Genomic DNA, 116,608 nt, shown 5'->3' on the forward strand with positions numbered 1-116,608 from the left:
TGCTTCCCTCTGCCCCCCTTGCCATGGCTAATGGCAAAATTCAGGAGTGTGGCTGCTCTATCAGCTTGGGTTCTAGAATGAATAGACATGAAGTTGAACTCTCAGCTAACTGCAATGTACATGTAGCATGAGGAAGAAATAAACTTTGTATAAGCCACAGAGATTTGGGAGTTGTTTCCTACTGCAGTATAACCTATCCTATCCTCATAAGACAGAAATTTTTACCTACGAGTGGGGCATTGCTATGACAAACATACGTGGCACTAACTTTGGGGAAGAGGTTGTAAAACAGTATGTTAACAGTGTGTTGGCTTTTTGACTGCATACAATAAGGTATCATACAGAAATTTTGAACTCAGAATAGAACTTTCCAGTTTCCAAAGAAAAATGAAAAAGAATAAAGAGAGAACAGAAATTTGAAGACATAAATTGGAAGAGGTAGCTACTTTTCATCTACAAGCAGTAGAAGATAAAGCTGAGCAGACTTTTGAGCAAGAAAGACATTGCAACAAGAATGAAACCAATGGAATGGCTGTCGTCTCCCTTATTGAAACCTCCAAATGGATTAAGCTGTCTTGTAAGGAAGAACCATTTCGAGTTTTGACACAGTAATGCTTTTTATTTGTTTTTTATTAAGATTATGATAGTTTACAACCTTGTGAAATTTCAGTTGTACATTACTGTTAGTCATGTTGTGGGTACACACAGTAATGCTTTTAAGTTGAACAAAATAGTCTAGGGAAAAGAGACTATGATACAGTACAAGATACCTACAATTAAGTCAAAGGAAGATTATGGGGGCAAGAAAAAAAAGAAGTATAGTCAAAATGACAACTATGTCTGAAAAGAAACTGTATTTAGCTATTGCACTCAGAACTAAATGCAATCAGCAAAGATGGCAACTACAATATTTTAGAGATTTGTACTCTCATAAGAACCAACAGCCTAAATTAAAAGATACTACTACTGTATGAATTTTAAAATGATCCTTAGTGTGCACTCGGTCAAAGAAAATAATGGGTTTTACTGTGGTTATTTTGTTCCTCTATTACATGGCGGGTTTGTGGGTGCAAATAACCTGTATTTTTAGTTCATGGAAGGAATAAGAAGATCCATAACCAGACTTCAAGAAGAGACTTTCAGGGATCCTAGATTTAAGTAGGAGGCAGTTTCTCAGTCAAGGTTCTCCAGAAAAACAGAACCAATAGAACATATATATATATATGTAATCTATATCATGTATACATATATATTTATAACATTTATATAATATATAAATTATATTATGTATTTATATATACATATTTATTTTGTGTATATAAATAAATATATATATTTTATTTTAAGGAATTGGCACATGTGATTGAGGGGCTAGCAAGTCTGACATATTAGGCAAAGCTGGAAACAGACAGAAGTTAATGTTGCAGTTTTGAGGCCAAATTTCTTCTTCTCTAGGAAACCTCAGTATTTTTCTCTTAAGGCCTTCAACTGATAGGATGAGGCTCACCCACATTATCAAGGGTAATCTCCTTTGCTTAAAGTCAACTGATTATAGATGCTCACCACATCTACAAAAGACCTTCACAGTAACACCTAGATTAGAGTCTGATTAAATAACTGGACACTATACCCTAGCCAAGTTGACACATAAAACTACCCATCACAGATGGCGACTGGGTGAGACTTTTAGATTGTTGCCTCTTGGGAGAGGGTTAGTGTGTTCTGCATGTAGGCAAGAGAATGAACCAATATTTTGGTGACTAGAAGAGCAGACTGTGGTAGGCACCCATTACTTCCAACAAAGAGTTCCAGTTTTCCTCCCACACATATGATAGGATTATACTTTCCTGCCCCTTTGAAGTTAGGTGTGGCTCTGTGACTTTCTTTGGCCTACAAAATGTATGCAGAAGTAGTGTGTGTCATTCCTGGGAGGAAGCCTTAAGAATCAGTGCACAATTCACCACATTTTTGGTTTTTCCCTTTGCCATAGTGGGCAGCTACATTTGAAATGGTCCAAGAATGGGGTTAAACAAGGATTGGTTCTGTCTCTTCTCAGAGACTACCGTGATGGGGAACTCATCACTTGCTCAGGTAGTCTTTGTACTATGCCAACTTTAGAAAAGGCTTCCTCATACAGATTTGACACCTGTCTCCCTAAAGTATTCATCCCTTGGTCCTAGTTTTACTTAAGGAGTCACACAGACAAATCCACTCACTGTTTAATATGATAGATAATTAATTATTTAAAGTTTGTGTTAATATGGTAGAGTAGAGATGGATGGAGAGGAGGACAAAATGCAAGATGGAAAAAAGACAAATGGGGAGGCAAGAGAAGAAAGATGAAGAGAAAAAAGAAAAGGGCACCAGCAGTAACAGCAACAGCTATCATGATTGGGAGCTTAATATGAGCTCTCCTAAGCACTTGGCATGTATCAACTCACTGAACTCTCACAACAACTCTGTGAAGTAGGTATAACTCTAATTTTCCAGAGAAGGAAATCGAAGCTTCATTTCACAGCCTCACAGTTTCATGGAAAGTCACAAATCCAGTAAAAAAAAGAGCTGGCTCTAGAATTCAAGTCCTTATGTTTTGAAAACCCATGCCTTTCACCATTCTGAGAGATAAGACAGGTGATCATGAGAGCTAGAGTGAGTGAGTGAGTGCATGCACAAATGCATGAAGGAGAGAGAGAGATTGCTCTAAGGGGATTTATTTGAGGTTGTTTAATATGGTACTAGGTCCAAGTTCTGGTGTGTCAATTTTTTAAATGCCAATCGTTTCTTGGTGGCCTGTCTTGTGGAGACAGCCCTGAGGGGACTGATAATACTTTGTACTTGTGTAGCACTTTTGCTTTAATAATTGGCATCAAAACATTTTGACTCTCTTTGCCCTTGGGATCACATTCAAAGAAGCAAAGAAAAAAGAAAACCAAATAAAAAAATCATTTTAAATGTTACTTAAGTCTCTCATTAAGATGCCAAAGAAGAGCACATTCTCGGTCCAGGGCAAAATTACTTTAAAATCGTCTTTTCTCATCTCTGCCCCTTTGAGGATCTTTTTGCCCATCGCACACATACAGCAACTCTTCATGTAGAAGTCTTCTCTTTCTGAACTTCCCCCCCAAAATCCCAAACCTAATCATTTGGTTTATATTGAAAACCAAGAACCACAATCAGATGAAAACCAGCTGCCTGGAAGCCACGTAGAAGGGGTAAAATAGGGTTGGAACACTTTCCAAGCCTCATTCTGAAAATCGTCATTATTTGACGTGACTGGTGATTTCCTGGAAAAACTTACAAAGCCTGTCTCTATTTTATCTGAGTGAGGAGCTTGCCCAGTGCAAAAGCCTTTTATCCTGGGGCGTTTATCAAAAACATTTAAAAGCAATTATCTACATCATGGCTACCTGAGGCTGTGGATAAGAGTTGGGGCAAACAATAGAGTAACCAAAAAGATTAAAAGGAAAAGCTAAGGAGTGAGATATCTGTCAGGGATGTGAAAAATTCCAATTAAATATTCCTGGGAATCTAAAAGGTCATGTTTATGAGTAGGGTTGTGCACATGCCCAGGAAAAACCAGAGATGACCCTAAATTCTCACCTCTGGGTGACCATGAGGCTCTGTGTAAGTAGGAAGTGTAGGTGAAGGAAGAGCTGTCACTTGACTGGTTGAATGTTGAAGGTGATCCTCAACACATGCACAGAGGCTCACAGCAAATGCTGGGATATTTATTGGTTCCAGGTATGTAGGTTATATCTCTGTGCAATCATTAGCTGAGTTAAGTTAACTGAGCAGAGACTTCAGTGGCAACACATGACAAAGGATAAAAACTTTCAAAATCAGTTCAGAAAAGTTACTAAACAAATAAAAAACCAAAAATAATAAACAGCAAGAATAACAAACCGTGGGGGGAGATCTTAATTCCAGAGTTAGCACATTTTATTATTCAAAACGTCCAGTTTCCAACAACAAAAGAATTACCTAACATGTAGGGAAACAAGATATGTCCCACACACAGGAAAAAAGCTTTTTGTAAAGCAATCAATAGAAATTATCACTGACGAAGATCAGACATTGGGTTTATTAGTTCAAGACTTTAAATTATCTGTTTAAAATACATTCAGAGAACTAAAAGAAACTATGTTAAAATAGCTAAAGTACGAGAATGGTGTCTCACCAAACAGAGAATATTAATAAAGAGATATAAATTATTTAAAAAATGGAAGTTCTACAGTTCAAAAGTATAATAACTGAAATAAAAAATTGACTGGATGAGTTAAATAGCTAACTTGACCATGTGGAAGAATAAGTAAACCTGAAGATAGGTCAAATGAGATTATTCAGTCTGAGGAATAGACAGGAAAAAAAAGTTAAGATGAACAGATCCTAAGAGATCTGTGGCATACCATCAAACGTATAAACATACACATAATGGGAGTTCCAGAAATAGAGGAGGGAGGAAGGGACAGAAAAACTGAAGAAATAATGGCTGAAAACCTCCTAAATTTGATGAAAACCATAAATCCACACATCTCAGCAGCTTTACAAATCCAAATAGGATGAATACAAAGAGATCCACACTGAGAATCATCAAAATCAAACTGTCAAAGACAAAGATAAAGAGAAAATCTTGAAAGCAGCAAGAGAGAATTTATCACATACAAGGAATTCTCAATAAGATTAACAGCTAATGTCTCATCAGAAACCATGGAGGCAAGAAGGCAATAAGATGCCATACTTAAAATGCTAAAAAGGACTGTCAACTGAGAAATCTACATCCAGCAAAGCTATAATTCAAAAATGAAGGAGAGGGGCCAGCCCAGCGGTAAAGTGGTGAAGTTCACATGTTCTGCTTTGGCGGCCTCGGGTTTGTCAGTTTGGATCCTGGCTGCAGAGTTACACTTTGCTTGTCAAAAGTCATGCTGTGCCAGGCATCCCACATCTAAAGTAGAGGAAGACGGGCACAGAAGTTAGTTCAGGGCCAGTCTTCCTCAGCAAAAAGAGGAGTATTGGCAGAGGATGTGAGCTCAGGGCTAACCTTCCTCAAAAACAAAAAAAAATGAAGGAGAAATCCAGACATTCCCTGATAAACAAACTGAGATAATTCATCATTAACACTCTTGCCTTCCAATAAATACTGAATGGAGTCCTTCAACCTGAAATGAAACAACAGTGGAAAATAACTCAAATCTACAAGAAGAGTTAAAGAGCACCATAAAAGATAACTAAATAGGTAAATATAAAAGATAATATAAATATATTTTTTGCTTATTGCTCCTTTTCCCCCATCTGATTTAAAAGACCACTGCATAAAGCAATAAATTACAAATCTGTTGATGGACATAAAATTTATAAGGATATAGTTTGTGTGACAATAAGAGAACAAAGGAAGAGTAAGATAATGGAATTTTATATAGGCAAAGCCTTTGTATACTACTCAAATTAAGTTGATATTAATCCAAACTAGATTGTTATAAATTAAGATCTTAATTATAATCTCCATGGCAACCACTAAGAAAATAACTCAAAAATATATTAAAAGTAATGACAAGGGAATTAAAACAGTACACTAGGAAATATGTATTTAACTCAAAAAGACATGTTATATAGAAAACAAATAGCAAAAAGCCAGGTATAAATTTTACCTTATTAATAACTACATTAAATGTAAATACATTGAACACTCCAACTAAAAGGCAATCCTTACTCCTCTCCTAGGTATCAGCTTAAAATAACTTTGCCAGAAAGGATGTGCTAATCTCCAGCTCCTGGAGGATATAAGGAGCCACTTGTACATTCTCCTAGCCCTGTTTACTTATACTTTCTTGCTCTTGTTAAATTCTATAGCTAATTGTGTAGTCATTTCTTTAACGTCCATGTCCACTTCTGACTAGGAGCCTGTCTGTGTCTTATCTCCATCTACCTCCTTAGAGCTCAGCACAGAGCCTGGCCTCTGGTATGCATTGAATGAGGAGTGAATGAGCACCAATGACTTTGAAGTCTTTACCAGTGACCCACTTAGTTCAAAGAATATTGACTGTAGCTGATGACCATATAGATATGTTATTTGGAAAATTCTGGGATACAATTTGTCACACTATTCAAATAAATACCATGTCAGCATATCCTCCATATTGTCTGAGAGCATAATCAAAGCTAACTTTAAACATAATTTTGCACATTTGTTTGATCTGAGGAGATAATCAGTGGAAATTGCCTCTGACATGAAATCTTATCTAAGAAAGAGCAGACTGTTTCAGAGTCAGATAAATGTGAGTCAGTCAAAACCCAGCTCTGCTTTTTGTTAGTCATTGCTCATCCTTTCCAGGCCTTAGCTCCTCTATCTATAACTTTTGGATATTGATATCTCCTTGAAGAGATATTATGAGGATAAAGGGAATGCAAACTGTGAAAAGGCATGACTTATTCACACCAGGGTGAATGATGGCACCTTTATTGCAATAAAGGTCAAGTTTCACACTCTTCCATGGAAGCTCCCATCTTCACCTTGATGGACTCAAGGATTTTTTCCCTCAGGGATTTCTGCAGTGTACTCAGCATCTGGATACTCTGTAAGGCAAGCATCTTGGCTGGGACATTCATCTAGAGAAAGAACCAAGAAACATTAAGGAAATAAGATTTGAGCAAAGGGAAACTCAAAATTATCCTGTGTCCAGGCCTCCAGCAATACCACTGAGTTCTCTGGGACCGTTAAGCATGTCTCCAATTCTATAAGGGGGATTCCATTGGTGAGTGACAGTGTTTTCTTCCTGAAGTTTTCCATCTCTTTAGTTGAATTCACTGACCTTATTTCCACTAAGTTGACATGAATTTGGAAAGATCAAAGATAATCTCTATCATGCTTCCCACAATAATCCATGGATAAGCTAATCGGAGGGAATATGAATGCTCTGGGGAGGAATTTGTAACTTTGCACATAGCAGATTGAGCAGGAGTGGGAAGCATAAAGACTCATAGCTTTGAGAGAGAAATATAAAGAGAGGAGGGGGAGAGAGATGGAATGTAAGAAAGGGGTGACTAAGTCTAAATTTTGCACATTTATAAAATATGATTGCAACACCATGAGCCTGCCCTATGTAAGGATTTAAAGCATCAAAGTCTCTGTAGAGATTCTGTCCCCACCTCCCTCACTCCACTTCTCTTTAAAATCTCAGGTTACTACACATGAAGACTCCCTTTCCTTTTGGTTGTGTGATTTTGGTAAACTGTATGAGGCATATGTGTCCAGCTTTTCAGTCTTTTAAGGTTATTTTCCCAAGTAAAGGTCATTTAATTGGTGCACATTTAGTCTGCAAAATCTAGTGAGCTGGACCTTGTTTGACACCAATTCAGAATAAATTAAAAATACTTTACTGCAAGACCTGATTTTGCAACCTGCTTTCTTGGAAAATATGCATTGAACATTGAACTGCAAACATAATCAGCCTGTCAGAACTTAACACATCTAGGGTGGGCTGTTCACTTCAGATAGGAAATGTAGACACTATGCTGTCAGTGTAGCTGACCTGGCACATCATTAGGAAAAGAAGAGCAACTGAAAAAGGTGAATTGATCTTATCTAGTGACCAACAGCAAAAAAGTAATGCACAATGTATTGCAAAAGTGTCATGATCAACAGCATGACATCAGCATCATGGCAAAGTGAACTTGCCTGAGATTCTCTCCCTTCCAACATACAGCAAAAGCGGACATTGATACTCCAACAAAGGGCGTCCTAACACAACACAAAAATGTCAGAGAAACACATCCAGCCATATGACAGAGGGTGGAGAAGCTGGAACCCCCCCTCAGAGGAACTGGAATGGGGTGAGAGAAAACTTCACTCCCTCCCCTAAAGACTGCAATTGGGACTGTGGGAAGCCTCCAAGAGGGAAGGAACAGGGGAGGGGATGTTCATTTGCAGGAACATCAAGGACTCCCCAAAGGCCCATGCAGCCTGCAGGGAAGACCTCTACTGGAGTGAGAGCTTTTGCAGGAGGTGACCTCATCAAGCCAACACCCCAGGAGAGTAGATAGTGAGAGCAGAGTGAGAAAGCCCCAAAAGCAGGCAGGAGAAAGTGCCCCTCCCCCTACCTGTGCTACGCCCATTCCACTGCCTGGTATCTCAGCTGAAGGCAGAGGGCTCAGATTACATGGCTCTCGACCCTGACCCAGTGGCAATAGGCTGTAACTGCAACTAAATTATATCAGGATGCGTAAGATGAGCGCCACCCCCTCTAGAAATATCAAACATTATATCAAATCTCCAGACCAGAGAGAAAATGACAAGTACCCAGAATTCAGTCCTGAGGACACATAAATACGTAATCTAAATGACAATGAATTCAAAACAGCTATCATCAAAAAACTCAAGGAGGTAAAAGAGAATGTAGAGAAACAATTCAAGGAGTTCAGGAGCTACTTCACAAAAGAGATTGAAACTATAAAGAAGAATCAATCAGAAATATTAGAGATGAAAGACACAATGGAAGAGATAAAACAAAATATGGATTCTCTGAGCACTCGAGTGGACATCATAGAGGAGCGTATCAGCATAATCAAATATAGACACGTTGAAATGCTCCAGACAGAGGAGAAGAGAGAACGAAGACTAAAAAGAAATTAAGAAAGTCTCCAAGAAATATCTGACTCAATTAGGAAATGAAATATAAGAATTATAGGTATTCCAGAAGGAGACAAGAAGGAGAATGGAGCAGAAAGCATGTTCAAAGAAATAATAGCAGAGAACTTCCCAAACCTAGGGAAAGAGATGGAAATCCATGTGGAAGAGGCTCCCAGATCTCCTATATATGTCAATGTAAAAAGACCTACTGCAAGGCATATAGTTGTCAAACTGGCAAAAATGAATGACAGAGAAAGAATACTAAGGGCAGCAAGGCAGAAGAAAGTAACCTCCAAAATAACACCTATCAGGCTTTCAGAGGATTTCTCTGCAGAAACTTTACAAGCTAGGAGAGGATGGAACGACATATTCAAATCTTTGAAACATAAAAACTTTCAGCCAAGAATACTCTATCCAGCAAAAATATCCTTCAGATATGATGGAGAAATAAAAACTTCCCCAGACAAACAAAAGCTAAGGGAGTTTGTAGCCAAGAGACCCCTCCTACAAGAAATCCTCAAGAAGGCCCTCATACCCGAAAAAAAGGGAGAAAGGGGTTACAAAGCATTGAGTAAGGCGAGAAATAGGTAGGCAGAATCAGAATAGGATAGCAAATACTCAAGTATAGCATTAAAGACAAAGGGAAGGAAAACACCAAAAACAAAGATAATCTTGTCATTTTAATCACAAGCTCACAACACAAGATGGAATAAGATGTGAGAAAAACAACTTAGGAGGGGAGGAGGAAAGGGACTGAATCAATTTAGACTAAGGAAATAAGAGGCCATCAGAAAATAGACTGTTTTACACATGAGATTCTGAATACAAACCTCATGGTAACCACCAAACAAAAAAGCAGAACAGATACAAAAATAATAAATAAGGAGAAAACAAAGAAACACATCATAAAAAACTACATAATTCAATGTGTAGACCAAAACACACAGGACGAGAAACAAAGGAAATGCAGGAGAAACCAGAAAACTAGGGACAGCATTAAGCTCTCCTACGTCGATAATCGCCCTAAATGTAAATGGATTGAATTCTCCAATCAAAAGACACAGAGTGGCAAGATGGATTAAAGAACAAGACCCAGCAATATGCTGCCTCCAGGAAACATGTCTCACCTCCAATGACAAACACAGGCTCAGAGTGAGGGGTTGGAAGAGGCTATTCCAAGCTAATGGCAAACAAAAGCAAGCAGGTTTCAGTACTTATATCAGACAAGTAGAGACAAAAAGGGACAGTATGTAATGATCAAAGGAACACTCCACCAAGAAGAAATAACACTTATAAATATCTATGCACCTAACACAGGAGCACCAAAGTTCATAAAGCAACTATTAACAAACCTAAAAGAAGATATTAGTAAGAACACAATGATAATATGGGACCTCAACACTCCACTCACACCAATGGATAGGTCATCCAGAAGAAAATCAACAAGGAAACAGTGGAATTAAATGAAAAGCTAAACCAGTTGGACTTAATAGACATATATAGAACACTCCATCCAAAAACAACAGAATACACATTCTTCTCAAGTGCGCATGGCACATTCTCAAGGATAGAATATATGTTGGGAAACAAGGTAAACCTCTATAAATTTAAGAAAATTGAAATAATAACAAGCATCTTTTCCAATCACAATGCTATAAAGCTAGAAATTAATTACAAGAAAAAGCTGAGAAAGGGACAAAGACGTGGAGACTAAACAACATGCTATTGAACAAGCAATGGATCATTGAAGAAATTAAAGGAGACATCGAAAAATATCTATAGACAAATGAAAATGATAACATACCATACCAACTCATATGGCATGCAGCAAAACCCATATTAAGAGGGAATTTCATCGCAACAGAGGCACCCCTTAACAAACAAGAAAAAATCTCAGATAAGCAATCTCAAATTACACCTAAGTGAATTAGAAAAATAAGAACAAAGCACAAAGTCCACAGAAAGAGAGAAAAGGTAAAAATAAGAGCAGAATTAAATGCTAATGAAACAAAAAAAGGCAGCATAAAGGGTCAATGAATCAAAGTGCTGGTACTTTGAGAAGACAAATAAAATTGACAAACCCCTAACAATACTTACAGAGTAAGTATTTGGATCAACAAAAGTATATTCAGATCAACAAAATTAGAAATGAAAGAAGAGAAATAACAATGGACACCACAGAAATACAATGGATTAGAAGAGAATATTACGAAAAACTACATGCCAACAAAATGGATAATCTAGAGGAAATGGATAAATTCTTAGACTCTTAGAACCTCCTGAAGCTGAATCAAGAAGAAACAGATAATCTGAGCAGACCAATCACAAGGAAAGAGATCGAAACAGTAATCAAAAGCATCCCAAAGAATAAAAGCCAAGGATAGACAGCTTCCCTGGGGAATTCTAAGAAACTTTCAGAGAACATTTAATACCTATCCTTCTCAAGCTATTCCAAAAAATTAGGGAGGATGGAACACTTCCTAACACATTCTATGAGGCCAACATCACTCTGATACCAAAGCCTGACAAGGACAACACAGAAAAGGAAAGAAGGAAAACTACAGGCCAATATCGCTGATGAATATAGCTGCAAAAATCCTTAACAAAATTTTGGCAACCCGAATTCAGCAATACATCAAAAGGATCATACATTATGATCAGGTGGGATTTATACCAGGCACACAGGGATGGCTCAACATCTGCAAATCAATCAATGTGATACACCACATCAACAAATTGAGGAATAAAAACCACATGATCATCTCAATAGATGCAGAGAAAGCATTTGACAAGATCCAACAGCCATTTATGATAAAAAAAACTCTTAATAAAATGGGTATAGAAGGAAATTACCTCAACATAATAAAGGCCATATATGACAAACTCACAGCCAACGTCATACTCAATGGAGAAAAACTGAATTCCATTCCTCTGAGAACAAGAACAAGACAATGATGACCACTATCAGCACTCTTATTCAACATAGTACTTGAGGTTTTGGCCAGAGCAATTAGGCAAGATAAAGGAATAAAAGTAATCCAAATACAGAGTGAAGAAGCAAAATTCCCACTGTTTGCAGACGACATGATCTTATATATAGAAAACCCTAAAGAATCCATCAGAAAACTATTAGAAATAATTAACAACTACAATAAAGTTGCAGGGTAAAAAATCAACTTACAAAAATTAGTTACCCTTCTATACTCCAGTAATGAACTTAAAGAAAGAGAACTCAAGAATACAATTCCATTTACAATTGCAACTAAAAGAATAAAGTATCTAGGAGTAAATTTAACAAGGGAGGTGAAGGACTTATACAATGAAAACTATAAGATATTACTGAAAGAAATAAGTAATGACATAAGAGATGGAAAGAGATTCCATTCACGTGGATTGGAAGAATAAACGTAGTTAAAATGTCCATACTACCCAAAGCAGTCTACAGATTCAACATAATCCCAATTAGAATCCCAATGACATTCTTCATGGAAATAGAACAAAGAATCCTAAAATTCATATGAGGCAACCAAAGACCCAGAATTGCTAAAGCAATCCTGAGAAAAAAGAACAAAGCTGGAGGCATCACGATCCCTGACTTCAAAACATATTACAAAGCCATAGTGATCAAAAAAGCATGGTACTAGTACAAAAACAGGCACACAGATAATGGAAAAGAAGTGAAAGCCCGGAAATAAAACTGCACATCTACGGACAGCTAATCTTTGACAAAAGTACCAAGAACATACAATGGAGAAAAGATAGTCTCTTAAATAAATGGTGTTGGGAAAACTGGACAGCCACATGCAAAAGAATGAATGTATATCATTATCTTACGCTGTACACAAAAATAAACTAAAAATGAATCAAAGACTTGAAGATAAGTCTTGAAACCATAAAACTCCTGGAAGATAATATAGGTAATACACTCTTTTTTTTTTTTTAAGGAAGATTAGCCCTGAGCTAACTACTGCCAATCCTCCTCATTTTTCTGAGGAAGACTGGCCCTGAACTAACATCCATGCCCATCTTCCTCTACTTTATAAGTGGAACGCCTACCACAGTATGGCGTTTGCCAAATGGTGCCATGTCCACACCCAGGATCCGAACCAGTGAAACCCGGGCCATCAAGAAGCAGAATGTGCGAACTTAACCACTGCACCACTGGGCTGGCCCTGTAATACATTCTTTGACATTGAACTTAAAAGGATGTTTTCAAATACCATGTCTTCTCAGACAAGGGAAACAAAAGAAAAAATAAACAAGTGGGAGTTCACCAGACTAAAGAGCTTCTTCAAGGCAAAAGAAACTAGGATCAAAGCAAAGAGACAACCCACCAACTGGGAGAAAATACTGGCAAATCATATATGTGACAAGGAGTTAATCTCCATAATATATAAGGAACTCACACAACTGAGCAATAAAAAAACAAACAGCCCAATCAAAAAGTGGGCAGATGGTATTAACAGACATTTTTCCAAAGAAGATATACAGATGGCCAATAAACACATGAAAAGATGTTCAACATCGCTAATAATCCAGTAAATGCAAATCAAAACTACACTAAGATACCACCTTATGCTTGTTAAAATGGTTATAATCACTAAGACTGAAAATAAGAAATGTTGGTGGGAATGCAAACTGGTGGAACCACTATGGAAGAAAGTATGGAGATTCCCCAAAAAACTAAAAATAGAACTACCATATGACCCAGCTCTTCTACTACTGGGTATCTACCCAAACAACTTGAAATTGACAATCCGAGGTAACATCTGCTCCCCTACATTCATTGCAGCACTATTCACAATAGACAAGACTTGGAAACAATCCAAGTGCCCATTGGCTAATGATTGGTTAAAGATGTGGAATACTACTCAGCCATAAAAAAGGCAAAATCATCCCATTTGCAACAACATAGAAGGACCTAGGGGGAATTATGCTAAGTGAAATAAGCCAGACTAAGAAAGACAAACAATAGATGATTTCACTCATACATGGAATATGAACAAACACATGGACAAAGAAAACAGTTCAGTGGTTACCAGGGGAAAGGTGTTGGGGGATGGCCATAGGGGGTGGGAGCAGTTATGTGGTGACAGTCAAGAAATAGTGTACAATTAAAATCTCACATTTGTGTAAACTATTATGAACTCAATAAAAAAATTTTTAATAAAAGTCATGACCGGGACTGGGCCCCGTGGCCAAGAGGTTATGTTCACACGCTCCGCTGCAGGTGGCCCAGTGTTTCGTCAGTTCAGATCCTGGGCGCGGACATGGCACTGCTCATCAAACCATGCTGAGGTGGTGTCCCACATGCCACAACTAAAAGGACCCACAATGAAGAATATACAACTATGTACTGGTGGGCTTTGGGGAGAAAAAAGGAAAAAAAAGTCTTGACCAAGAGAAAACCTGACAGGGACAGAAAATTACAAAAAAAAAAGGCACGTAAATTTAGAAGACAGCAACTGGACTCTTGTAAGATTTTCCTCCAGGGCAGGAATGGAGACTCACATTCCTAATGGTGGCAAACAGCTGATGTGAATAGGTTAAGTGAGTACAGTGGGCTTTACTTCCACCCAAAGGGGCAGAAACCACTCAGCTCTTGCTGATTGTTGCCTTGTGGGCACAAAGGTCTTATTTGACCATATCTGTGTTTTCAAGAGAACTTTAAATGCAATTGTCTTTTTCTCATACTCAGTCCCTCAGCTCCTAGGATCCTTCAGCTCTGAGACCCACTGTGAGGTGAGGTATTGACTCATCTCAGTTTTATGCCTGTCAAGATGTCCTCTCTAAAGGGAAATTCTTTGATTCTCTCCTTCCTCATTGGCTCAGGACATTTCTTCAACATCATCAGCTATTCAGGTGTTGGTTTTATATTGCTGAATAACAACCACCTCAAAACTTAGTGCCTGAAAGTGATAATTTGTTATTTTCTCTCACTATTTTGTGCTTTAATTAGGCCCAGTTAGATATTTCTTTGGTTGATCTTCCTTGGGGTCTTTCATGTGAATGCAGTCATATGGTAGGTAGGCTGGTGTGAGCTGAAGACTCCACTGGGCTAGCACATCTGAGTGGGCTTCTTTACTTCCTCTTGGGTCTCCCCACGTGGCCTCTCCACAGAATAATTGGATTGCACATCATACCTGGCTTCCAAAGACACAGAAATAGAAGCTTGCAGGATTTCTTAAGGCATAGGTCTGGAAGTGGCACAGTCACCTCCACTACATTCAATTGGTTAAGGAAAGTCACAGACCCAGCCTATATTTAATGTGAGAGAGGGAAAAACAATTGTGGGAATGCTGTGATGGGTAGTGGATTAGGAACCATCTTTGGAAACTAGCTACCATGTCTTCATTTGCTTTTCAGGTTCTGTTGTTCCTATAGATGGAGAAGAAGGTTTAGAGATGGGACATGTAACTATCGGTGACTTTGTTTCTACAGGAAAATAATGATCATGATGATGAAAATAATAATAGTTAACATTTATTAAGTAATAATTATATTCAAGGCCTGTTCTAGATTCTTTACATAGATTATTTAATTTAATCTGAAAAATAACCACATGAGGTTGGGACTATTATGATCCCCATTTTACATAGTTGGAGAGAGGTGAAGTAACATGTCCAAAATCTGGAAAGAATTTACAGGCAGAGACAGGTAATAAATTCTAAGTTCTCATAATCTGACCTAATTTTCAATATCTGACTTTCTCAGATGTTTGGAGCTTAGTCTTTCCCTTCTGAGTCTCTGCACCCTCTCAATGTTGCCATTGGGGCTTTCTAGTTATTGTAACACATATCTCTTATCCCATTTCTTTACTTCTTCCTTCCTTCCTTTCTTTAATTAATTATTTTTATTGAGGCATAATTGACATATAACATTATGTTAGTTTCAGGTGGTCAACATAATGATTTGATATTTGCAAATATTGCAAAATGATTACACAAGTCTAGTTAACATCTGTCACCACAGGTAGTTACAAAATTATTTTATCTTGTGATGATAACTTTTAAGATCTACTCTTTTAGCAACTTTTTCTTTTATTCCTTTCTTTTTTTAAAATCCCTGGTACATCATGTTTATAATTGCTTCTCTCTTTTAAAAACAAATTTATTTTTATGTTCTACATATTCCCTTACCCACAACTTTAAGACAATTGCCAAATTATGCCAAATTTTAACTCCATGACACAGCTTGAATTCATTCCATTCTTTCCAGTTCCCTACTAATGGTCTCACTTTCTAAGGTCATTATCTCTTCCAGTATATATTCGCAAATTTGGACTATATCTGAGTCAGCTGGGAAGCTTATGAAAAGTTCAGACTCTGGGGGCCACCCCCTTCCTGAAATTCTCATCAAGTAGAACTAGGATCCAGTGATTCCCAATGTTTTTCAAATTGTGGACACAGAGAAAATTATACTTGTTCTGCGCAGTGGGGTGAACAGTATACTTATAGTCCATTGGAGGCATCAGCTGGGAAAATCTGGCTTTAGTTACTATAATAAATACCTAATTGTCGTTCTCCTCTTCAGACTTTCTTCCTCTACATTGCTTCCTTCTCTTTGCCATGGAAATAAATTGCCTTGAATCAAATTTGGTTAATTATATCCTCTGCTTAACATTCTATCAATCTTTCTCTGAATACTAAATTTCAAACATCTGACAATATAATTTAAAGAGCCTAGCCTACCTATACAATATTATCTATAACTTCTTTTACTACTTCAACCCCATTCTTTGGCTGAAACTCAGTTACTCACTGTCTCTTGTCTATGCCCCACACTTACTTTCCTGTTTCTGTGCTCATCCTATTCTGTCTGGGCAGAACTTTCTCACACATTTCAACATATTTGCAAATCCTACTTACATTTGAGGCCTACTTCCACCATGAACTCCTCTTGAAATATCCTCCTATCCCTTATGGAAGTAGATATATGCTATTATTATTAAAGACAAGATGAAGTAGCTTCAGACATTGAGCTCTATTTTGGACAATGTTCTGTGGAATTGCAAGAGGAAAATCTTCGTAATTGGGACTGCCTTGGGGGTCACAGTAAAAAAATACCTAAGGGGCTGGTCCCATGGCCGAGTGGTTAAGTTTGCGCGCTCCGCTGCAGGCGGCCCAGTGTTTCGTTGGTCCGAATCCTGGGCACGGACATGGCGCTGCTCATCAAACCACTCTGAGGCAGCATGCCACATGCCACAACTAGAAGGACCCACAACGAAGAATATATAACTATGTATTGGGGGGCTTTGGGGAGAAAAAGGGAAAAATAAAATCTTTTAAAAAATACCTAATAATTGGCCAATTTGGTATTGACAAAGAACTTACTGTTTTCAAGACTGTTACTTGTAAGTCTCTTATGAGGATTAATAATCATAAACAAATTATGTTTTTCAGAAGCTAATTATTTTGAGGTAATAGTTTAGATTTTTAATTGGCAAAAAATTAATATTCAGGTGTAATTGATCATAAGGGAGTTTTTCCTTTGATATCCTAACTGCTGGTCTTGTGTTTATGCTTAAAGTGCCCATTGGTGAAGAAAAATCAGATCATTAAAGCACTTGATATAGTTGCTAGAGAGGTTATTTAAGCTATGTAACTATAGTTGATTCTTATAGACTCAATTCAATATTTATTGTTGGCCTGCTGTGTGGCTGATTAATTTGTGGGAGTTATGAGACATTTCTAGTAGCTTTTGTGGTCTAAGACATAATTTCATTTTGACGTAGCTCTGAGTATTGTTTTCTCACAACACTAGATGCTGTGGATAAAGAGAGACAAAGTCTCTGCTTTGATGGACCTCACACTTTAGGGTTGGGAGGCTGAAACTAAAGGAATAAACGAGGTGAGGGGCATGTAATGGGAAGTAAGTGGTCAACAAGATGCACATTATTTCCTTAAAGCCCTAAAGTCTCTACTCCACCCTTATCAGAAAGGAGTATATATCTATTTAGTTTCTCTGGTCTAGTCTTTCATTTAAGGCCACTATTTCCTTGTTGAGAGTCTGGATGATCTATCTACTCATGTAAGTGGGGTGTTGAGGTCCCCTTCTATTATTGTGTTGCTGTCAATTTTTCCCTTTAGATCTGTTAATAGTTGCTTTATATACTTTGGTGCTCCTGTGTTAGATGCATACATATTCATAAGTGTTGTATCCTCTTGGTGGAAAGTCCCTTTTATCATTATGTACTGCCCCTCTTTGTCTCTCATTGTCTTTTTTATCTTGAAGTTTTTCTGTTTATGATATAAGCATCGTGACACCTGCTTTCTTTTGTTTGCCACTTGCTTGGAGTATTGTCTTCCATCCCTTCACTCTGAGCCTGTGTTTGTCTTTAGAGCTGAGGTGTGTTTCCTGGAGGCAGGATATTGTTGGGTCTTTTTTTTTAATCCACTCAGCCACTCTGTGTCTTTTGATTGGTGAATTCAATCTATTTACATTTAGAGTGATTATTGATATATGAGGGCTTAATATTGCTATTTTATCTCTTGTTTTCTGGTTGTTTTATATTTACATTGTTTATTTTCCCTTGTATTTCTGACTACCCTTTCAGTTTGGTGGTTTCCTGTAATGATTTTCTCAATATTTAAGATTTGTTTCTCTGCTCTGATTTTTTGACTAGTGGTTACCATGTGGTTTGTGTAAAAGATCTTATAGATGAGATAGTCCACTTTTTAATAGCCTTTTATCTGCATTAGCCTAAGCAGGTTCCATCCCTTTCCTCTGCTCCTTTTGTTATTGTTGCCACAAATTGTTCTTTCCTTCTCTTTGTCTTTTCTATTATAATTAAGTGTTTACTAACCTATTCTGATATAGAGCTGCAACTTCCTGATTCCACCTGTCTATTTACCTCCTTGCTCAAGGTTTTTTCAACCTTTACTTTTTAGTTTCAGATGGGAGGGCTCCTTTCAACATTTCTTGTACAGCAAGTCTAGTGACAATGAACTCCCTCATTTTTGTTTTTCTGGGAAAGCTTTTATTTCTCTGTCATGTCCGAAGGATAGTTTCACTGGATAGAGTATTCTTGGCTGAAAGCTTTTGTCTTTCAGTATTTTGAATATATTATTCCATTCTCTCCTATCCTGTAAGGTTTCTGCTGAGAAATCCATTGAAAGCCTGATAGGAGTTTCTTTGTAGATTATTTTCTTCTGCCTTGCTGCCCTTAGTATTTTTTCTTTGTCTTGGCTTTGGCAGTTTTAATAGTATATGCCTTAGAGAAGGTCTTTTTGCATTGATGTAATTAGGCATTCTATTGGCTTCATGTCACTATAAGTCCAGTTCCTTCCCAAGGTTTGGGGAATTCTCAGCTATTATTTCTTTGAACATGCTCTCTGCTCCTTTCTCCTTCTTGACTACCTATAATCCTTCTGTTGCTTTACCTACTTGAGTTGGATATTTCTTCAAGAATTTCTGGGGTTTTTTTTTCAGTATTTCAACCTCTTTCGTAAAGTATTTTTATGCTTTTTAATTTTATTCTTGAGCTCATTGAACTGTCTTTCTTAGTTTTCTTGTAACTTGCTGAGTTTCTTTATGACCACAATTTTGAATTCTCTGTCATTTAGGTTGTAAATTTCTGTGACTGTAGGATTGGTTTCTGGAGACTTGTCATTTTCCTTCTACTCTGAAGTGTTAATATAATTCTTCATGGTGTTGAATGGAGTGATCTTTTGCCAGCACGTTTGTGGGAGCACCAGGTCACAGATTCCACCTACAACTGCTGGGGGTGGTGGTGCAGGTGGGTTTCTGATCCTGCCCCAACTGCTAGAAGTTGTGTTAGTAGGGCTCTTCTGCATTTACATGCTGGTCACAGCCACTTGGCAGGTTGTGCACACATGCACAGGTGGGGTCTCTATGCTCTGCCAGTGGGTCACTCTGGTGCAGGACCACTGCACTCTGCAGGTGACCAGCTGAGCTGGTGTGCTAGGCAAGAGAGGAAGGGCACTTTCTTGTGCATGTGGGCTATCTCTGCATTTGTGGGTGGTTTGGAGGAGCTGTTGTGCTTGGTGGGTGCTCCTTCATGGTGGCTGAGTTGTGATGCCTGGTGGGGAGTGTTCACACAGGCAGGGTTGTTGTGGCATGGTGGGTGCTCCTGTGGGCTGGGCTACTACTCTGAAAGCATTCATGCACAGACTGGGCTGCCCTCACCCCCTCCTTCAGTCACACCAGCTGCTGTGTGAGGACAGGTGACCTAGATCACTGCCACTGGGGGGGATCTGCTCATCTAGTTCCACTGTTTTCTGGGGATCCAGTCACCCCATCTTCAGATGTATGGCTATGTGGGTCTCTCAGACATCTTATTGTGCTGTGTAAGGAATCCTCTGTTGGTTAGTGAATGTCCATTTTGTTGTAACTTAGAGGGGAGAGACAAAAGGAACAACTCACTCCACCATGATGCTGATGTCATTCCCAGAATGAGGTAGAATCTCATGCTTCTGTCATATTTGTCTGTTCTCTGAGCAACCATAGCTGGTAAGTTGGTTCCTAAGTCAGGAGCCAACACTCAGTGTTTTCTGAGACTTGGTGTGGTGGATGTTGGCCATAAAAGGTAACATGTCCCAAGATTTAACACAAATGAGAGTTGTGCCTGTATCTTTCACTTTGGAATTGTTGTTGGTGGAATCATGTTCCCTGAAAAGATATGCTAAAGTCCTAACCCTTAGTACCTCAGAATGTGACCTTATTTGAAAATAGAGTTGTTGAAAATATTAGTTAAGTTAAGAGATGATATTGAAGTAGGTGAGCTCTTAATGCAATATGACTGGTATCTACATATGAAGGGGAGAGAGACACAGAGGGGAGACAGCCATGTGAGGACACAGACACACAGGGAGAATGCAGAGAACACCATGTGATGACAGAGGCAAAGATTGGAGTGAGGCATCTATAAGTCAAGGAATGACAAGGACTGCTGGCTACCACCAGATGCTGGGAAGAGGCAAGGAATAATTCTTCTCTACAGGTTTCAGAGGGAGCGTGGCTCTGCCCACACCTTGACTTTAGACTTTTACACTCCAGAACTGTGAGGTAATAAATTTCTGTTGTTCTAAGCCACCTAACTTGTGATACTTTGTTACTGTAGCCCGAATAGGAGAATGAACCAAATAAAGGGAGCCCCACACCTGGAAAACATCCAGGTCTAGAAAGATTCAACTATCATTATTTTCCAGTTTCAGTTCAAATATGAATGCTTATGGGTCCTAGCTTTGTGACCTAGAGGCAGTTAAGTGTAGTGATTAAATGCACAGGCTCTGTAGCCAGACTGCCTTCTTGCCTGAATATCATGCTTCACCTGTTACAAGCTATGGGCCTTGGACAGTTTACTCACCCCCTCTATCTCCATTTCCTAATCTATGATATGGGGATAGTACAAGACTGTGGAGCCTTGTGAGGATTAAAACAGAAAGTCCAGGCGGTATTTGCAACATGCACAGAGTGATTAAATAGGTAACTGTAATTATTAGTTCTTTTTATCTGGTCTATTTCATCTAAGCCAAAATATGACATATTGAGGCAATTCCTGAGGGCGACATGTCTCTAAGTTTCTCATCCAAGTCACCAGCAGTGACATGGCACTCACTGGAATGTCAGACAGTTGCAATGGATTGCTGCAAATGATTCTGAGAGAAAGCAGAGGGTTCCTTCAAATTGAAACTCTCACACTGTACAGATTGGGTGGGAAGGACTACAATTCAATTTAAAACACAGTCTACTTAGAGTGAAGGCAATTTGGAAGGACATCTCATTTGGGCAATCTTGTCATCATAACCTCAGGTTTGTTATTTAAGTAAACTTTCCCTTTGGAACCAAGACTGTTTAAAGGGAACCCTATTGTCTCGTGGGGATTTGTCTGCCTTTCTGTTCTAAGGGCTGTTTTTAGAGAGAGAGCGGTGGTGGAATTTCCCCCAATTTTCATTAGAAATGCCCATGGCACCTTTTTTCTTTGCTTGTTTGCTTTAGTGGAAACACTTCAGCAATGCTGAAGGAGAATCATAGTTCAATCCTAGCTAGCTTTCTGACTCTTATAACCTGGTAAAGTTGTTGGGTAGAACCTCACATCAAGAACAGTCTTCTGTATCCTGCCTGGGTAGAAGATAAGTATAAGTAACAACAAGAATTTTAGGGATATGTTGGCCTAGAAAAGTTATGAGTTCTTCCTTAAAATTTAATGAGAAAGTTCCACACGTTTGTTGCTGTTTAAAATAAAGCAGAATTTCTCCATCCTGTTTAGTAGCTCTCATCTACATGCTCAAGGCCCAATGGTTAGATATGGCAGAGCCCAGAGATTTTAGGGTTAAAAACTCCTCAGAAAGAGATTTTATAGTATTTAATGTAAGAAAACAATACACAGAGCAAGTCAACATAAAATTAGGTACTATGACCAAGAGGGTTACTGAGAAACTTCTGAACTCCTAGCATTTCTCAGAAATATTGATTTATCATCAAAATATGTACCATATTTTGACTTATATTGTCATTTCATAGAATAACATGTAATGGTGAAGAGAATATGGGCTTTGGGATTAAGCACATAGGAATTTGAGTATATATAATACAACTTGCTTGTGTATGAACTTAGCCATTCTGAACCTCAGTGTCCTCCTCTGTAAGGTTTCAGTAATAATATTCACATATAGTGCCCAGCACTGTTCTTGCCTTCATATAGGAACTCAATTTCCATCAGTTCTCTCCTATGTCCTCTCCTCATCTCCCTAATATTTGGGGTCTTGTGGAGGGAGCATGGGAGTCAGGAGACTGTGGCATTGGTTCTGACTTGGACACCATCCAGCTGTGCTCATTAGTAAAAGCCACCTGCCTCAGTGTGCCTCTGGTTAGTTTGAACTGATGATCTCTATGATCTTTCAGTTCTCAAGTCTTATACGTGGTAGCTATGACTCACTCCACAAATTCAGAGGAGGGCAATTCATATCATTCCTATCAGCTCCCCAGCTGTCAACACCCACATCCCTGCAAAAAAACCAAAACCAAAAAAAACCCCTCCATCTTCCTGGTGGACCTTTCTATTACAGCTCCATTTACCTGCTTCCTCTTCTAGTAAAAATGCTGGAAATAGTTTTCTATAGTTGTGCTCTCCATTTTCTCACCTTCGGTTCCCTACACAGCACTGCAATTTCATTGTCATTTTTTCAAGGTCATCTACAATGCCTATCTTGAAAAATACGGTGGTCAAAACTCAGTCCTTATTTCTTTCACCTCTCAAGAGCTTTTGAGATAGTTGATGACTCCCTTCCTCTATTTTTTATTTCTTTTTTTCTCTTACTGAGGGAATATTGGCTTATAACATTATGTAAATTTCAAGTGTACATCGTTATATTTTGCTTTTGTATAGCCTGCATTGTGTTCACTACTGAGAGTTTAGTTTCGATCTGTCACCGTAAAAATGTCCTCCTTTACCCCTTTATCCCTCCCTCTCACCTTCCCCTCTGGTAACCAACATGCTTTCTTAGCTTTGCTTCTTGTCCCACTACAATCTCCTGAATTTCCCCTACTTTACTGATCATTCTCTCTTTTACTGGTTTGTCTCTTCTTCTCAACCTTGAATATTGAAAGTCATATGCTTAATCTGCAGTCCTTTTCTCTATCTACTCATTTCAGGTTATCTCATTCAAGCTCACGGCTTTAAATAGCATCTCTAGGCAGATGACACTTAATTTACATCTCAGTCTGACTTCTTTCTTGATCTCTAGACTTGTGTGTTGGAAGCTCTCTTTACTTCTCCTGGGATGTCAAATAAGCAGCTACAAGGTAATATGACCAAAAATAGATTTCTCCTTTCTTTCTCCAATACTTTACATCTCAGTAAATGCAACTCCATTTCCAAATAATCCAGGACCAAAGTTGGTCGAGTGGGCTGCACCTCACATATAAGCCATTAGTAAGTCTTCAGATTTTAGCCCAAATCAAATTAGTTTTTATTATACAAGTCAAATCATGGTTCTCTGTTTTCTGTTTTATTTCATTAACCACCAAACTGGTTCCTGTTTTCACTCTTGCAACCATTATAGTTAATTCTCCAAACAGCAGTCAAAGACATTTAAAAAAAGTTTACCTTACACCATGCACAAAAATCAACTCAATATGGATTAAAGACTTGAATGCAAGATCCAAAATCATGAAACTTCTAGAAGAAAACATAGGCAGTACGCTCTTTGACATCGGTCTTAGCAGCACATTTTCAAGTACCATGTCTGACTGTGTTACTGAACCTGAAGTAAGTTTGCTCACCCATTGCACAGCAAGCCAATCTCTGACACCGGGTGTGGTGGAAGAAAGTAAGAATTTATTTTTGCACAGTGCTGAGCAAGGAGAGAGGGCAGCTAACGCTGAAATCCCAAACTCCCCGAAAAGCTAAAAGGAAGGGTTTTTATTTGGGGTTTCAGGTAGGGGAGGGGGAGCATATGGCCTTGCTGGTCGGAGCTTTCCCACCAGCCTGTCTTCGACCTTGAGACACTTGCCGAGAGGAGGGAGCTCATGACCTTGCTGGTCATCAGCTTTCTCACCAGCCCATATCTCTTTGCGGGAGGAGATAGTCTAGGTGCTTGTCCTTGATGGTATCTGTCTCCATGGAGGATAGTGGATTCTGGAGCCAGGAAGCCAGAGAGTAAGCAGGGAATGAGTATTTTGGTTTTAAACCCATATATGCTGGGTTTAATGTGGGGAAACTGATATCAGGGTCGGTATCAACTGGGCAGGGGAAACAAAAGAAAAAAATGAACAAATGTGAGTACACCAAACTAAAAAGCTTCTGCACAGCAAAGGAAACCATCAAAAAAATGAAATGAAAACCTAACAATTGTGAGAAGATATTTGCAAACCATATATCAGATAAGGGGCTAATATCCAGAATATACAAAGAACTCATACAGCTCAACAACAAAAAAACCAACAACCCAATTAAAAATGGGAAAAAGATCTTAACAGAGATTTCTCCAAAGAAGATATATGGATGGCCAACAGGCATATGAAAAGATGCTTAACATCAGTAGCTATCAGGGAAATGCAAATCAAAACTACAATGAGGTATCACCTCACTCCTGTCATAATGGCTATAATTAACAAGATAGGAAACAACAAGTGTTGGAGAGGGTGTAGGGAGAAGGGAACCCTCATACGTTGCTGGTGGGAGTGCAAACTGGTACAGCCACTATGGAAAGCCGTATGGAGTATCCTCAGAAAATTAAGAATAGATCTACCATATGATCCAGCTATCCCACTGCTGGGTATTTATCCAAAGAACTTGAAAACACAAAGGCATAAAGATATATGCACCCTTATGTTCATTGCAGAATTATACACAATAGCCAAGACTTGGAAGCAACCTAGATGCCCATCAATGAATGAACAGATAAAGAAGATGTGCTATTTATACACAATGGAATACTACTCAGACATAAGAAATGATGAAATCTGGCCATTTGTGACAACATGGATGGTCCTTGAGGGTATTCTGAGTGAAATAAGTCAGAGGGAGAAAATCAAATACCACATGACCTCACTCATAAAGAGAAGAAAAAAACAATGACAAACAAACACATAGCATTGAAGAATGGATTGGTGGTTACCATAGGGGATGAGGGGGGAGGGAAAAAGCGGTGATTAGGCTCACATGTGAGGGGATGGACTATAATTAGTTTTTGGGTGGTGAACATGATGTAATCTACACAGAATTCAAAATATATTACGATGTACATCTGAAAGCTATATATGGTTATAATCCAATGTTACTGCAATTAAAAAAAATTAAAAAGAAAAAAGAAAAGAAACAAAAAATGTAAATAAAAATCACATCGAACCTCTCTAGTGGTTTCTCTTCACATGCAGACTAAAATCTAACCTCCTTACCATACACTGGCAGGTTCACTGACTTCCCTGGCTTCATCCTCTAACCTCTAAACCCTCCACTCCTTCACTTTGCTCAAACTTCAGTGTCCTTCTATTAGTTGTTAATTCTATTAATTAATTCTATTGTTAATTCTATTTTGTGTACTTTTTTCCTTACTCTTCCTCTTGTCCTCAACTCACCTCCACCCAAAGTTCTTCACATGTGTTTTCCCCGTCTTCATTCTGAGCTGTTTAATTAACTGAAATCAGGAGGTGACTAACATCCTTCCCTATATGAAAAGCGAGGACCTCATGCTGCTAACATATTTTTAAATTTCTCATGTTGGATGACAGTCGAGGGAGGAATTATGACTCGGATAGGGCAAAGCTTCTGTTGAAGAGCAGTTCTTTTTAAAAACTTTTGTACTTACATGGAAAAGTGGCTCTTCATGTAATGCATATATGTCTTTTGGGTGCTCCTGTTTTTACATTTAAAGACAATACTATTTCTGGAATCACATAATGCAAAATGCTTGAGCTTTGAAATCAGATTGATCTGGATTAAAATCTAAATTCCAGCACTTGCTGAATGACCTTGAGCAACTTTCTTAACTTCTCTAAGTTGCAGCGTCCTCATGTGTAAAATGGAATAAGATAACAAGAAAAAGTAGCTGGTCACAGCTGAGAACTGACCTAGCACAAACAGCTAGTCCTTGGTGTTGCTAGGAGCTGACCTGGCACTCATAGTTAGGCTGTGGTGTTCTCCTGCTATACATAAGTAATTTCACAGAATACCAGCATCAGATAAGGCCACTCTGCGACCCTGATGAAGGGAGGTAAAAACAGGATCCCTCCATAATCATGTCTGGACACAGACAAAAACAAGAATGTTGCTCAAAACATAAAAATGACCAAGTATCCTCCTTTCCTGGTTAATAAGAATGATAAATGCTTCGTTTTCAATTACAGCTTTAGCCTTATTTTTTTCCTCTCACCTCCTGGGTAAATGTTATTGATACTCATTCCTAGAATTACCCCTGTTTCCTGACTGTATCTAGTTTGGAGTAAAGCCCTATTTATTTGAGCCTCCCCTAAAACCACCTAGCACAAACTCCAAACCCATAAATAATTTCTGACATCTTCTTACTAACCCCTCACTGTTCCCATGGTGTGTGGTCTCACTTGTTGCAACAAGCCAGTAAACCCAAGTTTGTGTGGGTATGGGTATGTCCTGGTGGTCTTTGACTGGAGGGCATCCATAATACCTTCCACAGAGATTTATTGTGAGACTTAAGCAAAATAACAAATTTAAGGTACCTGATCTGATGTGGATAAATGGAGTTCTCTTTTTCTTCTCAGAAACTGCTCACCTTCGTTTGGTTAAGTGATTTAGAAAGATATAGACTTCAACAAATCCAAGTATTTCTTGCAAAGCACTTTATTAATATGGAACTTACAATGTACAAGTATTTTGAGAGTAAATTTTTGCATATCTATCTCTATCTATTTTGTTTTAAAGATGGAAAGACACTTAGTAACCTTACTTTTCTCCCATCCACAGATTATTTTTATTGTAAATCCAGTGTTCTAACAAAATAAACAAAACTTTAAATAACTCCCTTCATGATTGTAACAGTACTTTCTAATTGTATAACATTAAAATACAATAGAATAAATAACAAGAAAGTAATAACTTCCTGTAATATCACTCCCAAAAGATCACTAATAGCAATTTGGGATATATTCCCTTCATAGATTTTTTTGAGTATGTATTAACACAGTGTGTGATTTTCTCATTTTGGGTTCCATAGATAACAGCATGAGGTAAGGCCTAGGTACTAACGCTTTATTGGAGCTGCAATCCTAGGGTAGTGAGAGTGAGAAAAAGGGACATAGACAAGGAAGGGAAACAAATGCAAGGTGATGCATTACTGTGCTTGCCACTCCTTCACAGTGAACCACAAGGCAACATGGCCAAATGCTTGGCAGGGTTGGTCACACTCCAGACAGGTTATATGGAAAAGTCTTGCCTCACGTCAACCATTGGAAGGAGAAAGAGAAAGGAAGTTTTCTTCTGGTTCCCTCTTATCTCTTATTTTCCATTGGTTGAAGTTTGCTTCACAGGGAGTTAACTTCCTTGTATTCCTCAGTTGTGGTTTTAGTTCCTTGCATAGCTGCTAGCAAAGCCAAAGCCCATGCCCTGTAGGTAGGCACTTTACACAAGTCCAGAAATTCAGTGAAGAGCCAGAGACCATGGGTGTGCAATGGGCTGTCCTTGAGTAGGGCCGGCACAGAATCATTGATTGCAATGTTGGCTGAGGGAGAGCAAGTGACCAAAGATCCCAGAAGCAGGTAAGCAGGGGCAGATCTAAAATTTGGGGTTCCTGAAGCTTGATCAATTTGGAGGAATCCACGTTAAGAAAAAGAATACAAAAGTATGAGGACAAAATTAGGTTAGCAATCTGATTTCGTTTGAATAAAGAAAGAAATGACAGTAAATTACAAAGTTATGAGTGGATAATACTACAAACATTACAAAATCCAGAACAATAACATAATATTTCTATTAACTGCCTGACAAACACATATTTCTCCTCTTATATCTTTTAATAAGTGCTTTATAAATTTAGGTGTTCCTATTTTGGGTGCATAGATATTTACAAGTGTTATATCCTCTTGTTGGATTATTCTTTTAATCATTGTGTAGTGCCCTTCTTTGTCTCTGGTTGCTCTTGTTTTAAAATCCATTTTGTCTGATATAAGTATTGCTACCCCAGCTTTCTTTTCATTACCACTTGCATGGATTATCTTTTCCCATCCCTTCACTTTCAGTTTACGAGTGTTTTAGGTCTGAAGTGTGCCCTTTGTATTCAGCCTTTATATGAGTCTTGTTTTTTTTTTTAATCCAATCAACCACCCTATGACTTTTGATTGGAGCATTTAGTCCACTGAGATTTAAAGTAGCTATTGATAAGTAGGTACTTATTGCCATTTTGTTACTTTTTTTCTGGGTGTTTTAGTAGTTCTTCTCTGTTCCTTTCTTCTTCTCTTGTTCTCTTCCCTTGTGGTTTGATCACTTTCTTTAGAATTATGTTTGGGTTGCTTTCTCTTAATGTTTTGTGCATTTATTATAGGTTTTTGGTTTGTCGTTACCATGAGGTTCAAATATAATAATGTACATATATAGCAATCTATATTAAGTTGATGTTCTCTTCAGTTTGAACTCTTGCTAAAAGCTCTACTCTTTTCTCCCCTCCCACAAACTTTCTATTTTTAATATTATATCCAACTTCTTATTTTGTGTGCGTTTATCTGCTACCTTTACTGTATTTTTGCCTTTACCAATGATTTTATTGCCTCTTTTTGTTTTTGATAATTTTCTTATTCCTATTTTTGGTCTTCTTTTTCCCAGCTAAATAAGTCTCTTTAGCATTTCTTGTAAAACTGATTTCTTGGTGATAAACTCCTTTAACTTATGCTTGTCTGGGAAACTTTTTATCTCTCCTTCCATTCTGAATGGTAAGCTTACCAGGTAGAGTATTCTTGGTTGTAGGTTTTTCCTTTCAGCACCTTAAATATATCATGCGACTCCCTTCTAGCCTGTAATTTTTAGGCTGAGAAGTCAGCTGATAGCCTTATGGGGTTTCCCTTTTATGTAATTTGTTGAATTTCTCTTGTGGCTTTTAGGATTCCCTCTTTATCTTTAGTTTTGGGCATTTTAATATAATGTATCTTGGTGTGGGCCTTTTGGGTTTATCTTGTTTGGCACTCTCTATGCTTCCTGCACTTGGATGTCTGTTTCCTTCCTTAGATTAGGAAAGTCTTCAGCCATTATTTCTTCAAATAGATTCTCTGCCTCCGTGTCTCTCTCTTCTCCTTCTAGGACACCTATAATACAAGTGTTAGTGCAGTTGATGTTGTCAGAGTTCCCATAGACAGTTCTCATTTTTTTTTAATTCTTTTTCTTTTATCTGTTCAGGTTGGCTGATTTCTTCTAGCATTTCTTCCAGCTCACTGATCCATTCTTCTGTATCATCTACTCTGCTATTGAATCCCTCTAGTGAATTTTTCACTTCCAGTATTGTATTCTTCATTTCTGATTGCTTTTTATTCATGTTTTCCAGTTCTTTAATGACATTCTCACTGTGTTCATCCATTCTTTTCCCAAGATTAATGAGCATCCTTATGAGTTTTTCTTCAAACTCTTTTTCTGGTAGTTTGTTTATTTCTGTTTCATTTAGTTATTTATCTGTGGTTTTCTCCTCTTCCCTCATTTGGAATGTATTCTATTGACAAGAGATTGTCTCATATTGAGGTATTTGGGGTAAGTATTTGAGTTCAAAACATATTCAGCTTGAACTACAAAGCCTGATCTATGGCCTATCAAACATACACTGTACATATGTTAACCATTAATAAAAAGAATGCACTGTCTTTTTTCTTTTTAAAGATTGGCACCTGAGCTAACAACCGTTGCCAATCTTTTTTTGTCCTGCTTTTTTTCCTCAAATCTCCAAAGTACATAGTTGTATATTTTAGTTGTGGGTTCTTCTAGTTGTGGCATGTGGGATGCCGCCTCAATGTGGCCTCATGAGCAGTGCCATGTCCACGCCCAGGATCTGATCTGATGAAACCCTGTGCTGCCAAAGTGCAGCACGTGAACTTGACCACTCTACCATGGGGCCAGCCCCCGAGAATGCACTCTCTTAAGATAAGAATGCACTCTTCCCCTCCTACATCTTATTGGTAATGTCCTATTGTTAACTCCCTATTGGTAACACCAGGATTAGTCCCTTTCTTGACATCAGGGTTATGTTGACCTGCTAATTTGCAACTGAATACCTCTTTGAAATTTTGATGAAAATGTATTGCGGTTGTATTTAATGTATGTTCTTGTACTAAAAAGATATAAGACTGTACTGAAACCCATGCTTCTCTCAACCACCTTTGAAGGCTTTCCTAGGTTATAATCCTCACTCTGGCTCATAATAAACTCACCAAAATTTTGATTTATAGGTTGGCCATGGATTATTTGCAGCAACATTTCTTGGCATAGTTGCAGCAGGATTTCAGAGAAACCCAGTGGAGACCACCTGGAATCTACACCAAACTGGCATTTGGTATCAATAGGGTCCCATTGAGCCCCCCAGTATCACTGCACTATTCAGGTGACCCTAGTGAGTTCTCCTGAAACCTGGACATCTTTATGTTAAGTTGTCAGCCCAGAGTTTATATGAGCCATTTCAAACCTTAAGATCAGGTGTCTTAAGGGTTTACCGGTATATACCCTAGGTGAGTGGAACCTAGAGGGGGAATTCCTATGAAAGAGAAACGTAGGGGGGAATTTCCTAGGCCAGGGGAGCCTAGAGGGAACTTTGGAGTGAATGAGGCATGCTGACCTTTTTATTTTGGTTTTAAATTGGAAGGAATTGTGTTAATAAAGTCTGGACAAACTGTTTGATAGAGAAATGATAGACTGAATGTTTTCAGCTCCAAAGAAAAGAGACATTGCTCCTCCTAGCTGAGAGGGGTTCTCAGATGACTGAGAACCTTAGTGGGTCAAATCCTCACAACCTGTAGCACTGGTAGGGAACTCCACTATTATTCATGTTAATTAATTAATGGCTCATCTGGGGAAGCTCACAGGAAGGTTGATCACCCAAGCTCTGAGCCCCCATTATGCTTTGAGGCTGCCAGTGGGAGAAACCAAGGCATGTAAAAAAAGTGTTTACAACTTTCTTTAGGGAGTAGCAGTCACAAGCAGCACACTTCTGACCCACTACACTGTCCCTAGGAATTTTTCAGACTTTATAGCAAAAGAAAACTAAAAGAAAAGTGAGAAATCAAGCTTCTAAAATCTGATCAGTTCTCTCATGGGCAGCCTCACCTCCAAATTCTGCCTAACTTCATGCTGTGACTTGAAAGTGATTAATGAAATAAAGATAGTTGTAAATGACTGGCAGGATAACCTGAGATACTTTGAAATTACAGTGGCCACTCTGGGTCTCCTTTTGAAAAGCCAGGTAACACAGTGATTTTCAAAGAACCAAGCTCGCCAACTTCCAGGACAATTGCTCAAACTAAAGGTTCCAGAAGATGTAAATATTTACAAGAACAGCAAAAAAAAAAAAAAAAAAAAAAAATATATATATATATATATATATATCTTACCAAGACTGTTTCATGTCCTGAGGGCTTGGTTTAATAATTCTCAGGTTAGAGGTCCTGAAATATGGTCATAAAAATGCGGTTGTACCCCATTTTGCAGTCAGAGATAGTAAGACAGAAATGTGAGTTGCACTCCTTTCATGGCTAAGGGTCCTACCAAACTACTGCCAGCCTCAGGGGAATTACATTGGCCTTTAGAAGGGACATTCAGGTTAGATAAGATCATTTAAGAAGTGCACTTAAAAGCAAAGACTTTAAACTTCCAAAATAATTGAAAGTTTTGTTGAAATGGAAAATTAAGTTATAAATAGTACCTCAAGAAAAATATTAGGTCACGACTTTACAGACACCCCTGTAATCCACTCTCCAAGTCAATGAAAGTCTGAGAGATTCTCTGGAAGGCTGGTACACTAGAGATTACTATAAGTGTTCAATATGGCCAGATAGTTACTGTTTGTCCTGGCTGAAACCTGACAAACTATTCAAAATGATTTAGCAAATTAGGATCATAAATTTGGCCACATTGGAAGCTGATATTCAGAGTCTGATAGGAATTTTCTTTCCATGTCTTCTTACCTTGTTAAAATAAAACTAAGCACCCAGAAGGAAAAAAGTAAATTAGGGTGATGCAGTTGGACAGGTGTTCTCAACTTGCAAACCCCTGTGAGACTGGGAAAGCAGTTCTAGAGGCAGTTAAGATTCCACAAAGTTCCTTTATCTAAAAAAAAGATTATGACTTTGCCTCTCTGGTAATGGTTATCTAACTCATCACCAATTCCTAAAACTGAAGGGTAAAAAAAGGAAAAACTCCAGAAAAATGACCATAAGAGCACCTTTGTCCAAAACCTAGTATCTTGAGTGTCTTCTCTACAAATATTAGTAAAAAGGCTTAAAACAAAATTTGGATTGATAACTAGTGTGTTATGATTGCACCTGATTCATGGCAATAATTTTAAAACAAGAGGTGTGGAGGCTCTGTGTAAGTGTGTCTATATGTATGTTATATATGTGTCATATTTTATCTTTGGATAGTATGACCAAAATTAAGAGCTCTGTTTAATGGCTTAAAGTAAGCACTTACATAAATTCTAAGTGTAATAGAAATTAACTCAAATGTCTTTCAAGTTAACATGAGTTAAATTAATCTTTGGTAAATGACAGCTTGTTTAAGTTTGTTGGTTTGTTTGAAATAGACATGGCCTCAGATTTGTCAGTATTTGGATATGATGCAGGCATGCAGCCTGGGTTTACTAGTCAAATAAGCTCTTGTTATCTCTGTCACAAATTGGTCAGTGAAATAATATCTTTAAATGATAGCTAATTTTGTTTAATGTTTCATGAAGTTTTCATGGGTAATCTGAACATAATTGTTGGAAACAAATGATTTAGATAAATGAAAATGGGTAAGAGTTTGTGGGTACAATAATTATGTTTTATGGTCTGTATACTTGAAAAACACAGCTTCCAAATTCTTTTTCGTAACTTAAAACTTAAGGGTTTTATTAAATTGTGTTAAATGATAGAAATTGATTGAGCACGTAGGTCATTTTCAAATAAGATAAAATGTCAACGTATTATCACTAAACATGCATAAGTTTATCTACGTTTGGCTTCTTATTACAGAGAAACTAAAAAATGTTTGGGTCTATTAGTAAACATGTCTTGTATTTTGTTGAAAGATTGTGCTACAAAGGTAATATGTTTCTAGAAATTATAAAAGATATTTATCAATGGGGCTGGCCCCGTGGCCGAGTGGTTAAGTGCGCGCGCTCTGCTGCAGGCGGCCCAGTGTTTCGTTGGTTCGAATCCTGGGCGCGAACCTGGCACTGATCATCAAGCCATGCTGAGGCAGCATCCCACATGCCACAACTAGAAGGACCCACAACGAAGAACATGCAACTATGTACCGGGGGGCTTTGGGGAGAAAAAGGAAAAAAAATAAAATCTTTTAAAAAAAAAAAAGATATTTATCAATTTGCCAAGCCCCAAAATGCCAATGTAAAAGAAAGTTTATAATTGCTTACTTAGTTTTTACTTAGAAATTAAGGTCTGTAAGGGTTAAAAATTCTAATTAATATACGTAATTAAAGCTACTAAAATTAATACAGAAAACATCTTTGTATTCAAGGAAAGTAAAATGTATGTTTTGAGTGAAGAAGGAATAAAGAATGGAAGTACTTTCTTTTCTTAAGAAAGATAAATTTGTCCCAAAGTACTAGGAGGAAAGAGAAAGGCATGGGACAAATTCTGAATGTAAAAAGGAAGTGACAGAAGATTGATGGAAGTAAAGCCCTGAAGAGTTTTGTACATTGGTCAAGGTTTTACTTTTGAGTAAGTCTATCTAAAAGACAGAAAATCTATGTCTTATTAAAATAATTTCCTATGTTTTGAAATACTGAAATCTCTCTATTAAGATTTTCTTTACTATTTTAACTCACAGTTTGCCATTGACAGTTTCTATTGTCACTTTGAGTAGATAACTTGGCATTGTTTTGCAGTGAGCATTGTTTCCTATTTGAACAAGTGTTTTAAAACGTTTGGATATTTTTGACAAGCTCCTTCCTCTCCCCAAGTTCAAATCCTGAATAAAGGCTTTCTTTTGACTTGGAAGAGAGAAGAGAATTTCTCTGAGTATTTTCAGAAGGCCCCTGAGACTTCTCAGGGAAATTTTTCTCTCTTCCTATAAAGTGGGGTGGGGGTGGGGGTGATACAAATTAGGCTTGTTTGGTATGCTAAATTGCATGGGAAGTATTCAAGTAAATGCTGATAAATCTTCTTAGGTTATATTGTGTAGGTAAATACTATTCACTATTTTAACCCTGCTACCTTGCTTCCAACATCAAAAAAAGAAAAGACCACAACTGCATTCTATTATTCAATTGTTTTACAAATGGATCTGACTTAGACTATAAGCAAGGATGTTATCAAGCTGCACATACTGTCCATCCTCAAGAATGCCTGCTACTTTCTATTAACTCTGCTAACCCAGTAAAAGATTTCTTTCTATAGGCTCAAGAAACTGTCATGGAAGAAAAAAAATAAAGGTGTAAACAAAAGAGGGAAGACAATACTTTTGGACACTTTTTCCCACCATGGTTCATAAAGCCTACACTCTTTGTGCTACACGCCCAAAATATAATCTAGGGAAACTATTTAATGAATCACAAGGCCACATTCCCCTTTCTAGGGGACCCTTTGAGGTATAGTAACTGAGTTTTGCCCAAATGCCACCATCTCAAGGATATATATATCTTGGTTATGGATTATTTGCATTGACACTATGTATTAGGTGGGTCAGCTATGTCTCCTGATCTTGGACAAGTGGCCTTATGTAAGAGACATCTTTTGAGGCCCCAAAGTGTGCTTCCCTCTCATCACCAGTTCCAAACGTTTCCAAGAGTGATCCCTGTGTCAGCTAAGTGTGTCCTTCTGTTGTGGCAGGGTTGCTCTTGCTGCAGGTGCCCAGGGAGGCTAGGCTGTCCCCCTAGCCAGCTAGTTGTAATACTCAGCTTCTTGTGCCTACCATGGACCCTTCAGTCACTTTATCATGTTTGGGGAGCCCCAGCGCAGTTGGCTGGAAGTTCTCATAGTATATTCCTGTTGAGTTTTTTTGTTAAGTGAGTAGGCCCCCAGCATGGCTGGTTGCTAGGCTCAGGGACTTACAATTGCTGTAGGCATCCAGCTTTCAAGGCTGTTGTCAGCTCCTTCAGGATTGCAGCTGAGTGGGGCTGACCTCAGGCACCTGAGTACCCAACTGTTTCTGGCTTTGGAAGGTGGAGCCAATCCCCTATGTGCCTGTTTGAGAAGAACAGGTCTTCTGCCACCGATAAGCCCCATGGCCCACAGGGCCACACACACCATCAACACAGCCTGGCCCATGCACATGTCCTGACCCCCTGGAGAGTAACTGGGTGCCCCACTGCAGAGGCTCCCACCCACTCCACTGATGCACCATCCACTCCAACCACTCTTCATGCATGTCCTGTGCCACAGAGGCAGACCCACTTGCCTGCCTGGAGTGGATCCAGGCACCTAGTCTATGTAGGCTGAAAAGCTGCCTGAGGACTTGCTGTTGGGTAGGGCCAGTCCCTAGGGTGGGCTGCCTGCCCTGGGTGAGCTGCATTAAATCAGTGCTCTAGTGGGTGGGGCAGACCTTGGGCTATTAGGCCAGGGGAAGAACTCCAATGGTGTCTTTCAGCATCTGAGTCAGCACGCCTATACTAGGTCACAATAACAGCTGCTGCCAATATCTCAGACTCTGGAGAGGTCTCACCCCTCACTGAGATGCACCCATAGCTTATCAAGTGAGTCTGTTTTCACCAAAGGACCATGTACCTTTCTTTCTGGTGATTTTAGGTTGCTTCCTGAAATGGGTGAATTTGTACATGGGTCCTATAAGAGTGGGCTTTTTCTGCTTATGTCTGATAGGTTTTCTAGAGGTATTCCCCATTGTAGTTAATAGCCAGCAAAGCCAGCTATTACGACACTCATTTTAGTTGTGCTGAGTCTGAAGGATGCTTATAGTGGTAATGTTCCCCAGCTCCAGTCCCCTGCTCCTCCAGGGAAGGCTGTGTACCTTAGGATTGCTCCTGGCTGGCTGTGAAGCACCATGTCTTAAGAAGATGGCTTTTTTCTCTCCAGAAAGGAATTTCTGCCTCTTCTGCCTCAGTCAGAACAGTCCCTTGTTGCAGGGGTTCTTTTTATCCAGTTTTCAGTTCCTTCTCAGGAGTAATTGTTCCAAGAATAGTTGTAACTTGGTTGTGTTCATGGGAGAAAGTGAGTTCAGAGTCCATCTACACCACCATCTTGACATCAATCCCAGCACCATGACTTCTAAGTATATGTTTATTTATGTGGGTACACGTGTGATCTCTACCTCTTTACTTATTATTTATTAGATCTGCACAGTTAGGAATTATCTGTTTTGTTCACTATTGTAAACTAAGCAGTACAGTGCATAACCTTATGCTCTGCAAATATTTTTGGAATGTAAGAATTCCACCATAAAACCGCTCCCTGGGTTCTGATATTCTCTTTTGTTCTCCTTTGTAGCTTCTCAGTCTAGGTTAAATGAAATGATTAAGAATGTTGCAGCTTCCACTCTCTCACTGTCTAATGAACAGAATGGCTCATCTATATGTCCCTGGAAACAGTGAAGAAACTGATTTCTTCCCTGCTTGATGAAAAGGAAACAGCACCATATGTTGCCACACCCAAGGACTTGTGAGTGACATAATAGGTAATTCAAATGTGCATGTGCACACACACACCCACCCTGCATTTCACACATCAGGTGTGTCCCAGTGGAGTTGGAAGCACAGAAAGTCACTATAAAGATAATTCAGTTTTCCATTGGTTTGCCTTATCACGTGAGAAGATCCTTTTCCAATGGTCAATCATAGTGAATATAATCATTGACTGAATACATATCAGTTCCCTGTGCTGTGCACAAATAATCTCCTTCTATCCTCACAAACCTTCTGATAATTTCTCAGAGAGCAAACAGAACTTGCATGAGGTCACAAAACTAGCACATGGCAGCACTAGAGTTGAAATCATGATTATCTGCTTCTAGAGCTCAAGATTTTAAGCCTAATTTTATTCTATTTCTATACAAGCAATGGTCATCAGTGACTGACACTCCAGTGACTGAAATTCTTTTATCTTTCTGTATGTCCTGCTTATTATTTCTCCAAAATGTAAAAAAATGTAAAAGCATTTCACACCCATTCGTTTATAGAGTCAGAAACAGAAGCTCGGGTCTAGTAATTAACTTGGCAAAGGTTACTCAGCTGTGAAAGGATAGAGCTTGGATGTGAATTCAAGTCTGTCTTACTCTAAATTCATCCTTCTTAACTAGACATGCTGGCATTTTTCTATATTTTCTCATTATTAAACCACATTTTCATGTATTCAGATTGGTTCCACGCTTTGAAATCAAATACAGCCAGTATTTCATCAATCTCTTTGTGTGCATAGAACTTTTCCTTTTCTTAAAGCTTGAGGTCACATTCTTATTCATTAAAAAATTACCAAGGATGATATGCCCAAAGTAAATAGTGAAATCTCTGCTTTTGAGACTTCATTGACCAAATTTGGTCTAAGTATAAAATCTTGGTATGTTTATGGACAATCTGAATCAGAAGATGATGGACAAAGAGAACCAGCATGGGAGTATGGAGAAGTGTGTCCCATGTTAGCCTGTGCTTCAAGCTACGTTTGTGAAAGCATGTCCAAGTCATCTTATTTTTGTGGACTTCAGCTTCCTCATTTGTAATGTGAGTCCCTTGGCATAGGTGATTTCAAGACCCGTTTTTGAGCTCTAAAAGACTCCAATGTTCTAAATATTAAATCTGCTACTTAATAAATGGAAAGTTTATCCATGTTTTACTCATTTACCAAATAATTACAAAATTTCTGTCCTATATATTTCAGAGGGTTTTTGAAGATTAAATGAAACCATAGAGTAACTGCCATTGAAGCAACAGAATGCCATTTGTTTCACTTTTCCTTTTCCTGGTTTCCTACAGCAACCAAAATACATTTAAAGAATCCTCTTTGTATGTAAACCACGTTAAGTTGGTGAGTCAGATTTGGGAATTTGGTGGGACAGGAAGAGGCTGAAATTCATCCAGCACTGTATCCAGCACTTTCCTAACATTTGTCTTCTGGGTCCAGAGGGGGGCCTGTGTCATGGATCTTGATGGACTAGACAGGAGAGATGAGGATGGCAGGCATGGTACTCAAGTATCAGGAGAAGAGATTAATGACCTATATCATATATACACATATTCATAATATAGACAATTTCAACCTGCCTATGTACCTCCATATGGAAAAACTAATCATACCATGATAAGGGCACTTTTGGACACAAACCACATTCATATACCCTGAATCTGGAACCAATGGAATTGTGAACCAACAAAAACTTCCTCTTAGTTAGGGAGTATGTTGGGTTGTGGCTGGATTGGGAGATAAATAGAAAGATGGGGCAAAATGGGCTCAGTCTAGAAAGTGCTCAGCACATTGATTTTCTTGTATAAAAAATTGAGTGATAATTTTATAGGTTCATTTGTTTGTTCTTTCATTATGAAAACATTTATAAATGATCTATATGTAGGACTGTCTGCAGTAGGTAATAGTAAATTTCAAGACTATGGTGCCCCAGAAGATGAAGTTTCAGGTCTCAAGTTGGTGTGGTAAATTGTGATTTTAATTTCTATTTTCTTATTTCCTCCTTGTAATGGAATCATGCATTCATGACCTCTGACATGTGACTTCTATGCCTTACACTAGAGCAAAGAGACTACATTTCCTAACCTTATTGATGTTGGGTATGGTCATCTGATTTTCTTTTGGCAATAGAAATATGGGCAGAAGTGAGAGCATGCCAGCTTCAGGCAGAAGCTGCTTGCTACTCTTGTGCTTCCAACATCTCTTATGTGAAGAATGTGGATACACGTCTGAATAAGGAGATAGGTTGATTAGATGTAAACGTGACCCATGGACTGGAGCAGAGTCAGCCTACAGAACTGTGAACAAGGGAAATAACAGATTGTTTTTGTAAGCCTTTGAGCTTTTGTATTTATTTGTTACACAGCATTAATGAAGTAAAACCTGACAAACACATGAGGTGCATCTGAGAACCAAAGGGAAGTTCAGGCAATGAATGAAGGGGACCCCTAACAGCTCAATGAGCAAAAGTTGGGCCTTCTGAATCAGGGCAGAATCCATCTACCACTAGATGAGTATGCAGGCAAATCCCAGACCCATCCATTCTGTAAGTACCCCAAATCTCCCTGGCTTATGGTTGGGCAACCACCCAGAAAACTCTTTCTCTTGCTCATTTCATGTTGCTAAAACTATAAGACATACACAGATTCTATGTTCTTCTGCTTTCTCAAACCCGTGCCAATATCACTTAAAAATGTGTCTATAGATATATAAACAGGTGTGCAAGATAAATTTATAAAAGAGATTAGAGTTTTCTTAGCCATTCTCTAATGTCAAATGTTGCTATTGTTCAGAGTTCTTTCCTGTTACAAATTAATGCTACTATAACTTTTTTGTATGTGATTTTTTCTTTACAATAATTTCATATTTTAGATTCCCATACCTGGAAACTCTGGGTTTCAAGAGGAATATGAACATCAATATGGCTCTCAGTATATATGGCCTAAGTGCCCTTCACAGGGACTTTGCAAAAATGTATGAGTGTGTCACTTCCTGCCACTTCTCCAGCATTCAGTTAACTCCATTTTTTGATCAGACAACTATAAGGTAAATACTTATATGTGGCCCTTATAGGCAGGAGTTCAAGGGAGACACAAGCTCCAATTACAGAAAGGTGGACATAACATGTCAGGAGACTGTCTAATCAAAGAAAAGCAAACCTGCACGCTTTCTATGTCACGTAAAAGTCAAACAGCCACTGTAGGAATACCCCTGTATATGTGTCACTCAGACATTTCATAAGAGAGAGCTTTACAGGCAGGTTTCTTTTGCCATCTGGAGGGTGAGGACAACACAGAATGCTCAGCTCTGGGATGAAATGACACTTTCACAACCAGGGGAGACTTTTATTTTATTCTTACTTCTAGAGAACCAGACAGAAAGTATCTTCAAAGGGGTGACAACTTTGTCAAGGTCAGCAACATAAACCAATAATGTCGAACAGCTCTTTTATTCCCACACACTTTCCTCCATGGGCACGCCCCTATATTCTCTTAAGTGATACCAGCCTTTTTCATGTAAACTCCCAGAAAACTTCAACCTGGGTGATTTTAGAGACTAAAAGCTAAATTTCCCTCCAAGAGCACCGGTTTTCATCTCTGCAGGCAGCACATTTGATCTATTGGGGGTAATGTCACACCTCAAATTCTTCTAACCCATTATAAGTAGTTACTTTCCTCATCCAGGTCTCACCTAAAAAAGGCCATGACCATAAAACAAATTGAATCAATGGAACACTCTTCAAGAGGAGACCAGAGAAAGGTGTAAATTTCCATTCAGGAACTAGTGATTTCAACATCCAACTGGGAAGATTTAAATCTTAAAAGCATTTTAAAGGAGCAGCTCTGCATATAAACTTTGACAAATGGGAAAGAATAAGATGCTGAGAAATAGTAAAAACAGATATTTGAGGCAGGGGGACTAGCATGAATGAAGGCACAAAGGGTAGAAAATACAAAGAATAGGTAAATTTAAAGTGTAGGGTGTATGTTGTGGAGGTGGAGACTTTGAAACACTCAAAATGTGCATCAATAACTGACGTTGAATAAATTATGGCAGATTCTTATGATGGAATAGGAAAGGAAAAAGGAATAAGAACTATGTTTACTGTTAAGATATATCTCTGGGCTATGTGTTTCAGGGAAGAAAAGCAAAAGCACTGAACAATGCATATATTTTGCTTCATTTTAGCATAGTATTAAAAAGTGGAAGGATAAGCCAAAAACTAAAAACTAATTAAAATGGTTATGAGGGAAAGAAAGGGTAAAGAACATAGGAATGAAAGTTAGACTTCTTTGTACCTTATCTTGTAGATTTGACCTTGAAATCATGTAAATGTTTTTCTTAAATATTAAATAAAATGAAATTAAAGCCATCCTTTAAAATCAAAATGAAACAAAAACAAATTGTACTTTAAACTGATGGTTGAAACACACAGAAATAAATTTTTGCAACTGACTTTAAAGCACAATAGTTTATTACATGTCCTAAGTGTGATATGTCCTAAGGTTAAAAATAAGTGGAATTAAAACTAAAAATTATAAAATTTTCAGTGATAACATTATTAGTGATAATATTTATATTGTTTTTCTGAAATTATATGTGTATGTATACATGATCAGGCAATTAAATAAACAATTATATTCATAATTTAAATAATTATAATGTCATTAAGAACCAAGATTTTCATTGTAAGAGGGAAGAATTACAAATAAAGAAAAACAAATACATTAAATAAAAAGCAGGTAATCTGAAACTGTGTTCGACATATCAGTATGAAGTCATGATGAATTTTCTCCTGAGGAAAATTAAAGATCAAACACACATTTTTCAGATCACACATATTTTTCATGTCCAAGCTTGAAAAAGCCTGGAAACAGTGACCAACCTAACTTATGATCTTCACTATAATTTCCCAATGAGAGGAACCATTGAGCTTGGAGAAATAGTTGATTCCAGGTCTGAGGAAGGAAATGAGCAAGACAAGCCTAGAAGATCTTTTTGAACATGAAAGAAAGGAAGCTGTCAATGATTAGTGGAATCATGTCTAAAAGACTCAGAAGCCAATTTGAAAGGATTCCCACTAATCAAGAATAATAATTCCAAGGATAGAAACGTTTCAAATATGACAAAACCAAGAATTCATAATGATATCTTTAGAAGTGATGTTAGTATCATTTTCTTGGGGAAGGAGTTACAAAAGAAGATATTAACACCATTCAGTCTTTTTCTTTGAATTTTCCTCAATGTGTCCTATAAATTGCATGTGTTTGTGTGTGTGCATGTGTGTAATATAGTTCTGTGTGATTATACTAATACAAGACTTAAGAAGTGACCTGGGAAAGGATGATCTTGCAAAGACCTACGCAGAAGACAGGCCACTGTCCAGCCAAAAAAAAAAAAAAAGGCCAGAGGGAAAAATCATATAACCCACAAAATATTACCACCTCCTGGTAAATTGGCAAGGGTCAATGAACTAGGAGTTTCAGGAAGAAAAACTTAGGGAAGCATACAACTGAGTATAAAGCATGACAAGGATCCTAGAAATGTAGAAGCTGTACCAGCTGGACAGCAGGAATGCCTAGTCTGTTTCATACTGAGGAAACTAAAGGAAGTCTGTGAGGTATTTGAGAATAGAGACTGAGGCTGTTCTGTTCATCTCCCATCTCTGCTTCCCCAGAACTCAGAGGCCACTCCATTACCACTGATTACAATTTATTCTTTCTCTCCATCCACCCATCTGTTCCCCTAGTCACATGCCCATTCTACTCAACACTGTGTTGTGTTAAGGGCTGCTTCACAGAGGCACGCAGTTCCACTGGTTCCAATCACAGGGCAAGGAGATGCTCTTCAGGTTGAAGTTCACTCTTTGCATAATGTGGTTGGCCCTATCCACATGGGAATACATGGGGAAGCCAAGTTTGTCCATAGCACGGATCTGGGCACAGACGACTTGGGAGACAAGGCCCTGGGCCCGGTACTCAGGCACTGTGCCTCCCATCCGAATCTCTCCTGTCTGGTCCATCAGGCACCAAGACACAGGGTTCCCCTCAGGCCCCAGGAGACAGAAGGTGGGGAAGGTCTGGATACAGTGTTCAATGAATCTCTGGCTCCTCTCATTGCCACCGAAGGACCAAAATTTATTCACCAAGGCAGCGTGGGTAACGTCCAGGGATGAGAGTTTTAATGTCTTTTGGTTGCTGTTGGAAACAAGGGGAAAGAATAGTCCATAATATCACACATACTGTGAAGAATTATATTTTTTTCCCCCAAAATTGTCCTGAGAGGCAAATAGGAGCAAACTTAAGCGTATCTTCCTGGGTTTACAATCTGATTACTTGTATGATTTGGTGCTGATTACTTCATCACTCACTTCCTCTATTTCCTCATCTGATAAATAGGAATGATAATTACACCTCCCGTATAGAATCAGCGTGAGGCTTAAATGAACCAATGGTTGTAGGTTCTTAGAACCAGCACCTGGAAGATAGTAAGCACTCCACAGAAATTAGTGACAATTGTTTCATTTGGCTTTGCCCATAACCCTCCAAGGTAGTTAGGGCAGATGTTCTTATCCTTTTACATAGAAAGAAAAAGTTTCAGAGAAAATAAATGGGTGCCCCACAGGATATGGTAGCAAGCAGTAAAGCCAGAACATAGAATCATGGAATCTTAGAATGTTGGTGTCAGAAGTCTCCTGGCCACCATTTTGAACAAACGGGAAAGCTCAAGAGGTCCAGAGACAGGCAATGATGTGGAGTGCAGGTGGCCCCAAAGTTATATAACACTGAAGTCTGAAGGCTTCTGCAATGGTGCAAAGTGGCTGCAGGAGGTGTCCTGGAAACAGCCCACAATGTGGAACTAGAAGATCTAGACTCAAACCCCAGTTATGCCTTAACTATCCACATGACCTGAGTGAGCTATTTCATCATCTGCGACTGTTTTCTTTCAGGAAAATGAGAATAATGTCTCATACTCTATCTCACAGTGTAGACAAACAGATCCAGTGAGATTCTAGATATGGAAGTGGTTTTCAGGTTGTAGTGTCATAAAACATGAATAAAGTTCTTCCAGGCATGGGATTGAGCATCTCCAGATCAAATCCTCACTCTCAGTTTTGAATTCTATTCAGCGTTAGACTGGACCATCAATGAGTAAAATGTACAGTTTGTTGAAATTGTCTTTATTGGAAATTTTTTGTTCTGTGAAATGAATTCACCAAAGACATTTACTAAGCACCTACTATATACTGGGCACTGTTCTAGCTGTTGAGGGTCTGTCAGTGAACAAGACAGAGAAGATATCTGCGCTTGTGGGGTTTGCAATACTGTTTGGAAGAGTTTAAACATCAAATAAGTAAGTTAACTAAACTAGCTAATTTCAAATAATCCTAAAAGCTATGAAGAAAATAAAACATGTACGGAAGATAGGTATGAAGTGACTTTAGATGGGTGGGTTAGCCAGGACTCTCTGGTGAGGTGACATGTGAACAATTCTGAATAATGAAGTCATGTGTGCAAAGATTGGGTGGGGTGGGGGAGAAGACGTTTTAGGTAGAGGGAAGAGCTGATTCAAAGTGCTTGAACTTATGATGATCAATAGCAGGAGGAAAGCTAGTGTTGTTGGGGGGAATAAGCAAGAGACAGACGAGGTCTAAAAAGTAGATCATGCTGGCTCTTAGAGGGTGATGAAGGAGTTCAGAATTATTTCAAGGTGATATGGTGAGTACTAGAGTCTTTTAAGCAGGGGAGGGACATGGTCTAATTTATATTTTTAAAAAAGATTACCCTGGCTGCTTAGCAGAAAATAGATTGTAGGGAAGCCAGAACAAAAGCTGAAAGAGAAGTTGGGAGGTAGAGTAGGTTGAATGGTGTGTTCACTCAAAAGATATGTTCACCTGTAAACTGAAAATGTGACCTTATTTAGAAAAAAGATCTTTGCAGATGTAAATAAATTAACAATCTCAACATAAAATCATCCTGGATTATCTAGTTGGACTTACATCCAATGACAAGTGTCCTTATAACAGACAGAAGAGGGGAAGACACACACAGAAGAGGTCATGTGAAGGCAAACCAGAGACTAGAGTGATGCAGACACAAGCCAAGGAATGCCTAGAGCCACCAGAAGCTAGAAGAGGCAAGGAAAAATTCTCTCCTAGAGGCTTTGAAGGGGCCATAGGCTTGTCAACAATTTGACTTCAGACTTATGGCCTCCAGAAGTGTGAGAGAATAAATTTCTGTTATTGTAAATGCATTCCAGTTTGTGCTGACTTTTTGCAGCAGTCCTAGAAAACTAATACACAAGCTATTTCAGTAGTGAGAGATATGAGTAGTGCAGAGCAGCTTCCATCAAACTTACATGGACTTGTGGTTGCCACCATTGGGTGATAAGTTCTTTGAATCCTGCATGGAATGAGCCAATTTTTTTGTTGTCTCAGACACCATATAGAGAAGGCATTGTGTTCGCTTGACCTTGCCCAATTTAATAGCTACAAGATTTTCTATCACCTCATCCAGGCTGGACTGTGAACCTAGATGGCAAAAATGAGGAATCATATGAGATATCACTGTTCATTTCAATGCCAGGGAAAAGCTGCCCAGGAGCTGGAAAACTCATGAATTTAGAGTCATCAGAGCTTGTGTCCAATCATGATACAGCTTCTATATGATAACAGCTAAATCACTGCCACATTTTGAAAATTCCTGAACATATCACAGTACAGTTATGACCAGCAAAGGAAATGAGGTATAAACATATTAACCAAAATTTATTGAACAATTCTATGCACTCAATGTGGTAGATTGGTGCTACAATGATCCTGGTTTGTTCCTTCCTCCTTATCCTGATTTTCCCTTCTGAACTGACTCTGAACTTGACCATGAAATTTGTTTGGCCAATGGAACAATAGCAAATGTGATTTAATAAGAAGTGTGAAAAGTGATTGTGCATTGAGGCTTGCCTTCTCTTTCTACTCTTGAGAACCCTGTGACTTCTACATGTCGCCAAATTCACTTCCATCTGCACAGTCAATAGCCAGCACAAACAAAGCTAGTGTCAATAGCCAGACTTGGGATTGTGACTAACCTAGTCTTAATAGCTCATAGATAACCCCCAGCTGACTGTAGCTGCATGGGTGAATCTAGGAGAGACTAGCAGAAGAATCACCCAGCTGAGTCCATTCCAAAGTACTGACACACAAAATTGTAAACTAATAAATGATTGTTGTTTTAAATCACTATTTTGGGATAGTTTGAAAAACTAACTGGTAAAACAAGGCATAGTGCTAAGCACATCTCATTCAAGATCTCATTCAACCTTTAAACAGTCCTACGTTTTGAGTGCTATTACAATTCTCATTTTTATACACAAGGAAACTGATCCACAGACAGGTCATTACTTGCCCTAGATCACACAGCTAGTAAGGCCCAACAAGGTCACAATCTTAGGTAGTCTGACCCCAGAGAAGATATTCTTAACCACTAAATTCCTCCTTTGCAAATTTGACAGAATGATAAAACAGAAATGAGACAGAGAGGAAGCTCTGCTACCATCCTCATACTCTCTAATAGACACTGAAAATAAATCATGAGTCCTTAGCTATTAAGAAATGTTATTACTGGTGATTTCCTATGTAAACCTGATACATTGCAGTCTTAAAGTTCTAATTCACCATGGAGGTGGTGGCAGTTGAGACAAAGAATAGAAACCTGGCTGAGTTTCCAGGGCTTGAAGTAAAGATATGTGAGATATAGGAGTGTTGTTAAAAAGGAAATGTCATCCTACTGGTGTAGACATGGGAGATCTCAGGAGCTGGCACACTTCCCAGTCCTCTTACTTTGAATCTGCAAATGTTGTTTCCAGTTGATGACTTCTGGTAAGCCGAGGAATTCCTGACAGTTCTTGGGGTCCTTGGAGTAGATTTGATAAGAATTGGTGTAGTGATCAAGATCATCTGTCATCTCCTGTAGGGTGGGGAAAAGTAGAATCAACCAGTGTTTGTATTTAGTGATTTTCATACTGATTTTCAGTGTTCCATTATCCTATGATATTTTTAAATACTAAAATATTAGTATTTTCTGTTGGTGTATTGACTTTATTTAGGAATTATTTACATAGGGAGGTCAAGGACTTCCTTGTTCAATTAATAATGAAAAATATCCTGAACAAAACTATTCCTAACTTAGCTATTGCTTTAAAATTTCAAACCAAATAAAAATGAGCCATTTAAAATTATTTTTATATACCTACAAGTATAGGAGTAAAATGACAATTGACAAGCAAAATCTTTGGCTAAAAGAGTAAATCCTGCTCTAGCACAGAGATTTTTAGAAGATCTTGGTGATAAACATGTCTCCTAAAATTGATACAAGTAACAGGATTAGACTATCCATGCTAAATGATGAAACTAAAGAAAATGATGATGCACTAGATTTACTTTCTTTAAAATAAAACTTACCACTGTTAAACAAACTATATTTTCATCAAACAGACAAGCACCCAAACATACTCATTCAAATATATCTAGCAAAATCATCAAAGCTGACATGGGATTATTTGAAGATGAAGGAATAGATAAGAGGAAAAAATTACCTCAACCAATGAAAATCAGAAAGCTTTCTTTCCTAAAATATCTAGAAATTATTAAACAAAATATATTTCCAATTCAGCAATGATACTGCTGATTAAAGTTTACTTTTCAGAATGATGTCACCAAAATGACGGTAGGAGATCCCCACTTCCATCCTCCACAAAGATCAACAATTGACGGGTATCCATGAGCTCTGAGAGTACTCTGGCGTCCACTTAAGAAACTTCAGCAATGCAGTAGAACAAAAAAACCCCTGAGAATAACTGCACAAGAAGAGAAAGAAGACAGCTTATTTTGCCTGAATTATCCCATTCGCCATGCTGACGTTGCTCAGTGCCAAGATGGAACTCAGCTACAAAGAGTTCCTCCCACCAGGAAAGGAAGAGTAGGGTGAGCAAGCAGCTTTCCCACCCTTTTGGGGCACCACACAAAGGTCTCATTTCTGTTTCATCCCACCTAGTCTGGCAAAGATGAGATGTATAGAGACGGCCAGGAACAAGGAAGAACAAGGAAGGGGTTACCAGTATCAGCCACACAGTGAGGGTAACAAGGGTTCCCAGTGACCTGCTCTGCAGACAAACGCAGCAACTTTCTTTTTTTTTTATTGTGGTAACATTGGTTTGCAACATTATATAAATTCTAGGAGTAGATCATTATATTTCGATTTTTGTGCAGGTTACATCATGTTCACCACCCAAAGACTAATTACAATCCATTACCATACACATTGCCTAAGCACCCTTTTTGCTCTCCTCTCTCTCCCCTTCCTCTCTGGTAACCACCAATCGAATCCGTCTCTATGGGTTTATTTGTTGTGGTTTTTGTCTTCTATCTATGACTGAGATCAAACGGTATTTGACGTTCTCCCTCTGACTTATTTGGCTTAGCATAATGCCCTCAAGGTCCATTCATGTTGTCACAAAAGACAAGAGTTCATCCTTTTTATGGCTTAGTAATATTCCATTTTGAAAATATACCACATCTTCTTTATCCATTCGTCCCTTGATGGGCACTTATGTTACTTCCAAGTCTTTGCTATTGTGAAAAATGCTGCAATGAACATAGGGGTACATGTATCTTTCCATGTTCGTGTTTTAATGTTTTTTGGATAAATACTCAGCAGTGGAATAGCTGGATCACATGGTAGTTCTATTCTTAATTTTTTGAGGAATCTCCATACTGTTTTCCATAGTGACTGCACCGGTTTGCACTCCCACCAACAGTGTATGAGAGTTGCCTTTTCTCCACATCCTCTCTAACACTTTTTTCTTGCCTTGTTAATTATAGCCCTTCTGAAAGGAGTGAGGTGATATCTCATTATAGTTTTGATTTGCGTTGCCCTGATAGTTAGTGATGTTGAACATCTTTCATATGCCTGTTGGCCATCTGTATATCTTTTGAAAAATGTCTGTTCAGATCTTTTGCCCATTTTGTAATTGGGTGGTTAGTTTTTTTGTTGAGATGTATGAGTTATCTATATTTTTTGGATATTAACCTCTTATCATACATATAGTTTGCAATTATTTTCTCTCAATTGTTAGGTTGTCTTTTCATTTTGTTGATGGTTTCCTTGCTGTGCAGAAGCTTTTTAGTTCGATGTAGTCCGATTTGTCTATTTTTTCTATTGTTTCCCTTGCCCAGTCAGACATGGTACTTGAAAATATGCTGATAAGACTGATATTGAAGAGCATACTGCTTATGTTTTCTTCTAGCTGTTTCATGGTTTCAGATCTTGCAGTCGTCTTTAATCCATTTTGAATTAGTTTTTGTGTATGGTCTAAGATAATGGTCTACTTTCATTCGTTTGCATATGGCTGTCCAGTTTTCCTAATGTGATTTATTGAAGAGAATTTCCTGTCTCCATTGTATATTCTTGCTCCCTTGTAGAAAATTAGCTGACCATAGATGTGTGTGCTTATTTCTGAGCTTTCAATTCTGTTCCATTGATCTGTGTGTCTGTTTTTGTACCAATGTCATGCTGTTTTTGTTACTATAGCTTTGTAGTATATTTTGAAATCAAGGAGTGTGATACCTCTAGCTTTGTTCTTTTTTCTCAGGATTCCTTTGGCTATTCTGGGTCTTTTGCTGTTCCATATAAATTGTAGGATTCTTTGTTCTATTTTTGTGAAAAACATTGTTAGAACTTTGATAGGAATTGCATTTAATCTGTAGATTGCTTTAGGAAGTATGGAAATTTTAACTATGTTAACTCATCCAATCCAAGAGCAGGGAATATCTTTCCATTTCTTTGTGTTTTCTTCAATTTCTTTCAATAATGTTTGATAGTTTTCAGAGTACAGATCTTTCTTCTCTGGTTAGGTTTATTCCTATGTATTTTATTCTTTTCTTTCAATTGTAAATGGGACTATTGTTAATTTCTCTTTCTGCTACTTTGTCGTTAATGTACAGAAATGCAACTGATTTTTGTATGTTGATTTTGTGTCCTGCAACTTTATCATATTCGTTTACTATCTTAGAAGTTCTTTGGTGCTTTCTTTAGGGTATTCTATATATAAATCATGTCATCTGCAAATAGTGACTGTTTCACTGCTTCCTTTCCAACTTGGATCCCTTTCCCTTTGATTTCTTTTTCTTGCCTGATTGCTCTGGCTAAGACTTCCAATCCTGTGTTAAATAAGAGTGGTAAAGTTGGGCCTCCTTGCCCGGTTCCTGTTGTCAGAGAGATAGCTATCAGTTTTTCTCCATTGAGATTGATACTAGCTGTGGGTTTGTTATAGATGGGCTTTCTTATGATGAAGTACTTTGCTTCTATACCTATTTTATTCAGTTTCTATAGAAAATGTATGCTGTACCATGTCAAATGTTTTCTCTGCATCTATTAAGATGATCATGTGATTTTTATTCTCCATATTGTTAATGTGGTGTATCATGTTGATTGATTTGCAGATGGTGAACCATCCCCGCATTCCTGGAATAAATCCCACTTCATCATGGTGTATGATCTCTTTAATATTGCTCATATTCAATTTCCTCGTACTTTGTTGAGGGTTTTTGCATGGATGTTCATCAGTGATATTGCCTGTAATTTTCCTTTTTTGTGTTGTCCTTGTCTGGTTTTGGTATTAGGGTAATGCTGACTTTGTAGGATGAGTTAAGAAGCTTCCCCTGCTCTTCAATTTTTTGGAAGAGTTTGAGATGGATAGATATTAAGTCTTCTTTGAATGTTTAGTAGAATTCAGTAGGGAAGCCATCCTGGACTTTTAATTGGGGGGAGGTTCTTGATTACTTTTTTGATCCTCTTATTCGTAATTGGCCTATTAAAATTCTCTATTTCTTCTTGATTCAGTTTTGCAAGGTTGCAAGATTCTAAGACTTTACTCATTTCTTCTAGATTATCCAATATTTTGGTATATAGTTTTTAGTAGTATTCTCTTATGATCTTTGTGTTTCTCAGGTGTCTGTTGTAATTCTCCTCTTTCATTCTGATTTTATTTATGTGAGCCTTGTCTCTTTTTTCTTGGTGATTCCAGCAAAAGGTTTGTCAATTATGCTTATCTTTTCAAAGAACCAACTCTTGGTTTCAATGATTCTTTTTCTATTGATTTTTACTCTCTATTTCATTTATTTCTGCTCTGATTTTTATTATTTCCTTGATTCTACTGATTTTGGGCTTTGTTCTTCTTTGTACAGTTCCTTTAGGTGTACTGTTAGGTTGTTTATTTGAGATGTTTGTTGTTTGTTGAGGTAGGCCTGTGTTGCCATAAACTTCTCTCTTAGACCCGCTTTTGCAGTATCCCATAGATTTTGGCATGTCGCATTTTCATTTTAATTTGTCTACAGGTATTTTTTTATTTCTCCTTCGATTTCTTCATGGACCCGATCATTGATCAGTAGAATTTTGTTTGATCTCCACATATTTGTGGCTTTTCTGATTTTCTTCTTGTAGTTGATTTCTAGTTTCATACCTTGATGGTCAGAAAAGATGCTTGGTATTATTTCAATCTTCTTAACTTTACTGAGACTTGTTTTGTGGCCTGATATGTGTTCAATCCTGGAGAATATTCCATGTGCATTTGAACAAAATGTGTATTCGGTGGTTTTTGGATGGAAAGCCACATTTTGGTACATCTGGTCTAAGATGTGATTTAAGGCCAATGTTTCCTTATTGATCTTTTGTTTGATGATCTATCCATTGGTGTAAGTGGAGTGATAAGTCCCCTACTATTATTGTGTTACTGTCTATTTCTGCTTTGATGTCTGTTAACAATTTCTTTATATATTTAGGTGCTCCTATCATGGGTGCATAGATATTACGTGCTATATCTTCTTGTTGGATTGTTCCCTTTATCCTTATGTAGTGCCCTTCTTTGTCTCTTGTTACAGTTTTTGTTTTAAAGTCTGTTTTATCTGATGTAAGTATTTCTAACCCAGCTTTCTTTTTATTGCCATTTGCATGGAGTATCTTTTTCCATTTCTTCACTTTCAGTGTGTGAGTGTCTTTAGGTTTGAAGTGTGTCTCTTGTATGCAGCATACATATGGGTCCTGTTTTTCTATCCAATCAGCCACCCTATGCCTTTAGTCCATTGACATTTAAAGCAGCTATTGAGAAGTATGTACTTATTGCCATTTTGTTCCTTTTTTTCCTGGGCGTTTAGTAGTTCTCCTCTGTCCCTTTTTTCTTGTCTTGTTCTCTTCCCTTGTGGTTTGATGGCTTTTTTAGTATTATATTTGGGTTCTTTTCTATTAATTTTTTGTGTAATTATTATAGACTTCTTGTTTGTGACTACACCAGGTTTATATATGGTAATATACATATATAGCAATCTATATTTAGTTGATGATCTCTTTAGTTTGAGCTCTTGCTAAAATTCTACTTTTTTACTTCCTTCCTCTTACATTTTATATTTTTGATATCATGTCTAACCTCTTTTCTTGTGTGTATGTATCCACTACCCTCTTATCATGGAAATAGATAATTTTAGTACGTTTGCCTGTTGACCTTCATATTATCTTTACAGGTGGTTATCTGCTAGTGTTACTCTTTATTTGCTTTTAACAGTGATTCTTTTTGGTTAATTTTCTTATTCTTTTTTGTCTTCTCTTTTCTACTTAAATAAGTCCCTTTAACATTTATTATAAGTCTAGTTTCTTGGTGATAAACTCCTTTAATTTTTGCTTGTCTGGGAAATATTTTATCTCTCCTTCCATTATGAATGATAGTCTTGCAGCGTAGAGTACTCTTGACTGTAGGTTTTTTCCTTTCAGTAATTTAAGTATATTGTGCTGCCCCCTTCTAACCTCTAAAGTTTCTGCTGAGAAGTCAGCTGATAGCCGCATGGGGTTTTCTTTGAATGTAACTTGTTGCCTTTCACTTTTGGCTTTTAGGATTTTCTCTTTATCTTTCATTCTTGACACTTTAACTATAATGTGCCTTGGTGTGGACCTCTTTGGGTTTATCTTGTCTCTTGCTCTCTGTGCTTCCTGTACCTGGGTGTCTGTTTCCTTCCTTAGGTAAGGAAAGTTTTCAGCTATTGCTTTTTTTGTATAGATTCTTTGCTCCCTTGTCTCTCTATTCTCCTTCTGGGACACCTATAATATGGATATTAGTGCACTTGATGTTATCCCAGATCTCCCTTAGGCTGTCCTCATTCTTTTTAATTCTTTTTTCTTTTATCTGTTCAGCTTTGGTGATTTCTTCTAGTCTTTTATCCAGCTTGCTGACCTGTTCTACTATATCATCTGCTCTGCTACTGAGTCCCTCTAGTTAGTTTTTCATTTCCAGTATTGTAGTCTTCATTTCTGATTGGTTCACTTTTATATTTTCCAAATTTTTTATTGAAGTTCTCACTTTCATTCATTCATTCTTCTCCAAAGATCAGAGACCATCCTTATGACTCTTAATTTGTACTCTTTGTCAGGTAGATTGTTTATTTCTGTTTCATTTTAGTTTTTTTTCTGGGACTTTGTCTTGTTCCCTTACTTGCAATGTATTCCTTTGTCTCCTCATTTTGCCTCTTTGTCTGTGCTTTTATCTGTTTATAGGTAGGTCAGCTATGTCTCCAAGTCTTGGAGAAGTGGCCTTATGTAAGAGATGCCTTACAAGGCCCAACAGTGTGCTTCCCTCTCGTCACCAGTTCCAAATGTTCCAGGAGTGTCCTGTGTGGGCTACACGTGTCCTTCTGTTCTGGCAGGGTTGTTCTTGCAGCAGGTTCCCAGGAAAGATAGGTTTCCCCCTGGCAGCTGGTTGTAATGCTCAGCTGTGTGTGGCTGATATGAACACTTCAGTCACTACTAGGCATGCTGAGCCCCAGCACAGTTGACTGAAAGGTCTAATAGCACATCCCTGTTGCATTTTCCTGTTAATTGAGTAGGGCCCAATGTGGCTGGTTGCTAGGCTCAGGGGCTTACAACTGCTGCAAGGCTCTTGTCAGCTCTCTCAGGGTTACACCAGATTGTTTTAACACTGAAGAAATTAATGGTTAAAAGAGCTGCTGTGAACCCCCTACAGATTTCAACAGCTTTCACTGTATGGGCATTTATATTCTCTGATGCCAAACACGTGAGTCCCTCTTCACTCCGTCTCCCTTTGGGCCCTGTTGGAGACAGGGAATTTCACCAGCAGTCAGCCCAGGCCTCCATGGTTGCATGAGTGCAAATCACCAGCCAAGACACCTGTAGCTGACATCTGTCAACTAGCACATGCTACAGAAAATACACTAGAAGAAAATCATCAATTCACAAAAGAAGGCAGCAAGAGAGGAAGAAAAGAACTACAAAACCACAGAAAATAATAAGATGGCATTAGTAAGTTGTTACCTATCAATAATCAATCTAAATGTAAATGGATTGAATTCACCAATCAAAAGAATAGATGGCTGGAGAGATTAAAAAAAACCCACAAGGTCATCTATATGTTGCCTACAAGAGACTCAGTTCAGCTTTAAGTAAACACATGGGCTCAAGGTGAAGAAATGAGAAAGATATACAATGCAAATAGAAACAAAAAGAGCAGGGTTAGCCATATTTATATCAGACAAAATAGGCTTTAATCAAAAAAATGTTAACAAGACACAAGGAAGGCCATTATATAATGATAAAGTGGTCAATTCATCAAGATTATAGAATAATTGCAAGTGTATGTGCACTGAACATCGGAGCACCTAAATATATTAAGTGAATACCAACAGATCTGAAGGAAGAAATAGAAAACAATATAATGATAGTAGGAGACTTCAACACACTACTTTCAACAATAGATAGATCATCCAGACAGAAAATCTACAAGGAACCATTTGACTTGAATCATACTTTACACCAAATGGACCCAACAGACGTATGCAGAACATTCAATTCAACAGCAGCAGAATATGCATTCTTCTCAAGCACACATGATACATTCTCTTAGATAGATCATATGATAGATCATAAAACAAGTCTTAGAAAATTTAAGAAAATTGAAATCATATCAAGTATCTTTTCTGATCACAGCGGTGTGGCCCTAAAAATCAATAATAGGAAGAAAGCTGGAAAATTCACAAATACGTAGGTATTAAACAACACATTTCTGAATAACCTATGGGTGAAAGAAGAGATCAAAATGGGAAAAAAATTGAAACACAACATACCTAAATCTATGGGATGCTGCAAAAACAGTTCTAAGAGGGAAGTTTATAGTGATAAATGCCTATTTTAAAGAACAAGAAAAAACTCATATAAACAACTTAAATTTACACTTGAAGGAATTAGAAAAAGAAGAACAAATTAAGCCCAAAGTTAGCAGAAGAAAGGGAATATCAAAGATCAAAGCAGACATAAATGAAATAGAGAACAGAAAAACAATAGAAACTAAGCTGACTTTTTAAAACAATAAACCCAACAAACCTCTAGCTACACTAAGAAAAAAGAGAGAATGGTCTACTTTCATTCTTTTTCATGTGGCTGTCCAGTTTCCCCAACACCATTTATTGATGAGACTCTCATTTCTCCATCGTATGCTCTTGGCTCCCTTGTCAAATATTAGCTGTCCATAAATGTGTGGGTTTACGTGTGGGCTTTCAATTCTGTTCCATTGATCTGTGTGTCTGTTTTTCTGCCAGTACCATGCTGTTTTGGTTACTATGGCTTTGTAGAATAATTTGAAATCAGGGAGTGTGATACCTCCAGCTTTGCTCTTTTTTCTCAGGAATCCTTTGGCTATTTGGGTTCTTTTGTTGTTCCATATAAATTTTAGGATTTTTTGTTCTATTTCTGTAAAAAACGTTGTTGGAACTTTTATAGGGATTGCATTGAATCTATAGATTATTTTAGGAAGTATGGACATTTTAACAATGTTAATTCAAAGTAGACCATTCCCTTACACCATGCACAAAAATCAACTCAAAATGGATTAAAGACTTGAATGTAAGACCCAAAACCATGAGACTTCTAGAAGAAAACATAGGCAGTACGCTCTTTGACATCATTCTGAGCAGCATATTTCCAAGTCCCATGTCTGACCTGGCAAGGGAAACAAAAGAAAAAATGAACAAAAGGGATTACATCAAGCTAAAAAGCTTCTTCACAGCAAAGTAAACCATCAACAAAATGAAAAGAAAACCTAACAATTGGGAGAAGATATTTGCAAACCATATATCAGATAAGGGGTTAATATCTAAAATATACAAAGAACTCACACAGCTCAACAACAAAAAACTAACAATCCAATTAGAAAATGGGCAAAAGATCTGAACAGACATTTCTCCAAAGAAGATATACAGATGGCCAACATGTGTATGAAAAGATGCTCAACATCATTAGCTATCAGGAAAATGCAAATCAAAACTACAATGAGGTATCACCTCACTCCACTCAGAATCGCTAAAATTAACAAGACAGGAAACAAAAAATGTTGGAGAGGATGTGGAGAGAAGGGAACACTTGTTCACTGTTGGTAGGAGTGCAAACTTGTGCAACCACTATGAAAAGCAGTATGGAGTATCCTCAGAAAATTAAGGATAGATCTACCATATGATCCAGCTACCCCACTGCTGGGTATTTATCCAAAGAACTTGAAAATACAAAGGTAAAAAGATACTTGCACCCTTATGTTCATTGCAGCACTATACACAATAGCCAAGACATGGTAGCAACCTAGGTGCCCATCAAGGGACGAATGGATAAAGAATATGTGGTATATATACACAATGGAATAATACTCATCCATAAGAAATGATGAAATACGGTCATTTGTGACAACATGGATGGACCTTGAGGATATTATGCTGAGTGAAATAAGTCAGAGGGAGAAAGTCAAGTACCATATGATCTCAATCATAAGTAGAAGATAAAAACAACGACAAAAAAACACATAGCATTGGAGATTGGATTGGTGGCTACCATAGTGGAAGGGAGAAGGGGGGAGGGAGAAAGGGGTGATTAGGCTCACATGTGAGAGCATGGACTATAATTAGTCTTCGGGTGGTGAACATGATGTAATCTACACAAAATTCAAAATATGATGCACATCCAAAAATAAATAAAATAAATAAATAAATTTTTAAAAAAGAAAGAAGCCCCAACAAAATAAAAAGAAAAAAGAGAGAAGAGATATAAATAAATAAAATCTGAAATGAAGAAAATAAATAAATAAATAAATAAATTCATTTCTTCAGAAATGAAGAAAATAAATAAAATCAGAAATGAAGAGGAGGCATTAAAATTGATACCACTGAGGGCCAACCACAGTGGCCTGGTGGTTAAATTTGGTGTGCTCTGCTTTGGTGGCCTGGGTTCAGTCCCTAGTTGCAGACCTACACCATTCGTCTGTCAGTGGCCATGCTGTTGTGGTGGCTCATATGAAAAAAGAGGAAGATTGACAACAGATGTTAGCTCAGGGTGTATCTTCCTCAGCAAAAAGAGGAATATTGGCAATACATGTTAGCTCAGGGTGAATCTTCCTCAGCAAAAATAAATGAATAAATAAAATAACTGATACCACTTAAATACAAAGGATCATAAGCAACTACTATAAACATTTATACACAAAAAATTGGATAATCTAAAAGAAATGGATAAATTCTTAGAAACATACAACCTACCTAGACTGAATCATGGACAAATAGAAAATCTGAACAGACCAATAACAAGTAAGGAGTTGAATCAGTAATCAAAAATTTTCCAACGCAGAGAAGCCCAAGACCAAATGGTTTTGTGGGTGAATTCAAGAAAACATTTAAACAATTAATGTCAATCCTTCTCAAACTCTTCCAAAAATTGAAAAGAAGGAAACTCTCCCAAATACATATCTTGAGGCCAGCAGTACTCTGATAATGAAGCCAGATAAGGACACTAAAAGAAAATAAAACTGCAGACCAGTATCTCTGATTAATATAGATGTAAAAATTCTCAATGAAATATTAGCAAACCAAATTATTACACAATATGTAATTCCAACCAACAATTCCCAACATGTTAGTTTGCTCCTTAATTGTCCTCAATTCATTCTGTTGTTTCAGACTTTATGCCTCACAATTGCTATTTTCTCTGCTTGGAATGCAGTCCTGCCCTGTCTAAGAAAACTTCTTTATCTTCAACATCCAGTTTTTCTAAAATGTCCACTAGGAAGCCTCTCTGATCCTCTACCTGAAATCTCTATCACATTTAGTTTTATTTTGTGTCCCATTTTATTGACTTTATTGATGGCAGGAGGCTACAACTTCATGAAGCATCTCACTGGGAAGACAGTATCACAATAAGAAGTTGAGAGTTAGTGTAAATGAGTTGGTGGGGTTTCAAAGTTGGTGTTTTTAAAGAGCAAAAAATATTTTTCCCTGTTAGGTTAAAAGTTAAAAATGGAAGTAGCATCTGGTTTATTACAATATAGAAGTCTAGCCTGGGAAATGCTCCTTTATATCGTTAACAAAAGATCAGCCTCTTATCTATACTATCAACATAATCTTAAATTAGCACAACCTTCCATCAGTTGCCTCTATCCCCACAAACTGAATGCAAGAAAAAACGAAGTGTATTTGGTCTTCAGAATCAGCAGATTTGTGTTTTGGGGACTGTTTGGAAAAGAAAAGAAAACAATGAATGAGTATGAAAGTGTACCACATATAGTTTTAATCAGCTTTCTACCTGTGTTACGTCTTTATCTTGTTCAATTCTTCTTTTCTTGCACATTTCACACTATGTTGTAATTTATAGGCATACCACGGAGATATTGTGGGTTCAGTTCCAGACCACCACAATAAAGAAAATATTTCAATAAAGAGAGTCACACGAATTTTTGGGTTTCCCAGTACATATAAATTATGTTTACACTATACTGTAGTCTAGTAAGTGGGCAATAGCATCATGTATAAAATCAATGTATATACCTTAATTAAAAAATACCTTATTGTGAGAATATGCTAACCATCATCTGAGCCTTCAGCAAGTGGTAAATTTTTTGCTGGTGGAGAGTCTTGCCTTGATTTTGATGGCTGCTGACTGATCAGAGTGTGAATGCTGAAGGTTAGGGTGGTTGTGGCAATTTCTTAAAATAAGACAATGGTGAAGTTTGCCACATCAATTGACTTTTCCTTTCAAGAAGGATTTCTCTGTAGCATGAGATCTTATTTGATAGCATTTTTCTCACAGTAGAACTTCTTTCAAAATTGGAGTCAATTCTCTCAAGCCCTGCTGCTCCTTTTATCAACTAAGTTTATGTGATCTCAATCCTTTGTTGTCATTTCAACAATCTTCACAGCATCTTCACCAGGAGTAGATTTCATCTCAAGAAACCACTTTCTTTGCTCCTCCATGAGAAGGAATTCCTCATCCATTAAAGTTTCATCATGAAATTGCAGCAATTCAGTGATATCTTCAGGCTCCACTTCTACCTCTAGTTCTTTTGCTATTTCCATCACATCTGCAGTCACTTCCTTCCAAACTCCTGTTAATGTTGATATTTTTACCTCTTCTTAGGAATTGTAAATGTTCTTAATGGCATCTAGAATAATGGACCCTTTCCAGAAGATTTTCAATTTACTTTTTCCAGATCCATCAGAGGAATCAATATCTATGACAGCTATAGTCTTATGAAATGTGTTTCTTAAATAATAAGACTTGAAAACAAAACTACTCCTTGATTCATGGGCTGAAGAATGGATATTGTGTTAGAAGTCATGAAAACAACATTAATCTCATTGAACATCTCCATCAGACTCTTGGGTGACCAGGTGCATTGTCAATAAGCAGTAATATTTTGAAACAAATCTTTTTTTCTGATCAGTAGATCTCAACAGTGAGCTTAAAATACTCAGTAAACCATGTTGTAAACAGATATGATGCCATCTAGGCTTTGTTGTTCCACTAATAGAGCACAGGCAGAGTAGATTTAGCATAATTCTTAAGGGCCCTAGGATTTTGGGAATGGTAACTGAGCACTGGCTTTAACTTAAAGCCACCAGCTGCATTGCCCATAACAAGAAATTCAGCCTATCTTTGAAGCTTTCAAACTGGGCATCGACTTCTCTCTAGCCAAGAAAGTCCTAGATGGCACCTTCTTTCAATATAAGGCTGTTTTGTCTGCATTGAAAATCTGTTGTTTAGTATCCACCTTCATTAATTATTTTAGCTGGATCTTCTGGATAGCTTGCTGCAGATTCTGCATCAGCACTTGTTGCTTCACCTTGCACTTTTATGTTATGGAAATGGCGTCTTTCTTTAAACCTCATGAACCAACCTCTGCTACCTTCAAACTTTTTTTCTGCAGCTTCTTCATCTTTCTCAGCCTTAATAGAATTAAAGAGAGTTAGCATCTTACTCTGGGTTAGGCTTTGGCTTAAGGGAATGATGTGGCTGGTTTGATCTTTTATCCAGATGGCTAAAACTTTCTCCATATCAGCAAAAAGTCCATTTCACTTTTTTATCAATCATGTGTTTACTGGAATAGCACTTTTTTTTTAAAGATTTTATTTTTTTCCTTTTTCTCCCCAAAGCCCCCCAGTACATAGTTGTATATTCTTCGTTGTGGGTCCTTCTAGTTGTGGCATGTGGGACGCTGCCTCAGCGTGGTCTGACGAGCAGTGCCATGTCCACGCCCAGGATTCGAACCAACGAAACACTGGGCCGCTTGCAGCGGAGCGCGCAAACTTAACCACTCGGCCACGGGGCCAGCCCCTGGAATAGCACTTTTAATTTCCTTAAAGAATTTTTCCTTTGCATTTACAACTTGGTTAACTTTTTGGTGCAGAAGGCCAAGCTTTTGGCATATTTCAGCAGTCAACATGACTTCCTCACTAAACTTCATCATTTCTAGATTTTGATTTAAAGTGAGAGATGTGTGACTCTTCCTTTCACTTGAACACTTAAAGCCATTGTAGGGTTATTAATTGGCCTAATTTCAATATTGATGTATCTCAGGAAATAGGCAGGCCCAAGGATAGAGACAGAGACAGAGGAATAGCCAGTCAGTGGAGCAGTCAGAACACACACACAGCTTTTATTGATTAAGTTCACCATCTTATAAGGGTGTGGTTGGTGGTGCGCCCAAACAATTATAATAGTAACATCAAAGATCACTGATCACAGATCACTATAAAAATATAAGAATAGTGAAAAAGTTTAAAACATTGCAAGAATCACCAAAATATGACACAGAGACATTAAGTCAGAAAATGCTGTTGGAAAAATGATGCCAATAGACTTGCTTGACACAGAGTGACAATAAACCTTCAATTTGTAAAAAATGCAATATCTTCGAAGTACAATAAAACAAAGCATAACAAAAAGAGGTATGCCTGTATCTATGGACTTACCTATATTCTCCTCTAGGCTGTGAGCTTCTTGAGGACAGACCTTGTTCACCATCACTGTGATTCATTTATGTATCCCCAGGGTCCATCACGTTGCTAGGAGCATGGCAGGCACATAGCAAATAAGAACAGAGAAACATATTCATTCCTTATCTGGCACCTTACCTGCTCCTGAGGGCGGATAACCACTGTATTAAAATCAGGCCACTTGTCCACCAGGGCCTTTAGCTTGAATGGGTTTCCTTGAGTCATGTGGAAGACGGTCCCATAAACCTACAGCATCCAGAGAAAGTGAGAGAGTTAGCTTATTAGGAAGGGATGGCAAAGTGCCTTGTTTGATCAGGACAAGGATTATTTCTATGAAATAATGTAATTTTATGATTGGAATGTACCTGAGCATTTCTACTGACCAGTTTTTAGTTTCTACTTTTTTTCCCTAATAAATATATCTTTTAAAAATATTCACATAGTAAAATATCTAGACAAATAAAATTTATGAATAAAAATCATGAACTCTCTCATTGTAAAATTTAATAATATCTTTAGAAGTGACATCAGCATCATGGCAGAGTGAGCTCTTCCCTTGGCCTCTCCTCTCTAAGATTTACAACCAAAAGGACATTCATACACCAACAGAGGACATATACACATCACAAAAGACGTCTGAGAGAACCACACAGCCATAAACCTGAAGGTGGTGGTGGGGCTGGATCCTCTGGATGAAGTGGAAGCTGATATGCAGGAGCTCTATGGAGAAAGATGGGTGGGAAGTGCATAGGTGAAAAGGGTGCCCCATCCCCTCCTGGTACTCCAATCCCAGAATCATCTGGATCATGGTGCAGTGAGCATGGTAGTAGTGGTGGGGAAAGTTTGCAGCCAGAGAAGTGTCTGGAGCAAAGCACAGAGAACTTGTCAGTGGCAGCAGGGAAAGTACACAACCCAAGAATCACCCAGAGCATGATGTGGAGAGTGTGGCAGTGGTGGAAGAGAAAGTGCACAGGAAAGGGAGGTGCATCACACCCCGCCTCCCCGGCACTCCAGCCCCAGGATTGCCTGGAGCACAGAGTGGTGAGTGAGGGAGTGATGGTTGGGAAAAGAAAAGGTGCACAATCCTCCAATTTCCCAGAGTTCCATATAGAGAGACAAGCAGACACTGGGGAAAGTGCTGGGGAAGGAGAGTACCCCTCCCCCTGCCTGGCAGCCCAGATCTGCCACCAAGCAGTAGCTCAGAGAGATAAGTAGTCAATGGCCAGATCTGGGGAGCCCCTGTTTGTATGGAGTCCAGAATACACAGTACCTGATCTCCACCCAGTGGTGCTACTTGGCAGCTGCAACCAGATAAGAGCACCATGAGGAAGCAAAAATCCACTCCATCAAGCAGGATGAGTAGGTTTATTAAATCTCCAGAGCAGAAGGAAAGTGACAAGTACCCAGAAATTAACCCTGCAGGCACAGAAATCCATAACCTAAATGACAAAGAATTCAAAAGAGCTATCATAAAAAAATTCAACAGGTTACAAGAAAACACAGAAAGACAAATTAACGAATCCAGGAGCTTCTTCACAAATGAGATTGAAACCATAAAAAATAACCCGTCAGAATTGTTGGAGATGAAAACCACAATGGATGAACTAAAGAAAAATCTGGATTCTCTAAACAACAGAGCTGATAATGTGGAGGAGAGAATCAACCAGGTAGAGGGTAGCACTATAGAAATGCTTCAGAGGGAAGAGAAAAGAGAACTAAGACTAAAAAGAAATGAAGAATTTCTAAGAGAAATATCTGACTAATTCAGGAAATGCAACATAAGGATTATAGGTATTCAAGAGGGGGAAGAGCAGGAGAATGGAGCAGCAAACTTATTCAAAGAAATAATAGCTGAGAACTTCCCAAACCTTGGGAGGGAGCTGGAAATCCATGTAAAGAGGACTCCAGATCTCCTAACTTTGTCAATGTAAAAAAACCCACTTCAAGGCATATAGTAGTGAAACTGGAAAAAGTCAAGGACAAAGAAAATGTACTAAGGGCAGCACGACAGAAGAAAATAACTTACAAAGGAACCCCTATCAGGTTTTCAATGGATTTCTCAGCAGAAACCTTACAGGCTCAGAGAAAGTGGAATGAGATATTCAAAATCCTGAAAGACAAAAACTTCAGTCTATCCAGCCAAACTCTCCTTTAGATATGACAGAGACATAAAAACTTTCCCAGAGAAACAAAAGCTAAGGGAGTTCATTGTCACAAGATCCCCCCCTACAAGAAATCATCACGAAGGCCTATATACCTGAAAAAAAAATAGGCAAGAGGTGACCCTGAGAAAGGAGATGAATAGGCAGGCAATAATCAGAAAATGGCAACTCTCTATCAGATCAGGTTCGTAAACACTTCACTTTAACATCAAGGATAAAGAAAAGGAAAATACCAAAACAAAAGTGATCTCATCATTTTAACCACAAATTCACAACACAAGATTGAAAAAGATATGACAAAAATAATTTAGAGTGGCTGGCCTGGTGGTGCAGTGGTCAAATTTTCACATTCTGGTTTGGAGGCCCGGGGTTCACTGGTTCAGATCCCGGGTGTCACATGGCACCAATTGGCAAGCCATGCTGTGGTCAATGCCCCACAAATAAAGTAGAGGAGGATGGGCACAGATGTTAGCTGAGGGCCAGTCTTCCTCAGCAAAAAGAGGATTGGCAGCAGATGTTGGCTCAGGGCTAATCTTCCTCAAAAAATAAATAAATAAATAAATAAGTAACTTAGAAGGAGATGAGGAAAGGGATGGAATCAGTGTAGTCTAAGGAAATAAGAGTCTATCAGGAAATGGACAATCTCAACTATGAGATTTTTTAATATAAACGTAAGGGTAATCACTAAATAAATAAATAGAATAGAGATATTTACAATAAACAAGGGGAAAAAGAAGAAAACCAACAGAGAAAACTACCTAATCAAATTGGTAGTCTGAAATACATGGGACAAAAAAAAGGAAATGCAGACGAATCAGGAATTGTGTGATAAGATGGCAATATTAAGCCTTTATATATCAATAATCACTCTAAATGTAAGTGGATTGAATTCTCTAATCAAAAGACACAGAGTGGCAGGATGGATTAAATAACAAGACCCAACAATATGCTGCCTCTGGGAAACATCTCAGCTCTAGAGACAAACATAAGCTCAGAGTGAAGGGATGGAAGACAATACTCCAAGCTAATGGTAAACAAAAGAAAGCAGGTGTTTCCATACTTACAAAGTAGACTTCAAGATAAAACTGATAAAGACAGACATAGAGGGGCAGTATAAAATGATAAAAGGGACTCTCCACCAAGAAGACATAAGGCTTATAAAAATGTATGCACCCAACACAGGAGCACCAAAGCACACAAAGTAACTATTAACAAATCTAAAAGGAGATATCAACAACATCACAAAAATGGTGGGAGACCTCAACACCTCACTTACATCAATGGATAGATCATCCAGACAAAAAAGTCAACAAGGAGATAGTGGACTTAAATGAAAAGCAAGACCAGATGAACTTAGTAGATATATAGAGAGCTCTCCATCCAAAAACATCAGAATATATATTCTTCTCAAGCACCCATGGAACATTCTCAAGAATAGACCATATACTGGGAAACAAGGTAAACCTCAATAAATTTAAGAATATTGAAATCATATCTACTATCTTCTCCAACCACATTGCTGTGAAACTAGAAATCAACTACAAGAAAAAAGCTGGAAAAGGAACAAAAAAGTGGAGACTAAACAAGATGCTACTGAACAACCAGTGGGTCGCTGAAGAAATAAAGGGAGAGATGAGAAAATTTTTGAAGACAAATGAGAATGAAACACACCATACCAACTCTTACAGAATGCAGCAAAAGCAGTCCTAAGATGGTAATTTATAGCAATACAGGCCCAAGTCAAAAACAGACAAACCTCAAATAAACAACCTTAAACTACTCTTACAGAATTAGGAAAAAAAGAACAAACAAAGCCCAAACTGAGGAGAAGGAGGGAAATAATAAAAATTAGAGCAGAAATGAATGAAATTGAAACAAAAAATACTGTAAAAAGGATGAACAAAACAAGGAGCTGGTTCTTTGAGAAGATAAACAAAATTGACAAACCATTAGCTAGACTCACTAAAAAAAAAGAGAGAAGCCTCAAATAAATAAAATTAGAAATGAAAGAGGAGAAATTACAAAATATGCCACAGAGATACAAAAGATTATAACAGAATATTATGAAAAACTACATGGACAATCTAGAAGAAATGTATAAATTATTAGACTTTCACAACCTCCCAAAACTGAATCAAGAAGAAATAGAGAATCTGAATAGACCAGTCACAAGTAAGGAGACTGAAATAGTAATAAAAAACCTCCACAAAAATAAAAGTCCAGGACCAAACAGCTTCTCTGGGGAATTCTACCAAACACTTAAAGACAGTTCATTACCTATTCTTAAACCATTCCAAAAAATTGTGGATGATGGAAATATTCCTAACACATTCTGTGAGGCCAGCATCACCCTGATCCCAAAGCCAGACAAGGACAACACAAAGAAGGAAACCTACAGACCAATATCACTGATGAACATAGATGCAAAAATCCTCAACAAAATACTGGCAAACTGAATACAGCAATACATTAAAAAGATCATACACCATGATCAAGTAGGATTCATACCAGGGACACAGGGATGGTTCAACATGCGCAAATCAATCAATGTGATATACCATATTAAAAAAAATGGGGAAAAAGAACCACATGTTCATCTCCATAGGTGCAGAGAAAGCATTTGACAAGATCCAACACTTGTTCGTGATAAAAGCTCTCAATAAAATGGGTATAGAAGGGAAATATCTCAACATAATAAAGGCCATATATAACAAACACACTGCTAACGTCATACTCAATTGGGAAAAACTGAAAACCACCCCACTGAGAGCAGAAAGAAGACAAGGGCGCCCACTCTAACCATTCTTATTCAACATAGTACTAGAGATTTTGGCCAGAGCAATTAGGCAGGAAAAAGAAATAGGAATCCAAATAGGCACTGAAGAAGTGAAACTCTGCCTGTTTGCAGATGACATGATTTTATATATAGAAAACCCTAAAGAATCCATTGGAAAACTATTAGAAATAATCAACAACTAAGCAAAGTTGCAGAAAACAAAATCAACTTACAAAAATCAGTGGCATTTCTATACTCTAATATGAACTAATAGAACAAGAACTCAAGAACAAAACCCCATTTACAATCACAACAAAGATTATAAAACATCTAGGAATAAATTTAACCATGGAGGTGAAAGACCTATACAAGGAAAGCTATAAGTCATTACTGAAAGAAATCGAGAATGACTTAAAGAAATGGAAAGATATTTGATGTACATGTATTGGAAGAATAAACATAGTTAAAATGTCCATTTTACCTAAAGAAATCTATAGATTCAATGCAATCTCAATCAGAATCCCAATGACATTCTTCACAGAAATAGAACAGAGAATCTTAAACTTCTTATGGGGAAACAAAAGTCCCAGAATAGCCAAAGGAATCCTGAGAAACAGGAACAAAGCTGCTGGCATTGCAATCCTTGACTTCAAAACATATTACAAAGCTATAGTAATCAAAACAGCATGGTACTGGTACAAATGGAACAGAATTGAAAGCCCAGAAATAAAACCACTCATCTGTGGACAGCTAATCTTCTACAAAGGAGCCAGAAACATATAATGGAGAAAGGAAAGCCTTTTCAGTAAATGGTGCTGGGAAAACTGGACAGCCATATGCAAAAGAATGAAAGTAGACCATTATCTTTCTCCATACACAAAAATAGACTCAAAATGGATCAAAGACTTGAAGGTAAGACATGAAACCATAAAGCTTCTGGAAGAAAATATAGCCAATACACTGTTTGACATGAGCCTTAAAAGGATCTTTACAAATATGATGTCCACTCAGAGAAGGGATACAAAAGAAAAAATAAATGAGTGGGACTTCATCAGACTAAAGAACTTCTGGAAGGCAAAGGAAACCATGATCAAAATGAAAAAACAACCCACCAACTGGAAGAAAGTCATATATCTGATAAGGGGTTAATCTCCATAATATATAAAGAACACAACTAAACTACCAAAAAAAAAAAAAAAAAATCAAAAAGTGGGCAGAGGATCTGAACAGACATTTTTCCAAAGAAGATATACAGATGGCCAATAGGCACATGAAATGATGTTCAACATCACTAATCATCAGGGAGATGCAAATCAAAACTACACTTAGATATCATCTTATGCCTGTTAGAATGGCTATAATCACCAAGACAAAAAATAATAAATGTTGGAGAGGTTGTGGAGAAAAGGGAACCCTCATCCACTGCTGGTGGGAATGCAAACTGGTGCAGCCACTTTTGAAAACAGTATGGAGATTTCTTTAAAAATTAAAAATAGAATTAGCATATGATCCAGGTATACCATTCCTGGGTATTTACCCAAAGAACTTGCAATCAACAATACAAAGAGACTTATGCATCCCCATGTTCATTGCAGCATTATTCACAATAGCCAAGACGTGGAAGCAAACCAAGTACCCAGTGACTGATGATCAGATAAAAATGTGGTATATATATATATATATATATATATATATATATATATATATATATATACCGTGGAATATGATTCAGCCATAAAAAAGACATAATTGCCCCATTTGCAGTCACATGGATGGAGCTTGAGGGCATCATGTTAAGCTAAATAAGCCAGACAGAGAAAGACAAACACTCTATGATTTCACTCATATGTGGAATATAAACAAACTTATGGACAAAGAGAACAATTTAGTGGTTACCAGGAGGAAGGGGGGGCAGGGTGGGCACAAGGGGTGCCGGGGCACATTTATATGGTGTTTGACAAATATTGATGTATCATTGGATTTTCAAAATGTTATAAACTATTTGGACCACAATAAAAAAATTTAAAAATCTGTCATAAATTTCCTTCTATTCATATACACAGACAACAAATTTTACAAAGTGAAAATTTCAGATACAGGTGATTTTGAAAAGTTTCCCTCCCGCTGAATAAATATATTCTAGCCATATTTCTTTTCTAATAAATAAAAATGATTTTTAATGAGTGGATAGCATTTTACAATATTGATGAACTAAAATTCATTTTTTAAACTTTTTATTTATTTACGTGAGGTAGCAAAGATAGTACAAAGAGGTCTCATCTACACTCACCCAATTTTTCCCAACAATAAATCTTAAGTAACTATTGTACCATGTCAAAACTGGGAAACTGACATTAGTGCAATGTATGCGTATAGTCCTATGACATTTTATCAAGTAGGTTCATGTAACTACCACAATGAGGATACAGAATTACCACAAAGATCTCCCTAGAGCTACTCATTTACAGTCAAACTCACCCTCATCTCTCTCAGCATTGACATCACTTTACCTTCCTTCAATTATAATAAGGTTCTATATATTATATAATTTTAAATATTCCTTCGACCTACATTGATGCCTACATTGGACAGTGTTATAATTTTCGTGGCAACAGTCAAATGTAACATAGAAAACTCAAGAGGAGAAGGAAAGCCTTTTGTATTTACCTGTTTTTACTATCCATTGTTCTTTTTTCCTGATATTCCAAGACGTTTTCTTTTATTATTTCCTTTCTGTGTAAAGAACTTCCTTTAGCCATTCTTTTAGGGTAGGTCTACTGGCAGCAATTCTCTTAGTTTTTCTTCACCAGAGAATGTCTCAATTTCCCCTTAATTCTTGAAGGATATTTTTTCTGGGTTTAGAATTCAGTGTTGACAGTTCTTTTTCGGCACTTGAAGTATGTCTGTTATTTCCTTCTAGCCTCCTATGGCTGATGAGAAATCTGTTGCCACTCAAATTGGTTTTGCCCCATAAGTAAGATTGTTCCTCTCTTGCTGCTTTCAAGATTTTATTCTTTGTCTTTAGTTTTCAGAAGCTTGACTATGATGTGCATTGGCATGAATTTCTTTGGGTTCATCATGTTTGGGTTACACTCAGCTTCTTGAATTTATAGGCTTAAGTTTTTTTTTTTTTTTTTTTTCAAATTTGGGAAATTTTCAGCCATTATTTCTTCAGGTACTTTTTTCAGTCTCGCTACGTCTCCTCTGCTTCTGAGACCACAATTTCATAAATGTTAGACCTTTTGCTATAGGCTGATAGGTCCTTGAGACTCTCTTCTTTTTTTCCTCCAGTGTACTTTCTCTCTATTGTTAAACTTGGGTAATTTCTATAATTCTATCTTCAAGTTCTCTTATTCTTTCTTCTGTCCTCTCCATTCTGCTGTTGAGTCCATCTATTGAGTTTTTTTTTTATTTCTGTTCTTATATATTTGGAAGTACTATCTCTGCTTGCTGCTTCCTTGTATCTTTTCTTTCTTTTCCAAGACTTTCTATTTTTTCACTTGTTGCAAGTGTTTTTGTAATTGCTCATGGAAACATTTTTATGATGGCTTCTTTAAAATCCTTGTCAGTTAATTCTAAGATCTGTGTCATGTCACTGTTGGTATCTGCTAATTGTCTTTTTTCACTTACTTTGAGATTTCCCTGGTTCTTAAATGACAAGTGATTTTTTAAAATTGAATCCTGGACATATTGGAGAGTATGTTATAAGACCCTGGTTCTTATTCAAATGTTCTTTCTATGACACTGCTCTGGCAGGAGATGAAGGGTAGGGGACACTCCTTACAGCAAGCTGAGAGTAGGAATCCAGGTTTCCCATTGAGCCTCCACTGACACTAGAGGGGTATTGAGACTCCATGTTCCTATGTGGGTGGGAGTTCCAGTTTCCACTAGGCCTCTACTGATACCTGGCTTGGAGTGGAGGGACTGGGTACCTTTTTACTGCTCTCCGTGTAGTTTCCACTGATGCCACAGTAAGGTTATTTGGCTTCTTTATTGCTGGATCATGAAAGTCCTGACTCTTCACTAGACCTTCTCTGACACCTCCTCAGTAGACAGGGGAAAGAGTGTCTCCTTACTTCTGGTAGGGATGGAAGTCCAGGCTCCCTACTCAGCCTATGCTGGTGGGAATAGAGCTTCAGTTTTCCTGTGGTGGTTGGCTGGAGTAGACAATTATTGCCTAAAGTTTCCTATCTTTCTAGGCTACCCCTTTCCTGGTCTATTGGCTAAAGAGGTTTTCTTGGGACTTCTTTTGCCTGTGATGGTGGGTACATTTGAGTTTCTGGCTTTTTCCAGCACCTAGTCTGAAATATTTGAAACAAAAAGAAAATCCAAGGAACTCATTGCTATACTGGTCCTTGAGTCCAAAGGTCCCTACTTGGTCTACCTTTTTCTTTCCATATTTCAGAGTCTTCATATGTTTGTTTTATATATAATGTCTAGGGTTTTTTGTGGTTTTTTTTTTGCTGTGTTTAGTAAGAGAAAAGAATAAAAGTGCCCCATAATTTATTTTGTTAGCTTTTCTTGATGGACATTCCAGATGTTTCCAACTTTTCAATGTAACAAATGACTCTTCAAAGAATGTTCTTGCAGAAATCTTTGCATATGTGCCTGATATTTGTTTTGGGAAGGTTTTTGGAAGGGAGATTCTGGATCTAAAGTTATCCTGTGTTTCAGGCTTTTAACATATGTCTTCAAATTATGCTGTAGTAAAGACAAAAGATGTCCCACCAATAAGTGGAGGCTATAGTAATTAAAGGGCAGGGACAGTTGTCTCTTTGGTCCACTTCCAGTAATTGAAAATAAAACCACATGATCTACCTATAGAAGAATCCTTACCTTCCTCTTCCCCAGAGTGGGCAGATGGTTTACAAATAGTTGAGATTACAAATGGAAGTGAATGTATTCAGCTTACCCCAAAATTAGGTCAAGTCTTTCAAAGTATTAGCCTCAAATGAGGGAAATAGATGTATCTATGATTCACCCCATTGTAAATTTATGGTCTTATCTATAACAATATTAGCTATTATTTGCAGAGCTTTTCTGTATGCAAGGCACAGTTCTACCCATTCAAAATAGAGTCTTTTCATCCTGACAATAACCCCAAGAGGTCAGAGCTGTCATTACTCCCATTTTGTGTAAGAAAACTGAAGCATGCAAAGATTTAGTGATGTGGCATGAGCCCACAGCTTGTTGGTGGAAGAGACAGGCACAGACCTATGCAAGCTGTCTCCTGAGTCTGTCCTTTTAGCCACAGAACCAATAAGATGTCACTGCCATCAGCTTAGCTCCTATGGTAGGATTAGGGTGCACATTCTAAAGAAGGATGAACAACAGAAATAGAATATATGATATTTATTGATCAATATCCAGCGCATTGTGCCAAGTGGATGAACATAATGGTTAGCACTTGCCTCCAAGTGTTAACATACCTGGAGTAAAATCTTGGCTCTGCTACTTACTCTCTGAACTTGGCAGAGCTATTGTCTCTGTGCCTGTACAATATTACAACCAGGATATTGACATTGACACAGTCAAGATGCAAAACATTTCCATCATGAGGATCCCTCTTGTTGGTACTTTATAGACACACATATTACCTTCCCACTCTCCACCTCCTCCTTAACCAGTGGCAACCATTAATCTGTCCTCCATTTCTTTAATTTTGTTATTTCAAGAATTTTATATAAATGGGATCATACAGCATGTAACCTTTTTTTTTAAAGGTTGGCACCTGAGCTAACATCTGTTGACAATCTTCTTTTTCTTTTTCTTCTTCTCCCCAAAGCCTGACAGTACATAGCTATAGGTTATAGTTGTAGGTCCTTCTGGTTGTGCTATGTGGGACACTGCCTCAGCATTGTTTGATGAGTGGTGCCATGTCTGCACCCAGGATCCAAAATGGTAAAACGCTGGGCCAAGGAAGTGGAGCATGTGAACTTAACCACTTGGTCACGGGGCCCACCCCAGCAAGTAACCTTTTGAGACTGGCTTTTTCCACTCAACATAATTCTCTCGAGCTTCATCCAGATTGTTTTGAGGTATCAATGGTCCATTCATTATTTTTTATCACTCAGTAGTATTCCATAGTATGAATGTACCATAATTCATTTAACCATTCACCCAGTGAAGGACATCTGGGTTGTTTCCAGTTTAAGGCTATTATGAATAAGGGTGTTACAAACAATAGTATATATATTTGTGTGTGAGTGTAAATTTGTATTTTTCTCAGGAAAATGCTCAGGAGTGTAATTTCTGGTTGTATGATAGTTGCACGTTTAATTTTTAATGAAACTTACAAATTGTTTTTCCAGAGTGGCTGTACCATTTCACATTCCCACCAGCAATGTGTGAGCGACCGTTTCCCCCCATTCTTACTACCATTTGATGTTGAGGGCTTATTTTTCTCAAAACATGCAGGAAGGATCAGGAGTGTTGACATTGAGTAGGTGGATTATATTCCTGACCCAAGCAGTAATTACTTGGGCAAGTTATTCAATTTTTCTTGGTCTCATATTCATTATCTACAACATAGGGAGAAGAGTGCACTCTCCTCATAGGAGAGTTTTGAGGCTTGTGTGATCTCATAGATAAAGCCCAGTGACTGGGATAAGATAAGGGCAACAAGTACTTGCTATTGCTACTAAGGCTTCTGTGCTGCCACTGCTCCTGGCCCTGAGGTCCCTGTTGGTGTTGGTGCTGAACTGTTGTGTGTGACTTGCTCTTTGATCTTTAGGTGGAAAAAGAGCTTTTAAAAAATCGGTTACGAGTTTTGGCAATCCCCTGAATGTCAAAAGTGAAAAATAAATAAAAATACGCATAAATCCAATCCCTTTGAACACATGTTGTTACAATAAAGTAATGAATAGTATATAATTATTTCTAGGTCTCCTCCATGGATAATAGGCAATCTTTTGGGTTTCGATGAAATGAGATTCGACCTATTACATGTTCCAAGAAGATGCATAGTGATTAATCCCTCCTCAGCATGAATGTTTAAAAACTAGAATGTACTTAGGTCAAACTTTTGAAGAGAAATCTAGGCAAATTTTCCAGTGTTATTATGAAACATATTTTAGAAGTAAATAAGGAAAAGTTTTTGAGTCTACAGAGAGTAGGTTTTGCCATTTATCAGCATTGGGCAGGTCACATTACTGAGCCCTGCTTCCTTTTCTGGGACATGAGCATAACATACTTCCCTTGCAAAGAGGTGATGTGAACTAAATGAGATGCAGCATGAGTGAGTTCCTGCCACAGAATTGGTGCTCGGTAAAAGCTCATTCTCTTTCCCGCTTCTGTCACAGGAAGTGAAGCAACCTTTTGTTTCCCTGAGAATGTCCCATTCTCACCTTTAAGGACTCAGGGAGGCTCTTCCACAAGGATTTTTTTAGCATCTGCAGCATCTGTGGACTCTGCAAGTGGAGCATCTTGGCAGGTACTTTCACCTAGAGAGAGGACCAAGAAACAGTCAGGAATGAGAAGATGCTGAATCAATAGGAACTGTATCCTCACACCTTTACCTGAACCTTGGAAGATAACAGGTGAGAAAGATCTGTCCACTTCTAAAATAACTGCCTTGGAGAGGAAGAGAAAGTATGGTCACTCTAGATTTCCAGCCTTACTCTGAAAGACAGGAGTTTGGAGGGGCATCAAGAAAGTTCTGAGGAGACACCAAGGAAAAAAGAGCAGCAGGTTCTATGCTAATGTCTAATCCCAAGGCCTTTTTTTTTTTAAAGATTGGCACCTGGGCTAACAACTGTTGCCAATCTTTTTTTTTTTTTCTGCTTTATCTCCCCAAACCCCCTGCCCCCATACACAGTTGTATATCCTAGTTGCACGTCATTCTAGTTGTGGGATGTAGGACGCCGCCTCAACGTGGCCTGATGAGCAGTGCCATGTCCGCGCCCCGGATCCAAACCCTCGGCCGCGGCAGTGGAGGGCGCGAACTTAACCACTTGGCCACGGAGCCGGCCCCCCAAGACATTTTTAAGTGTCTTTTATTGATGCCACTCTCACTGAAGTCCTCACCAATTCCAAAGAAGGATGAGATGGGCAGAGAGAACATGGCTCTCTTTCTGAAAATTTTCACTTTACTTTTCACACTACCCTGAATTTCAGTCTTTAGAGACACATTTATTTTAACAAACGTATCATTAAAATATGCAAATGCATCTTTTGAGATTGTTACTGCCAGTGTTTATCCCAATGCCACCACTAACAAAATGTGTAACTTCCAAAAAGTTATCTAATCTCTTTGTACCTTGGTTTCCTCATTAGTAAATCTGAATGAAAACAGACCCTACCTAGAAAATTGTGGTGAGGATTAAATGAGTTAATACATAGTAAGTGCATAGAAGAGTTTCTAGTGTATAATAACTCAAAAATGTTATTTTTATTGTTGTTATTAATATTTTTAGCGGTAGTTATTCAAATCAGCCCATTGGGTTTTTCTTCTGTTTTGAGGGAATGGGATGTAACTTTAACCTAGATCACAATGTGAATGACTTCAGTGTGAATGGTACCCTGAGAATAATGCTGTACTAATGTTATAGTTATGTTGTGAGAATTAAATGAGGTCATCCAGGCACTGGCACCAAGTGAATGAAAAAGTGCATGTAAAACTCTTAGCAGAGTGCCTGGCACAAAATAGCACTAATATATCGTTATTATTATCATTCCTTGAAGGAAGCAGGAAAAAGATGATTTTATGTATCAGCCCTTTAGCACTGACGCATTTTGGCTTCCCAGATCTGTTCATTTGAGAAATACATGTCTTTTGGGAAGATCAGTTAAGATAAAGACTTGAGGAGATGGAACCCGTGTTGGATTCTTTCAAAGAGAAAATGTTTCTGGTTCCAAAGATCTCATTTACTTTTTGGAACCTGCTGCTTGAACAGGCTTGAGATTGCTTGAACAAGTGAATATTCTCAACTATTCCATGTGCATGTGTCCTGCCTCACACCCCGAGTTGCTTGTCTGTCCTTTGGGGATAACAACAGACCTTTTATCCCCCTAAAGTCTCTTGTACAGAGGAGTCTTTGCCAGCATTATTATAGATGTGGTTGCATCTTTTTTTAAAAAAATTTATTGCTGAATAATTTAAATAGGCAGAATTAAAAGCATATAAACTGTGTAATTTTATGGATTTGACACATGTGTATGCCCAGGAAACCATCATCATGCTTAAGATATAGAACATTTCCTTCATCCTCAATGTTTCTTGATTTCCCTTTATAGTTATTTGCTTCCCACTGCTATATGTCTATTATGATAATACCACTGTTTTCATTACTGTGGCTTTACAGTAAGTCTTGAAATGTGATAGTGTGAGTCTTATCAATTTTTTTACATGCTTTTTGCTTAGGTTGTTTGCATTTCTATGTAAATTTTGTAATAGCTTGTGAATTTCTTTTAAAAAGCTTCTGAAATTTATATTGAGATTGCAGTGAATCTGTAGTTCAATTGGGTGAGAAGTAATATCTGAATAATATTGAATACTCCAATGCATGAATATGATGTAACTCTCTATGTTTTCTTTAAATTAAAAAAAAATTCTTTAAATGTTTTAGTAAAATGTTTTTAGTTTTTTGGTTGATTGTACTTGAATATCTTTTATTAAATTTATCCTCATTTATTTAATTTTTTGAATGCTATTATAAATAAATAAATGCAAATTATTTTATATTTTGAGCTTTTAAAAAATATTTGTTGCTTGTTAATGGAAATATCCATTTTTCTATATTGTTCTATGTACTGTGAACTACTGAATTAACTTATTTGTTCTAGTAGGTATTGTTTTTTGAATACTACTTAAAATTTTCTATGTATATGATCAAGCATGTTTTTTGCAAATAAAAAGAATTATACTCCTTCCTTCTGTATGACTTTTATTTCCTTTTCTTGCCTTATTGTGCTGCCTAGAAACTGCAGGGAAATGTTGTATATGGGGGGATTAGATGGGCTTCCCTGCTTTGTTCTCGATCTTAGGGAAAAACATCTCTTCTCTCACCTAAGTATAACAGTAGCTGTTGATTTTTCATAGATGGGCTTTGCCAAGGTAAGGAAGTTCCTTTATATTTCTAGCTTGCTAAGAGTTTTTTTTTTTAATCATAAATCAATGTTGAAATTTGTCAAATACTTTTCATACATCTATTAGGATGATTATATGATATTTCTCTTTTCTTGCTGATATGTTGAATTATAATTATTTATTTTTGAATGCTAAATTAACCTTATATCATCAGGATAAATCCCACTTGATCAAGAGGTATTATTCTTGTTACATATTGTTGTATCAACTTCTATTATTTTGTTAAGGATTTTTGTACTTATGTTTATAAGGGATATTAGTCTGTACTTTTCTAGTAAAATCTTTATCTGGTTTTGAAATAATAAAAGTTATAGACACAAAATATGAATTAAGAAAGCATTTCCTCCTCCTCTATTTTCTTAAGAAGTTTGTTGAGAATTAATACTGTTTCTCCCTCAAATATTTGGTTTTTTTTTTTTAAAGATTGGCACCTCAGCTAACAACTGTTGCCAATCTTTTTTTTTTTTTCTGCTTTATCTCCCCAGGTCCCCCCTGGTACATAGTTGTATATCTTAGTTGCAGGTCCTTCTAGTTGTGGTACGTGTGATGCCGCCTCAACGTGGCCTGATGAGTGGTGCCATGTCCGCGCCCAGGATCCGAACCAGCGAAACCCTGGGCGGCCATGTGTGAACTTAACCACTCGGACACGGGGCTGGCCCCCTCAAATATTTGTTGATTTCAACAGTGAAGCCATCTAGGACTGGGAAACATTTTTACTTACAATTACATTTCTCTGTAGAAATGATTCTAACTACAAATTCAATTTCTTTAGTAAATATATATCTTTTTAGAGGTTTTTTGGGACAACTTCTGGCTATTTGGATCTTTGGAGGGATTTATCCATTTCATCTAAGCTGTCAAATTTATGGCACAAACTTGTCCCTGGTATTTCTGGCCCCATTAACGTCTGTGGAATCTATAGTAGTGTCTCCTCTTTAGTGCTATGTATATTTCAGCCCAGACAATTCTTTGTTGTGGGAGGCAATTCTTTGCATTGCAGAAAATATAGTAACATCCCTGACCTCTACCCACTAGCCACCAGTATAACATTTAGCCTCAGTTATGAAAAACAAAAGTATCACCAGACATTTATGACATATACTCGAGAGTCTCAAGATGGTGGAAGTTTAATATTCCTAGAGGCAAATGCAACCTTTTATCCAGAGGTATCCTTTAAGAATGTGACAAGAGAACAGGAAGAAAAAGGAGTTTGATGCCAAATTCCTGGGGTTACAACGTTATTATAATACCTGAAAACCACATGATGTGAGATTTCTCTACATTCAGGCATGCACACATACACACAGTGAAAAATAAATATAACAACAACAACAAAACTTAGTACCCAGGCTAATAAGGTATACTGGAACCTGAGGAGCCTATAGAACACTAAACAAGAATACTAAACCCTCAACAGGAGCTTTCAGCACTGGCAATGGGCAAAATCCACAAAAAAAGGCACTTCATACCCAGCCTTTCCCTTACTTGGAAAGTTTTCAAAGGGGAACAATTTAAACAAAGAAAATGAGTTCTAAAGAATGGTTTTATAAAGCAACATTAACAAATAGAAACAACAAGACACAATTTCTATGTCTTGCACTAAGATAAGGTTACATAAATTATGATCTCTTAGAACGTTGCAACTCTAAGGAACATAACATAATAAATACGATACACACACACACACACACACACACAGATACGTGAGAGAGTATTAAAATGAAAAGAGAAAATGTAGAACATAAAACAATACATAGTTTTTTATTAGAATATGTAAAGCTGTGCTTGTGCATATTCAATATGTAACATATATGAGAATTGTAAGGATATAGAAAGATGAATTTAGAAGGGAAAACGAAATATCAAAAACTATTTTATGGTCATAGCATTATAGGTAAAATCTTTTAAATTAACTTTCTTTTTCATATGATTTAAACTAACAGTAAATCTGGCCTGCATTCTAGTCTGTATTCTTCTGCCTATTTCTTCTCTAAACTTGAACAGAGTACTACTTCACTTTCCTGGTTAGTATTTATACGAGGAACAAGCTGCCTCCTTTGGAATGTTTCTTAAAGGAGTAAAGAGAATAATGTCTGCATATTATCTCTATACAGTAGGTGCTAGATAAATGTTACTTGGATCAGCATTCTTCCTTGAAAATGTTATTACCTCTTCGTTCACCCACCAGCTTCCAAAATCCCTCCATGTCATTTATCTGTTCCAAATGGAAGCCTGAGTTAGTGCAGCCAAGAACTTTTCCCACAGTACATCTGCTGTCTGCATAGCAGGTGCAGATGTGTTATTTCTCAAATGGAATAGACTTCCTTTTCGCCGGTATAAGTATCAATAAATAAGCTCAGTACTTTCTATCTAAAGCCAACAAAAAACATTTGATTTTCCCACTTTGTTGCGGGAGAAAAAGGACGTTACAAAGCAGTGATTCTCTCCAGTGAGATGAGTCCTCACCTTGAAAATTGTCTCCACGCAGAGGGGTCACCCGGAACAAATGAGAAGCAACAGACTTTTCCAGAATATGAAATTCCTTTATCCTGGCATGCAAATGTGTTTTGGTAAATTTTTCACAGAAATTGCTAAACTGAAGCTCTTAATGTGGACCCTGGCCTTTTAAACCTGGGATGTGGAGGTAGAAAGATTCTGTTAGCTGGCACGGGATCCAGAGGCATTCACTCCCTCCCACCACCCGGGTCCAATGTTTAGGGAGCTGGTTATGCAAGTTTGGGCGTGTAATTCTGTCTCAGGGTTGGATCCTTATACTACTGTTTATAAGTTGGTGTCTTTGGCCAGTTATCTATTCTCTCAGTACTTCAGTTTCCTCATCTATAGGTAGGGTGAATAATACTATCTACTATTACTGTTTTTTTATTTTTTAAGTTAAATGGGCTAACATTTATGAAATGCTTAGGCAAGTGCCTGACAAATATAAAATGTACATTAACATTTCTTAAATGAAACAAACAAACAAAACCCAAAACAAAACTACCTTAATATATTGCATGAAATACTTTTCCCCTATGGTTTTAGATCCAGCCCCTTTTGATATGATCATGCTAATCATGAAGAGACACAATGAAGAGAAGAATGTCAAAAACAGACATGTTGCCCTACTACACAGTCCTACACAGTCCAGATAACTGTGTGTGATTTTCCAATGAATATCTTCATCGAATTCCTCATTTATATTGACTTAAGGTGGCCATTCTTAACTAGTTCATTGTATGTAAGTGGATATGCTCAAATTACAATGTTAGATAAGACTTTGCATTAATTTGGGGTTCTTGGTGTTCAAGAAAAACAAATTCATGTTAAAACATTATCAAAATGTAGCCAGACATCTTAGCATGCATAATCTATCTTGAAAATAGAGATAAAAGTATTGAGATGAATTACCTCCATCTTATTACGGCACTAATTTAGGAGAGGTAGACACAGTTTCCTGTTATAAAAGTGTAGGAAGCAAGGTGGAATTTTATTTATTTTAAATACGGATTGTTCTAACTCACCTTTGGTGTTTAACCAACGTGTTTTCAATAATAGCACAGATTCCCACCAGTTGGCCAAAGAAAATCCAAGATTGTTCCATTAACCCTAAGTCTGTGAGTTAACATAACATAAACTAGTTTAATATGGCTACATAGCTTGAAGTGCGTTAGTTAGTATGATAGCAGATATGAAGGACAAGGCTAGATGACCACCTTGAGCTGTACAATTCCAATTCTCAGCAGGTGTCTCATCAGACACCTGATTGCAAGTACACTCCAGGTGTACTTGATACTTTCAGACTCTTTGAAAAGACACACAGTCTACTGAAGGAGTTGGGGAGAGACTCTGGAATGGCCTAACTAAGATTTCCAGTCCTGGTTTGGCAGAAAATAACCTGATTCCCTCATAGGATAAAAAGCCGGGAGTCTCTCATGAGGTGTGGTTAAGTTTACTAATGCTGTAGGTTTTCCATATCTGGGTTTTGACATGAAAAATAGTTCCTTATTCTTGGGAATATTTGTATGTCTATCTTTGCAGCACATGGATGTTTTCTTCTTGTATGTATTGTCCAAAAAGAGTATCACTATTGGTAAGATGAATGTGACACTGTTTGGTACAATACTCACTTTGTTCTATGTCTAAGAATTTTGAAACTTTTACCATTTTCTTAAGAATAACTCAACGTTTCAAATGTCTGAGCCTTTGGGATTTGATTTATAGTATTAACACAAAGGAAATACCTCTGAACATTGATAAAGGGCTTGTATGGCCGAGGGTTGGAGTGATTCATATGATTAGATTGAGTGATAATCTTTGATAAGTTTTATCATATTTGGTCAACTATTATCAGTAGGACTTTACAAAAGTATAGTTCCAGCAAATAATCCATGACTGTTCATCAATAGCATTTTTCTAACCATTCTAAAGATTAATTGCTGACCAGGATATCATTGTTCAAAGTTCAATTTAATAGCATCAATTGAATGTATGTCCACTATTTGTGGGGTTTTTTTCGTCCAGGAGCTGCCTTATGTAGAAATTCTTTAAGTTGACTGAGCTAGCAGTAGCTTGAAAGAAGTAAATTATAAAGTTAGGGTGGGATTGTCCTTAGAACTTAAACAAGTTATTACTAACAGTTAAGGCGAATATTTTATGGAAAATCAGAATTGTATAACCTTAAACTGGAAAACATTAGTACAAACAAAAAAATAAAGGATAAAAACATATGAAAGAGAATGAGACCGTTAGTAGTTTGAGCCATCTAAGAGAATCTTGTTTCTGTGGTCTTCAGTGGAAGCTCATTGGTTTATGTGGCTTTCTGTTTTTTGTCTTTGTTTTGTTTGTTTTGAGGCAGTCAACTTCTCCGGACTGTCTGCTTTCAGAAGTTCCCTGGAAAACTGCCTTAAGACTTTTAATGGGTATAATTTTATAAGTCTCATCATCTGATGAGTGCTTGTAAACTTACAGCTGTGTTGGCCATCAGAAATACCTGATAGAGTCCCTTCCAGCAAGAGCCCAGAACAGTCTTTCTCAGTTTTATTTTCCAGAATCATCTGCTTTTAGATCATACAGGAATTGATCATGTGGTTGATAAGGAAAAGTAACCTGTCTCTATTGAAGATAGCACAGACGGTATAGGACTAGAGTTTTTCAATATTTATCTAGATCAAATTGCAAAATATTGGAATCAAGTATTTATGGAGCTATTCCTTGTGACATAAGCCTATCGGTGAGCAGATTATACTCATAGAAAATGAGATATAATGGGACAGTACTCAGCAATAAAGTTAATCTCTAGGTGATTCTTTTTTATGCATGTAACAGAAAATATCACAATTATAGTTATCTAAAGTCATAATTGCTCTATTTCTCTTTCAGCAGATGCAAATTCATACACAAGTTGAGCTAGATACTTCTCTTTCCGTGTTAACTCTTTAGTCATTCCTGGTTTTCTTTTTATCTTTGAGCTTGAGAGTTCCTATTGACATTTTTTAAAAAAAGCAAAATTACTGTTTCATGCCCCTGATGTTTTGGGGGATGGAATAGGACATGTTACAAGATGTAACAATAGTTTGTCATCTTTCTCTGAGGCCCTCCACTCCTCCAAGGGTCTTACTTCTTGTCCCCAGTACCCCTCCTAACTGCCTTGCACTCTAGAGATCCTCATACTTGCAAAATGCTTAGCAAAAGCAGGATGGAATCAAAGGTCAATGAGCCAAGCTCTGAGTAATCTAGCTCTGATAAATAATAGCCCTGAGTTGGGTTTGCTCCAACTTGTGTATCTGTTTACTCTGGGTTAATCCTGCCTTTTGCACTTTTCTAGCAGACATTTCACACAAGTGTTATAGATTGTGGTTTCTTACAGTTTCATTTCTCCATAGTCCTGATCCTTTCCACTCTCCAGTTTACAGGAATTCCTCAATACATCTGGAGCATTAATAAATTCTTTCTTCTCTTCCTTGGATCTTATTGATGCTAATTCAATCATCCAATAAGGCTTAGGCAAATGATAAGATACCTCCATCTGATGAAATGATAAGGTAGGCTCCATCTGCAATCTTGAGCTAATTCTCTTACTTGCATTGATGCAGTCCTTTTCATATCCATTTCTAGAAGTGCATGTATTTTTATCTGCATTTTTAAAATGGGAAACCAAAATCTACAATGTTGATGTGACTTGCCCAATATTATTCACCCAGTAACTGAGCCATACCTGGAATTCAGACACACTCTTGACCTCTAGTCCCATGTTTTTACGACATCACCCAGGGTACTAGATTTAGGCATGCTAAAACAAAATCCTGTAGTTATATAACATGTAGCTGTTATAAAGCACTTTTACATATGCTGTGTTATCTTTTCCTCATGAAAGCCCTTGATATAGCATTATTATTTACCTTAGACAGGAAATCTTGCAATAAAAACTAACAAGAAAGTTACCAGAGGCAATTGAGCAATGCTAGGTGGACTCACGGTCTAGAGACTTCAAGTCTCTAGATGGGCATAGATGTAAATCCTGACATATTTTGAATATTTCTCTACCACCTACTCCCAACAATAAGGCAATCGGCATGCTGAAATGATACCCAAATAAACTCACCAAGGGCTTGAAAGTCTTGCTTCCCATAAAATATCTTCAACTTTAAGCACACTGGACTGTTCCTTTCAAAGCACTCCCTTGGATCTTCAGCATCCATGAGCCTCATATTATGAGCAACTTGACTGTGAGCCACAGCTCAAGGAAGGCTAAGAAATATTAAAGATGTGAGAGGAACTTGGAGGGAAATAAAAAGTGAATGCCTTGGGTGAATGGCCTGAGCCTTTTCTAAAGCAACTAAATTAACTATAGATCAATGTACTCCTCTCCAATTCTAGAAGAAGAATTGGAATAATCAGAGAATCCATTCCATATTTTTTACATTTTAGTAATGATAACAACTATAGGTAGCATTTGTTGAATATTTATTGTAGACCAGACACTATGCACTGTACTTTCTGTGATTTATCTCATTTAATCATTATAACTGTTCAGTGTAGTAGCTAGTGCTATTCATCTCATTTCGCATATGAAAATCTTAAGCCACAGACGTCCTGATCACTAATATTATTTTCATTTCAGTAAAAGTAACTAAGACCTCTTGAAAAAATTATTGATTCTATGTTTCCTAAAGACAGATATAAAGTAAATTTGAGCTGTTTTATTTGTCAGAAGGAAGAAAGCTTTCAAACATCAATGAGGCCATGTCCAAAGAATTTAAGGGTCAACAGAATGGGGGATTCTAAGGCCAAAGTTGTAATAATGGCGAGCTATAACTGTAGTAGGACTACATTGAATCTATGAAAAGCCGTAAGTCCATAATGACACAGAAAAATACTCAAAGAAAATTAACATAAAGTCTCAAAAAAGACACTGTGATATTATAGACTTATTTAATAGATCATTGAAAAATGTGAAAATTGATTAATCCTATCTACAAAAAAGGTATTTTCTTTCCTCTTTGAACCTTTAGTTTGTAAAAATTACAAACCTACAGAAAAATTGCAACAATAATATGTTAAACACAAACATAATCTTCATCTACAGTTACCATTTATGGTTTTCCACATTTGTTTTATACACACATTTAAATTCTTTTGTAGGTTCCAGACATTTTGAAAATTTGCCTCAAATATTTCAGCATTTACCATGGAAGCACAGGGATGTTCTCGTGCATAACCACAATACAATGATCAAATTCATAAAATTTAACTTTCCTCTAGAACTGGGAACTAACACATAGACCATATACAATGTTTGCCAATTATAGTAATCACATCTTCTTAGAATACTTTTTCTGATTCAGCATCCAATCTAGAACCTCAAATTGCTTTTTTCTTTACTTTTTATTAAGATTATGATAGTTTACAACCTTGTGAAATTTCACTTGTACATTATTGTTTGTCAGTGATGTTGTAGGTTCACCTCTTCACACTTTTGTGCCCACCCCCACACCTCCTTTCCCCTCGTATCCTCTTTGTCTACATGTTTAACTTCCACTTATGAGTGGCGTCATACAGAGATTGGCTTTCTTTGTCTGGCTTATTTCACTTAACACAATACCCTCAAAGTCTGTCCATGTAGTGAATGGGACAATTTTATCCTTTTTATGGCTGAGTAATATTCCATCGTGTATATATACCATATCTTCTTTATCCAATCATCAGTTGATGGCACTTAGGTTGCTTCCACGTCTTGGTTATTGTAAATAATGCTGCAATGAACATAGGGGTGCATGGGACCTTTGGAATTGCTGATTTCAAGTTCTTTGGATAGCTACCCAGTAGTGGGATGGCTGGGTCATAAGGTATTTCTATTTTTAGTTTTTTGAGAAATCTCCTTACTGTTTTCCATAGTGGCTGCATCAGTTTGCATTCCCATCAGCAGTGTATGAGGGCTCCTTTTTCTCCACAACCTCTCCAACATTTGTCACTTTTTGTTTTGGTTAGTTTTTTCCATTCTAACGGGTGTAAGGTGGTACCTTAGTGTAGTTTTGATTTGCATTTCCCTGATGATTAGTGATGATGAGCACCTTTTCATGTGGCTATTGTTCATCTGTATGTCTTCTTTGGAGAAATGTCTGTTCATGTCCCCTGTCCATTTTTTGATCGGGTTGTTTGATTTTTTGTTGTTGAGTTGTGTGAGTTCTTTATATAGTATGGAGATTAACCCTTTGTCAGATATATGACTTGCAAATATTTTTTACCAATTGGTGGGCTGTTTTTTCTTTCAATACTGTTTTCTTTTGCCTTGAAGAAGCTCTTTAGTTTGATGAAGTCCCATTTGTTTGTTCTTTCTATTGTTTCCCTTGTCTGAGAAGACATGGTGTCCAAAATGATCCTTTTGATGCTGATGTCAAAGAGAGTACAGCCTATATTTTCTTCTAGAAGCCTTATGGTTTCATGTCTTACCTTTAGGTCTTTGATCCATTTTGAGTTTATTTTTGTGAATGGTGAAAAAGAATGGTCAATTTTAATTCTTTTACACGTGGCTGTCCAGTTTTCCCAGCACCATTTGTTGAACAGACTTTATTTTCTCCATTGTATGTCCTCAGCTCCTTTGTCGAAGATAAGCTGTCCATAGATGTGTGGTTTTATTTCTGGGCTTTCAATTCTGTTCCATCGATCTGTGCACCTGTTTTTGTACCAGTACCATGCTGTTTTGATTACTGTAGCTTTGTAGTATATTTTGAAGTCAGGGATTGTGATGCCTCCCATTTTGTTCTTTTTTCTCAGGATTACTTTAGCAATTTGGGGTCTTTTGTTGCCCCATATGAATTTTAGGATTCTTTGTTCTATTTCCGTATAGAATGTCATCAGGATTCTGATTGAGATAGCATTGATTCTGTAGATTGCTTTAGGTAGTATGGACATTTTAACTATGTTTATTCTTCCAATCCATGTACATGGAATGTCTTTCCATCTCTTTATGTCGTCATCAATTTCTTTCAGGAAAGTCTTGTAGTTTTCATTGTATAGGTCTTTCACTTCCTTGGTTAAATTTGGCCCAAGGTATTTTATTCTTTTTGTTGCAATTGTGAAAGGGATTGTGTTCTTGAGTTCTTTTTCTGTTAGTCCATTGTTAGAGTATAGAAGTGCTACTGATTTATGTAGGTTAATTTTATACCCTGCAAATTTGCTGTAGCTGTTGATTATTTCTAATAGTTTTCCAATGGATTCTTTGGGGTTTTCTATATATAAGATCATGTCTTCTCAAACAGTGAGAGTTTCACTTCTTCATTGTCTATTTGCATTCCTTTTATTTCTTTTTCCTGCCAAATTGCTCTGGCAAAAACCTCCAGTACTATGTTGAATAAGAGTGGTGAGAGTGGACACACTTGTCTTGTTCCTGTTCTCAGAGGGATGGCTTTCAGTTTTTGCCCATTAAGTACGATGTTGGCTGTGGGTTTGTCATATACGGCCTTTATTATGTTGAGGTACTTTCCTTCTATACCCATTTTATTGAGAGCTTTTATCATAAATGGATGTTGGATCTTGTCGAAGGCTTTCTCTGCAACTATTGAGATGATCATGTGGTTTTTGTGTCTCATTTTGTTAATATAGTGTATCACATTGATTGACGTGTGGAGATTGAACCATCCCTGTGTCCCTGGTATAAATCCCACTTGATCATGGTGTATGATCTTTTTAATGTATTGCTGTATTCGGTTTGCCAGAATTTTGTTGAGAATTTTTGCCTCTATGTTCATCAGTGATATTGGCCTGTAGTTTTCCTTCTTTGTGTTGTCCTTGTCTGGTTTTGGGATCAGAGTGATGTTAGCTTCATAGAATGTGTTAGGAAGTGCTCCATATTCCTCAATTTTCTGGAATAGTTTGAGAAGGATAGGTATTAAATCGTCTTAGAATGTTTGGTAGAATTCTCCAGAGAATCTGTCTGGTTCAGGACTTTTATTTTGGGGGAGGTTTTTGATTACTGTTTCAATTTCTTTACTTGTGATTGGTCTATTCAGATTCTCTATTTCTTCCTGCTTAAGTTTTGGGAGGTTGTAAGAGTCTAAGAATTTATCCATTTCTTCTAGGTTGTCCAATTTGCTGGCATATAGTTTTTCATAGTATTCTCTTATAATCTTTTGTATTTATGTGGTATCCATTGTAATTTCTCCTCTCTCATTTCTAATTTTATTTATTTGAGTCTTCTCTCTTTCTTCTTAGTGAGCCTGGCTAAGGGTTTGTAAATTTTATTTTCTCAAAGAACAAACACTTTGTTTCATTGATCCTTTCTACTGTCTTTTTTGTTTCAATTTCATTTATTTCTGCTCTAATTTTTATTATTTCCCTCCTTCTACTGACTTTGGGTTTTGCTTGTTCTTCTTTTTCTAATTCTGTTAGGTGTTGTTTGAGATTGCTTATAGAGATTTTTCTTGTTTATTGATGTGAGCCTGTATTGCAATGAATTTCCCTCTTAGGACCTCTGTTGCTGCATTCCAGATGAGTTGGTATGGCGTGTTTTCATTTCCATTTGTCTCCAGATAATATTTGATTTCTTCTTTAATTTCTTCAATGATCCATTGGTTGTTCAGTAGCATGTTGTTTAATCTCCACATTTACCCCTTTTTCAGCTGTATTCTTGTAGTTGATTTCTAGTTTCATAGCATTATGGTTGTAAAAGATGCTTGATATTATTTCAACCCTCTTGAATTTCTTGAAGATTGCTTTGTTTCCCAAGATATGGTCTATCCTTGAGACTTCTCCATGTGCACTTGAGAAGAATGTGTAACCTGCTGTTTTTGGGTGGAGTGTTCTATATATATCTATTAAGTCCATCTGGTCTAGTTTTTTGTTTAATTCTGCAATTTCCTTGTTGACTTTCTGTCTGGATGGTCTACCCATTGGTGTTAATGGGGTGTTGAGGTCCCCTACTATTATTGTATTGTTGTTGATATTTCTTTTTAGTCTTGTTAAGAGTTGCCTTACATACTTTGGTGTTCCTGTGTTGGGTGCATATATATTTATAAGTGTTATGTCTTCTTGGTGGAGTGTCCCTTTTATCATTATACACTGCCCCTCTTTGTCTCTCTTTATCTGTTTTGCTTTGAAGTCTACTTTGTCTGATATAAGTATGGTGACACCTGCTTTCTTATGTTCATTATTAGCTTGGAGTATCGTCTTCCATCCCTTCAGTCTGAGTCTGTGTTCGTCTTTGGGGCTGAGGTGTGTTTCCTGGAGGCAACATATTGTTGGATCTTGTTCTTTAATCCATCCTGCCACTCTGTGTCTTTTGATTGGAGAGTTCAATCCATTTACATTTAGAGTGATTATTGAAATGTGGGGGCCTAAGGCTGCCTTTTTATTGCTTATTTTCTGGTTCTCTTGCATTTTTTTTTGTTTCTCGTCACATGATTTTTGGACTACCAATTCAGGTAGGTAGTTTTCTATATTGGCTTTCTTCTTATTTATAATTTGTGTCTCTGTTCTTGTTATTCAGTGGTTACCATGTGGTTTGTATAAAACATCTCATAGATGAGATAGTCCATTTTCTGATAGCCTCTTATTTCCTTAAATTAAAACGTTCTATCCCTTTTCTCTTCCCCTTCTAGGTTGTCATTGTCAGATTTTTTTCTTCCGTCTTGTGTTGTGAGGTTGTGGTTAAAATGACAAGATCATATTTATTCTTGGTGTTTCCATTCCTTTTATCTTTAATATTAAACTTAGCCTTACTAACCTGTTCTGATGGAGAGCTGCAACTTTCTGATTTTGTCTTTCTACTTATCTCCTTTGCTCTGGGTTTTGTAACCCCTTTCCTCTTTTTGATTTTTCAGGTATGAGGGTCTTCTTGAGCATTTCTTGTAGGGGTGTCTTGTGGCAATGAACTCCCTTAACTTTTGTTTCTCTGGGAAAGTTTTCATTTCTCCATCATATTTGAAGGATATTTTCAATGGATAGAGTATTCTTGGCTGCAAGTTTTTGTTCTTCAGAGTTTCAAATATGTCATTCCACTCTCTCCTAGCCTGTAAGGTATCTGCTGAGAAATCTGCTGACAGCCTTATGGGGGTTCCTTTGCAGGTTATTTTCTTCTGCCTGGCTGCCCTTAATATTTTCATTTTGTCATTGACTTTTGCAAGCTTCACTACTATATGCCTTGGGGTTGGTCTTTTTACAATGATAAAGTTTGGAGATCTATTAGCTCCTGTCACATGGAGTTCCATCCCTTTCCCCAGGTTTGGGAATTTCTCAGCCATTATTTCTTTGAACGGGCATTCTGCCCCCTTCTCCTTCTCTTCTCCCTCTTGGATACCTATCCTTATATTGCATTTCCTAATTGAGTCGGATATTTCTCAGATAGTTTCTTCATTTCTTTTCAGTCTTAGTTCTCTCTCCTCCTCTATCTGTGGCATTTCTATATTCCTATCTTCCAAATTGCTAATCCTGTCTTCTATATTATTGACCCTACTGTTCAGAGAGTCAGATTTTTATTAATCTCCTCCATTGTGTTCTTCATCTCCAACATTTCTGATTGGTTCTTCTTTATCGTATCAAGCTCTTTTGTGACATAGCTACTGAACTCATTGAGTTGTCTATCTGTATTCTCTTTTAACTCATTGAGTTTCTTAATTATGGCTATTTTGAATTCATTGTCATTTAGGTTACAGATTTCAGTGTCTTCGAGATTGTTTTCTGGGTACTTGTCATTTTCCTTCTGTTCTGGAGATTTTATATATTTTTTCATACTGCTTTATGGCATGGATTTGTGCCTCCACACAGAGATAGAGTTTGGTTACTGCTTCCCCTTGCTTCTACTGGTGGTGGGGGGGAGCAGCAGCTGTGTAATCTGCCCCAACCAGGATCACTGTCCTCTGTTTCTGATCAAGCCTGGGCCCCTCCTTGTGATCGCAGTGGCCCTGTGGGGTCTCTCATCAGCTGTGGGGACAATCACGAGGGGGCCTCTGTTTGCTGGTGCCTACTCTCACAGACCACCTAGACATGCTCCCTCCTTAGGGTCTGCAGTGGTGTTATGGGCTTTCTCAGTGGTCGGGAGCAGGTTCACCTAGACTCTCAGCTCTGCCACCGTCAGGTCCCACAAGATCTCACTTGTCCACTCTGGGCCACGGCAGAGCTATGGGTATCTGCTACAGTCTGTGGTTAGCTCGCCCAGCTGTGCCACTTCTGCCCCAGGGCCTTTCAGCCTTATGAGTACTGGGTGGGGCCTCTCCACTACCACTGAACAGAGGCTTTCCCTGTGGCTGCTGTGGGCCTATGGATTTTCCCCCTGGACCAGGGAGCAGTCAGACTGGGGCCCCAAACTATCACCACCTACTCATGCAGTCCCCCTGGGTCTCCCTTGCCCTCTCTGGGCTACAGCAGGGTGGTGTGTATTAAATGTAGCCAAGTGTTGCTCAGCTGGCAGTGCCCTTTTTTGCCCCAGGGCCTCCCAGACTTCTGATTGCTAGACAGGGACTCCCCACTAATGCTGGGCAGAGGCTTTCCCTGTGGCTGCTATGGGACCATGGATTTTCCCCTTGAAACAGGGAGCAGTCAGGCTGGGGCTCCAACTTGTCACCACCCACTTGCGCCATCCCACTGGGTCTCCCTTGCCTCCTTGGGGCTGCAGCTGGGCTTTGTTTGTTATCTGTGGCTGGTGAGTTGCTCAGCTGGCCAGGCCCCTTTTGCCCCAGGGCCTCCCAGTGGTCTGATTGCTGGGCAGGGCCTCTCTGCTATGGCCGAGTGGAGGCTTTCCCTGTGGCTGCTGTGGGGCTGTGGATTTTCCCCCTGGACCAAGGAGCAGTATCAATGGGGCTCCAAATTGTCACCACCCACTCACATGGTCCCTCTGGGTCTCCCTTGCCCCCTAGGAGTCTCAGCGGGGCTTTGTTTGTTATCTGTGACTGGTGGGTTGCTTAGCTGGCAGAGCCCCTTTTTGTCTCAGGGCCTCCCAGTGGTCTGATTGCTGGGTGGCCTCTCAGCTAAGGCCAAGTAGAGGCTTTCCCTGCAGCTGCTGTGGGACCACGGATTTTCCCACTGGGCTAAGGAGCAATGGGAGGGGCTTAGGGCTGTAGTCACCTGTTTCCACAGTTGTGCCGCCGATGCACGTGCATGCCCACCCTTGGTGCCATGGTGATGCTATGGGCATGTCAGCTGGTAGAAAGTCTCTTGTAGGTACTAGGCTGTCTGGGAGTCGGAGAGTTTTCACCCATCTCCACTTCCTCCCGGGGGAAGCCTGTCCACCTTCCAATGTATAGCAGCGTGGGTCTCTCAGGCGTCCTGAAGTACTGTGTGGATATCTTTTGTTGACCAATGAATGTCCAATTAGTTGTAGTTCGAAGGGGGAGAGACAAAGAAAACTGCTCACTCCACCATGTTGCTGATGTCACTCCTCAAATCGCTTTTAACTGTCATAATTGTTAGATTCAATTATCTGGAGAAATTCTTCAACTTTTCTTATTCTTTATGATGTTAAGAATTTTTATGTGTACATGTCAGTTGTATCCTAGAATGTCCCTCAATTTCAGTTTGTTTCGTTCTCTTCGGAAATGTTTAATTTTTTCTTAGTGACCAGATTCAGGTTATGCATTTTGGATAGAAATATTATATTATGATGTTGTTTTTTCTTCAGTGAATCACATCCAGAGACACATGACGTGTCCCATTATTTGCAATTTAATTTTGATCACTCAGTTAAAGAGGCCTTTTTTAAAACTCATAGGTTGTATCTGAAAGCTCCAAAGCCACATGAAATCTCCAAATTTCAATTGGATATCATTTAAAATATTCTTAGGACTTGTAATGTCAAGGATACAAAGGCATACAAGTGTCCCTCAGTTACCAAAGTCTTAGAATGCCATCAAGTTCAAATGTCTCCAGATTTATAGTTTTGCGTCTGAAAACTCCAAAACCCAACTAGTTAATTGACCAGGATGGAAGATATAGAATTCTATGAGTAGATAGAAAAATGAACACATGAATACAACTCTAATTCAGGGAAGAGGGTTAAATGGTTCCCCTCCTCTAGAAGTTATGAAATTATTGACATAATATTAAAAATATTGTTCAATCCATTCTATCAGTTTCCTGAAAAATAATCTAGTCAATCTAACTACTTTTCTGGTAGGAAATACTTTCAAATACCTGGGATGGTATGCATCTTCTTCAAGAAGGTAAGTATTGTTAAGCATTTGGAAGAGTGAGAATTGAATATACAAATGTTTAGAGCAGAGTTTCTCAACTTTGGCACCATGAATATTTTGGACAAGATAATTCTTTGTTTTCAGGGGCTGCCCTGTGCATTGTAGGATGTTTAAAAGCATCCTCCTACCCACTAGATGCCGGGAGCACCACCTCCCCAAGTTGTATCTACCAAAATGTCTCCAGACATTTCCAAATGTCCTCTGGAGTATAAAATTCCCCCTGGCTGAAAACTACTGTTTTAGGGGAATAAAAATATTTTTGAGTTAAGGAGGAAGTTGTCACTATTTAGTATTTCACACACTTTTAATGTGTGAAAGAATTTTCCTGTTAGAGTAATAACCTTTAAATCCAACTTAAAAGGTATAATTGGGTAATTGATTTATATTTATGACTTTTTATAGTTGAAGTCTTCTTGAGGTTCTGCTTCAATATTAGAGGAGCCAATAAAGGTTTAGATTTCCTGTATGTGTAATTTTAAATGGTCAGTTTATTGGAATTACAAGAATCACTTAGTATTTAAGAATGGTTCATTTGTTGCCAGAAGCTAAAGTCCTTAAAAGAGAAATTAAATTTACACATATAGCTTAAACTGTTTAGTGAATTTTGTTTATAATATAAATAGTCACAAACATAATATGTCTCCTTAGAGTTAATTGTTAAAAACTGTAGACTTTAAAGGATTTGTAAATAAAATAATAATAGAATTCACTAGCCAAATTTGAGGCACGAATGGAATCCATTGTTTCTCACCATCCTGTCTCAGCTATAGCCTAGAGCAGAAGTCACCCTGCATCATCAACAGAAGAGGAAGTGGAGTCCTCAAAGAGTCCTTGAAGACTACATGGATGTGTGGAATCAATAACCTCATGATTTGTAGTAGGATGCTATCAGAAGCAGAAAAACTCCTCCTCTCTACACCTACTGTGTCCACCTCCCTCAAGGGTCCCCTGCAGCAATGGTAAACAAGGCCATCCCCAGAAGACATTTTTGTAGCCTAGAGGATAATAAATATAAATAAATGTATAGATCATATCTCTACAGAGGAGGAATTTTATGAGGGAATCAGCCACCCAATAATAAAACAGCACTACATATCAGTAGACAAAGAAAGATTCAGTGAATTGAAGTATAACAAACACTTCATTCTCCTTTGAATGCCTATATTGTTGGTATCCCTTTCAAGAAGCCTTTTAGAAGTTGGCTGACTTATGATACAAAGTCCACTCTCTCTTTGCCTGCTCTGTTCCACAGCATACCCTCTTGGTTTCATGAATATCATGAGATCTCGTCTCTTGTGCTGAAGTGTGTTTTCCTTTACCTCAGCCTGAGGTCTCTCTCCTTATTTCAGTGTCACAAAGCCTTTTTCCCCTTGCTGACCACAGAGAATTCTTAGAGGGGAGTCTTAGCTTGTACTCATGTAGAAAGGAAAGCCTGTTGTTTTAATGTTTTAAGGAATTGGGCTATGGACCCCCATTGTCCATTTGGTGACTAACACTCACTTCTTTCCTTCTTGCAATACAATTGCCTGAAATGCCAAAGTCTTAAATGCTGAAACTGCTGTGCTTCCACCCCAGCCCCCCAACCAGCAGTGTTTATGGAGATATTGATTCAGTTGGATACGTAGTAAGGTGTAGCTAAAATATAAGGAATATAATCTTTCCTACTTGTGACAAAGGTGCTAAAAAAGAGACGTGTAAGAGGCAGCTTCCATGTGCTGAGGTCCCTAGCTTAGTTCTCAAAGAATTTTGAAGAATGCCAGATTGTAGATGTAACTGACCTTGGAGTGATATGAAGGAGGCTCAAGACAAGGAACTGGGGAGCTGTGCTGGTGCTGAGCAGTGTAGATGGAGAGTGTGCCCCTGAATGTGGGGCCATGGAGGACAGTCAAGATGTCACTCTGAACATAAAATGTCCTTCAGATCAGATTTCAAATAACCCAGGTGACTATTCATGCTGGGCAATTCTTAGCACTCAAAGGTCTCTGTTTTTCCTCCGTACAACACTCAATAGCTGAAGATACTCTTTTCCTTTATTAAAAGAAAATCTCTAGTGTTGTCTAGTCAGCAGGTTTTATAGGGAAGTAGTGAAAGGATAGTTTAGTGTCTGCCTATTGCCCTGTTTACTGATGTTTATAGAAGCTTCAGAACTTTTTAATGAAATAATATCATGAATCTTTAGAGCACAAATTTACATTATAATACAAAAATAAAACAATATATCCAAGTAACATGGGATAAGAAGTTTCATCTTTAGTTCCTGGGAATAAAATATGTTCTATTACTTCACTAAACCAGTGGTTCTCAAAGCATGGTCCCTGGACCAGCAGTATCAGGATCACCTGGAAACTTGTCAGAAATGTAAATTCTGGGACTCTACCCAAGATCTACTGAATCAGAAAATTTAGGGGTGAGTCCTCACAATCTTTTTTAACAAACCTGCTAAGTGATTCTGATGCATTCTCAAGTTTGAGAACCACTACTCTAAATCTCAAGCAGTGGTGAGTCTCCAGGGGATATTTACCAATATCTGGAGGCATTTTTAGTTGTCATTTCTGGGATAAAGGGTGCTACTGGTGTCTAGTGGGTAGAGGCCAGCGTTCCTGCTAAACATTCTACAAATGCACGGGACAGTCTTACAACAAAGAATTGTCCAGTCTAAAATGTCCATGGTGCCAGGGTTGAGAAACTTGCTCTCAACTGAGCCTCCACACTCTCTACTGGTCAAGAAATTAAACCTTGGTAATTTTTGAGTGTATGTGTGTGGAAGGGTTTCATCTCCAATTTCATAGTCTAATTCTAGGCCTAGATGACTGGAAGGGAATAAGTTCTTAATCCAGGTGACCATCTTCATTTCAGTGCTCACTTTGCTGCCCAGTACTGGTATTTAGGGATGTTTCTCTTGAAGTGATGGGGCAGGAAACTCTCTGAGCTAAGCTAAGCCATCCCAACTGGGGAGAATATCCCTCTGCACCACCAACTAGATTCTCCTATGAGACAAGTATCTGACCTGCGTAGAATTCAAGCATCCTGAAGCAACGTGCTGAAGTCAAGTGGAACAGTAGGTGTCCATGCTGTAATGCCCTCCCTCTCAACTTCTACCTCTTCTCAATAAATATCCACCAGATAAGAGTTCCAGGAGAAGCCATGTGGGGCAATATGTAGCTAATGAAGGAGTGTCACAGAGATCCTGGTAGTGTGGGGAATCAAACCATGTGGGACACTGGAGGGGTACCTGGAGGTGCTTCGTACAGAAATATCTAAGGGAAACCCATCAGGGATTTGAGTGCAGGGACAGTGATGGGCCTGCTGACCATTCACACTGCTTCCCCAGAGCCCAAACAGCATGCACACCTTTACTGATGATTATAATTACAGTTTATTCTTTTTCTCCCTCCACTTATCTGCTCCTCCAGCCACATGCCCAGGCCCATCCCACACTGTCTTGTGTTTAGGGCTGCTTCACAGAGGGATACAGTTCCACTGGTTCCAGTCACAGGGCATAGGGATGTGACACAGACTGAGACTCATTTTCTGCATAATTATGTTACTCTTGTCTGTGTGCGAATAGATGGGGAAGTCGAGTTTGTCGAGAGCCTGCGTATGGTGATAGATGACATACGAGACGAGGCCCTGGGCCCGGTACTCAGGTGTGGTGCCTGCCATCCGTATCTCTGCTGTCTGGTCCATCAGGCACCAGGACACAGGGGTCCCCTCAGGTCCCAGCAGGCATTTGTTAGGGAAGTTCCGGATACAGCGCTCGATGAATCTCTGGCTCCTCTCGTTGCCACCAAAATGCCAGAATTTATTCACCAAGGCAGCGTGGGTAACGTCCAGGGATGAGAGTCTAAACATCTCTTGGTTGCTATGGAGGTTCCAAGAGAAAAGGAAAGTCCATGAGTATGGAGGTTTATATTTGTTCTTACCTCCATTATCTCGAGAGACAGAGTAAGCAGAGGAAAGAGCAGACACAAAGTCCCGGAGTATGGGTGACCTTGTGGTGACAGAAGAACAGAATGAAAGCCAGTGTTGTTGGAGCGAGGGAGTAGGAAGTGGTAGAGTATTTTAAGCAGAGGAGGAACATGGTCTGAATTTCACTTTTAAAAAAGAGTGCTCTGGCTGCTTTGAAGAATATTGATTATAGGGAGCCAGCATGAGAGCAGGGAGAGAAGCTGAGAGGCCACCTCGGCAGTGAGAGGTATGGGTAATGCAGAGTGGCTTTTATCAAACTCACATGTCAGTGGGTTTGCCATCATCAGGTGATAAATTCTTTCCATCTAGCAGGGAAGGAGCCAGTTTCTTCGCCATCTCAGGTGTCATATACAGAATGCATTGTGTTTGCTTGACTTTGAAAGATTTCATGGCTGCAAGATTTTGTATTACCTCATTAAGGCTGGACTGTGAACCTAGACAGGGTTATAAGGAGAGATGCAATGATTTAAGTACATTCTAGAGGAAGCTCTCCAGTGAAGTAGGAAGTTTCTGAGTATGTACGGTCAGAAAACCTTGGTTCTGGGCTTGGTGCTGCCACTGTGTAACTGGGGTTATATAGTCAGGATTTGTGCAATTTTCCCTGTTTTATATAAGTGAAAATGTGCCCAGAAATTCATTCAGCTACAGTCATGCCATTAGTGGCAATACCAGGATTAGAACTAAGTTTTCTGGGCTTTTGATGATCAAAGGAGATGAGTTATAAAAAAAAGTAGTAGCCAACATCTATTGAACACTTACTGTGCTCCAATTATTATAGATTGTTGCAGTAATGGGCCATAATTTGCCCGTAAGTCCTTGTATCCATTCCCTGAAGTGGTCCCCTCCTGCACTGCATCTGCCCTTGACCATATGACTTGCTTTTGTCAATGGGAAAGAGCAAATTTGATGTAGGGAGAGGCTTAAAAGTACTTGCACATTGGATTGTGACCTCTTTTTGTGCTCCTGGTTACTTTCAGACCAACACAATATCAATAGGCCTAGACTAGCCTGGTGAGGACATGTGCTCCTATCATGCTGTCATCACAGCAAATAACTGGCACTGACAGCCAGAACTGTCATTCAGATGTGAGTAAGGCCATGCTGAAGCCAACCAACCCTTAGTCCACCCATCAACTGACTACAGTTGCATGAGTAAACCCAGACGAGACCAGCAGAAGAACTGCCTTGGAAAGCCCAGCCAAAATTGTTGATTCACAGAATTATGAGGTTTGCTATGCAGCAAAAGTTAACTGAAACATCTAGATATTGTACTAAGCAATTCTTATTCAAGATTTCATTGTCTTCTTTTTGGTGTTTTTAGGAAGATTAGCCCTGCGCTAACTGCTGCCAATCCTCCTCTTTTTGCTGAGGAAGACTGGCCCTGAGCTAACATCCATGCCCATCTCCCTCTACTTTATATGTGGGATGCCTACCACATCATGGCTTGCCAAGCGGTGCCATGTCTGCACCCAGGATTGGAACCGGCGAATCCCGGGCCTCTAAAGCAGAATGTGCGAATTTAACCCCTGCGCCACCAGGCTGGCCCCTCATTTAGTCTTTTTACTACTTCCATGTTTTAGAGACCATTATTACTCCCACTTTTATATATGAAAATCATGATCATAGGGAGGATAAATCACTTGGTTAGGATCACATAGCAAGTAACAGGCAGATGCCAACCTAGGGGGTTGGACTCTGGAGGACATGCTCACAAGCATGAAAGTTGTCCTTCATGATCTGGGAGGTGCTCTATGGTGAGTTGTCATTCTTATTGCAGGAACAGAAGGCCCTAGGGAAATTTCTGCTCTGGCCCCCAATCACCCTAGGGGATCTTAGATATGTCTGCAAAATATGCCATAAATCCTTGGCTATCATGGAATTCTTTTATGGTTCCTACATGGAATCCATTCTTTGGAAGCTTTGAAAGTGTTTTTCCCCCTTTACAGGAATATTTGCAGCCAAATAAAAAAACTGATAGCAGATTGAGGGTCTAGGGCTTGGAGGAATGAGATATGAGTCAAGGGAAATTGTTCAGGACAGAGACGTAAGTCAGCACAAATCCCATTCCTCTTACTTACTTTGGATCTGCAAATGCTGCTTCCAGTTGATGACTTCTGGTGAGCTAAGGAATTCCTGACAGTTCTTGAGGTCCTTAGAGTAGATTTGGTAAGTATTGGTGTAGTGATCAAGGTCATCTGTCATCTCCTATTATCATTGGGAAAAGGAGAATAAATCAAATTTCTCATATTTCATGATTGTAATACTTTTTTCTAAATTCCATTATATTGTGATGTTTTTAAGGACTAAAATATTGGTATTTTTATTGATGCCTTACAATTATTTCTGAAACATTTAAGATATTAATGAGATAAAGATGAGAGATTTTGGTATTCAATTTATGATGGAAAATTGCAGAGCAATATTATTGTTTACCAATATATTGTATTAAAATTTAAAATCAAACAAAACATAATTATTTATAAAGTATCTTTCTATACCTCCATCACCCTCAATAGGAAGAAGAAAAAAGCAATTGACAAGGAAAAGCTTCTGTTGCAAGAATAATTTTACTACAGTTCAAACACTTACAGAACACACAAACTATCAACATGACAGCATTAAATTTGGTTACAGATAACTCTGGATTAAAATCTCCATCTTAATGAAGCCAAAGAAGATGAACATCAGTTAGAAATGCTTTCTTAAAATACTATCATTAAACAAATTATAGTTACAGAAAAAGAAAGAAACCACTTATTTAGAAAATTCCCCTCAAATTATTAAATAACAGATGAGATTATCTGGAGGAAGCAGGCACAGGAAAATATTACCACAACTAGTGCAGTATTAGAAACCTTTTTTTAAGTAGTTGGAAGATGTTTCCCAAAAATACACTCACAAGTCAGCAATGCTATCACTAACACATTTTGTTCCTTAAGGTCACATTTAAGATAAAAAGATCAAATGATTTTATTTCAGTTCAGTTTTTATTATTAATATACATTTATTCATTTTATATATTGTTTAATTTAGTGGTTTTTAAGTAACTATTTGCATGAAAGGTGTAATATTTGTAGTTTTATAAATGTATAATTTTACTGGATGTTTTAAAATAAACTTAAGAATTTTTGCCTTTGAAATTTATTAACTATTCAGTTTCACTAACTTTTAAATGTTTCCTCAAAATGTATACAGAAATTCTAGTATTAAAAATTGGTTTTTGTAATCACCCTAAGCCCTGTTTTACACCTTCCTATCTTTGCCCTTACGGTTTTCTTTGTCAGCCTGACAAAAATATATTTATGTACAAAATCCAGTTCAGATGAAACCACCAAGAGGTGTCTCTAACCTTACCCTGTACTCTGCATCTCCAACGTCCATAGTTTGATCAGATGTTGCCTGTGCTATTTATGTATGTTGTACCTCTTCCATTCTTGCACACTTCACACTGAGCTGTAATTTATTTGCTTATCTATTTTTTCCCCCAGACTGTGAGGTTCTTGAGGACAGGGACTTGAATGAATCACTATGATTCACTTCTGTATCCCCAGAGTCTACCACATTGCCAGGCACATGGTAGGCACACAGCAAATAAAAACAGATAAGCATATTCATTCCACATCTGGCACCTTACCTGCTCCTCAGGGCGGATAACCACTGCATTAAAGTCAGGCCACTTGTCCACCAGGGCCTTTAGCTTGAATGGGTTTCCGTGAGTCATGTGGAAGACAGCCCCATAAACCTACAACATCCCAAGAAAATGAGAGAGTCGGCTTATTAAGAAGGGATGGCAAAGTGCCTTGTTTGACCAGGATAAGGATTATTTCTGTGAAATCATGAAATTTTATGGTGGAAAGGGCGAACTATAACATCTAAGTCACACAATCTCCATGTACTACATTTTTTAACCTCAAATGAGACGGGTTTTTTCTCCCCATCCAATATGAAGCATACATGCATATTGTAAAAGATTTAGATGTGTAAAATTAATGATTTTAAGAACACCACTTTCAATTTTAGGATTTAATATTATCTTTTCCCAGACTTTTCTCTTATTCATATATATAGGGATACACAATTTTACAAGAGTAAAATGACCTGATACGTGGTGTTTTCCCCACTGAATACATTGTGGGCATATTTCCACGTTCATAAACACAAAAGTTTTCAATTTTTGTTAATGACTGCATAGGAGTCCATTATATGAATGGACTGCAGTTTATTTATTATTTGTCTATTGATGGGCATTTCAGCTGTTTCCAACTTTTCACCTCAACAAATAATACTTTTTGTTTTTTTTAAAGATTGCCCCCTGGGCTAACAACTGTTGCCAATCTTTCTTTTTTTTTCTGCTTTATCTCCCCAAATGCCCCCTGTACATAGTTATATATCTTAGCGGCAGGTCCTTCTAGTTGTGGGATGTGGGACGCCACCTCAACGTAGCCTGACGATTGGTGCCATGTCTGCGCCCAGGATCCGAACCCTGGGCCGCTGCAGCGGAGTGCGCGAACTTAACCACTCGGCCACGGAGCCAGCCCCAACAAATAATTCTTTATAGAACATATTTGCACAGAAATCTTTGCATGAGCACCTGATATTTTCTTAGAATATCCAGAAAGGTATTTGCTGGTTCAAAGGTTATGCACATGTTTAAAACTCTTTAACATATATGTCCACATTACCCTCTGGAAAGGTAAATGAACTCCCACCAATAAACAGAGGCCACAGTATAGTGCTCAAGAGAATGGGCTGTGGGGTCTCCCAGCCTGGGTTTAGTCTTGGATTCCCACCCCCACCATGTTGTACAGGCTGTTGAGAGAGAAGGGAGAGAGGAGAGAGAATGAATGAGAGCAAACCTGCGGACATTCTGTCCTTGTGATTTGGGAGTTGGAGAATGCAGCAGTGGAAACCGGCATGGGCCTCATGACAATTGTAAATGTGAAGCCTCTGCAGATACCAGCATGGAAACATGCCAGTGACCAAAGGTCAAAAAGATGGCATGTGCTACAGTGGTTTCCAGCATGGATTGATGATGACCAAGGACTATACCAGTATCCTTCCCTCCTGCCACCCTCCATCTGACATGAACTATTGATGTTAGACCAGGGAGAATAGTAAGAAAAATAATCTCTGAAAGTTGATCAAGTTTATCTGAATTTACTCTGTTTTCAGCCTTGAGGGGAGGCTTGATATAGAAATTCAGCATACCTTAGCAAAATATAGACATTCTCTTTTTACACATTTGCATTTGAGGCCTGTAAAATTGATTTACACTATGATGTTATCCATTACAAGATTTGAAAATATGTGGAACTCTTTCGTATTCCCATGGCCTAATTAATTAAATCTCTTTTTTTCTTCTGAACTCAGAACATAGTGAGCCAGGCAGCTACTCTAAGTTGACTCAACTGGAGTTGACACATGCAATAAACTGTACTTAATATCTAACACTTAGAAGAGTGGATGGACTTTTTCTCAACTGAGATTCAAGTAAGTATTAAGTTCTAAATCATACCTCCGTTAAAGGTACCTGGCTTGTAAATATTCTAGATTTCAACTAGGGGAAAATATATATCTTTAATTTGCAACCAAAGAAGAGGAGTGCTATTTCTTCATGAAAGTTGAGGCGCCAAGAGGACCACATTATCTTACCAGAGATGCTCCAAGAAAGGACATTTGGGAAGCATCAAGAGTTCTCTCAAAATTTGTGGGGTCCACTTAACATCAGGAACAAAGACAAATTTAAATCACAAAATTCTACACTGCAGAGCATGGGAGAAAAACTTTTAGCCTGCAGTTAAAAGTTTAAATAGCTACTCACCGTAAAAATACCTTAAGCAAGTGTTCATAGAGTATCTAACTGATGTAACCTCAAAGAAAAATTGACTGTCTCTCTGATAGTTGCCTGGATTTCAAGGATTATCAAGTGAAACCAATTAATTATTAGGTAATACAGATTAATGTTAGTGGGATCTACCAAAGTGAATGACTTTAGTTTTAGATTGATTGAAGTCAGTTTTTGGTAGTAATTAAAGCACAGGGTCAGTTGCTTCGTTAGTCTATTTCTAATAAACGAAAATTAAGCCATATGATTTATAGGTAAAATAAAGGTAATATTTTTCTCCTTTACACTGAAAAGAGAGAGTAACAAATCTATACGGAGTGAGGGAGGTAAATGCATTTATCTTATCTACGATGTATGCATCTTATAAGAGTGGCTTATAAAACAGAAATAGAAAATCCAGTTTCTATATCTACAAAAATGTTTCAGGGAAAAATGATCTCCTTAAAAATACACACACACACACACACGGTTGTACTTAGGTTCCACTGGAGTGGACCCTATCCCTTTGGTTGATAAAGAAAAACACAAGCAAAGACCTGAGCCTATCGTTGGAGTTGTTCTTGCACAGTTCTGGATGTAGGCATTTACATGCGTGTTTTATTTAATCCTGAGATTTCTGATCAATTTTCCTAGGTTAAGGGACACAGTTGGAGTCAACCACAAAATAGCTTGATATGCAATAATTTCTGAGCAATTGGGAAATTTAAGTCAATATAGAAATTGGCATCATTAAGTTCAAAGAAGACTCATGATGGTTAACCTCTCACACAGTAAGTGTTCTTTCAGGGAGAGCGAATTAGACAATGTGCAGTCTCAGCCAACTTTGTAGGAGAACTCTGGGCAAGTTTCCAGTGCTGAAATGGAATGTTTCTTGGAAATGAACAAGGGAATGCTTTTTGCATAAGCACAGAGTAAAAGGCAGTGTTAGGTCTCAGGCATACCTATGTTCATACCATAGCATTGCAGCTCACTATTTGTGTGATTTTGGGCAAATCACTTAACTGAGTCTCCATCAGTGACATGGACATAATAGCAAAGATCTTGTAAAGTGGTAATGCAAATTAAATGAGAGAAAACATGCAATATTGCCTGGCACAGAATAGGTGCTCAATAAATGTTAGTGTCTTTTCCTCTTCTCTCATAAGAGGTTTCGATTCCTTACTCCCCGCAGAATTTTCCATTGTCACCTTTAAGGATACAGGGAGACTCTTCCTCAAGGATTTCTCCAGCGTCTGCAACATCTGGACTCCTTGCAATGGGAACATCATGGAAGATATCTTAGCCTAGAGAGACAAACAAGAAACAGCGGGGAATGAGAAGAGCTGGAGGAGATTCAGAAACGAGAGTTTCATAGCAAGTTCTATGCCAGGGCCTTCTTCAGCGCCTTTTCAGCAGTGTCACCTTCACTGAAGGCCTCACCAATTCCAAGGAAGGAGAAGACTGGCAGAAAGCAGAGGCGGTGCTTTCTGAATTTTTCAGTTCACTTTCTGACGCCTTGGTGAATTCATGCCATTAGTTTCACTTTAGGTAAACAAGATAACATCTTTTGAAATTTAGTTGTTATTAGTGATTCTCTTGACTTTACCAATAATAAGCTGTGTAAACTTGGGAAAGCTACCTAGCCTCTCTGGGCCCTGATTCCCTCAAAGGTGGATGGGATAATGGCACTATCTAACTTACGGAATTTTTGTGAGGATTAAATGAGTTAATACATTAAAATGAGTAAGTACATGCTTAAAAGAGTATCTGCCATATAGTAAGCACTGAACACCCTCTCCTCCTCCTCTCCTTCACCATCCTTTTCTTTCCCCTCCTCTTCTTCCCTCTCCTCTGTCTCCCTACTTGAGTTAAAATGCTGTATATTGTATGATACTTTGATGTAGCCTTTTTAATGTGGGCACTTGGACATGGTCTAAAATACAAATAGTTAACCTTTTTTTTCTAATTGTCAAGTCATATTCCAAGCTGGTACTGTCACCCTGTCACTGAGCCTCACCCTATTTTTGAGTCTCATTCCATCTCCAAGCCTCAATTTTGGATCTGTGATTTACATTGCACAAATTATTGGTAGTAGAAAAATAGCATTTTTATCTATTTGATACACTGCATCAACTGGGATTATGAAAACATTCCACAAAATCCCAAATACGTGAAAAAGGAAGAAAGGAGGCTGTCAGTGTTCTATTTTGGAACCGTGATCTTTGGAGGAGTACAAAGTTACTTCTGAGTGAAGACACCAAAGAAGTGTTCTGACAGCATGTTTCTTTAAAATCAGCCATGCATGAGATGCCACACTCCAGGCAGACCTGGGTAACTGTGATTTTAGAACAACAGTTTTCACATGATGGACATCAGGCAGCCCAGAACTAAAATCTCCGAGAAAAGGAGAACAGAAAAGGTGAGCCTTATGGTTACATCAGTCTGAGGGCAGTTTCCAGGCTGCAGCTCAGGGAGATGGAAACTGATCAGAGCACATGGGTCTCACTGATTTGAGCATACAGAGATTTGAGAGGCCAGGGTGGAGCTTCAGGGAGAGAGAAAGCACTAAAGAGGAATCTGGAGATCTTCAGGGAAGAGCGATCTCCTAGAGTCTTCGGCTCACTGTTGATCTGCGTAAGAGGAAACCACCTTAAACTTCATCCTAGGTAAAGAACCACTGGAAAGGAGTAGGTGGAAAAATTCCTATAGCTGATTCCAATAACTTAACTGTGCACCAAGACAAAATACAACACTATGAATAAGTAGAACAAAATCTGTCAACTAACAATGTATAATTCACGTTTTACAGCATCCAGTAAAAATGCTAGTCATGTAAAAATCAGGAAAATGTAATCTGGAGATGTTGGAACTAGCAGACAGACTTTAAATAACTATAATAATATTGCTCCTCATGTTTAACAAGATGGAGGAATACATGATTATGATGAGGAGAAAAATGGAAGATATAAAAAAGACCCAGAGTTTATAGAAATGAAAAAAATCTAAAATGAAAAATACGTTGAATGTGATTAACAGTAATTTAGACCTTGCAGAAGAAAAGATCAATAAAGTTAAAGACACAGAAATGGAAACTATCCATAATGATACACAGAGGGGAAAAAGGGATAAGAAGACTGATTACTGTTAATATGTCACCATTATCTCCCCAATTGATATATATATATTCAGATTAGTCATAACACCCCAAGTTTTATTTGTAGAAAGTGACAAGCTTATTCTAAAATTTACATAATTTCAAGGCTTATAGAAAACTATAGTACTCGTGATAGACTGGTCTTGGCATAAGGATAGACAATAAATCAATGAAATAGAATAGAGAGCCCAGAAATAGCTGGACATTTGTGGTCAACTTATTTTCTACAAAAATGTCAAGACAGTTAAATGGGGATGGGATAGTCTTTTCAGCAAACAGTGCTGAATTTTATTTTTAAACAGTCCATATGAGTTCTTGAGAGACTCAAATGATTGTAAATATCTGAATGTAGATGTTAGATGAAATTCATTGTTGTCTTTACTTATTTGCCCCTCTACTACTTTGTGCTCCCCAAGTCATTTATCTAAAATAGGCCCCATTCCACTTTGTGTGTTTGATGAATTTGAGAAAGAAAAATGGCAGTTCCTAACACGTAACACTTTCACAGAACAGCAACATCAGGCAAGGTCACTCTGTGGCCATACCGAAATGAGTCAAAAACGAGACCATTTCACTAACATGTTTGAGCATGGATAAAAACAAAAAGGCAGTCTTATCTGCAAAAATGGCCAAATAGGGGGCCGGCCCTGGGGCATAGTGGATAAGTTCAGCATGCTCCACTTGGTGGCCTGGGTTCTCAGGTTTGGATCCCAGGTGCAGACCTATGCCACTCATCAGCCATGATGTGGTGGTGACCCACATACAAAATAGAGAAAGATTGGCACAGATGTTAGCTCAGGGCTAATCTTCCTCAAGCAAAAAAAAAAAAAAAAAAAAAAAGAATGGACAAATAGTCCTCTCCCCACTTAACAAACGGCTACTCCTTCTTTACCCCTGCTTCTCTCCTCTTGCTTCATGGATACAAGTATTAAGTCGACTTGCAATGCTTTCTGATGGTATCCAAGCCAGAGCAAAGACATGCTTCCTTGAGCCCTTCTCCAAATCACCCAAGTCAAGTCCCTCTTGACAGACTGTTATTGAGAAGCACCACGTTCCCCACGGTGTGCTCTCTCTCTTGTTGCAACAGACAATAAACTTAACTTTGTTGCATTGCAGGTGTGTTCCACAGGGTCTTTGACTAAAAATTATTGACAAACTTAAGCAATTAGCTCTGAGGCATCTGTTCCTACTGAGTTGTCCTCTGTGTACTTTGACTTCCTGGACCTCAGGACCTTCATTTCAGCTTAACTCCTCACGACCAATGGTTCTCTGGGATGGTGATGAAAGATTTGGACTTTCAGAAATGGAGCCAATATTAGTTTGTGTCTGTGGAAAAACACGACTGGGTTCCAAAGATTTCACTGCATTTTTGGATCCTGATTTTTCCATGCCAGTGTCCCCTGTTCCCTTCCAAGATCCTTGTCAATCATTAGACAAAAGCAACAGGTGCTTAATTTATTCTTGCATCTCTGTTATGAAGTGAGGAGCCTCTTGACCAGAATATGTAGGCTTTGGTATACTTTGACCATAGCTTCCGAGCTTATTAACATTCACATCAGCTACTTTGCATTGTCACATCTTGAAGAAAAGTCCATACCAGATTAAAGGCACCCTTGTCTTATATCTGAGGGTCTTAGCACTGTAAAAATATAGCATTCCTGAAGGTCAATCTTATCTTTGATCTAGAGACAACTCACAAGGAAGTTACATGAGTATAAGATGTAATGTAGCGTTTGATGTCAAATCTGTGAGGCATAATATTACTGAGAAGTGTAGACTTTGGAACCATCCTCCAAGGATGTACACACAAACTAACAACGAAGCATAGTGCCCAATAAATAAAGTAGATTGAACACAACTGAGATTGAGATTCTCCAGGAAATCTGACACACTCACAGTGAGCTGGCTGTATGGGGCCACAGGCAAAGTCCTTGTGAGTCAACTTCAGAATCTGACATCCAGTCATCCCAGAAATAGAAATTAAGCCAAAGAAAACAATTGAAAAGAAGACAAAGTCTCTAAACAGAATTTTGTAAAGCTACACAAATATAAGCAGGGACAAACAAACTCCCCGTGTCCAGCAATAAGCAAAGATAATATAAAATATGATCTATTGGGTGATGCAACTCTCAGATATTAAAATTACACATATAGACACGTGGGAAAGTGGTAAAATAAAAGGAGAAAATGTAGGACATAAAACAGTTTGTAGGCCCGGGGTTTGCTGGTTCAGATCCCGGGTGCTTACATGGTACTGCATGGCAAGCCATGCTGTGGCAGGCGTCCCACATATAAAGCAGAGGAAGATGGGCACAGATGTTAGCTCAGGGCTAATCTTCCTCAAAAAAAAAAAACCCAAACAGTTTGTGTACCACATAGATAAGCATAAATTTAGAAGAGAAAACAAACGAATAAATAAATAGATTGTGGTAGAGGCAGTAGAGGTGAAATCTTTAAAGTGAATTTGTTTATTATATGATTTAAATAAACAACAAATCTGGTCTGCATTCTTGTTCTTGTTTATCTATTTATTTCCTCTCTGACTTAAAGTACAACAATCTTCTTATTTGTCTTGCAGGAAAAAAGTCTGCCTAACTTATGATACAACCAGAAGGATTAAATATAGTAATCTTTGCAGTGTCTCCACACATTAATTGCTTTATTCACCCACCTGCTTCCAGGAAGTGTCTAAATCTCTCCTCATTCATTTGTTGGTTCAGATCAGAAACCTTTAAGAATTTTTCACAGTACCTAACAAGCTGACCTTCACAGAGTAGGTGCCAGATATATGTTTTTTAAATTGGAGTTATTCCTTTCCTTAGGTATATTTGTCAACATATTCTGAGCATGACACAATATAAGCATTTTGATTTGCATCATTTAAATGGAGAGGATGTCATAAAGAAATGGTTATCCTTTTCATGTGTTTTTTTTTGACGTGAGTCCTCACCTGGAAAGCTGTCTCCACACCAACCTTTGTAGCGTCTGCAGGAACTAATGAAGAGGAGAGACCTCTGAATGATGAAATTTCCCTCTGATGCAGTTAGTTCAGCAGAGTCTTGAAGAGGATGTTTAGTTGTGTCTCCTCCAGAAATGGCCAAGCAGAGGTTTGTAATGTGGACCTTGCACTAAACCAGAAATTCTGGGTGTCAGCTCACATGACATTCAGCCCTCCCCTTCTGGGTCTTATGCTGAGGTGGGTGGTTCTGCCACGTTGGGAGGCTGCCAGTGTGCCACCTGAACTTCTCTTTCCAAAACACCGGGTTGCGTTTTTAAAAAAAATTTGAGTTCATAATAGTTCACATCATTGTGAAATTTCAGTTGTACATTATTTCTTGTTTGTCACCACACAAGTGCTCCCCTTCACCCCCCGTATCCACTCCCCACCCCTCTTCCCCTGGTAACCACTGACCCATTTCCTTTGTCCATGTGTGTGTTTATATTCCACATATGACTGGAATCATGGTGCTTGTCTTTCTCAGTCTGGCTTATTTCACTTAGCATAATTCCCTGCAGGCTCATTCATGTTGTTGCAAATGGGATGATATTTTCTTTTTTCTGGTTAAGTAGTATACCACCTTCATTATCCACTCATCAGTCGATGGACACTAGGATTGTTTCCATGCCTTGGCTACTGTGAATAGTGCTGCAATGAACATAGGGGTGCATATGTTACTTTGGACTGCTGCTGTTCAAGTTGTTTGGGTAGATACCCAGTAGTGGGATAGCTGGGTCATATGGTAGTACTATTTTTAGTCTTTTGAGGAATCTCCATACTGTTTTCCATAGTGGCTGCACCAGTTTGCACTCCCACCAGCAGTGTATGAGAGTTCCCTTTTCTCTACACCCTCTCCAACATTTGTTATTTTTAGTCTTAGTCATTATGGCCAATTTAACAGGTTTAAGGTGGTATCTTAGTGTAGTTTTGATTTGCATTTCCCTGATGACTAGTGATGTTGAACATCTTTTCATGTGTTTATTGACCATCTGTATATCTTCTTTGGAAAAATATCTGTTCATCTCCTCTGCCCGTTTTTGATTGGGTTGTTTGTTTTTTTGTTGTTCAGTTGTGTGGGCTCCTTATATATTAAGGAGATTAACCCCTTTTTGGATATATGATTTGCAAATATTTTTTCCAAATTGGTAGATTGTCTTCTTGTTTTGATCCTAGTTTCCTTTGCCTTGAAGAAGCTCTTTAGTCTGATCAACTCCCACTTGTTTATTTTCTCTTTTGTTTCCGTTGTCTGAGAAGACATGGTATTTGAAAAGATCCTTTTAAGTTCGATGTCAAAGAGCATATTACCTATATTATCTTCCAGGAGTTTTGTGATTTCAGGACTTGTCTTCAAGTCTTTGATCCATTTTGAGTCAATTTTTTGTGTACGGAGTGCGATAATGGTCTACTTTCATTCTTTTACATGTGGCTGTCCAGTTTTCCCAAAACCATTTATTGAAGAGCCTGTCTTTTTTCCATTGTATGTTCTTGGCACCTTTGTTGAAGATTAGCTGTCCATATATGAGCGGTTTTACTTCTGAGCTTTCAGGTCTGTTCCATTGATCTGTGTGTCTGTTTTTGTACCAGAACCATGCAGTTTTGATCACTATGGCTTTGTAGTACATTTTGAAGTTAGGGACTGTAATGCCTCCAGCTTTGTTTTTCGTTTTTGTTTTTTTTCTCAGTATTGCTTTAGCAATTTGGGGTATTTCGTTGCCCCATATGAATTTTAGGATTCTTTGATCTATTTCCATGAAGAATGTCATTGGGATTCTGATTGGGATTGCATTGAATCTGTAGATTGCTTTGGGTAGCATGGGCATTTTAACTATGTTTATTCTTCCAATCCATGTGCGTCGAACTCTTTCCGTGTCTTTATGTTACTATCTATTTCTTTCAATAATGTCCTATAGTTTTCATTTTATAAGTCCTTCACCTCCTTAGTTAAATTTATTCTTAGGTACTTTTTTCTTTTTGTTGTGATTGTAAATGGAATTGTATTCTTGAGTTCTTTTTCTGTAAGTTCGTTATTAGAGTACAAAAATGCACCTGATTTTTCTAAGTTGATTTTGTACCCTGGAACTTCACTGTAGTTGTTAATTATTTCTAATAGTTTTCTGATGGATTCTTTAAGGTTTTCTATATATAAGATCATGTCGTCTGCAAACAGTGGGAAGTTTACTTCTTCACTCTGTATTTGGATTCCTTTTATTCCTTTCTCTTGCCTAATTGCTCTGGCCAAAACCTCCAGTACTCTGTTGAATAACTGGGTGATAGTGGGCATCCTTATCTTGTTCTTGTTCTCAGAGGGATGACATTCAGTTTTTCCCCATTGAGTATGATGTCGGCTGTGGGTTTGTCATATATGGCCTTTATTATATTGAGGTAATTTCCTTCTATCCTCATTTTGTTAAGTTTTTATCATAAATGGCTGTTGGATCTTATCAAATGCTTTCTCTGCATCTATTGAGATGATCATGCGGTTTTTATTCCTCATTTTGTTAATTTGGTGTACCACATTGATTGATTTGCAGATGTTGAACCACGCCTGTGTCCCTGGTATAAATCCCACTTGAACATGATGTATGATCTTTTTGATATATTGCCATATTCAGGTTGCCAATACTTTGTTGAGGATTTTTGCATCTATGTTCGTCAGTGATATTGGAACACCAGGATGCTCTCTGCCCCCACAGGTCCTGCCATTACTCTGAAAACTAAACCTGTGTGCTAGTAATGGGCCAGACACTGGAAGGAAAGTCACGTTGTGTAGGTAATACCTTCTTCCTCCCTTTTCCATTCTCAAGTATGTGTATCTACAATAGGTGCAAGATGGTAGGAAAGATATGAATGAGGTCTGATTTGCAGAATCTGATCTCTCTTCTTACACATATACAGTGGAAAATTACTGGCGTGGAGTAACTAACAGTGTTAGGATCCTCCCTTCTCAGGATAAGCTGTACCCTCTCCCTTGACGATTCTGAGGCTGCAGTTAAACATCCCAACAATTATTCAATGTGGGCACTTCTTGGTCTCACTTTTATAGAGAAGGAACCTAAGGCACAGTGTGGTTGAATTAGATAGAATTTAAACCCAGGATCTTTTCACTCCAAAGTGCCCACTACCCCCACATTAACATTTGTTCTGCCATGCTTAGAAAAGAAAGGAGGTTCATAGAAAAGATATTCCCAATTCCACTGTGTGAAACAACCAAGGAGAGAAGTTTGACATGTCTGGGTCTTTGTCCTCATCACCCTTATCCTTGTTTACCAGGTTAGTGGATAGTTTCATTTTGGAGGGACGAAGAGTCATTCTAATCAGAGGAACAGGGACAGGGGTTCCTAGTGTCTAGAGAGAAAGTTGAAAAAGCTTGTATGCTCCTTCAGTCCACGGACCAGCATGGTACAAGTTTGCATATATTTTTCCTCTGTCCTCTCTGGGAGTTTGTCCCTCCTAGAATATTAATTCTCAATCTTATCTCCTGGGATAGAGATCATTAAAATCATTCATTACTCTTTATCCAAAGTCAAAGGCCAATGAAACCGTGCATCACTATCAGGCTCCTCAGCCCCAATAGGGTCCATATCTCACAGAGGCGGAGTACAACAAAGAGTAGGGTCCTCCCGTGCCCTAGTCCCAGAAAAAGCCCCCTAGTCCTCTATCACCTTCAGCCCTCATACTCACTCTCTCATCTCTCACTCAGAAGATTCAAGGGTCTCTACTGTCCTTCTATCTTGAGCTAGTCTTTTAAATTCTCGAGTTGTTTCCCCAGCTGTAAAAAGAGTGTTGTCATACCAGGTAACCAAGGATTTTTCCTGCTTTTCCTTGACTCTGTAGTTTTTATTCTTACTGTGTTACATGAGATAATGAACATAAATCTTCTCCTACACTTTGGGGTCAGGTACAACGGAAAAGATTGAGGAGCGCTGGTGTCAGTCTTTATTCTAAGTGTTTTCCTCTGGGTGTTGGGTTGAGGTGCTGGCAATGATGATAGAAGTAGCAGTGTCTAGTGGCTCAGAGGGAGGACTATGGGGCCAAACTAAGAGGGTTGAGATCCTGACCACACCCGTTATCTACTGTGTGACCTTGGACAAATTATTTCATCTTTCCATGCCTATTTCTGTATCTAGAAAGAGGAGTAAATAACAGTACTTACTTTGTAGGGTGTTGAGGAAAAATTACATGTTCTTCCTGTGCTCTGCCACAGGTGACATGGTCTGTGTGTTCTTTCTTACCCATGAATGGCCTGTCCTTAATTAGAATTCAGGTGAGTGGGTTGTCCTGTGCCTGCAGATCCCTAATGAGTTCCAGAAAATGTATGATATTATAGCTTATTCAGCCTTTTCTCATCATTAGTGTGGGAACAATGTCTTCCCCCTAGGTAGAAGCAGAAATAGGATTGGGTAGCTTTTCTTAATTTGGATATGCCTAGTTATAATTGCTCAGACAATAATTGCTTAGACAAGTTCCTGGTACATGGTAAGTGTGTGTAAATGTTTTATTAAACAAATAATTTAACTAATACAATGCAGTATACCTATGCAAATTTACATACAATATTTATTGGAAATGATTCTTTTCCTAGTGTTCTAAGTCCAGTCCCTTTCCATAAGGCTCATATTCATGACATGATGGAGAGAGAAGTTTCTTTGAAAGTTTCCATGTTGTTCTACAGAGTAAGTGTGTGTCCCTTCCTGCGACCTTGAAATATCTCATTAAATCCCTAAATTAATTAAATCACAAAAACTCATTTTGGGCTTTTCTGACTAGTTTATCCCATACATCTGTGTATACATACTTATATCACAGTTTCAGATGAAGCTTGCCTCTATGTGTAACTCCTGTTACCCAAAAATTAGTACATGATAAAATGTTATCAAAATATAGACAGACAGCCAAATAAGCCAACATAGGCCTTGATAACACATAAAATACATAGAAGTGAATCACCTCCATCTTCTCAAGAGCTGAATTTGGAGTGGAAGAAAGATCTTTCTGTTGGATGAATAAGAAGTCTCAATAGAGGTTAAAAGAAATGAGAAAACCAGACTAGGCTTACTTCCTTAAAATATTCAAAAATATTTTCCATTGTATGATGGAGAGAAGAAGTTCTAAGCCATAAAAGTAAGAGAAAAATGAGTTTTCAAAATTCGTATTTCTTGAACACTTGTTGAAGGAAGAAGCCACACAGTATCTGAAAGAAAAAGCTTGTTATTCAATTTTTTTCATACTGATGATGTGGGAGCAGGACAAATTCTCTCTTGTCTTGGTTTCGCCTCAGTCTTAGGCAGGCCCTGTATGCCTTAGAGCTGGGACTTTCTCACTGTCCCTGTCACTCTTGCCATGGCAATCAACCTCAGCCTTGTCTCCATGGCAGGTATTGCATAGAAGAGTGTTTTCTGCCACCACCCTGCCCCCAAAGTGGTGCATAAATTTACTAGTGTTGGAATAGGATCCAGGGCTCAGGACAATTTCCTGTCCCTCTTCAAGGGTATATACCCTTCTATTTATTTTCCTCTTCCTCAACAACAATGGGTCTTACTTGTTCCTTGGGAGTGGTAGAGTTTGTGGCCTCTCTCACAGAAGCTTACAGGTTTTGCTCCACAGGAGAAAACAGTCCAGACAGGGATTGGGTTTCATTCCTTTCCTACAATGACAGTCCATGCAAAACCAACGGAGGAACTTTCTGGTCTTCTGCTTGTCCCCAATGTTTAATATTAGCACCTGGGGAAGGCTCATGGAAAAGACTCTGTGATTACATAGACCTCTTGTGTCTGGGCCTCCCGAGGGTTCTATATAGTCACACTGGCTTACATTCTACCTTTAGCAATTTAATAAAATTTAAACTGACTGCTTCTTACCTGCATATATGCAAGCCACCTTGTTCTTCCTGTGCTCTGCCATAGGTGAGATAGTCTGTGTATCATTTCTTGTCTCAGAAGGGTCTGTCCTTCCTTGGAATTCAGGCTACTTGGTTGTCTTGTGGCCTTAGATCCCTAATGAGTTTCAATAAATTTATGATTTTATAGTTTTATCTAGCTTTTTCTCATCATTAGGTTGAAAGCCATGCTCTTTACAGCTTTTAAGTCCAGGGTAGAAGCAGAACCAAGATGATCTTTTCTTAACTTAGATATGCATTGTTCCACCTTACTTGATATTAATCTACAAACTGTGTAAAGGGTTAACAATGGTTAGCAAAAAAATAAAAATCAAAATCAAAGCTATGCCATTACTCAATACGACCATCCTACATATTTATCTTCTTTCAGTGAGAGCATCAATTGTCGACTCCATTCCATCATTTATAATGGGTACCCTCAGGAAGGCTTTTTCACTTCAAATTCTTTGTAAGGAGAAGTAATCCACTAAGGATGTTAGACAGTCAAACACTGGAATGGTCTGAGAAGCACAGAGACAAGGACTCTTTATCCTTGATTGGCACAGAAGAGCCAGATTCCCACAAGGGCAAAACATTCAGACACTCCCCAAGAGAGTGATCAACTTTAGTGGAGCTGCAGGTTTATTTTCTCTGGGTTTTGACATAACAAACAGTCTCAGTTACATCTCAAGAATATTTGTACCTCCTCTTTCAGCACAAGGGCATTTACTTCACTTATATGTTGCTTACAAAAGGCACATTGTCAACAAAGTTAGCCTAATATACCATTATCCCAACCTCAGTTTTTTCTGCACCTAAATTGTTGAACTTCTTTTTATTTTTTTAGGAATTATTCATGGTTTCAAATGTCTAATCTCTTTGTTATTTGACTTATAGTATCTCTAAAAAGAAAACACGGAAAATTGAGAAAAGGAAATATCTTTTGAGACTGAACTGATTCATATGATTGGGTTAAGTAATTGTACTTACATAAGTAGAGTTGTGGCAACTCTATCCTAGATACTTATCTATAATTGGGCATTAATCACAGGTATGGTCATTAATTGGGTGTTTCCAGTTGTTGTCATAACCCATAATTCTCTAAACTGATTCTACGAGCAATAGCTGGGAATATCTAAATTGTAGGCTGACCCTATCTAGGTCATTAACATTAGTAAATATAACATTCTAGGGAAAATCAAAATTGCATAACGTTCATCCAGTAAAAATGAGAAAAGAATAAAAAGCAAGTGTGTGAAAGACAATGAGGCAATCAGTGCTTCCATGCATTTTGAATCATCTTGTTCTGGGTAGAATCTATCTGTTTCAATGGGATGTCTTCATGTTGTGGAAATCTTGAGTCTTCAATCAATTTCTATGGATTATCCACTTTTTTATTTATTTATTTTTTTGGTGAGGAAGGTTGGCCCTGAGCTAACATCTGCTGCCAATCTTCCCCTTTTTTGCTTGGGGAAGATCGCCCATGAGCTAACATCCGTGCCAATCTTCCTCTATTTTGTATGTGGGATGCCTTCATGGCATGGCTTGATGAGTGGTGTGTAGGTCCGTGTCTGGGATCCAAACCCATCTACCCTGGGCCATGGAAGTGGAGCACGTGAACTTAATCACTATACCACTAGGCTGGCCCCTGGATTGTCCACTTTAAGAGGTTCCCTGGAGAATTTCATTTTAAGATTTCTAACTGATGTAAGTTTTCAATTGTCTTCTATTGAGGATGGATTATTTTAGTAGAGAAACGTGTATCCAAGGACTATTTCCTTGCAGTTTAGCAGCTATACTCATACACAAAATTATCCTGATGAGGTCACTTCTGGTAAGGCTCAAGGGCAGCCTTTCTCTGGTGTCTTTTCCAGAACACCAAATTACCTAATTTCAGGTAATGTCAGGGCTGCTTGATTAGGTGGTTGATGAGAAATTCATCCTATACCTGTTGATATTAGAACTGAGTATATTAGGCTAGTCATTCTAGCCAGATCAGCTTATATGGTGGGACTTAAGTAAGGTTGGAGATATTCCTAATTAAATAGGTTATTGGTGACTAGCTAACAGGATGATGCTACGTGACTTTTTGAATAAAAATAATGAAGGACTATGAGAGCTAAAAGTAATATGTTAGGCCAAGAGAGTTCATGAATGTCTCATAAGTTAGCCAATTCCAGCTCTAAAATTCTAAAATTCTGAATAAAGTAGGAATAGATTCCCAGTGATTTGTGAGATTATATCAAATTATCTAACTATATCTAATTATGTCAAATATATAATTGGAGTCCTAGAAGGAGAGGAGAGACAGAGAGATAGAAACAAAACTTTCTTTTTTGGTGAGGAAAATTAACCCTGAGCTAAAATCTGTTGCCAAGCCATCTCTTTTTTTTTTCTTGAGGAAGATTAGCCCTGAGATAACATCTGTGCCAATCTTCCTCTACTTTTTGTATGTGAGATCCCTCCACAGTATGGCTGACAAGCAGACTAGGTCCACACCCAGGATCCGAACCCACAATCCCAGGCCTCCAAAGTGGAGTGCGCAGAACTTTAACCACTCAGCAATGGGACCAGTCCCACAAAACATTTTTTAATGGCCAAAAAATTGCAAATTTGATTAAAAATATCAGCTTACAGATCCAAGGATCTCAACAAACCCTAAGCATAATAAACACAAGGTAAAACAAATGCAAGAATATGTTAATTAAATTTCTCAAAACCAAGGATAAAAGGAAAACCTTAAAAGCAGTTAGAATCAGTAAGATGCTCTAGACTCCCCAAACCCTAGACATACCAACTCAAAAATAACACACAGCTTAATTCCCCTTGTGGGAAATCCAGAGACCAGCTGAGAAAC

At 38.1% G+C, this 116,608-nt stretch overlaps 2 protein-coding genes across 3 annotated transcripts; both read right to left on the reverse strand.

Annotated features, from left to right (window-relative positions):
• Positions 1-40,188: 40,188 nt before the first annotated feature.
• LOC100068374 (glycine N-acyltransferase) lies at positions 40,189-81,948 on the reverse strand. Of its 2 annotated transcripts, none has more exons than XM_070229623.1 (6): positions 81,721-81,948; positions 73,511-73,861; positions 61,365-61,472; positions 46,707-46,833; positions 45,230-45,401; positions 40,189-43,068 (listed from the first exon to the last, which is right to left on the reverse strand). In XM_070229623.1, exons 2-6 carry the CDS (start codon positions 73,586-73,588, stop codon positions 42,666-42,668), a joined length of 888 nt encoding a protein of 295 aa, XP_070085724.1. In that variant the 5' UTR covers positions 73,589-73,861; positions 81,721-81,948; the 3' UTR covers positions 40,189-42,665. The 2 variants fall into 2 exon arrangements, with proteins under 2 accessions (XP_070085724.1, XP_001498276.2); XM_001498226.4 differs by lacking the exon at positions 81,721-81,948 and adding an exon at positions 78,718-78,937 and having other exon boundaries at positions 73,511-73,606.
• A 13,335-nt stretch (positions 81,949-95,283) lies between these two features.
• Positions 95,284-108,110, reverse strand: GLYAT (glycine-N-acyltransferase). Its single transcript, XM_001504695.4, has 6 exons — positions 107,829-108,110; positions 102,933-103,028; positions 99,535-99,642; positions 97,979-98,105; positions 96,163-96,334; positions 95,284-95,793 (listed from the first exon to the last, which is right to left on the reverse strand). Exons 2-6 carry the CDS (start codon positions 103,011-103,013, stop codon positions 95,391-95,393), a joined length of 891 nt encoding a protein of 296 aa, XP_001504745.1. The 5' UTR covers positions 103,014-103,028; positions 107,829-108,110; the 3' UTR covers positions 95,284-95,390.
• Between the last annotated feature and the right edge of the window lie 8,498 nt (positions 108,111-116,608).

Source organism: Equus caballus, chromosome 12 (assembly GCF_041296265.1).
Source record: "Equus caballus isolate H_3958 breed thoroughbred chromosome 12, TB-T2T, whole genome shotgun sequence".
NCBI lineage: Eukaryota > Metazoa > Chordata > Mammalia > Perissodactyla > Equidae > Equus > Equus caballus.

What these genes read in the sequence shown, in the direction of transcription:
- GLYAT (XM_001504695.4), bottom strand. Translation starts at nt 103,013, where the DNA reads ATGATGTTCCCATTGCAAGGAGTCCAGATGTTGCAGACGCTGGAGAAA. An exon ending in GTCTCCCTGTATCCTTAAAG is followed by an intron (nt 99,643 to 102,932) that starts GTGACAATGGAA and finishes GGGATGTTGTAG; the next exon opens with GTTTATGGGGCTGTCTTCCA. An exon ending in GATGGCAAACCCACTGACAT is followed by an intron (nt 95,794 to 96,162) that starts GTGAGTTTGATA and finishes GAACCTCCATAG; the next exon opens with CAACCAAGAGATGTTTAGAC.
- LOC100068374 (XM_070229623.1), bottom strand. Translation starts at nt 73,588, where the DNA reads ATGCTCCACTTGCAGAGTCCACAGATGCTGCAGATGCTAAAAAAATCC. An exon ending in TTATCCGCCCTCAGGAGCAG is followed by an intron (nt 46,834 to 61,364) that starts GTAAGGTGCCAG and finishes CCCACCCTACAG; the next exon opens with GAGATGACAGATGATCTTGA. An exon ending in GGTGGCAACCACAAGTCCAT is followed by an intron (nt 43,069 to 45,229) that starts GTAAGTTTGATG and finishes TGTTTCCAACAG; the next exon opens with CAACCAAAAGACATTAAAAC.